At 30.0% G+C, this 109,771-nt stretch overlaps 1 protein-coding gene across 1 annotated transcript; it reads left to right on the top strand.

The window, feature by feature from the left end:
- Positions 1-10,887: 10,887 nt before the first annotated feature.
- Positions 10,888-50,703, top strand: LOC112602159 (LIM/homeobox protein Lhx5). Its single transcript, XM_025350112.1, has 8 exons — positions 10,888-12,169; positions 19,233-19,431; positions 33,025-33,230; positions 43,531-43,761; positions 43,925-44,142; positions 47,057-47,339; positions 49,294-49,452; positions 50,501-50,703. Exons 1-8 carry the CDS (start codon positions 11,863-11,865, stop codon positions 50,560-50,562), a joined length of 1,665 nt encoding a protein of 554 aa, XP_025205897.1. The 5' UTR covers positions 10,888-11,862; the 3' UTR covers positions 50,563-50,703.
- The last annotated feature ends 59,068 nt before the right edge of the window (positions 50,704-109,771 follow it).

The raw sequence follows: 109,771 nt of genomic DNA, 5'->3' as shown, positions 1-109,771 counted from the left end.
AATTTTAGTTGTAAATTAGTAACTATATATAGTAAACAGAACATTAAAAAAATATTTATACTTTTCTTATTGATATTAAGTAATATAGGTAATAAATAATAGAGTGTTTGGAAAATTTCTTTTCATTTAATCTTGAAATTGACCTAAGTGTGGTACATATAGAAGGAAATCTCTGCAGAAACAGTTTGTGCCTAATAATCAAAAACTAATAATAATTTAAAAATTGCTGACTCATAAAATATAGCATTTGGACCATTGCCTTACCTACCAACCGTGGGAGATCCCTTTTTTACAATATAGATACTGAGATACACCATTAAATTCATACATGACCTGCTCATGAGTTATATTGTATTTTAATATATACCTTTAGGTACCACGCATCACGGGACGCGTAAAAATAATAATTATTCGGCTGCGGCGTATCCTGCGGGATATAGGTATATAATATTAATTCGACTCGCGGACGCAACCGTAACGAAAATATCATCCCAGGGATAACCCTCTGGGAAGTTAGCGCCGGACAATAAATTTAGGTTTACATGTTTTATCAAGACGATATTATATTGTGCTACCATGGTATTGGTAAAATTAATATCTACAAAAATCAAATTTTGGTGAAAATGAAGTATTATTTTTGACATTTTTCTCATATTAAAGAAGTTTCCGCTTTTCACTCGAGCATAATGCACAAATTATAAATACTAATGTATAATAATGAAATTCAGTATCATTAATATAATTTAGCATTATTATGATAATTGTAAATGCAGTAATTGCATTTACCAAATAAAATATAATAAATAAAAAATAGATTTATGAATCATTAATACTTACTCAAATATTGTTTTATAAATCGCTTTATGACATCGAAAGTATTGTCTACATTCTACATGTTACATATGTTACATCAGTAAATAATCTAAATATAACAACTGCGATATGGTGTTATTACTAGAAGAAATTCAAATATGCAGAAAAAACATTAAACATTTTGCGCTCGAACTTTGAAAGCAATAACTGTGAGTACATGCTGCTTTTAACTTAAGTCCATAGAAATTGTTGTTACTACGTTTTCCTCTGGGAAATGTACGATTTTTGTAAGTCTCTCATAGTTACATTTTACTATTGATTATTTAAATACTAGATTTTATTTTTTCTCTATTTTACTTTAATTAGGTTATATTATACAGAATGATTTAATCAAAAATATTTCATTAAATCCTAATGTTTGAAATTTTTGTAGTAATAATATAATGTCTTTCTGAGTAGTAAGGCAATACCTGAATATTATATGATGTGCTTAACCAGTGACTGTAAACATTTATTGCTTTACATATTTAAGCTTGGCATATATATATTTTTGTAATTTTAATTTTTGTAATATATTGCGCACGCACAGTCTCTGTGGATTTTTATGAAAACCCATACGTTTTAATATTAACCATTTTTATATTATACGCGACGAGACGTAACACGTTAAAATAAGTTAATATAAATACATAGGTGACACTATTAGATCAATGCAAATATATTAAATACAGGTTATACGATTTTGAATCTAATTAGTAGCATATTTTTTTTTTTAATGTTAAAAAGTTTAATAATATTATGTTTTATATCAGTTTTCTTTTTTTTCAAAAATTATTGTTTTCTCCTATTATTGTAATACATACTTACATACTCGTATGTGTGTGTGTGTGTTAAAGGTATATTATAAAGGTTGTTACAATAGTTTATGTTTTTTGAAGATAAAGTACCTATCTATAGTGAGTTAGAATATTAAAAGTCTGTAATAGTAAAACTAAAACAGCATGAGTTTGTTGGGTTTTAGACGTTGACCCAAGCCCCAGTAAAAATGTTCAATAGCGTTTGATGATGATAATAATGTGAATAATATGATGTTTATATACTTATATGTTATTAAGGCATTATTCGATTACGAAAGCAATTATATACCGTTTGGCGTTTACCAGAGTTAATATGACGGTTACGCGTGCTAGTGCGGTGTATTAGATACCATAAATATTAAATTACATGAAATTGTGAACGATAAACGCGTCGGTTGCATTTAAAATATCACACAGAGGGTAGGTATAATACCTAAGTAATATATCGGTTAGCCGGATAAAAGTATAGGAGTTATCGATCGAATCCGTCAAATCGTTTTCGCGCAGATACATAATAAATAATAATATAACTGCTCAACGGTACAGATAATATATATATACCCATAACTGTACACGATATACGATATTATTATAAAGCAATAAACCGTTTTTCGCTTTTTCGATAAAGATCTATATTTCATTTTTATTTTTTCGTTTGATGTCGACGACGACTATAGGGACCGGCCCCGGGCAGAGGACATCGGCGCAATACGATCTCGCGCCGGCGACGTCTACCGTTTACCGAAACGATGTAAAATAATTTCCTGCGCTCCCGGGTACCGGCAACGAATGTATACTTTATAGAAGGAAAGAAATATACGGGGAAAATGACTGACGAGGGAACGACTAAATAATATATATAGCTGCAGACGACGAGAAGCCCGAGGCTAATGCGCGCGCGGCTCATTCATTCTTTTTTGTATACGTATTTTTCAAACGTCTTGATTCAAAACGTTTTTTTTTTTATTTTTTTTATTTTTTTTACGAAAATGTTCATTAAAAAATATAAACTAAAAACGTATTCGGACGATATAAGCTATTATAACGAGTAATTGATTTAGATCGTACGTAAATTATTATACTGCGCCACAGCGTCATCCCGTTTAACCGTGTGAAAAGTAATATGCTATGGTAGTATAAAACCGTAGATATAATACGCGTAGGCACGTATAAATAAATTATTACAACGCGTAGTACAATAAGCCGATGATCGAGCCCCGATCATAATATTTTTAAATGTAGGTATACACAACAGAAAATCTGAAACGCCGCGCGTCGGCATCTCGCGATCCGTACGTTTAGTATATTATAGTGAGACATATATTATTATTATATATTGGCCGGCACTCCGATCCACGTTATGCGATTTATGCACGGATCGGCGTGAGCGTCGATTGTTCGACAAAATCGTCATCCATATTTATGGCTATAATATAATATTCACGTATATGTGTATAGCGATGTTACACGCAGAGCTTGAATTCGCTAATAGGGTGTGAATAGGTAACCGTGGAGTTACAGTATCCAATTTTATTTTATTGGGCCGAGAATGGAGGAGGGTAGCAAGTTCTTTTTCATATACCTAATAATATTATAATATAAAATCATTTTATTTATAATAGGTATAAGATTTTATTGAAGGAGATATTCATATTAAATTTGGTAAATTTTATAAATTCTCATCGTAATGATAATCCAACCAAAATTATTGTTGGTTGATATTTTAATATTCATATACAGTTACCGACCGTTATGTAAATATATAATTTGGTTGAAATATTAATTTATTCGATTATAATTTGAATTCACTATTGTTCAAAAACCATTTATTCTATTTTATTGTTAGATCAAGTTAATGTTCATGGGCACATATGAATGAACTAATATTATTTGTTCGAGGACTGATGGTCAGGAATCAGTGTCGAATAATTTTATTATCAGAATACACAGTTTTTAAATCGTTAATAATTGTGCTCCTCTCCTCAATCTTTCCAAATCTGAGTACTGAATAATATATAACCTCAGCGTACTTAGGGTAGTGAGTACCATGTCAAAAGCAGCAGTATGACGTGTAGTATAGGCAAGCGTTTTGAGCGAAACAATACTCTTTATGCTCTATCTCTGTTGATTAAATTTCATTTATATTTCAATAAAAAATAAAAATACATTGATTGCATTTTTCAATGTTAAATTATGATGTACTTGAAGGTATATAGTTATTGAGTTTTTTTTTTATTTATTAATTAAAAGCATATAAGTACATTTTAGTTTAAATTTTGCAATTTATAAGATCGGTTAAGTGGGGCAAGTAGCTATGAAAGAGGATTCAACGAAAAAAATACTAGCTATTATGATCATGAAAAAATAATGAGAATTTAAAAAAAAAATGAATATACCTAAGGAGTGAGATAATATACATTAATGCCTATAAATAAAACAGAATACGAGTAAAGAGGATGGTTCTATAAGAGGGTATAGTATTAGGAAATAAATTATTGATATTAAAATAAATAATATTTTATCACGAAAAACACTTCTTAGTGAAATTAATCATATTCCGTGAATAAAAAAACTTATCATTATTTGAACGTTTAATGTTGTTTAACTAAATTATTATTACTTGTAATTTGTGTAAAATTTAGTCATATTATTTTAATTACTATTACAAATATATATTTAAGTTTTTAATTACACAGAAATATTAACTATTGTCTATTAACTTTTCAGTTAGGATGGCACTATATCCGGGTCTTGGTGTATTGATTTAATAAAATGTTGTATACAAATACTAATTTCATCTATAGATTATAATCGGTAAACACGTAAAAAATAATTTACAATTTTGTCTTTGATTTCTTGTAAAATTTATAAAATGTAAATTAGTGCCTTTTTCATAATATAAAACACTTGCAATGCGGTTAATACGTTTATATACGAAATAATGGTTATACATATCGGACACAAAATGTATTGTATAAATAGAAATAATTGATTAATGACATGTCTGATGTTGATTTCGTGACTACAGAGAACTATTAGAGAGTGGGCACTTATCTAAGATATTGCGATAACAATATTAATATAATAACATATCGCAGGCAATTTGCATGTGTAGGTTGCGTGATTATTATCTATCGTCACTTATGATATATACGTGCCATAATTCATAAATACATAGTACATACATAGAGAATGATATATATGTTAATAAATAAATTTAATATTATGACATAGTCACTGAATAAAATTGAACTATTTATATAGAATGTCTAGGCGACAAGGCGGTATAGTGTTTACGAGCTATACCTACTTATTACATAGTGGGTAGAATAAGACTTCATTTTTATACGTTATTTATAATCAATTATTTGTTATTACTTATTACATTTGAGTGTGAAAAAAAAATCAATATGTTAACTATTTTTAATTTTTTATTATTGATTTAATAATATAATATTAATAAAAATATATTTTAAGTAAGTAAGAATATTACATAAGCTCGGAATATTCAAATCGAAGTATTCGACGTTCAAAATAGCATCAGTATAAAATATAGATAGATATAGGTAGATACAGTAGTACCTACTTATAAAAAAGCAAAATTCACTCTAAATAGTGAGATTCGGGTAACAGTGGTAATAGGTATAAACGCGTGGAATGAAAAAAAAAAAACTTTAAATCATAAGATCATTATAGAGCCAAGGGACTTATCAGTTAGTATAACTGTCCCACAGTGCATAATATAAAATGTACATTTACACAAAAAAAAAAAAATTAAAAAAATAATGTCAAAATACTATTGAAACTTTCTCGACGGTTTCAAACAATTTTTAAAAAGGGTTATTGCCTACTGGACTTTCAGATAAACTAACACGCTGTATTATTATACATATATTTTATATATAAGATAGTAGGTATAATTTAAAAATAAAATATTTATTTTACGTAAAGCCGTATAGGTATAGTTAATTATCATTATTATAATATGTAATATGTAAATAAATAACAGCTACAACGCTATTGTACCTAGATATTTTTTACTTGTATATGTATTTTAATACGTTCAGCAAATATCTACATGATTTTAAGTCCACGTGTGTTCGTTTTTGTAGGTAGTACAATTTGACTTTAGTGGTGGCATGTGAAAGAAACCCACATCAAATCGGAAACCAAGTGCCAACAAACATCCTGCAGACATTACGGCTAGAACCAGTCCTTGTCACGAAGACAAGCTACAGATTTACATACATGCTAATCAAAACATATATTATGATAATGTATAAAAGTAATTATTAAATTGATACATTTTGATACATAAAATAATAATACACACAGAGATTTCATTAATGTAGCTAGGTTTATTGCGAAAAAAACAATTAATGTTATTCGTATATTATAACACGATAGAACTTTAATAATATATATATATCGAATATAATATATGGATGGTGTTATACTCGAAATAACTGAATTTTTTTTTTTATAGAATTTAAAAATACATCCAAATCGAAACTGAACGCTGAAACATGAAACATTTAGTTATAGCTTCATAAACCATATCTTATAAAGATGGATAATCATTTCTGTTTTATTTCGATTGGCGATTAGCATATATTACCTAAACGTGCTGCGCCCCATTTGATCGTGACGGGCCACAACAAACTGGATCGTTTGTTGACAGTAGATATTTGGTCACTATATATTTTATTCATAAAAAATACCCTAATAAATTGAAAAGTAAATAAATTATTTGTTTTTATACTTATTGTTTACCGTTAAATTTACGGTGAATAAAGAACAATAATTTTACTGTTTTGTGTTGATTATTATTATTTAAATCAAATTTAATAAATATTACTTATAAACAACAATTTTTGTAGAACCAGTATGGAGAAACGGATGAACAATATATTGTCAGTGATAAAAACGAAACACATATTTTATATTGTTGCACAGTATTATATTATATGAATCTTACAACAAGTGTAACATTTATCACATAATAAGCAAGTGAACATTTTCTTCAAAATATCATTAAAAATATAAAAAATCACTACAATTTCTAGATGTATAGTTTATAGTTAAGTCACAGCTAATCCCGTTTTCATTACATGCGAGTACATAAATATGTGTCACCTTAGGTTAGATTAGATTAGATATTTTAACGTTATCATTAGATATACTGAAAAAGTATAGTATAAATATACCGGACAATTAATATTTTATTATATAACCTATTTGTGTTGCTAATTTTGATCACGTTCTATGTGCATAATATACATATACCTGCAGCATTTACCTGTCATAAGCGCACATTATTATAAGTTAGACCGAACCGTTTGCGTCACCAACCCCACGCAGGTTTATATAACCTCGGGCAGATCCGGCCAAGAGACCTTTGAAGATAAAATCGCCGGGCTTCTTCCCCGCGATGATTGATAAACTCCAAGGGTTCTATTTTCGCGTCCTCTCCAATAGACCCGTATAATACGTATAGGTATAGGTGAAATGTGGCAATTATATATACAGAAGTTTAATGCATAAAACGTTTACGGTACGAACCCTATATTTATATGATTATAGTAGGTATCTAATCTATATGGTAGGTACGGTTAGGTTAAAGATCATCCCATACTCACCCTTATTTTCACCCACGCTACCGCAGCAGTTGCTGAAATATGTACCGGTTTATTGTTTTAAACTGAACACCTCAACCCAAATTCTACTACAAACGATAGGATGGTATTAACATTTTATTCTTCTGAAAGGAAAAAATAGCTTTGTATATAATATAAATTTTGTATTTTATACTTATTATTATGAATAAATATTTATATTAAAATACCGTGTACGGCATATTTAATTATACTGCTACAGTATTATTAAAATATGATTAATATGGAGATCTTCAATTACAAGTATACGAGAAACATTTAAAATAAATATTGAATAAAGATATAACATTAGCTATATAGGTTAGTCTATGAAGATAATATTTTGTACTCGCTAAATTATTTCAAAAAATGTATGTACCTATTATATAATATATGTATACATATATAATATAATATATTAGCTGTAGAAATTAATTAAATATTATGGTATAATAATATTAGGTAAATATAGATACCTATTAGATATTTACTTTTTACTATTGCTATATCTATGCTGATCTACTACGTTATATGACCAATGCATACAAATATAATATATATATATATATTAATTTATGATAATGTACGTACAATTTGTGTATGCATTTGTGCATTTGTGTAGTACCTACAATTATTATTATTAGTAATATTATATTTTTCCCGGCTCAAAGTTTGAATGTTATTTAAAGAATAACTATGTATTGTAAATTAATATTTTCATTCAACACAAATATACCAACTGATTTCATTAACAAAACATTATTCATACACAAGCTTATAAATTAAAATACATTTTAAGACAAATATAAATATTACGCTAAACCAGAACGACGATAATATGTATATATTATGTTATTAAGTCAATTATCTATGAAACAATATTCGTAGTGGAAATTCTTCTTTTTTTTTTTTTACTCTGTTTATTAGGTTTATTTTTTATTGATTTATTTTATTTTAATTATTTTTAAAGTTCGCGGCGTCAGATGCCATTGGACAATTGAATTAATAAATATTTATAAAAAATTTAGTATACATTTGTTATAAAAGTACATAATCTATTAACAAAATATTAATATATATATTACTTTAAAAATAACTTTATTTTCTATTTAACAATTAAATTTAAATAATAATAAAAATAAAATATAAATAATGAATAAGCATTTTGTTGTTGAATTTTAAAGAGAAATTAAAAATATACAATATTTTATAGTCTATAGTATACATTTATAATATTATGGATTAATAATAAAATATATTATTGAATAGATACCTAAGTAAAAATATTGAAACAATAATTAAAATCATTAATTTTAGATAGGTATAGTATACCTATTAAAATAAATTTGACGAAATAATAACAGATTGTAATACATATAATATATCATACATATGAAACAGAGAAATATCTGTCGTATTTATATAAATTATAAACTACTATATACAGTGAATATTATATTCTGTAAAAATATTATACCCACTGCACATACTGTAGTAAATATAACACAAATTTTGTTTAATTTATATAATAAATATTATGATCCAACGCATTTTAATAAATGGAACTCTATTTCACGAAATAATTTTATTCGTATAAAATATAATATTATTATGTAATATATGCTGGTTGTCTGTTATAAAGCGGACAATGGACATTGCACTGCACTATTGCGGATAGGTAAAATCATTTTATGTATTGTATTATGAATTATATTTCCGTGTAGGTACACGTCTTTATACAAACGTAAACATTATTGGTTGTGAACTTACGAATATAATAAAAATTCCGCAAAATATGTACCATATGGCATATGCGCTATGCTTACTATCGTTGTATTACTTATATTGATATAATAATCATCCATATAGATTTTTAATTTATCTGTAGGTATAAGTATTGATATAACGTACCTACCTATATTATATATTAATAAATAAGTTTAACAGGTATATAATGTATATTTTAACGCGTACAATTTAGTGTACGCCATCATGACAAAGCGAAATAGTTTTTTTTTTTTACTTATATAAGTATAAACACTCCTATGATATTAATAATTTAATGTAGGTATAACTACTATATTAAAAAGTGTAAACGAAAATTATTTGTATATTATAATTTTTATATTACTCTAAATTATTATAAAAAATAAAATAAAATTTTATTATAATATTTTATATATATATATATATATATATACCTTATTAAACAAACCATTAAATAGAAAAATATTCCTTGGTATAAATTTACGTTAGGTGTTTAAACAAAGAATAGGTACCTACTGAAAGAAAATGGTCTATAAAAAAAAAAAATTAACAGTGAACAACTTTAAAACACACCTTTATAATGCCTGCAAACAAAAAAAAAATTCTAATTTTACAATTTTAAATAATTTAATCTACATAAATATTCTACAATGTAGGTGTAAATTATACCAAAAGTACCTATATTTATAAACAACGACACTCATCACTCGAATATAGCAACTATATACAGGTAAGAATTATTGTACATAATATATTATATTATATTATAAACACACAGCCGACGCAAATGTTATACATAAACGGGTATGTATTATTTTAAATACAATCGTGCGCGCAATATTTACATATTATATTTAATATTTAGCTATACCGCAGGTATGTCTATACGTATTAAATATTTGGAAAAAAATCTTCCTAAAAATTATAATAATAATGCATTAATTAATATACAATAAATATATATATATATATATATATCATCACTTGTTTTAATGTAGGTACCTATATAGGAACTTATAGGTAGTTAAAAATAATATGATAAACTGTACGTTATTGCATAATATACATAATGACGTATAAATAGGTATGCTAAACGATTGGTATCTGTTCATAATATTTATAATGATACCCAATTAGCATATCGGTAATACTGCGATTGTCAATACGGGGCAAAACAAAATTTCGCAAACAATAACATCAATATAATAATATGTATTATGTATACACAGGTATGCGTGAAAACGTAGTCTTTGGCCGCGAGACGAGGCGGAAATAAAATAGAGACGAGCGAGAACGGTCCGCTGACGGTGCCGTCGTGGCGGAGAGTGCATGAACGGTCAGTCATCAGTCGCGGGGTGGGGAGAATAAAAAATAACGAAACGAAGAAGAAGAAGAATAAGAAGAAGAAGAAGAAGGCGACGACGACGACGAAGAAGAAGAAGTAGCAGAAGTAGCTATAGGAAAAGGAGTAGGAGCCAGCGGATAGCGACGTAGAGGCGGTGGCGAGAGGAGGAAGAGGAGGATGAGGAGGAGGAATAAACGGCAGCGGCGGCGGCGATGGGGTCTTCGTCACCGGCCGCTGCCGTCGCCGTGACGACCGCGGCGGTGGCACCGCACGCCGCTACGTCTGGAGGAGAAGGCGGGCCGACCGAGAGGCGTCGCGACGGTCGTGCCGACCAACGGCGGCCACGCTACCTTGCCGCACGGCCGCGCCTCCCACCGTCCCACCGTCGCGTACGCCACAGCCACCACCATAGACGTCGCGCCGCCGCGACCGAACCCAGGCGGCGACACATACGCGCACGGCCACACCGAGCACGGCACACCGCGACAGTGTTCGGTTTCCGGCTTTTCGCATCGGTCGACTATTGCTGTCGTCCTCCTCGCTGCCGTTGCTGGTGTGCTACCGGCCCCGCTGCTGTTGAGTTCGGCGATCGCGAGCGGAATAAAATTTCTCGTGAAAACGCGCACATTATCATTATTGTGAACCGGCTCGTTTATTTTATTTATTTTTTTTTTTCACCGCGTACAACAATCGTATCGTTTTCGCACGTCGTCGCGTCTAAACACGATTATAATATTATAATTACGTATACCTAATTATACTGCATTCTTGTTCGCGGGAGTTTTAGTTTTTTTTTTCTACTCGCAGCCGCTTACATCACGTGTCCGTCTCCGGCATAACCGTACGCGCGGATATTTTCGTCGACAGTTTTTTTACGAGCACACGAGGTGCCTATATATTCACCAACACTGTATACTGCAGTGTTAGTATTTACGAAACGGGTGCGGATAAGAAAAACGCTGCAATAAATCGGTTCGTGCGACAATATCAGTTCGGTCCGATATACATTATTTATAAGTATACCTACCTAACTGCGACCTAACCGCTGTATTTCTACACGAGTGCGTGGTGCCACGTATGAGACGTCGCATCGTCCGCAGGTGGTCACCGTCGTCGCCGCGCTATTACCGTGCTAGCAGCTCTACCGGCCGCCGCCACTGCCGCCGCCGCAGCCGCTGTTGCAGAGGATCGTGGTCGGCAGTCGCGGCGGACGGGACCTGCACGTCTCGGCGGGCTGCATAGCCGCCAACCGTTGTCGACCGTCGGACGGCCGCGCATTGATCATTCCCTGCACCGGTTGACCACAGCCATCACGACGCCAGTGGGTCAGGACGCCGCCGGGGCGGTGCACCAGCCGCCTTATGCCAGGGGTTGCCGGATCCGCACGACAGCCGTCGGCGGTCCACAGCACCACGGCGGTGGCCACATGGCCACGTCGTCGCTGGCCACCACGTTCGGCCTGCAGTTCTACCCGGACGAGACGACCACCACTGCCACCTGCACCACTACAACCGGTGCCGGCGGTGCGGTGGACCCGCTGGCCGCCCGGCCGCCCGTGGCCGGTCTGCCCGTCCAGTCGTCGAACGTCACCGGCAACTCGTCGTCTGCGGCCGGCCAGCAACAACCGATGTACGCGACGTCCGCCAACCGGAGCACGTCGCCGTTAAACCCGCAAAACCATTTGGCACATCCGTTTCACATGTCCTTTCCGGTCACGCAGACCCACAACATAAGTGAGTGGCGCCTTTGCACAATATACAATATAATATTTTAAATACAGCATAAATGATAATTTATGCTCTATACATATACATATATATATATTATATGATGTGCGTGTACTGAACGTTTAGTATAGTCGACTCTTTTTCACTCTATTTGTACGTATACCAATGTGAAATCAGTGGAAAAAAAATATAGGTACATGCGGCGATATCGTTATAATTTAATAATATGTATTACATATTATTCTGATTATGCGTGCCATGTTTTGTACCTAGAATTTTTGTTTTTTATTTTATCCCACGATGTGTTGTCTGTGTAGAAGACACGTCGTCGCGTATATAGTCATCGCGTCGTCGTTGTTGTCTCAGCAACCAGAAATCTATATAGAATCATAATAAAATACAAGAGAGTAAAGGATAGAGAGAAGAGAGAGAAAGAGAGAGAGGACGTTATCGTCATAGGCACGATACGTCGAATTGTCAGTCATGCATGTCAAAAGAGAATCTCTTAACGAAAAGTGACGTTTATACCAACACGCAGTATATGTATGTTACCCACAATACCTATACTACTCTGCTGCTGCGTCGTCGGGCAGTATATATATATACGTATATTAGTATTTTGTATACTACTTAAGTATAGAGAGGTACCTATACTACCTATCTATATATTCTATGAACCTAATGTTACGTTTTTGTTGTGCGCTCGTATATAGATGTGTCCGAAGGACAGATATATAGACGATGCGACACGACGATCGGCAACCGCATAACGTAATAATATACGTATACTGTACATACGCACGTACGGCTCACAAAAACAGCGTATCGCATGTTGGTATATATACATATATCCACTTTACCTTATAGTATGTATGTTTATGATACCTGAATATAGGCTACACGTTCGTCGCAATTGATTATGCACCTATAACACACGATATATAAATATAATAGAAGCTGATTTATTAAATTTATGAGTTGTACGGGGTTTCTTGCATTATGCCTAGGTTACTTCTCCCGCCAGTAAAATTGGAAATTTTTGGAAAATACCTGTCTAGGCCCTTTTATAATATATATCGTGTAAAATTATGACTCAATATTACAAAATTATGACGAGCTGCATGTACTATTTATATCTCCAACTATGTGGATATATCGACAGTGACGGCTAAAGGAAATAGTTTAATTTGACCCGAAAAAATAAAAAAATGTGAATATATATATATTTATGAATAATAGGGTTTTTATTCCAACCCCAAACTAATTCTAAATTTAAGCTATAAAAGGGAGAATAAGTCAATAAACCCTGTGGTCGGTGTTCTTAAATAAGCCCCCAAAAGCATCACCAATAAAAATCCGATTATTATTATTTACTCATATTCGACGATATAGGAGCATATAGGATGTATAATATTGTATAAAATTTAACTGAGTAGTATGTCAACACAAAAGTACACACATGATACATACAAAATATCTAAAAAAAAAAACTAATAATCGATGTGATGTTTACTATACTAGTTATATGATAAAATAAATATTATGATAACTTCATAAAACTAAATATAATTATACAGAAGTTCAAACTTAAATTTATAATTTTTTAATTTGTCTTGTAGTTATATTAGAATTTTTTTTAAGTTTATTTTATTTCTTTAAATTGTCTCACATTTGTATAGATGTATAGAGGAATTTATAAATTTACTATGTACTATTAAATTATAAACTTAAACCGATACCACTGAAACCACCAGTTAATGTATACTGTATTTTACTGAAAGTGTTGATGGAAAATTATGAAATCAATATATTGAAAGAAACTACTTAAAATGAATTGTTGAGAAAATACATAAATATCATATTTTATCTATCGAGTTATTTGTATATAAGTATTCCGTATTATATATTATATTTAATATTTATATAATCAAACCATTTTGCTTGAGTAGGTACTTTGTCAAGTAGGTCCTATCTATAGAGCAGTATATTGGAGTGCAATTAAAATATTCTTTGTCGTTTGTTTATAAAAATTCAGTTTTAGGGATCAGCTGTTACGTATAATTGCTTAAAAATACGAGTATATGTAAATATTATATATTATAATCAATTGCTTAGTTCATACTGCACATGATTAATAAATTTAAAATTTTTAAGCGTCCGATTTTTCTGTACATTGACTATAAATTATATATTATACAAAATTATGGATATAAAGTTAAAAACTAAATCCGCTATAAATCATCAAACAAAAAAAAAAAAAAACCCGTATATTTTTATATTTTACTAGATTGTTTACGCGATTAATGATCTAATAAAATATATTTTTCAACAACGTATAAAATATGTATTACTGTGTTAGCTATAGATATTATTATATTTTTTTTTTTGCTCATAAAAAAGAAAAAAAACACGTCATTAATATAGCTATAACTATCACTCAACAATCGCATTACATCGGTAAACCGCCGGAACTATATTATTTAATATTTAAACTAACTACCAATTTATATTAATACATTCTCATAATATTATATAGATATAAATGTATATACTAAACAAGTTGGCTAATGTAAAATTAATTTATTCATATTTGGCGTTTGAAATGTTTTCTGAAATTTCTTGAACCCTCCTTGTACGGCGCGGCTGCTGCAGCAGTTTCGCGGTCACAAACATCACTATCGAATCTCTCGCGCGTGTACCTATAATATTATATAGACAATTTTTTTTCTCTCCGAACACGTTATATTATTATATTATAATATACAGTCGGCGCATTCCAAAAGACACACCGTAACATGACGACGGATAATTTTCCGAGTATTTTTTCTTCCATCGTTCGTTTTATTATACACATAGTATGTGTATGCGTGTATACGTTTTTCTGATTTTTGTCGCTGGCCGAGACGACGATGGCAGCGGCGGCGGCGGCGGGTTAACGACGCCAACTCGTGCGTAACTCGACTTGTAGCGTGCGGTGTCAAAAAATAGTGGTCATCGGGCAGCTGATGGCGACGGACAGTTTGTTTTTTCATTCTCTCGCGCGGTACGTCTATAACGATATAATATCATGTATATAGTCGGAGAAAAAAAAATATATGTATAGTCTATTTGGCCGAAGCACGCGTAGCTCGGGCTCGTGGCGTCTTCGTTACGGATGATCGGCTTATAACTCGACGCGTACAACGACTGTCGCAGTCCTGCATGCACAGTTACAAGCGTTTTTTTTCAACCACTATACCATCCACCCTTCGGTTAACGACTGCGTTGTATATAGCTATATCAAGTTTATTTCAATGTATATAAAGCTAAAAAAAAAAATGTACTTATATAACGATGATATATGTATATATATATATATGTATATACATGTATATATATTTATATTGATCACTAACAAGCCCAAAGCTGTACGCCATAACAATTGCAGTCATAACACAATAGGTAGTACAATTATGATTTATAAATTCGGAATAAAAATATTTATTTTTATTATATACACTGTATTATTAAATCGAAATGTGTTTTGAAACGATTGCAGTACCTGTCTATAGGTTTATTTATTTATTGATGATCGTGATTTTTTAAAGTAATAATATTTACGAAAATAGAATAATAATTAAGTTAGGTTTATAAAAGGTTTATTTTATAGTCTTACTGTGTTTTTATTTACACAGTAAACATATATAATATTTCTTATATTAAATAATTTTTATTTTAATATAGTTCACTTAATAACAATATATTTAATGAATATGCAAACAAATTTAATAGGTTTATTTTATAAATATACAAGTAGGTAGCTATATATAACTAAAATAAATATAAAAAATTAAAACTTAAGTACACATAAAAACTAAAAATTAAAATACAAGAACGTATTTTTTATGTTCTTTTCTATAATTAAAATTAATTTAACATAATTATTTTTGGGATGACAATTATCAGTTTTTATTTTTACCTATACCTGTTCAATTCGGATGGGATAAGGTTGACATGTGCTCTTATGTATTAGGTAACTTATTATACATACACTACACAGTAAGTTTATCATTAAAAAAGCATATCAATTTTAAGTTAAATATTTATATATGATCTATAATAATCAGTAAAAAAGGAGAGATTATTGTCATTTATTGAACTTTAGGTTTACATCTAACGTTTACACGGGCATGGACCAATTGTGTCTAAAACAAAGTTTTTGTTTAAGGTCAGTGTACCAATTGAGCTTTGTATTTAAATTTTCATATCTTCAGACATGAAAATATTGTTCAATCTAATTCTATAAGTATAATCTAAACACAAAAATGCTTAAAAATTAAAAACTTATTTACTGATTAATTTATTACTGCAGGTTTAAGTGACTGGTTATAATATATTTTATAACAGTATCGGGAATTTTTTGAAACATTATTATTATTACGCAAATTTGATTGTACAAGTATGAATTTGAGTGATATACGAAAATAAGTTTTCATTATTGTTGGATATTTATTAGTTTAATTTTTTTGTTGTACAATATATACTGTACCTATTATTAAGGTACTACTTTATAGGATAACACATTGATGACAACCATTACTTATATCTTGTTGTTTAGTATTGATTTGAATTGTAAAAAAGTTTAAATGTGAATTATTATGTAACTGATATAACTTTAATTTTGAATAATTGACTATATTTATTTATTTATATTATGTAATGTATATTTTATACTTGCAAAAAATTGAAGTGTGTATTCATTTATTATATAATTATAACTATAACTAATAAGTTTTCACTAAGTATTTTCAAATGTTTTGAGCGCAATTAGTCTGTCGATCCTATAATGTATAGAACGCAATTGGTCTATTGATCCTAAAATATTTAAGTATATAAAAAGCGTAATTGGTAAACTACTGTTTACACATTGCGATAAACACACGATTACATAACACGTGTTTATTGACACGACGATGTTCGACACATTCATTCGTACGAATCAATTGCCCGCAATGACGTGTATAGGTACACTTAATTATTGTATATATTTATAAAATCGTAGGTACCTTCAACTTTTATAATAATACACGATATCCGGAATGCGTTGAAAAACGTGTACACGAAATATTAAACCGATATTATTGTGTTATACGTATATAGGTACCAGCTGCATGATAGTGTAATGTATGTCATATGTGGTTATTAAAATGCGGTATAATATAGAAACGCATGCATATAGGTATAACATACGTAGATGATACATAGTGTCGAGTGTGTAATGTGTGCAGAATAGGAAATTATCATCCGCGGTGATTATATGGACTTTTCGCGCACGCAAATGCATGTGTGAATGTATAATTTATGCATATATTATATACACACACACATATAATATATATACTTTATACATATATGTATAAAATATTATATTACTATGATGGCTGACATAAATATTATATATATATATAATATATATATTTTCTTAAAACACGCATTTGTTTAATAGGCGTTGCGAGTCGCAACGGTTTCTGATAAATATTATATATACATACGCGATCGTTAAACCGCTGGTTCTTATAGGTATACATAGATATAAATGTATTATTGGGTGCTGCAACGTAATCCGTTTATGTATAAACGACACCTATACTGTACACATATATTTATCGTTTTTCTGCTGTTTTTTATAATATTTATATTTTATGTAATACATAATGATCGTTTTTTTTCGAATTCCGTATACCCGACGCGTAAACACACACACGCCCGTTGATCACAGAAAAATCGTCAATGAAGTATTTAATATTAACGTAACAGCACCGCAAGCACCATAAATATATAATAATAATGAGATTATAATATTCCATATGCATCATCGGTCGAGATTTCGTCGTGTGACAATATCTATGATCTGTACAAATGACGTGCAAAAATAGTTAATATACCTACATATATATTTTTTCCGACAAAATTTCGCTTGATCCATGTTATTAATTATTATACTGTATTACATCCCGTCATATAGTCTTAGTTATTCGATATTGTAATAAATATTATGTATTATTATGTATACCTTAATACCTTATCGTACTAAGATAAAACGGTGTCTGTATAGGTATTATTCGGCACACTGCACAGTATATAAACAAAGCGTCTTATGTGTATACCTACATTCGCTCGTGCGTGTGTGTTTGTACATTTAATGCACCTACGCCAAAAACGATTTTTCAGAAATAACGCATAAAATAATAAATGATATACTTATTATATATATATTGGATCGGAAATTAGAGCATGACGAACGTGTCCCGGTCGCATATGTATACCTACGCGTTATTGTATATAATATTGTATAGGATTCATTTGAGTGTTTTATTTTTTCTCACAATATTTATCGGAATACGCAAACGAGCGAATATGCGTGAATCTTTTCGAGTGTTTAATTTAAGTTTATTATACATTTTGTGTTAACGCCTCTCGCATATTTTTAGACTAGCTAATCTCACGCTTTCTGATAATTCCCAGCAGTTCCACTAATAAACGATTAAATACACCGATATCATAACCAACTAATTACTATATTTATTTATCAATAAATTTAAAAGCATCATTTTAATATACTATCTACTCTTGAATCTTAGTCAATAATAACCTATAACCTACGCTCAATAAACTCATATTTTACCACTATTTCATAATTGTTTAAGCGCCTTATATAAAATTGCACATACGAGTATAGGTATATACTCTATTAATACTACTTAAAAAAAATATATATATACATTTATATAATGATCAGATGACCAAAACTATAAACCTATAGGACGTACCTATCTATAAAAAACTTTTAAAACCAAAAGCACCGTTGGAAAATAACCTATTTATACCTGTAATATGCATAAAACGCGTGGTTATAGTACCTATATATGTACTAACATAATAGATCATCCTTTTTTTTTTTGCGCGCATGTGATTATACGATGAACACTGAACGGTGATAATAATAATTATGATACTATTATGGTAAATTATTATGATGTGTACGTACCCGTTTATAACACGTTTCTCAACGTTTTATCTATGTTTACAGGCAGAGGCGGTGGTCGGTGCAGTAGTCTGATGATGAGTTGCGCGGGTTGTGACAAACCCATTATGGATAAGTTCCTTTTGAACGTGCTGGACAGGGCGTGGCACGCGGAATGCGTGAAATGTGCTGACTGTCACGGCACGCTGTCCGACAAATGCTACAGCAGGGACGGCAAGATACTGTGCAAGCCCGACTTTTACAGGTGAGAAGATTTTTCCGCATCGCGGCTACTGTTTTAGGATAATAATATTATATAAATAATCTACCACTGAATATCAATCGATACGTAACGTCCCACATTATACTATAATAATAGTCACCATGCGGTTGGAACTAAATCCAAAAAGTAAATGTATACAGTACCTACATATTATAATATTATAGACGATAATAATAATTATTATTATATTATACAGTATTATAATGGGGACACGTTTACGACATCGTTTTATTATTTTATTTATTTATTTTTTTTTTTTTCATAAATATTATAAAAAAAAAATAAATACACCTACGAATCGTATCCCGGTAGCTCACATTTTGCTAGTTTCACGGAGGAGAACATAATACCTAGTGAGGATATATATGACATATATGTTAGTAGTTATGATATGCGTGATACATATAGCACCGCGCGTGTGCCAAAAATGGTAGCATTATTACATCGGAGCGTATATACCTTTTGTATTATATATATGTATGAGCATGTATATGATATGTTATTGGCACGCGGCCAATAAATATCTTGTACAAAAAGGAATGGTTAAAAAAAGAAACCTTCAGTGTGCTATAATATATAACACAGCCGTTTTTGTATTTTTGGTTTTTTCTTCTTTTTTACGAAATTCCTTTGAATAACATTATTAAGTATATTAAACGCTACATTATATATAGGCGTATATTGTACGACAAATATCAAATGGAATGTACATGGATATGATTATTTGGAATTTTTATAGGTATATGTATAATATATACTATACTCATTGGCAGCTCGCTCACTTATTTATATACGCATATTTCAAAAACAGATGTTGTACCTAAATAATATTTATACATGTATGCATGTATAATGTTTATCAAGCAAAAAAGTTTTAAAAAATAGTTTCGTCGAATAATTGTAATGATAACCAAAATTAGAGTTGTTCTTTTATACATTTTAAGATGGATAGAAAGAGGCTTCAGATATCAGATACGAAGAATGCGTATTATGAAAATAAGAAAAATATCAAAAAAATCAGAGAAAAGAGTAAACGAAAATGGTGAGACTTACATTTGACATGCGATATTGATAAGATATAGGGATAAAACTTTGAGAAAATTAAACTATTTGTTACTTGAAAAGATACTATAATGTTTATAAAATTTGGTCAATGATTTATATTTCTTAGTAATTATTTAAGATGTTTATAAACAAATTATCATCTTAAATCACTAATTATAGTAGGTATAGTGATTAATATTTCTTATAGAGATTAGAAGGAATTATAGAAAAGAAAGAATTTTGAAAAAATTGGTTAGGTATTGTTTAAAAAAAAAAAAATAAAAGTTTAATTTTGCACTATTACCATACAATACTATATATATATATATAGTGTCACCAAGGAATTAAAAGTAATTCAAATAAAAGAAATATTAATTTGAGTCGAGTAAATAATATATATTAAATTATTAGACCATTAAATAATGTTTTTTCTTCTATTATAACTTTGAACTTTCAGATTTTAATACATATTTATAGAGTTTTTTTATGGTATCTGACTTTTAACTAATAATAGTTATGTTATAATTTTCTGAACGTTAAATTAACTAACTCAGGACAATTTTTTTATTAACTCGCCAAATTTTGTCTAATAGGTATGTATATAATTATAATATACATACATTATATATATATATATATATCATACGAGTATCTATTATAATACATTCCCACGGATATATTTATAATACATAAAGGCGTTTCCGTCATACTATTTCTCATGCCGTGGTAATACATCTATACTGTTAAAATAAATTTCGTATAACCGCATTCGGGTAATATATATATATAGTATTATAGAAAAACCACGGTTATCTACTGGTAGATAACCGTGATAAAAACACACTGGACGAGTGGAAGACATGGTATGTACTTATATTATTACGACGAGCGTAAACGCGCGTGCAATCAATTCGGACGGAGGCACTCGACGGCGAGCGGCTCGGGACAAAATGGCGCCCGGCAGCGCGTATATAATAATAATATAATACAATATATATCCGCCGTATACGGCGGCTATTTTCTCTTTCTCCCTCGCACGCGCTTCGTCGTCGTCGTGAATCCGTGATCCGCAACCATAAAAACCCTATACACAATGCCGCCGCCGTCGTCGTTTCGGTTTTTATTACACTACGTTCAGTTTTTCTGTACATGCGTACACCGCGTATCCGTATATATTAGGTATATACATATATATACATATATATATGTATGTGTATTTGCTGGAAAATACAAAAGGGGGAAAATTTGCGCGTGTATATAAGTATCTACATAATACACACACACACACATATATATATATATATATATAATATGAATGGGCTCAATAAAAACAATCGCTATACACACACACACACACACATATATATATATATATATATATATATATATTTATATACGTAATATAACTATGGTTTGTACGGGCTGATACCATGTATATTACTGTATTATATGTATATTATTATTATATCGTATATTTAAAAAGTCGCGTGCGCGTCGACTTTTTAAATGTCGAGAATCTATTATTGTAGGTATATATATTATAACGTATATAAATTAGAACGTATATGATACGACTATTTTATTATACGATCGTTCGTGTCAATGAGACGCTCGGGTGTTAAAAACGAACAACACGCGCGCGTATATCTACGGATCGAAAAAAAAATGTATTTATATTTGTGTACACCTATTGCAAGTACAACATAGTAAAATCGACTATATTTATATACCCCTATTACATTTTATACTTATAAGAACCTCAATGGCGTAATCGGATTTTTTTGAAAAGAGAGGGGATATGATTTTTTACTTTTCTCAGACCCCATTATTGTAATATATAAACATATATCTATATTCTTGTATTTATATCTAAAGCTGTTAGTTAATTATAATAATATATTTATATTTATTGATAATCAATCATGCTCAATGTGAATTTGTATAGTATTTATGTACTTATATGTATAATAACTTAAAATTATTATTTATTTGTAATATTTTGACATAGCCATCCCATAATTGCGGTAAATAGGTATATGCTTTAATTAATTTATCACATATCTAGTTTATGTTGCTATCAATCAACACACAAAAAGAATATATATAGAATTCAAATAAATGGGTCACATGAAATGTTCATTTTTATTTTAACAATAAATTTAGAAAAAAATAATAGACAGAATTAATCGAAGGAGGGATATGACGCCCTCTTTTTCCCAGTGAACATGTCGCCTAAGAATCTAAATAAGTTATTTAAATTATGACGTAATATATTGAATTCGTATTAAATGCATATACACGATATATTTATACAATTGTGTACATACGAATATATAGTAATTATACTTTGACATGATCTCAGACGAAACTAAAATTATTATACTTGTGTATGAAATGTATACACTGAAAACGGTGTTAAATCGTTACGTTGATACAGAGAAATAATATTATATTAATCGATTTGTTTTTAATTACTGCAGATTTTGTATATATATATATAATATAAACCTGAGTTTAACTTGACATATTATTTTTTCAAATTTACTTGAAAAATCTAAGTTCTAACAGTATGACCGATTCTTTAACTCTATACATGTATCTAGTTAATTAAATTATACCTAAATTCAAAAAAGTATAGTTAATATACCTCTTACCTATATATCTTTGCATTTATACATATACCATATAAAAAATATTCTGCAGTGTACCTATATGTACTGAATACAACTAATATTATAATAAATCGGTTACCTGCAATAATAATGAAAATAATAACTGTAACCGACGTTTGTCACGTTGTTGTGGCGTGGATATCTTTATATTATTAGATTGTGTTGAACTGAGGAGTTGACGATTTGACGAGACCCCGTTTTTCGACGCTAGGTATAATATACGATATATGTATATTATTTATTGTATCATATTATTGTATAGGAGATCTACCACGAGTTTGCCAATAGGTACCATGTATATATATCATATTATCTGTATTATACCCTTCGCGATTTCCCATACGGGTATATAAGCTCTCTTTGGATGTTATTTTAAAGAGGGCTCAGCTACACGTATCGGTTGCATCTGCCCCCAAACAATATACCGCGACCGATACACCGACACTGTATAATAATAATACGTACGCGTAAAAACCTCGTGTTTGCGCCTTTTCCGCCTGTCCGTCCATCCGTCAGCGGTTTTGTGTATATATACAAACGCCCGACGTTTTCGCGGGTTGTCGCTTCCCGTTCGCACACAATACGAGCGATAGCCGATGATCCTTTTATTATTACCTACGCGCGCGCGCGTGTGTGCGTGTAATAATAATAATATTGTGTACATAGTCGTTTTCGTCGTATAGGCATTGTTAGGCGTGTATAACATATTATATACCTATGTATGTATATTATTATTGTTGTATACTGCGCGTATGTATATACGCATATAGCACGGCGAAGAGAGGACAAAAAAAAAAAAACGGAAAACTTCTCGGGATTGTTTTTTTTTCGCCACACTACCCTCTGCATTGTGCGGTGTGTTCGCACTGCATTTACATGTATTATATAATATGATATATATGACTACGTCTAGATCCTTTCTGTATATACACTCCCGCGTATTGGTATTATTATGCGTGATGTGATACAACATCGTTGAAAATTCGTTCTCCGTGTGTGGTAATATTGCATTAGTGCAAAGTATTATGAGAGTATTACGTATATATATATATAAATATAGCTATGTTCATCAACCCGTTGTCGACTCGTATAGAATATAATATATTCTATTATTGTTATTTTTTGTGCGCGAGAAATACGCCATCGTAAGAGCTAGCTTGTGTCTGACACGTTATAACTAGAACTTCAATATTTAGACTTAGCCGCTGTCGCGGTGTATCCATGTATATATTATGGCGAGTTTCCAATGTTAATTCATTTCGACAAATAATTCAAGTATAAAATATAAACGTACCATCAACTATAGTTGTGTATATACATTAAGTCGGGTCGTAGTTATTATTACAATTTCAATAAATTGTGAAGAAAAATAGCTTTTCATGCATCTGCAATGCAAAAGGAAATCTTACCTTTTAAAAATGTTTAAATATTTTACATGATATAAAATAATATATAGATAAAAACTCGATATACCCCTCCCTCCACCTATGGGCACACTACGACCTCGTAAATTCGATGAGCGCAGGTATACTATAATAATAATAAATTTGTATTTTCTTCGCACGCATAAATACTTATTATTTATTCCGCAGCATACGCCGGCGAATCAATTTCAACGGATAAGCGCCGTGCTTTATCTGCGCTATAGCCGCAGTCGACGCACACAAAGAGGGCGTAGTGAGCTATATATAGGAAGAATATATACTCTCTCTCTCTCTCTCTTTATCTCTCTCTCACACACTCACACACATAAATATATACAGGGAAATTCCGAGCTTGGCATTTTATGTGTACACATATATACCAACCGTGCATACTAATGCTGCGCTCTCGCATTTTAAACCGTTTTCCAAACACACATATATATATACATTTATATTATAATAATATATATGTATATATGTCTACTCTTTTTGCGCTCGCCGTCGGCCTAGAGACCGCTCTCTCCTCGTCCCTGTGGTTCTAATATATACAAGCGCGTATCGTCTCGACGTTAAACTTTTTTGTACTGTTCTTCAGATCCCTTCCACGCATACAACCATCCAAGAATGGAAAAATAAAACAATAATAAATATTATTTACGCAGCTACAATATTATACAAAGTTCAGTATAGGTATTGTATTATATTGTATATATGGAGATAGTATTCATATTATAAATGGAAAAAATACATTAAATTAAAAAAGTTTTTCTATTTTTCGTTTACAGACTTTGACGGCACTAATCCTATTCGAAATCATTAACAGTTCAAATTTCCTATTCCGCCCGTCCACGTTTACGTTTACCCATATATAACATACAGGGGGAGTTCAATAAGCTTGGAAATAGAAATTAGAATAATTGGGACTGATAAACAACAATATTATATAATACATTTTTGAGTTATTAAATATTCTAGGTATACATTATAAATAATATACGTACACTAATGTTATCTGTAATTGCTGCATATAGTTATTAAAATAATATGCATATACGGTACTATTAAGAGTTTCTAAACTTCTGAAAACTCAGTAGCTAGATGTATGTATTATAATATAACATAAAATCTTATACATTTGCCGATTATATATTATTTAATTTTCATCCTATTTATGTAACAGTATTTGTTTCTGGTGATAATAAATTAATATAAAAATGCATATGCGTCAGAAACACTACACGATCATTGTACAGACTGAACAATTTTATGGTTTTTCTCGTAAATTTTTTAGAGAAATCATAATTGGCGTTTTTCACCGCACCCACTCGAGTGATTATCATGCATAAGTCAAACGCACACCATATAACATGTATAATGTTATAATTTTATTATTATTTATACACGCACGGGGAAAACAAAAGAACCACCGTAACATATATAGTGTAGGACGTGGACGTGTATATTTATAATTTTTATATATTATATGAGTATAATATTATAAATGTACAGCAGTGCACCGCGCGTGTTTGTGAAATTGTGATAAAATCGATTTTTATAGGAAACAACAACGTTGTGGTAACTGATTAGCATATATTGTTCGACGTCAACAACAATGGTATTACAATATACATCGCAGTAAATATACCTATATACACATACGCATTTATAAATATATCGCGCCGGAGAGAAAAGTCGCCTCGTGTTCATGTAGATAGGTGCGTACACGGGTATAATAGAGTAATATAATATTGAGTCGTCAGTAATAATAATTATATCCAACAACAATAATCGCAATATGATAATCGCTATTAAACATTGTACAATTCTTCTTAACACCAATAAATATACGTAACCGTGTGACTGCAGAATATATATAGCTACACGAACATGAAGACAATATAGGTGTAAGCATCTATCTATAGTATTTAATATGAGACATCGTGTCGTATAGGTACGTGATACGTGGCGCGACGCGATGATATAAAAATCGATTATATCATAATATTATATTATGTACGTTACGTATACATGCGATCTGTGTATATGCGTTTAGAGCGTATTTTCAGGGGGCATAATAATATAATATAAATAGGTATGTAGTAGGCACTGCAGCGAACGTTTAATTTGTATGCATAGTTTTATACTCGAGTACCTACATGCTATGATGCATAAAATATCTATTTGATGCCTAATACTCAACACTAAAAATAGCGACGGGAAGTCGTCATTATCGTACTATAATAACCCGCGTGTATTAAAGTTGGGCAATCGGATCCGATTGACGAGTGCAATTTTTGTTTTTTACCCATCACTCGAAAACTCCAGCTGAGGTCTGTCCCCGATTTATCACGTACGCGCGCAAGCATACCTACACACACAAACACATATATAGGTACAGTGTATATCAGTGCGCACGTTTTTCGGCTCAAAGACGACCGGCTATAATTTTCCACCGCTGATGTAGCTCTGCGACAAACGATACGACGACGACGACACAAAAATGGTTTTTTTTATTATTATTATTGATTTTTTTCTCCACCGTCGACGAATAATATCTCATCGTGCAACGGTCGCGGTTCGCGCACGTTCAAATATCCATCAGCAACGGTCCGTGAAGCGGATAGACGCGAGCAAATCGCTAAACACCCCCCTGCAGGTTATTTTCCCGCGCGACGAAAACGCCATTTCCTTTTTTTAAACGTACTATATATATATACCTAATGATGTATAATAATATACTGCAGCAGTATATTATATACAGGCAGGTACGCCGTATTATCTGAAGCGTTAGAAATTTTTTTCACTCCTACGACCGTGGCCGCCAATTTTTGTTTGTCATCGTCTTTAATATGTATATATATTTAAGTCCATTGTTTTTCATTCTCGTCCGGATATCGCGCGGCTTGCGCTTTTTTCTCTTCCTCTTCACGCTATAGACGCGCGTCCGTTATCTTTCCATCGCCTGTTCCATTTTCATCCGTTTACTTTGGGACATCATTCCGCCCCTCGGAGTATATTAACAGGTGTATAATAATATTCAGTGTGCTGCATAAAATTTAAGTATAAACTATAGAAATCAGTTGCAATCTACAGATTTTTTGGTAATTTTCTAATGTGAATTTCTATTTCATCTTAATTCATGACGAGTATCATATATATATATATAAATTATAAATACATATTTATTCATTATTGTATATATAGTAACTGTGGGTTAGAATAATTTATAGTCGAACAACGATGTTTCCACGTATAAATCAATTTCGTTGGATAATCTGCTACATATGAATATGTATTATTATGCAATGTTTGCTACCTATGTAACCTGTATTGATCACTGTTGCTAAATATAGGTAGGAACTATACAAATCAAAATATACGTATACGTATGTTCATTCTTATTTTAAACTTAAGATTTCGAATATAATGAAACTTCATGAGAAACAGCTATGATAAACCACACGTCATCGCTATGTATTTACGCGTGGTATGCACCAGGATCCCTGGAAAAGGTATAGGTGTATAATATGTGTATGTGTGTGTGTGTAGGAAAGGGTCGCGCGCTGCGATAGTGGTTGAAGGGGTGGTGGGCGGTTTCACATTATAGTTATTAATCGAGCAAATACCCGAAACGACGTGTTAAGACATCGTATATTATAATAAACGTTAACAGAAACATTAATGTTTATACCACGACGTGCATGTGTCAAACCCGAATTTTAACTTTATGTATGAGATGTGAGGTCATGCTTTGCGATGAAGGAAGTATGAACCCATCTACCAACGAATATATATATCTATAAAACTCTAAACTTATTGTAGTCATATACGACGATGATGACTACGCGACATAATTTCATTTATTTATAGTATTATGTATTTATTTTTTGTTTTTCGTTGTAATATTGTCGAGTGGGGAAACGATAAATATCTCGTTGAGTGACAGGAGTGACAAGAGGGAAATAACGACAGCGACACGCGTGTTTCAGTAATTCATTTCTGCAGTATGAATTTATGTTTAGGCCTTTTCCGCTGCGCCGGTACAAATGAACGCTGCAATACTATTGACACTAAGTGTATGTGAATATATTTTTAATTATACTGTAATAATAAAGACCAGACGTATAAAAAAGATCATAAGGTTTAGCTCCCCTATAAAAGTTCAATATCAATAGTGGGTTCTATCTAAGAAACTAGGGATAGAATTTTTTTTTTTTTGTGCTTTTCGTTATTATTATTCAACATTTCGTACTGATAATAACAGTGATACTAAGATAGGTACTAGTTTAAATATAAACAGTAGGTATACTGTAATGCACTATTTTAGTAATTTAAATCAAAACTCAAACAAAATAACATAAACATAAATATATTATAAACTATAATAAACTTGTAGTCAGTTTTTTGTAAGATATTTCACTATAGGTTAAAAGTTAAAATATGTTAAGCTTTGAATTGTAAATTTAATATATACATATAGCTGTATAATTATTTGCATTGTTTAAATTATACTTGTCCGACTATATAATTATATTAATACATTAAATTATACAATACTTTTTGTAAATTAACTAATTTATATATTTTAAACATTTAACTTAAAAATTATTTATTTTCACTTTCATTCCTCGATTCTGATTTACGTCCCACCGATTATGTTAAATATATTACGTTCTAAAAACTCTAAGTCTTTATTAAAATATTCGTAAAAATTAAAAATGTATTTTGATATTTCTCAGAACTATTACGATAAAGTATTTATTAATTTCTTAGTTTTGTCAAAAATCAGAATCTAAAGATATGATAAAAAGTATGAATGTGCTCGTAGTTTAGAGTATTCAAATGCCGCATGGACGATTAAAATCGATCATCAACAACGAACGGGTTAATCACTCGCTTGCAAACCGCGTTCAGCGATATTAAATTAAGTCGGTGAAATAAAAAATTGCGGCAGAGTTATTAATAATATTATTATATACATATCATAATACACGACGTGGTTATTATTACATTATAGAGTCACGTCAAAGACAAACGGTGTGAAAGAAATCTGTATTTTCTAAAACGAGTAGAACTACTTACATTTTCGTGAGAAAAATCGTCGAGTGCGATTTATATTCGTATAAGTGACGGCATTGTATCTGTACAGTTTATATATATATAAACAAGAAAAAAAAATACTGTCATATACCGTATGACGATGGGCACACCTCGTGTTGCGCTGCAGCGTGGTAAAAGATATTGCCCACGAAGTAGAAAAATTACGGAACGTAATATTACCTATACATAAAAATATCATAACTGCATAATATGGCGTATATATACATAACATAATATACACACACTGTGACGACGACGGATAGTGTGTGAAAGAACCAAAAAAAAAAAAAAAACACACCCCGCGGGACGCCCGATAATTTACACGAAATTACCGAGTAAATACCAGTTCCACGTGATGTCATTATACGAGCACCTAAGCGTGTGTGCAGTGGGCTTTGATTAATTGTTATTATTATTATCGCATTGTCCGTACGATATTGAATATTATGTGACTTGCGCCTTTCCTCTCCCCCGCCCCTCTTCGTTTATCATACTTTTTCTTCTCGACGTGATTTAAGATGTGGTCCGCTGTTGTCATTGGGTGTACGCACTCAAACGCTCATGCGCATATTTAATAATAATAACGTTATAATATATTGTTTATCGGTAAAAAAACGCGTGTCCATATTAAATGTAACTCGCGTCACCGTATGTGTGCGGGATATAATATTATTACATATTCAATATACGCATACACACGAATTCTTCGGAGTATAATATATTACATTATATAGGAATGATAATAAAATCAGTGCGCATACATATATATTATTATCATAAACTTAGAGATATCGATACGCGTGTCCGAACACGAATCTCGAGATGAAATTTACCGCCTTTTTTTTTTTCGGCCGTTGTAAATTATTGTTATTACGTTGTACAATGCAGTCACTCATACATATTTTTATAGGCGTCCATACTTTAATGCGCGCGATAGACTTATTGTATAATATTGTGTGATTCAGCCCATAACACGCGCGAAGTCCTATTTTTATTTATAGACATGTACCTATTACCTATATATTCGTAGGTGGGTGTATATGAGATAAATTATATTATGATAATATTGTATGCGTGCACATATAAATCGTCCGTTTGGTTTTCTTTCGACCTTTTTTTTTTTTTTTTTTTTATTTCTTCTTATACTTATAAAAGTTGAATTCACGCTCGTGCTCGAGTAATTTAAAATTAATTAAAAGCAGTAACGCTCCGTTTAAACGTCAACGGACGGTGTATAGATAGACGTATAATAGTCACGTTGTTTCTGCTGCACTGTACTTAATTATATATACATACATTTATTTTTTAATGTTGATACCTATATACATCAGTCATAATATATCATTATAATAAAAATAGCACTCGATTTACCTTATTATATAACTGCGACACAACAGAAACTTTGAAATAATACTGCTGGGAGTCTTGAAATGGACACTTCAAAATTGTTCTATTTGATTTGTATTTAAAACTGTAAATCCGTGGATAATTTATTCGGGCTTTTGTCTTTCGAAAAATCACGCGATATGTTTCTCTCCGTCAACAAAGTTTATTAGTATAAAAATTAAATATTATAGTCACGGGTGCTATTTATTATATTTTAATAATATACACAGCATATATCTACATTATAGGTATTATGTTTCTTGAACATGTTGTATATTGCGTGCTACTTGTTATTATTTTGGATCATATACTTATATGAAAGGTTATTCGTTCGACATGCATTTAAAAAAATATACAAAATCTTACTCGTGTGTGGAACAATTATCAATTTGATTTAATCGTTTTCACGAAAATAAAATCAACAATTTATAATTTCGTATATTACGGTTTATATTATACAAAGTTCGTGTGAATTATTCGTATGTTAACAGTCCTCTAAATTCATAACAGATACTTGACACATACATACAATACAAATATTTATCACATAAAATAATACAATTACACATATATATGTATATATAATTAAATTTATTCGTTATCAAAACAACCATTTGACGGATTGTTATTTGGATAGTTTTTCGCGAAAAATGCAGTCGGAAATATTTTTCTTTTATTTAATACAATTATAAATATATATATACATATAACATTTAACGCTATACATGGGTGTATTCCTGTTTTCATAGACACCCAATATATATATATTATGCATAATATGGCGATAATTAGAATAGCGAGTATTTAATCATTGTCACAAGTTTCTAAATAACTGCTGCACACCAAATGTCCGCGCGGCTGCTACATTGTTCGTCTGAAATAATAATGTAATATCACGACGACGGACGGTTGGAGCAGCAGCAGTAGTCGCTAAAAAAACTAACATAATACTTCGTATCATGCACGTGGCAGCGGCGAAAAACGCGTTTTTATAGTTTTTCGGTCGGTCAACCGATTCTACCGCACGCGAGACATATTATATAGTCAAGAGGTACCTATATATGTATAACATTATTATAGTACGCGACCTACCTACATAATATTATACATGATTTGAGAGTGTTTTTTTTTTTTTTATTACCCCGATTGTCGGCGGTGATCGTTCTCAGAACGAAAAAAAACTATGAAATAACCCTTTGAAAAAGTTTCGGAAGATTATAAAAAAAAAAAACAAAACAAAACGGTGAAAAAAATGTGTACATAAAGTTTTTTTTCCTAAACACACTATATATATATATATATATATATATATTATAGGTACATATGTTTTTTAGACGCGTCGTAAACACGTCCTCGTCCGAAATATTAAACGTACGACCCGTGACCCCCGCGTGTCCTCGCACGCGGCTTTTCGGCACGACCTGAGTGTGTATGCTCGCGCGCCCGGACGCCCTGCCGTTTCACGAACGCAGAGAGAAGAACGCATTTTTTATGTTATTGTTTCTCTCCCGTCTTGCTCTCTTTCAATCTCCCTGTCTCTGTCACTCTCTCTTACTCTCTCTGCAGTACGTTTCTATCTGCCCCCCTTCACCTGTATACATACTCGCACACTTTTCTCCTTTTGAACCCGACCGACTCGCTGCGTCGGCGGCGGAGGAGATGATGAATCGTTTCGGGGCACCACCCCTTATACACGGAGGTATTGTAGGTATACGACACACACACATACAGAAATCGTTTTATACATATCACATAATATTATATATATATATATATATATATATATATATACTCGCTATCGATAACCGATATATTACGTAGGTACCTTACAGATGGTATAGGGTATTTTTATTTTTGCAACGTAGGTGATATGTACTTCATATACCTATATAAATGTATACCTTTTGAAGTTGATGTAATTTATTGGATTTTTTTTTTTGTTATCACAGGCGGTATGGCAAAAAGTGCAATGGTTGTGCCCAGGGCATATCACCCACTGATCTGGTGCGGAAAGCCCGGGACAAAGTTTTTCACCTAAACTGTTTCACATGCATGATATGTCGGAAACAGCTGTCTACTGGCGAGGAACTTTACGTACTCGAAGACAACAAATTCATATGCAAGGACGATTACATATCTGGCAAGAACGGGCAAGGTGCGTTATTATATTTTTTTATTTAACTGTAACATACATTTTAAATTGTAGTGGTATAATATGTTTTATTCTACGTGTTTATTTTATAGTTTGAAAATATAAAACTAAACTATACCGATAAACATAAATTATAAAGAAACGAAGAAAGCGTTTAAAACAAATCTCTAGATAAATCAGGCAATAAAAATATAAATAAATAAAAATGAAAACTGAAAAAAAAAATCGTATAAATCGATTAAGACCTATTTCGATATACATTTTTCCAATTCTCTTCCATGCCACTGAAACCCCTCCCCGTCATTTCTACTTCCAAAGTTTGTTTCCTGTCTGAAAACAGGGGACATAACGTGGTTACCGGTTACTCGACGCGCAAAACTCCCGTCATATAGCTATATATTTACCTCTACCCTTACCAATATTATATGTATATATGTACATATACACTCACATACGTACACAAACATGTATACTATATACACCCCTGGCACGCACGACAACCCTTCGCCATGACCCGTTTTGCACGCATAACTAGATTTCCGTTGATGAGTTTCAAATCGAGTTTCCCAACTATGGAAATGAAGTTCCGGCTGCCACCCCCTCTAGCTAACATCCGTCCGAAAACGTTGTATCCTATATATGTATACGCGCAACTCTATACTACACCGCATCGAGCGCGTTCGCGTGCAGCATTTCAATATTTCATAATATACAAAACTGCTCGGTTCGAGGGGAAACACACTGTAGCGGTGTACGTGAGGTTCTTAAAACACGGTCGCGTATACATGATATATTATATCGTAATACTGTTGGTCTCCACGCGACAAAGCTCGTTTAGCCAATTTTTATTGCATGAGTGTGTTATACACGTCAAAAAATTAAAAACTTATTCTAGCGCGCGTATTTCGGTCTACTATCAAGTATATTATATGATGTATATGAGTATATACATAACAATTATACGGCGTAAACCAACGGCCGTATAAATATTATGAACGTCAACGTACTTGGTACATAATTTATTTCTATAGGTATACCTGGGAGAAAAAAATATGCATTTAACCACAAAAGTCGCGAGTAATTGGATTTAAATACTAAATATATTCTCGTGCGTATGACTGTACTAACTGTAAACCGGTTGTGTGAGTTGAGTGTCAAGGTCTGCTGCAGCGCTAATGATACAAATGAAAATACATAATAGTTGAGCGCGTTGTACCTATACTATACTCTTGAGGTATACATATTATATTGTATGTGCAAACCAGTTAAATTGCAGCTATACACGGTCCAAAGTATAGGTATAGGCGTACTTACACGCGTAGATAACATAAAATATACAATATATTAAATATATAGTCCTGTAAGACGTAGGATCGTTTTTCCGACCCAGACATGAACGTGCCCGTGCGTAGGAGATTGCGTAGATTAAAAATCAAAAAATTCGAAGGAATTAGACGGTTGGACATACGAGGTTTTCACGTGCTAAAAAAAAAAAAAAAACTAAGTACTACCTGGTAATAAGTTTAAAAAATAATGATGGATGTTCCTAGACGTGATCATACCCACGGTTATTATATACAGGTAGTGAAATAAAAAAAAGTAAAAGTAAAAAACAATAATTACTGTCGACTCGTAATAGAATAATAATGAAGTTACAAAATATTGCGGGTTTTAAATAACCGGTTATAAAATATAGATAATATTATGTGCACTAGAGTATAAACCTAGCATGATACGCCACATACACCTGCAGACCTACCTATATTATAATATACGTGTTAGATGGGTGGTGTATATAAACATAAGAAACGACCGATTTGCCTATATTTAACCCCTTGGAGTTTTATCAAGAAGTGCCTATGCAAAAAAGGAAAACACGAAATCTATTTATAGAACGAGTGATACGCACGTTAAACTTTCAACGCTATTTTGCGTCTATATTATTATGATATTGCTTTTAAAAAACAATAGAAAAATACGACCAAATACACATGCCTATACGTCATATCTAAAACGTTGTTTATTAAAAAAAAAAGAAAAAATAAACATTTTTACACCAAAGCGCACGTAATGGCATTGTGAGTCGAAGTATTGGAATTTTCTTCCTTTCACGTTATACACGCCACACACTCACACACACACACGCACAATGTACTCGGTGGTACACGGTGAGTTAAATAGGCGCCAGAAATTTCGTTACAGTCTGCAGCAAGTGCCTATACATAATATACGTAAGGTATATGTATGTAAGACATGGTGTAGTAGCGGTATACATAATAATAATAATAATAATAATACGGTAGTAGAGCATGTGTATGTATAATATGCGTGTACAGTCAGGAGAGAAAAAAAAAGAGAGAGAAATAGACCATCGCGCGCGTACACACGCATTCCCCGCGGGTTATTTTTCCCGCGTCTCCTTCGGGGCCGTCCTCGCACTATCGGCGGACAATTATTATACACGAATATATATATATATATATATATATTATGTGTGTGTGTGTGTGTGACCGCGGTAGCGAACGTACATAATATATAGTCGCAACCACACACTGTATAGTATATATATATATAAGTATATGTATATAGGTACCTACAACTATTGTTCCATTGTTGGTCCACGTCGCGCTGCGCACGGGAGGGAGAAAAAATAAAGAAAATATAATGTCGAAACTATAATAATATACAATATATTATCGTGTGTATACCTATCTATACATATATATATATATATATACACGACCGTCGTCCGTGTCGCGTTCGCTCTGTAATACCTATATATATATATATATTAGATATCCACCTGTTTGTCGTTACGGATATTTCGTGTTAATTTGAACCAGCGCGGTGTATCGATTGTGTTGTGTATATGTCTCTTACGCCGAACACAACGCCCGCTCGTATACATTAATACACACACACACGCGCCCGCGCATACGCGTTGTTCCCGTATAATATAATATTATAATAAAATATATTAATAATACGTAGTTCGACGGCGGCATGCTCGACTTGGAAAAACAATATTGGAAGAATATTCTCATGTCATGACATATTGTATTGAAGTTCGAATTCTTCGGGGCACATTATTAGGTATATCGTATTTGTAGCTACACACGTTCAGTCGCTAAACCATTCCAAGTACATTTCGAAAGTGTTGTCATTGACCAACATAACTTTCAATAATATTATTACAAATACGTATAAAAAATAATAATACAAAATTTAAAAAAATTGGTTATTTTTAATAACGTAACACTTAACACGCAGTGGCATACCGTAGCCCAACTCCCCTCTAACCATGCTTCATATAAAAGAATTTATTAAGCATATTAATATTATCTAGAGTTTATGATATGTATAAATAATAATTATTAATATTACTATACATTACCGTGTAATGCGCAAAACGTTTCGCAACGTTCCTCACACCAAGCAACGAGAACAAAGTACCTACATGGTCATTATTAACATCCCCATTCTTTACACACTTCTGGGTTGTGCCGCTGATTAAACAGTCTCATAACTCTATACTTTTAACTCGGAACTCTTGTGCCCCCACCCAACGCTTACCGGAAAATTGAGCATTGCCTACACGTAATCTCCGCAGGAATTTTGCTAAACCGAATATATATAGTTATAATTACGATAATGATAATAATTATTATGATCGATATTTTTTACGATCTACATCGTGACGCGTATCATTCATATCATATACTTCACGACGACATTCGTTTGACGTGATAATGGTCGATGGTCTGCAGATACGCCGTGTGTTCAATAAAATCGTATTGAGATTTCGCAAAACACCGAGCAGTGCGCCGGTGGCTGCCAAAAATCATCATGGCGCACGGCGGCGGCAGCTTTCTCGGAGGCTGCGATGGCCGCACCGCGAACGATGTACGCGCGCCACTGCAATATTCACCAGCCAGCCGCCCGTGGGTGGAGAATCCACGCGCATACCATATCACATTTATATATATATGCATAATGATAATAATAATATATATATATACCTATATAACGTTTTGCACGCATGCGCCCCCGACGTCGTGTACAATATTATACAATATTGCTCACAACAGACGTTTTCGCCGAAGTCGATGATGATGATGATGATTGTATTACTGAAGGCAATTTTCGGACAACGTTTTCGATCAATGCAGCTCTCTGCACATGTATCGAATAACGAATAATCGTTGTAATGATATTATTAAGTATGCGACACCTGCTATAATATGTAGAATATACCTAATAAGACTGCGATGTTTAGACTCAACAATATATAGGTACACCCTTAAACGTGTTAATTACTAATCCGTATCGAAATGTCATATGCACCACTGTGTAGTACAGGTGTACGATTGTATATAGAACCGACGTAGAGGTAATAACTAATAAGTGCAGTGGTTATGTTATTATTGTGTACCTTTGTATAGGTAGATGTACTAACATTTTATAGTACATCTTGAAAGAAACCATTCCAGAAGTTTTTTTTTTTATTTCCCTCGTCCAAAGTTCAAAACCCGTTATGTCTTTTGACACGAAAAGAGGTCAATCGCATAAAAACTGCAAAATACATTTGTATTTTTTGTTCCGTTTCTCTGAGCGCGTTCCGTCCCGTTTCGCCGACGACGCCATTTTTAAAACGATTTTCTCGCGTCGGGTCCCGCGCGTATATTATAGATACCTACAAATAGTATTCATGTGTATATATATATATATACATATTTTATAGTATATACTATTCGGCACGACGGAAAAAGCCGCCGGTCGGAGTAAATGAACCGTAGCTATTGCAATGGCGGACGCGCGCGTATGATTTCCCTGTCGTGGTTTTTCTATATTCGTTTTAATTTTCGATGTTCATGCTTCCCCGAATTGCTCGTACACCGACACCAATGTATACCTACCATCATCAACGTCAACAAGTCTCGTCCGCTTGGTCGTGTCTACAAGACGATATATAGACCAAAACAAAACAAAAAAAACCTCTTCTAATCGAGTCCGATTACTTTATAAATCGTATATATATTTGGATAGAGAAGCCCGCGCGCGATACGAAGACTAGCTACGGCCGGCCGTTATACATATACCTACCTAATAGGTAACCCACCTTATATATTGTGTCGACGCTTATATAGGTACGCGCGCGCCTATTACTTGCTCCGATAGTGATTTATAACCGATTGTCAAACTTTTCCCATACATGTATTCCATCGCCACCGCCGACGGTCGAAAAATCAACAAATGAAAAATGCGTTTTATCACTACACGACGACGTCTAGACACACCACCGCGGACGATAATTAATTATCTCTCGCGTGAGCGAGTGTACGAAATCTTTCGTGGTACCGCCACGGCTATACATAAATATATTATATACATATCGTTTGTTCCTGTAACCTCGAGAATCGAACCAAAGTTCTTTATTTCAAGTTATTATACTTGATTACGCGATATGATGGAGTACGATTAAATTCGCGTTCAAGCATTGAAAAACGCAGAGCGAGCGCGGAAACATATAACATTATTGCTTCCCGAGTAAAAATACGAATATCATATAATAATATACATTTTTTAATACATGTTACGATGCACTTATACTATATACATTACTTATTTAGAGTGTTCTTATTCACGATCCGAACGAATATACCGTTTTTAATTTACGATTCGTTATTCAAAATACAGGTTATACCTATTTGTAATTGCGTGTAATGTATATGTATGGGATATTATTATATTACTTTAATTCGCACACGAGTATCATGCACGTGAATGTACGTCGGATGAGACGTGATTGGCGACGGTGTCGGCGATATGACGTTTAATAATATTATATAAAATAATAATAATAATAATAATAATAATAATAATAATAATGATAATGATAATATACGCTCGCGGTGTAATGACGACGGGGACGAGATGACCTCAGCGACGGCGGCGGCCGGTTCTTTTGCGTCTGACGGGCGACGTCGAAATCGCGAAACGCCCCGTGGGCTGTTATACGTCGCCGCCGCCCGCCGACGTTATACACTGCAGCCGACGGCACACAGAGGAGTCGTGCGGCGGCCGCTCTCAGCGGGGGACCCGTTTGCCTTTTTACCGCGTCGCCGCGGGGGGAACTACGACGTCGACGCCGCCGACACGACCCTCCGCCGCTCAGCCCTGAGACGGTGTGCACCTCCCTCCAACGCCGCACGACCAATGTCCCTATACATAAAATACAATAGAGGTACAAACATGTGATATATTAGAGACACAGTAATATATAATAACAATAATAATAATAATGATAAAAATAATAATATACGATACGATTATAACGGCCCAAAATATAGTTTATTATTATTATTATTATTATTTAAAATAATAATGCAAATATATATATATATATATAGTGCAATGTCGATCACCGAGATTTTCAGACGCCAAATGTCTCCGAATTAGTACGAATTGATGCGCAATACATTACGCGCATATTATCTATTACCTTAATAAAAGCCCGCAGCTGCCGAAGTGTTATACTTTCAAAGTCTAAACTTGCTTCAATAATATTGCAGATGGGTGTGTATGACATATACTCTATTATGATTAAGAATATCGTAGGTATACATATGTTATACATTTAATATTGATACAGTTGTATATATAGATACATACTGTATATATATATAATGCGGTGTTACTGCATTATTGTTTTTTTTTTTTTATTTTTCTATTCTTTATTCACGCGTATATATCTTATATTCTCAGACACGCGTTACGGCCGAGCCGGCGGAATCGTAAATCGGCTTCGGGCTAAAGAGATGATAAAAAAAAAATTACACTACGTGACGTCCGCGGCGTAAATTAGACGACGAGCGGGTAAGGAAGAAAATAAAATAACGTAAAATAAAATAATAACGACTATAAACAATGACATGTCTTCGGGCACGAGTGATTTAGTGGTCGCTTCGTCGTTAGATATATACATGAAGTGTTATTTTTTTTTTATATACACACTTTTTTTTATAATTATTATTCCGTCTACGGTCCGAGAAAAGGTGTGAAACAACGGACGCTCGAGAAGTTTTATGGATATAATTCAGTCGCGTACGACCGAATCGTATTCACACACACACACACACCCAGGTGTGCGCCCAGCACGCGCGCTGTTGCTGTCGATACTTAACGAATCCAATTAGGCTACGATCTATCTCGTCGCGAGGTATGTGACGCTGATCAATGCGCTCATGTCGCAGACGGCGTGAAAAGTTTTTGTTTCAACGCGAAATCTACCGCGGTTTTCGATATTAATAAAATATGGATATCTATTTGATTTGTGTAGCACGGCATCTCATCTATATAATATTTTGAACGACGCGATTTCCTCCGCACATGTGTAATAGTATTGTGCTGCTACTGCGGTCGTAAAATATGATTGCTCTCGACCGTCCACGCCGAATGTAAATTCGGTTGGATAATATACAAGGTGGAAAAGCAACACGCCAAACGCATGCAATAAGCACGTTAAATATAATGCGTATATCATTATCATAACGAATGTATTATTAGAATATATCGTATAGTTATTCCAAGCGCGGTTGACGTGGCGTATCGTAAATTCGTCAAAGACCGCGTATGTAGTTATTGTGTCTTTCTTTTTAAATACTAGGTAGGTATATGGAAATATAGTTTATATTTATATTTCAAAGACGTGGAGTTCCATCGAATTTAAAAGGATCGAGAGAGATGTATAGAAAAAAAAAATGAGAGACCAGAATAACGGAATTCGAAAAAAAGTTGTAACTCATAAGCGTTATGTGTATTTTTCACACGTTCTCGAGGTCGAACGAAACAGGCTGGCAACGGATCGTAAACTTGACGTTTCGATGGTTCGAAACAAATCTGACGTCTGTTCGGGACACGGTGATAATGTCATTATATTTCATATATATACATACATTTATACGATATATTATGTGCGTGTGTAAGTGCGTACGGGAGCGTTTCAAGGGGACCGACAGAGAAGTTAAGAAAAAATAATAATAATAAAATAAAAAATTATGAATATCGTACATATGTATAATATGTATACATATATATATTATACATTTTATAAAAAAAAAAAAATCATAAAAGAACCGAACACCTAAGACGGGTCGTAAAAATTGACAGGTATTCTGGTGGTTTTCTGGTCACTTTTTTTTCTACGTCCCTCGAGCATAAATTATGTAAAAAATTCGTGTTATATGTAAATATGAGCGCCTGCGATCGTTTTGACGGCCCAAAGACTCCGGTCGGTCTGGGTTGATCATAAAAAAAATCCTTCAAAACTATATTTATATAAGTGTATAATATCCTTTATACTGAACTGTGACTTGGGCGTATAATACTATACATAACGCCGAAAACCTACTCGGTTATTATACGGCAGCTTGTAAAATAACCCGAAAAGACAGTAATGACCCAGCTCCCAGTATTTTACACATTTATTATTGTATATACTATATTCGTTTTTTATTTTACGATTGTTACATTATATTATTTTTTTTACCTAGCTAATTTACCGTACAAAAACTTCCGAAAGAAACGATTTTATGCGGTTCAGGTATATATTATTATTATATTATATAAATGTGTACACACGTGTACCTAACCTCTACCTATATAATATGTGTGCAATATGCAACAAAAAGACTTTAACTTTTTGTTCATTTCAACGCCGTTTATTACGACATACTAAAATCGATTTCTTACGATGAAAATCTACATTCGTTTTGACGCGATTCTAATAATTACACGATGTGTATGAATCGTTGTAAAATTAAAATTAAACGATATGAATATAAACGAAAAGCACTTGTAGTATATAATACACCTGGTTTTTGATTTTTTAGATACAATTTGTGTATATATAACAACTATAGTAATATCTCTATCCCTCGGTCTACATAGTGTAGCTCACGAATTACGCGCTTATCTATTTATACACGGGCGTACACGTATAGGATTGCGAATTAAAATCAGATCACTGCCCGAAATAACCTTTACATATATATATTTTGTGTTTAAAATATCTGTATAACGATGTAGTACGCGTGTGGACCATAAAGTCTTTTGCGTGACATGCGTACATAATATATATATATATATATATTTATGCGTACGTAATAATATAATATCATATTATATACATACCATCGAGAGGGACGAAAGCAAAAAGCGCCAAACAGGCGATTGAATTCGTGATGGGATTTTTGTCATCGATACTCCCCCAAAACACTCAGTGACGAATACCCTTCTCCTTCTCCTCCTATCTGTCGACCACATTGTTTGCACAGGATACTAACCACTACCAGTAGTATTAGTATATATATTATATATACATGCCTGTGTTTGTATACTGAGTATTTGTATACGTGTTTTATATCTATATACATATACATTATATCTCTGGAATGGTGAGCCGACAATGTGCACGCGCGTTCCTATCATCCCCGTCGGCAGACGCAGGTTTAATACTCCCAAACGCGGCAGCACAGCATCAGCGTGGTCCTAGGGCGCGTGTGCAGTACACCCCGCGGGCGCGAATGGGTAATCGAGTTTGATTCCTGAACAAATATTGTCGTAAGCCCTTCTCCACGCGCACCCGTTCTTCCAGTTTCCATCGTGTCGTCCTTCTCCTGCTCACGAAGTCCCGAATCTATTCCACCCCAACCCCGCTACTATCTACCCCTTATCCACAACCAATCGCTCCACAGTCAACCCAAAGGGATATATATTTTATACCCAGAGCACGCTGTAGAGCTGCACCCTCCGAGGGATGTGTATACATATTATATATACATGTGCACCGTGTGTACACAATGGTATTGTGTATGTGTATTATTCGCCAAGCTCTGACGCCTCCGCCTCTGGATATTTATATGTGTTTGTTCGAAACGTCTGCCAATTATGTATATTATACTTTTTAACAAAACGTGCATCAACCCGTGTTTTTCTTACCCCCATTTTTTTTTTTGTTTTCTTTTTTCCCGACTCTCTACGCCGTCTATTTGTGGTATTGTATATACCGTTTCGCTCTCACGCGTCACACACACGTGATCCGTGCGTATATATGTGCTTGTATAACCCCCTCCCCCCATCTATAGACTTCTGATGATGCTCAACTCATAATAATTTGTTTATAGTTATTCAATACAATAAAATACAAAATATAAAATAAATGCGTATTTAAAAAACATACATATTATTTGTATACATGTGGTGATAGTTTTCTAACCATCCAGTTTCTATGCTTGTTTTTCAGGTATCGACTCGTTAACGTACTCGGGATCAGAGGACGAAGATGACGACGAGACCACCTCGAACAGCATATCGTCTACCAAACACCATCTTATCACGGGACTCCATGGAGCAGGCGGCCCGGGTTCGATATTGCCACCGACTACGCCAGAAGCCAACAATAATTCGCTGTCGGCCGGTGACCTGCAAGCCCCTCACTCGGGCTTGGACCTAAAGGAGGATTCCGAGGATCAAGGTGAATGACCCATTTATAACTATATGAATTGTAATATTTTTTTATTACAAGTGGGGTAGAAACTACGGAAACATTACTTCTACCTCCATACACATTACATATGACCCAAAGTTGTTACTAGTTTGGACTATAATAATACGTATACTCTCGTTTTTCGATAAAGGTTCTTTGGATGGCGACCCGGAAACAAGGGACAGTCAAACAGAGAATAAATCGCCAGATGACGGGAACTCCGGATCCAAAAGGCGGGGTCCCAGAACTACCATCAAGGCCAAACAACTAGAAATACTTAAAACGGCCTTTTCGCAAACGCCTAAACCTACCAGGCACATTCGCGAACAATTAGCCAAAGAAACAAGCCTGCCCATGAGAGTCATACAGGTACTTTATAGTTATTGAAATATATTGCATAGCATAATATGTTTAGTAGGTATAATAAAATATAACACCGATCGGGCCGTTGCTTCGAACACAGCGTATATGATTTTTCGTACGTTTTTAAATGGTTTATACGATTATATATTATGTACACATATAAAACACGTGCTTTTTCGGCACACACGCCGCGATAATGAATTGAAAACGACTATGCGCGTCAAAGATTTATATTATTACACACGGCGGTACGCCGTGTGGATACGGTACGGTACGGACGGACGAAAGTCGTAAATTCACTTCTCTAAATTAACTGTCACTATACGTACACAACGCCCGTGCAGTGCGACTGCAGTGATTCGTATTTATTATATATATTTATATAATATGTATTTGTTTCGGGACGGTGCCGATAAAAATAATATATATTATTTTCTCCGAAAGACAATAATAATTTACCAAGTGCATCATCACGCGTTTCGAATATTTTCCATCGTCCGGTGCATATTATGTAAGTCTAACATTTATCAGACACGCACACGTGTTATATGGGTATACCGCAGCAGCAGAAATTACAGTAATAATAATAATAATAATAATAATAATAATATATGCATTGAGTTAAAGCATGCGAGACGCGCTGCCGCCGACGCCGACGCCTGCATTATGGCAATAATGACAAGCGCCAGATTTTTGACACGTCGACGCCGACGGTAATGGACTTTGATGACATTTTGATAAACTGAGTAAAACGACACTCGTTCCGACGCGTTTACCCGAACGTTTACTTGACTGCGATCCGCGAGGATATACAAACGCGCCGCGTCTCCTTTACATTAAATTATTATTTATATAAGTACAACACTCTAGATTAACACGTAGTCGGCGGCAATGCGTTCCGCGTCGGATCCCTCGTCAAAATACCGTGCGATTTTAATTATTTTTCGTCTCTATACTAATTTTTTTTCTTTAGTTTTTTTCCCTCCTCCGACTGTTGCTTTGTTTATGATTCTCACGTTTGCCCCGGTCGGAAGGCTAACGACTTTATTTATATAAATCTATATATATATATATATATATATATATATATGTATGAACATGATATAAGCATATGTATTTTTTCCTCATGATATATACCTGCGCACCGCCAGTATGAATTACGAACGGAATAACAAATTATACAGTAGATATAAATAATAAATACATACATAAATATAGGTATATGCATTCGTACGCAATGCTGTACAAAACGTGAAATAACCTTATGGAAATTCGAATAATTTTTCGTACCTACTACACACAATTAGGTTCTTTTTTTTTTCCGCAATACGCCGTACAAAACGACGGCACTCACGCAAACTCATATATACGGTGCGGCGATGCTAATAATATAAATGCGATGATTGATAATTCGTAAAGGAATTGCATATTTATAAATAATATTTATAATGTGTACAAACAGCTAAACAGGAATAAATCGAAGTATTTGTAGAAGTAATGTAGGTTTAATTTTTGAACACGGTTATAATCTATATATTATACTATTGATAACTATAATATCAAGAATCGAGTATGAAAAATCCTTGACCACGTTTTAATTATAAGTCTTATGATATTCACTCGTAAGTTGTAACTGCATGCAGGAATTCTTGTCTGTAATAATTATTGTCCGACGTTGGTTTACGCGAATCGCAAAAATTGTACGTTTTATTCTTTTTATCGTCGCGTACTTTTGCACTCATATTTACTATACAATATTATGTAGACGTATAACAAATAATAATATATTATATATCATACGATTTTGCGTGTGGCATGACGTTTATCGTGTGGTTTTTCTGTGCCTTGTGGTCAACAATGCGTGTTTTCGTCTTTACGAGTTGCGGTCATTATCGCGCGTGTGCTTGTGCATAAGAAAACGACGACGTGTGTACTTGATTGTTTTTTTTCTTTTTGTCTCTCCATCGGTTTTAACCACAGTCAGGGAGGTCCACTAGTGAGTGACGGCGGTTTCCCGACTCTGGACCAGGGTTGTGGTTGGTTTACAAAAAAAAAAAATCCAAAGTCTCAGTAAGGTCACACACAACGTGCGCGTGCTTTTATTTTATTTTTTCCACTAGTCTTTACGATCGGCCATCAATCAATGTTTAACGTGCCTTTCCCCGCTCGGAAACCAAACGAAAATCATTAAAAATACATTAGGTAGAAATTGAGTCTTCTGTTTTTTATTTTTAGTTCTCACTCACTAGTACATCGAAAAACGGTATATCTATAATGACCAACATTATCGATCGTTTAAAAGGAATTCAAATTGTTGTTACCGAATGCAGAATTATTTATTGAAGAATAACCAAAATGATTTTTTACGAAAACTAGCGCAGACGCGCAGTAAAATCATTTTACCGATTTAATTTTTATAGAAATAGTATCGTAACTTTTAGTTTTATGGTTTATCGAAAAACATGACTTATAGAATATACATATATGCACAGTCTATACGTGTAAAATTGTATACGTATAGGTAAATGGTAATACTGGCGATTTGATATTGTTTATTGTAATGTAATGCGCACGGCGTGAATAATAAATTATACACAAACGTTATTTATTATTATTTATCAAATATTACGAATTATGAGAGTCAAATAGAGTCCGATAGAAAAAATTACCACTATGAAAAAGAGTTTAAATAGAAACCGGTTTTCAATAAATTTGTTGTTTCTTTCACGTTAAAGCACTGCTACATTACTGAGAAGTTGGCATTGTTTAATAGCACATGATTATCCATTGAAAATTATAGAATAAAATAAACATATTAAATAATATTTGCGGCTGCAGCAATTGTTTAGAACGTGAAAATGATTAACGATGATTGGTATCGTAGTTTACGTAGTATTTACGTTTTCGGTCGTTTTCGCAGGTATGGTTCCAGAATAAGAGAAGTAAAGAGCGACGGTTGAAACAGCTGACGTCCATGGGCCGAGGGCCATTTTACGGTGGTGCGCGGAAAATGCGTGGATTCCCGTTAAACATGAGCCCTGGTTCGTTAGACGACCAGCAACCCGGTTTCCCGTATTTCGCCGGCTCGGCCGAAGTCAAGTTTGAGTTTGGATACGGACCCGGATCGTTCCATCCAGACTTTTTCGGCCATCATGGCGGCCCGCATGCCGGCGGCGGACCCGGAGGACCCTTTGGACACCCAGGTAAGCATTTCCTATATTATGCATATTATTACAAATTATATGATACAACTAAAACTCGATAATCATATAATATAGTATTTATTATAAAATAGATATTAACTTACTAATATAATGCATATTATGCACTTATAATTATTATAACATACACCACGTTTTAAACTTATATATATATATATTAAGTATAAAATATGATAATAAAAAAGGTCCCTAAGTTATGACCCTTAACTAGTTTTCCTTTCGTAACTAAAATAATAATAGGTATATCTAAAAATATAAAAATAAAAATTAATAAAAAATTTAATAAATATAAATTAATTAAAAATAAATATTACAAAATTTTCAATTTATTAGTGATTTTTTCAACGGCCAACCATTGTGCATTGTGCCAACATTGTATACTGCAGCACTGTATTATTTAATTAATTAATTATTCAGAAATAGTTATTTTTTAATCATTCAAACCGTTTTTGTTTTTTCGTCTAATTTTCGATTAGTTAGGTATAAGGTAATATTTTTGATACTAACATTATATATTTTCATAAATTTAAATCAGCGAAGCAACATTGCGTACTAAACCATTCAATATTATTCTATATTTAGAGCATTCAATCATTATACCAACATATTATATTATTTATTTATTTAATTATTAACGGTCATAAAATTCAATAGATCACTAAAATAATATAATACAGTAAAACTAAATAATATATTGCAACTAAATGATACAAAATATACCATAGTTTAAGAATTAAAAACAATTAAAGAAAAACAAAATAAATATGAATCAATAATCTAAATTATGTGGTGATAATAACAATAATTTATTATAATAACAATGAGAAGAATAAGATTTGTATAATTTAACAGAAGCTTATATACTCTCATTCATCAGATGCATCATATGGTGAGTATAGGGCAAGTGGTTCTTACCATAAATAGTGATGTGAAATAAAAGAATAAAAGGAGAATAATCAATAAAGATTGGTGGAATGAAATGGAAATTTATAAAATGTAATTAGGAAAGAAAAGAAGGGACATCAATAATACATCAATTAATTAATTTATTTAAAAACACCAAAATCACTTCTACTTTTTTGTATGCTTGATAAGTAAGTCCAAATTTTTCCATAACTGGACTGGGAAAATAATCAAAAAAACTATTTAAAAGATCTGTACACGACTTTAAGAGAACTTAATTGCTTGAATTCTTTTGAATTATACTGGCATTGTATAATATAGAGTGATTTTCTGGGCATTTGATTTTTAAGAAACTGCCAACACTCGTTTGAATTTAAATTAGATGAGAATGACAAATTATTTAATTATTTAAGACTATTTAAAAAAGCTTTGGCAAAAAATTAAATTAAATTTGATACAAATGTCGCGTTCAATAAGACAAAAATACGCAGTGTAAAAATACTTTCAAAACCCCATTTTAATTAATTTTGAAAATACTAAATGTTTAAGAAACATGTATGACGACACTGATTACTGAAGGAGTAACTCACATACTACATTAATAATATTTAATAAAAAAATAACAAAAATAATAAAATAGTTAAATTTTATAACATTTATTTCACTGTTGTCTTCGAAACAGATAATTGTTGGAAATATATGTCTGATAACTATGCCATTACCCGTCCATAAAACTACAACCACACAAAAATAACACTATTCAGGCAAATGACATATATTATAGACGTTTTGACCACGGACGATAACGTATAATTTAGGGAACAAAAACAAACTTCGTAAAACACAACGACGTGACGACCTTTTCTCGAGGATAACGACTAATGATGTTGTCGCTAATGTTGAATACATTTTAAATTTTATATTGTAAACAAATTATGCACACGAATATGATCGAAAAGCGTTAATGTAAAACTTTTTTGGATTTGTAAGCATATGTTTATTAACCACTCCCTTATTGTTGGTCTTTTTGTAGGTGGTATAGATTCCAACCCAATGTCTGGAATGGGTCCTGATTATCCAGGCATGGGTCAAGACGCACCGCCCGGCTTCATTACGCAGCAACAACAGGCAAACGACCAGCAACTAGTGTCACAAAGGCCGGGCAGTCCGTCAGAATTCATGGGCTCTCAAGGCAAGTAAATTTACAAATAATATTATTTATTCATTCATAATTTCTTTTCGTCATACGAAACATCCCGTAAACACAACTCCTCATACACATTTGTATAATATACACTATTCTCTTGTGGCATTAGTAAGTTTTCGAATTATAAAATATACTCTACACTGACAAAAAATCGTCCAATTACTGGTACATATTATGTACGACATAATTATTATTATTGTTTTTAAAAACAAGTAGCTATGTAAATCTGATTTATATGTATAAATATATGGTAGTGGTAGTGTCATCATGCATTCTATAATATATTATGATCTTTAATAGACACAATATTAAAATGAATTGAAAACGCTTAGGCACCTTTATACAATAAACGTATATATATATATATAAGCATATGGTTTTCATAATGTGTATAATATCTTCTTAAAATATATATACATATGTATATTTTAAAATCTATATTGCTGTAAATTATGGATTTTATTATCGTACAGTAATATTTATTTCCAAATATTATAAACGAAAAATTATATACAATGGTCGTATAAACATTTTATGACTGTCAAAGCATATTATTAGAATAATAATATTGTGCTGGACACATTACAAAGCAAAGAAAAATTGTTTATGAAGCTTATATTATATAACTGGTATAAAATAAAAATAAGCGTTCGTTCAAAAATGTTTCGTATATATTACATTATTGTCTCTTGTACCTATATAATACATATACATACCGCATGCAGACTCCGTAAAAAATTGAACGAACAAACAAAACAAGTTAAACTTCTCTACATATAAGAACCTCGAGTATTTATTGTCTGTGTGTGTGTGTGTTTTCATATGCACAGTAACTTGCTAAGCATCTTCTATGATATTTTGAAAAGGCGTATTGAGAATACGCGTTGTGAATGTTTACATCATAATATTATATACTTATAGTGTAGGTGCTATACATCTTTTTTTCTTTTTTTTTTTATTATCATTAAACCGTTTTTTGAGCAAAAATTTAAATAACATTTATGTATAATTTGCCAATTTGTTGTTTTCACAGGTGGTAGTAGCAGTGGGTTTTCGGACGGGCCAAACTTGCAAAACGAAGGTATCGTCTGGTGAGATAATGTATGTTATGCATACATCGATCGCAACCGTCTCCGAAGATTTATGCCCTAACACTCACAGTATAATTTAAGAATATTGTTCAATCGAACGGAGGTAAAATTATTAGAACCGTGCCATAATGTTATTAATATTATTATTATTATTATTATTATTATTATATATCACTATATTATATTATCATAGCGCAAACCATCTTTACGCAAAATAACTAAAAATACTAAAAATTAAAATCGCGCACCACAATACGCGTTATTATATTATTATATTTTTTGAAAATAAAATGTTATTATGTATAAAATAGAGAATATTTATAACTTGTGTAACGGATTTAAAATATACATAAACGTTTAAAATTATTTCGTGCATAAAAATATGTGTATATATATATAACGCGAGTGTAGGCATATAAAACGCAGTATTTGTAGGCTAGAGTAAATTGATATTGTAAGAAATTTTGCTTTTTCGATGTACATAGAGTATATCTAAAAAAAACTTCTGAATCCGGACAAGGTTTTATTTTCCTCGAAAAACATTAAATACATCCGTCGTAATTTCGGTCACGGAAATCAACGGTCACGAGTATTTTGATTAAAGCTAATAAAGTGTGAACGGCTAGATCCTAGAGTATAAATATACATTTTTACGATATAAAACACCTCTAACTATGTATAATATTTACGATTATTTGTAATATGCCCTGTGTGTTTTGTGTCCTAAAAGCCCTAAAAATCGTAAACTATATTACTGCACTGCAGTAGATGTGAATATAATTTGTACCGTATATATAAATATATATAAATATTATATTATAGAGAAAAGTCCCTTTTGTCTGTGAACGGTTTTAACAGAAAACCGTGTATTATTATTATTATTATTATTATTATTATTATTATTATTATTATTATTATTATTATATTATTATGAAAAATTAGATTTACGATAAAAAATGTTATTGTTTTACTATTGTCCCAAAGTTGAAAATATTTTTCTTTCTTTTTTTTTTGTTGTTATTGTATACGTTCCCTATGATCATCAAACCTGTCTATTGTAAAAAAAAAAAAAAAAATAATAATATATATAACTCTGTTGTCATTATCACATCAAACACTGACGTTTATTTATTGTCTTCTTCCCTACATAACAAAAATAGTACCTAAGTAGTACAATGTGTGTCCTCGGACTTGCAAAACGCGTAAATATGATTTGTTTATATATTATATATATATTATATATATAAACATATATACTTGTGTATATAAAATACACGATATGGACGACGATATGCCGGGTTTTCGACGTAATTATGTCGTTTATAATAATATCATACGTACATAATATTAATTTATAATAATACTATACATTACGAGCCGTCGACGTGTCGTTGTGAGCGTCCCGACTGTAAACCTCGGCGGCCACACGTCATTATACTTAACTACACGCAACAATGATGTACAACACGTAACGTAATACAAAACGAAGTTTCGGAAACAATCGGTCGTGGCGTATAAAATATATATAAATCGGCGATCCCCGACGACGAAGAGGGTCGGAAAAAATGGAAAAAAAAAAAATAAAATAAAAACCATTATTCGATTGTAATCGAATTATGTGCGGAATTGACTGTATATGTGCCTTTTCCACAACCGCCGCGACTGCCGTTTTTGACGGTCTTACGGTGAGTGAATGCACGCGGTGTGTGTGTGTGTGTGTGTGCGAGCGCGCGCGCGCTCTTTATTTGTCGTCGCCGCCGGGCGGGGTTAGAGGGCGTCAAGTGCCCCCGCCGCCCGTCCCCTCGATAATAACCGTAATTATGGTCAATTTGTGTAAATAAATAATTGCCCAAAAGCCCCGCAGGGACACACGCTGCAGTATAATAATATAATATGCGCACACACACACACACACACACACACGCACACACGCACATGTATAATACGATAATAACGTAATTGATTACGTGTATGCGTGAGACGCCGTGCGTGCATGTGTGTGTGTGTGTGGGTGCGTGTGGGTTTGTGACAAGTCGTTGTCCGTCGCACACACACAGATAATGACTATGGTGTAATATAGGTAATATAAAAAATATATATAGTAGCGCCGGTGACATTTCTCTTCTTCCCGAAATAAAATGCTACCATCGTTTTTATTATTAGTATTATTATTTTTATTGTCGTTCGCCGTAATAATAAAATGCGCGCACGTCCGTCAAAAAATCGTTCTTCTATTGCGTGCGAGTACCTGCATGTCATTATGTGAAATGTAATAGGTATGTACACGATGCATACGAGTATTATAATAATATCGTATTATAATATATAGAAACCGCTGGCTGCAACTAAATTGTCGTTGCAGCACGACACCATTATAAGCGCGTGCGAGATCCGTCGCATCTGCCCACGATCAGTTTATGCGCCACGAACATATACGAATAAAATGTTAAACATTTTCTGGTTACCTAATAATATTCGTGATTTTTTTTTTTTTTTTTTCCATGTCGCCATAAAACGGTTTGTGTGACAACGCGTACCGTGATACGCTAAGTATACTCAGCATTTTCCTATTTCAAATATTATCAGCTATGGAATATTATTTTTATTTTGTTGACGATCTATACGTAATACGTTTTAATAGAATACATATCATACACAACCTTAAACGGGGCACGAAAACATAAAAACATAACGTTTGAGACACCGTATTATTAATTTATTGCATTCGAATCGAGTAGAAATCGCGACTATCTGCTGTAAATCGAGAACATATTTATTACGTTGCACTCGCGCTCTGTCCTTGCAATGTGCGGGTCTGTGCAGTCACGGCATACGCGTAAAGTGTGTCGTGTCATCCTTAAGCAAACGACTGTAGTGAATTGTGTCAATGGCTATTCGATGTCAATATCAGTTATTTCGGTATTTAAAGGTATACAACAATGCACTTCATTTGTTTTGCGTTCGTTAAAATTTCGAATAATCATACGATAATAGCAACGTCCAGGCCTTCAAGGTAAGAAATTACGCTATTATTCCTACATATAATGATGAATAATGTACCCCGTCAATTATACAACCGTGTTAAAGGTATTGATATTTCCGGGGTTGCTGCAGAAACGGTGTTTTTGAAAACCACAATACGACCACACTATAGGTATATATGCCTATTTATACCTATATATATATATATATATATATATATATATAATATGATGTTACTTGTACCTTCTACGCAGGTTTCGCGGTATATGTGTATGCCAAATAGCTTTGCGGTGACATTACTCATTGTTACGATGTGTTTTTAACTTCGTGTAGTTATTATAGAATTGGCCTATTTCCATTGTCCATTGTTGGCGGCCACGCGATATCTTGCTAACAACGACTGGACTGCGCAATACAATAATGCCTCAAACAAATTACGCTTTGATAATTTTCAATTCATATAAAATATTTATATTATTTTCTTCGCCACCCGTATTACTCGTGCATGTAATGTATACCTATAATGTCTTTTGTATCGTGCATACTGCATGGGATACAAATCGATTTACATTACAAATATTAATGTTTGTAGTTCTGTGTACCTATAAAATAGATCCAATATTAATTCATTGTCCATGTATCACATGACAGTTGGTAATCCCAAATAAATAATTCAATTTCAATTATTGAAAAAGTTATTTATTTTTTTTGATTTGAAACTGAATTTTTGTCAATGATATAATTTGTACATTTTGACAAACAGGTTTTATTTTATAGCTGAATTATGATGTTTTTCCACAGAATTGTAACAGATAACGTATCGAGCGTGGCTTACTGTTATGCATATAGTTATAATATTTATAATACGGCGAAACAAATACTTCGCTAAAATCAAGTTTAGACTATATTGTGAGATGATACAGATGATAATATAACGGGTATTATAAGGTTTTACTAGAATAGAGTATTTGATCGCTCGTGTACAATATAGTCAGTACCTACTTAATGGTATCAGATAGATATGGATCGAACTTTATTCGTGTATTTTTAATAAAATATTTTTGAAGTTTAATTCTGTACCTACCTACCTACCTATAATTTTATGCGAGTATCGAAAAATTATTTAATTTTAATCGATCAACAAAGTTTGTTTACATAATGCAAAGCGTCCCATTTTCTAATTGTAAACTGTAATTCATAATTCATTAACCGGCAAATCGAATATTTATTAGGTACGTTGTAATGCGGTTCATATTTTAAAAAGAAAATTAAGAAAACTGAGTAAATGAAAAAGTGATTAAGTGTTATCATGATAATCTTTATCATTTTAAATCATATATTTGTATACTATAAACGAGATATCAAATTGAATAAATTTCGATGATATAGGAACACCAAATAACTTCAATCATGCTTTATCTACGGATGACGATAGCCAATAGGTACACTATAGAAAAATAACAATTATACAATGAAATAATGTTTAATTGAATAACTTAAATGTATTTATATTTTTTTTACGCCTATAAATATTTACGGAAAATCACCATCAAGGGAAAGAATGACCATGCGAAAAATTGATTGAAAACATTCAGACAGCAAAAACACCTATTACATAAATCGAATAAAATAATATTTCCGAGGGCACATTTTTTATTGTATTGAATTTAACGATCAGTATTAAATTGTCAAGATTTGAAAATTAAATGCATTATTCTTATTTTATTTATTTGTCATATTCAGTTAAGGATAAATAAAATTATGAAAACATATTTTTAAAATTTTTTTTATTGGATTAGAGTTTGTATTACCAAGTCCTAAGATGTATTGTAGATAATACAATACAAAGTAGAAGTAAAGTTGCAACATACCTATGTCCAATCGCCTATTTCCAAATGATCTATATATATATATTATATTTGTTTTTTAAATCGTGTTATTATTTTGAGAGCGTAGAATAGTTGTTAAGAGAACAATATTATTTTTATTGGCACGTTTACTACTCCTATATATTACAGTATTACGATACGCAGAAAAGTTATGGAACAAGAAGTACTCAAAATTGTATTATGACACATATTTTATTAAAACGCATCACTACATTTTTATAGACTCGAACGAGTTCACGAACTCGTGTGCTTTTTCACGAATCTCCACGCTTACAAAGTTAAAATTATATTATTTTAAATAATTCACGAGTTTTCCGAAATCTGGTAGTACTGCAATAGTATTGTAGTAAGTTGTAGAAGTAGTATAATATAAACATACTTGTATATATGTATATATAATTATACTACTGTTGTACAATTATTATTATTAAACAGTAACGGGACGCGGGCGTGGAACCCGGTCGGCGGTTAGTCGTGTCTTGGTGGGAGGGGTTGTGTGAGGCGGTGTCGAGCTCGCGTACGTGTGGCGGAGTGGTAGCGGGGGCGGGGGCGGCGGCGGCGGTTGATTACCTCGTCCGCAAAACAAATCGCCATCGCCGCCGGAACGAAACGGACGGCAATAAACGCGCCCCAGGCAGTGCTATTGTTGTCCGCGGACGAATGTGTATGTGTGTGTGTGTGTGTGTGTGTGTTTGTGTGTGAAAGGCGTCGACGACGGACGGACGACGGATGAACGTCGGCCGGTTTGCGCGAAACCGAACCCGAAAGTGATGGGACCGCGGGGACGGCGGCTCGCGTGATCGCGCACAGAGACCGCGTGCGCACGGCATCGCCACCTGACGCGTTTCTCACGTCAACACTGTCGACGTGCTTTTGGGGAGGTTTGCTCAGAAAAAAAAAAAAAAAAAAAATACAAATACAAATTACTATCGTTATTATTATTGTTATTATTGTCGTTACACGAGCGCTTCCCGTCGACAGGTTTTCACATCCCCTTTCCCCCGCAGCAGTTTATAATATATTATAATATACGGGCGTGTTGCAGAAGCAGCGAGGATCATCATAATAATATAAACCTGTCATGTCGCCACACGCATACGAGTAGACGACGACGCACTGAGAGTACAATATAATGATAATTCCGTGTTCTTGATGTTTATTTAATATTGTACACTGTACAGCCATAATATACGTATATTGTAATTTATAATATAAATCAGACGACGATCGTTTAGAATAGCAATACTATTAGAGACACTCATTTGTTCGATAAATATAATTATGCTGTGTATGTTTTTGTTGTATTTTAAACTAGCGGGTATTACTCGATTTTTTTTCGGTTTGTGATTTAATTATGTATTTTTGTTTCTTTTTCTTCATTATATAAAAACTTAACTAAAACAATTTTGTTATTTTTTTTTTTTTCAGGAAAATATTTGAATTGTTTTGCTGTTGTAAAAAAAAAATTAAACTCTTAGATTCAATAACAATATTTTAAAAAATAATAATTTTCTATCATTCAACATAGTTATCCGTGTTAAAAAGCATTTTGGCGTACTTCAAAATAACATGTATAATTTTCCAATTCGAATGAACTGTGCACATAAATTAAACCCCGTAAAGTTTAAATAATAAAAAAATAAAAAAAATAAAAAAATAGAAGATATTATTGAAAAGCTGTTTTGAGTATCTATTTCAGAATAACGTACATTATATCCTCGTTTGGACCAATCTATAACCACTATAGAAAGAAATGAAAACCCATGGACTTTTCTAGAACGCTTGGTGATCTAGGAAGTCATCTGATTATGGTATAATATGATACAGTTTCAACTAAGATCCGATCGAATGATTAAGTTTAATTTCAAATGAAATGGATTGGTAATTTAAGAGAATATTCGTTTTTATTTAAAAGCGAACATTAAACTGTATCGTTTAAATAAAAAGTATTTTAAATTATAATGTATCATTTTTATAAACTATATAAGCGTTTCGTGTCACAACTCACAATGAGCTGTTGTTGTTTATTTCACCCACTCCATAAAATAAGATTCAAAATAAAATTCAAAATTTACATATGATTACAAAACATAATAAAATATATATACCTATAATATGTTGTACCCACTTTGATATCTGGTTATGATTAACTATCATAATCAACAACAATTTTTGAAATATATTTTAATCTTCATTACAACTACTAAGTTAAAAATATATCACTACTTAGTACCTACCTATGAGAAAAAAGGTACGTAATTAAAAACGAGGAAAATGTTTAAAAAAAAAAAACAAGGAATAATAAAAAATTCAAAATGAATATAAATGGAACAAAGAAAAAAAAAATGTTGACTTAGATATTTGGTCTCTTGTTGGGCATTTTACGTATTTTATTTTCCGCCTGCAGCCTGTTTGATTGGAAATATGAAATAAATATGAAGAATGAATTCCATGTGTATAATATAAAAGACGATCATAATTATTATTTATATACATGGAAAATGATAAACGCCATGGGGTAAGAAAATTGTGTAAACGTGTATGCAATATTTATGTGCTGAAATGATTTCTAATAATATTTAATAGGAATACGATAAGCATAACGTGATGTGTTTAATATATTGACAATAATTTTTACCGTCTCTATATTATATCCGTATAGTTAATATAAAAAAAAAGCCCGTCTGTAATATAGAAAAACCGGTTGTGAACACTGTATGTTTACACATAACATATCAATCAACGCGTTGAACTTTACAAGTCGACTGTCGACGTACACTCTTATAATGCTATGAACGATACTTATTATGTATTATATATTTAAATTTATACTATACTAATCTCTATCAAGTATCGTGGGTAAATTGTCGGGAACTGAATTCTTGCCAAATAATTGATAAACAGTGTGTTCGTAACAGTCAGTATAACGATAGATAGAACGCGTAGTGGAATCGATACACATATTACCAAACGGAATGCATATGCGAGTATGCGACATACTATTACTATGACTACATCCATAATAATCGTAAATATTACAAAAGACATTTATTTTATTATTTTTTTTATGCATCATACTTATATATAGAACGATACTGTGGTGTGCAAAAGAAGAGATTAGTGTGACAAAAATGAAGAAGAATAATAATTATAAAGAGGGAATAAAAATAATAAAATGTATTACGTGCGCTGGAGTTATAAACCAATTAAATCAAAGTTATAACTCAAGTCACCATGAGCTTAATTCCTCGTGGAGAGGGGTTGCCGAGGATTTGTATTGTATCCGTTCGGCGCTGGCAAAATCCTCATGGCTTAAGTACGCGTGGATGGCAGTGACTGTGGGTCGTGGGAGGAGGATAAGGGATACAGCCACCGCAGCCGCATATTACACGCACATATTACGTCGTGGTGCAGCAATTTCGATGTTCGTCTGCAGCGCACGTTTAATGTCAACCACCACTGTAACTTGTAGCTTGTATACATATTATACGCCACTTCACTACGATATTGTTAATATTTTCGTGTATAGGAAATAATGTAAAAAGAACACGACAGAAACCTGATCGGATGACAATTTCATTGCAAGTGCATGAGCATCACACAAACGTTTTTCTAATGAATGCTGTAGAATCCAAAAAGACAAAAATTATAAATGGCATTATATTGTTATTTATACATAAAAATTATGAGGAACGTAATTTTTTTATTGATTTTTTCTATCAATTATAGTTAATAGCTAATTCATATATTGATATGTATATAACTTATTACATGTGTAAATAAAAATTTAATATAGCTCAGAAATTCGACAAATGTACTGCATGCATATAAAGCACGTAGTTTGGATTTATCTATAAGTTAAATCAAATTAGAACACACATTTTATATAATGTGAACGATGACCTGCGCGACTACGACAAATCATTATGGTAACGAATAAAAAGTTAGTTATTTACTATCAGTTACACTTAAACAGCTATATATATATATATAGCTATTGAATATCGTATATACTATTCGTACAGTTATAATAATATGAATATTTTGTAGAACCCAAACCCCGTCGTCTAGCCAAAGAAACTACACAGACGTATATACGAGTATACATATTATACACGTCGCACAAATTATACATGTTATATATATATATTATGATCTTTAAGCATTAAACTCATTGGTTTTAAAATGGTTTATACACTTTTATTTGCTGGGTAAAATTATTATTGTTATATTTTTTCTACAACATTATAACAGCATATATATATTTGAAACTTGATAATCTAATTTAACTTCAACCAAGCTGTTTATTGCCACTACTGTGCATGATACGAGACGTGATTTAAATGAAATACAAGTTTACAAATATATAGTTTGAATCATTTATAAAACAATAATCAACATATCTGTGAATATTCTAAAAATATTAATATTATTATTCCAGCGTTATAAAATTAGTCTTATTATCTTTTGGCAGATATTTAAAACTTGTACTTATTGTAATTTATTTTTATCGATGAAGTGAATAAGCGTCGAGTGTGTTATGTGTATATTTTATGTTGATTAATTTTATAATTTGTACTTAGTATTTTAGTGTATAATACCGTAGATTATAGAATTTGACTTACAATGGATTAAAATAATTTAAAAAATAGTATTTAACACAATACCAATTGTAGTTATATACATATTATATTTTTAACCTACTATCACCACAATAAAGTCAAGATTGAGAATTTTGTAAAATATTTCAAAGTATATTATACTAAAATGTATAATATTAAAACTAATTCGTAAATAACAACAGGTATTTACACTTTAAAATTTAATGTTTGAGTGTAGCTTGCACATTTTTTTATAAACAATTTATTATATTATATTCTTTTATAAGCAAATAAAAATGTTATTTTTTTTAAAAAATTCTGTTCTATACATTTTATATAAGTTTGAATAAAAAATGGTAATAACTAATAACATTACTGCTCACACGAATCACGCCCAGGAGATTCGGTATTACTTTTTTTTTCTTTTTTTATCATAACGTTTTATTATACACCAACACCGGAATCGTAATTACCACGTTACACATTAATTTTAATAATATAATTCGACATTACTATTTACTACAATATCATTTGATATAATATGTGGTTGTTACGGAAATACGTGTCGGCATAAAATTGATGTGTGTAATTAGTTTTAAACGAAACGTTTTGTATGTTACTAAATTTTAGTACCTATACAAAGCCCACAGTTCTATTAAATATTTTTAGACTTACACATAAACATAAATATATAAATAAATTTATATGTTAAAAATAAAAACAACATTAATATTTTTTCTTTTAAATTTTGTGTTTCATTAAATGTTTGTAATCGACGGAATAGTTTCGATGGTCCACTGCCAATTTTTTCAATAATACACTAAAACATTGCAAATATTATTAGTACCGTGAAAAAATAATTAGAATTTACTTTTACAGAAAAGTATTATTATATTTTAATTTTATTATATCGATTTGCATAATGAATTAAAAATAACGCCAAAGTCTGTATGGTACAAAGACTATATTATAGCTAATTTAAAACAATTTTTAATTATACATAATTTATACAGCAGTAATTTTCAAACTGAATATTGCAATATTTTGTTCAAAAAAATTAAATAATAACTAAAAACAAAAAGGTCGAAAAGTTATTGATATACTATGAAATTGTTGTTTAAAGTATAGTGTGCCATGAAAACCTTTGATACAGAAGTAGATATATAAACTTAAATCAATTAAACAAGTTGATTGTCTAAATTATCTTAAAATCACCATCACATTTTATACAAAATAGTCTCGGGTACAATTCTTTATACGACTTAAAACAATTTATATATATTTCTCAATTATGTTTTAATTTTTTTTTTTTTACATCCTCTGAATCAATTACCAATCCCACAAAAAGATTCAACTTAATATTTTAGAATGCACTTATTGACTCTCTTCTTAACTGGTAACATCACATCCATAGGAAATAAAAATATGAAAACTTTATTGGTTATTCGGATTCCTCATTCCAAGTTAACCATTGAAAACAATGTCTACTGTATGTAACTATTATAAATCTGGATTTATGGCATTTAACTGTGGGGTTGTACTAATAAGTCTAATATCTATGTAATGCAAGGTTGTCAAAACATCACACTTCGGACTACCACTGCAGCTTGCAGGTTCGAAAGAAACAATGCAATTTACCGTGATATTATACTACCTACAATAACAAACGAAATTCAAATGTTTACTCGCATATACGACAAGAGGCTAGATCACCATATCAATCCATTGGCAATTAAATTATTCAGTTATTAAAACTTCATTGACATCAGATCTCTCAAACTTCTGAAACCATACGATTTAGTTTAAGATTTTAGATTAAGGCTGCAGGATCCACCTCATTGAAAGTTACTTCATTAACGTGTAAAATTTATATTTAAATTATTTCTGGTATGTAAAATATATATATGTAGTTATTAAACATATTTATAAAGACCTTTGGGTCACTTAAATAATTAAGTCCCAGGGCATTTGAAAAAAATAATATTTTGAATAAAAAAACAATTTAGCTATTATACGTATGTCTATATACAATAAAAGTAAAGAACCCTTTTCGAGAAATTTGAGTTAAAATTTTGTAATTAAAGTTAAAAAAAAACATACCAATTATGTCTTCATATTAACACATTTTCTTCTCAAAGGTACTGTTTAAAAAAAAATATCTTTTACATTTTTAGCATCTTTATTTTGTTAGTTTTTAATATTTTAATGAAATACAAGCAGCAATAAATTCATCTATCTACACATATTTCGATTTTATCGAACTCGTTGTGAAAAATAATTTTTTAATACTATTTAAAATTGATATGAATATTTAGTGTTTTGTATTAGATACAGTTTTGTTAAGTAAAAAATATTTGTAAGTACTGTTAATTCAATGTTTTATAATTTTATTATTTAGAAATAGCAACAATTTTTTTTTTTCATCAAATGTAATAATTTAACAATGAAATAAAAATATTTTCGAGTGCCGTGAAAATGTTTCCAAATCCAACTCATTATCATAGACTCACCACTCTTGATATACCTATATTATAATACCAGTTAGCTATGACCTATGTGGTAATGATGCCATATTCAATAAAGAGAAGCGTTTTAATAATCTACAGTTAAATCTGAAAAAGGACATAATAATATTTCACTAACAGAATTGTGCAATGATATTTTTTTTCAAAAAATATTTACACGCTAACATAAATGGTTATTGTATATAACATATAAGTCAACTGAATCCGCGGATACTTACAGAAGAAGTCTAATTTACTTTTTTTCTCTATATATTATTACGATAACATCGTGTATTCGTATAAGTGTATTGTGTGTACCGCACGTAATATTATTATATTAATATATTATAGAAGTACGCACGATGATTATTGCAATGCGCAGATAACGTGGTTTCAATACGGTCATTTATTGGTATATCATTCCCGCAATGGAAATGTTAAAAAATAAAAACAATTTGCTCTCCAGATCATCACGGACTTTCTTCATGGTAGTCACTAATCACGGTGGGTACATATAGATACAAATAGAAATGTGGTTTCTTTAATGTCGCCGGTTAATTAGGTTTTATTTTTTACTCACGACACGCGTCGTCGTCGATACCGTTGTATTTCCTGTTCGTTTACTGCAGCTACATCATTTCATATTTTTTTCTCCCTCAGCAAAACACATATAATGTGTCATGTCTACTTCATCTATATATACAATATAGATATAATACTCGTATACATACATACTAAATTACTATATAGTATAGTATAGCTGGTATACAATATTATATTCACGTACATGCTGTACATGCTTAACTATATACTCCTAAACATCTTTTCGAATTCAACTTGTTTTCCCCCTTCGTGTTTTGATTAACAGGAAATTATTTATACACGGTACCACTTTACACTCATTTTGTTTTCCAACATCGGACGCTGTCAATGTGATTTTTAATTTTTTTTTTTTTTTAAAGTATAATCTTCTCTGCGCTTAGGAAATATTATGATAGAAAAAAACCGTTCAAAATATTATAAAATTAATTTATTACACAATAATATAATGTATGTTAACTAAATTTTATTATATACGTGGTTTGAATTTAATTGAAACTAAAAACGGTCAAACTGAATCCACCATATACTGCAGATAGCTATGTACTGTAATTTAATTTAAATGTAATTTCACTAATTGATTAAATTAGTCTATAAATTTATAAATTTTACAATGGTTTACATCAAGTTAAATAATAAATGATGTACTTCAACCTAAGACAAAAACATATTGGATATCAAATTATATGAACATTATAAATAGATTTATAATTTTTCTTATAAAATAGGTAGAATAAATTTTATTGATTTTTTCTAATAAAATATATTTACATATATTATATACTGATATTATAGACCTGTCGATATTAATGCATGAATATTTTACTGTCGGTATTAAATTCAGTATCTATGTAATATATTAATACTTACTTATTTCTTAAATAAAATTTATAAAAAACAAGATTTAAAAAAAAAAATATGATATTTTATTCAATTATAAGAAAATCTATGCCCTATACTAAGTACGTATACTTCAAGTTATGTACATACACACAACATGTCTTATAACTAACATTCAATTTTATTATAACGCAAGTAAAAAAACAATATTGGCTAATGATATTGTTTAGTACCTACCATAAAAGCAGATATTACGGATATTAGTGAAGCTATAGATTAGGGTAAATAAAGTTATTTGAGATAAATTATATTATGTTTTATGTTTTATACTTATTGCTTATAAAATTGTTATTTATTTTCATACAACGTTATCCATATGAATCGTATATTATTTGTTAATTTATTTGAACTAAAAAATATCAACATTGTCTCACAGTGTAGATAAAAGGTACTAATATATATAATAATTATATAAATATATTTATATATGATCATATTCGACATCCTTACCACCGATATAATAAGTTATTGATGATTTATATTATTATATAATATTGGGGTGAAAAAACCCTCAAAAAATAATGTATATTATATATCATCTGCAGTTGTGCTCAATACATTGGCGGCGGTCAAACAATCTTAATGCCGCCGGTATTTTGTGTGTCAGCATATAAAAAGACCTTTGTGGGAGCTCGAGAGCTCGACATGGGTCCTTCGCCACTGATTATTGATGCAACTATACAACAATAGTTTTTCTTTGTAGGATTCGGTAACAAATCGTTTTATCGGTACTATACAATACAGAATCCTTTTTGCCGAACACTATTAACGCACAACTGATGAAATATAATGGTTTTCAACCTGCGTAGTCTCAGCGCCGCCGCTGATGACCTCTTCCAATGTATTTATCGGCAAACGATACGTACAACCGTGTTTTTCATGATACCTCTCGAGAGCATAATATAAAAACCATATTTTATCGTAATATTATTATTGTTCCAACAAAATAATGGTTAAAAAAACCATATATCATATAATATGATAAATAGGCACACATTAACAAAGCGGTATTCGAAAGCGCATTTAAAATTATATTAAGAACCATATTTTGAGGGATAAAATATCATATGCCTACCTTTTTGCAGTAAAAAAAAAAAACCAAATTTACTATAGGTACATGACAATTGTTTTGAGTATAAATTTAATTTCTCGAAAATTATATTAACGTTTTAAACATTTTTTTTTTTTTTTGGCAAAAATTATCGTTAACAAAACATTTTTGACCAAAAAATATTATTTCTATCTACCACATATTATATATTTACTATTTTGATTGTTATTATTTTTGATTTGAAGACAGGTAAAAAAAAAAAAAACAACTACATTTTTAGTATTTCATTCAATGTGCCCACTGGTAGATTTATTTTGTAGGTATTTTGAAATAAACCGCAAAAATCGATTAGGAATCAAAATCCACACGATTTGAAAACTGAAATTTTAATTCCATATCGCTATATCTCTAATAAACAAAACATTATATAGGTACAGTAGGTACACTCATGTTCTTCCAAACGACGCGCATTTTCTATTCTCTACGCAGAGTGCATCAATGACTGACTGCACATCTGTTATTATTTATTGTTATTGTTGTAAACTTTTGCGGAAATCTCGCGTCGTACATACAGTATACAATGCTGTATGCTAGTTTTATTCGCGCACAGTGCGTCCTGCTGTGTGTGTACGCTCGCGCGAGCGAGTTCCGAAAATAATATTTAGGGCGTTTGCGCGTGTGGACTGTGGATCATTATGAAAATATATACGTGTATACGGTCGCAGTCGAACATGTGTCCCATTGTCGTGAACGTCGATAATTTGTACCTAATAACGGCGTTAATGGCCCGTGTACACGATAGACGCGCGGAGAACTTGTACATAATATATATGTATACAAAAACCGGTCGTTTTAAAATCCAATTTGTGTACTCTCCTCCTATACACCTCGTCCACCATACTCTGGACACGTACAATACGATACGTCGTACATGGAGGCGCTGACAAAAATTTTTTTTTTTTTTTTGATTTACGCGCCGGCGTTAACCCTTTGTGCGCGGGTCCTTTCTTTGCCCGAGGCCCAGAGGCCGCCTCGGCGGGGGGGCTCTTGCGCGCGCCCGATTTCGAGTGCGCTTCGCCCCTCGCGCAGTCTTCGTCGTCATCGTCATCGTTCAACTTAACACGCAGTGGTGGGTGACCGTATACACAGACGATAGCGCATTACATATTGTAATAAAATAGGTATATATACTTTTTATACTCGTGTACAAATGTTTTTGCCGCTCTCACACCACGTGTGACGTGCGCCGCAGCGGTTCTACGAAGGGGGTCTCGTCGGTGATTCTTCTCTACCTCCACTAGAACCTCTTCTATATACACGCGCCGTTTCCCCTTTCGTCCGTCCACCGATTGCTCCGGGCACCCATCGAGTTTGTGTTGTTTTTTCCCCTCTTCCACAGACTCCTCTCACTCAAGTATATATGATGTGTGTGCACACACCAAGTCTCCCGGCGGGCGGCCTGATAGACTTTTGACAACAACAACAAAACAGAAAAACACTACAGAACCAAAGATATACGCTTGGACAGAGGGTGGGAGAGTGAGAGAGATAGAATAGAAACAATCGGACAACATATACAATATACATATTATATATATATATATAATATACGTGTCTATACAGAATATTCATTATTATATTATAATAATATGATTACATTAATTTTAGACGCGAGAGAATAATATAATGTTATTATTTCTTTTTTCTATTCGCCGACGTCGTGTAAAAAAATGTTCATGACCCGTGGATGAGTGTATATAATATAGTCCAGGGCAAGCACATGGAACCGTAATAAAAAATACAAGTAATGGAACCGGAACCTTCTGAAAATCTTGGAAGCGGAACCCTTATTTAATTTTTTAGGGTGCTGATGCATACAAGTGCACAGTGTAGATTTTTTGGTCACCATAAATTTGATTTTTTTTTAAATATTTGTATTATTAAATAGATAGTTTTTTGATAATTACTTATAAAAGTAGATATAGTATCTTATTACATAAATAAATATTTTTTTTATAGGACAGAAACCGGATCAGAAAAAATAAAAGTATAGTCAATAGCTCAAATATTACATACCGCTGACCGTATATACCATATTATTAAAGTGGTCGCAAAAGCTCGTTTCTCTTTAGCAAGGAGTTAAACAGCCGTTACAAAATTTAAAAAAATAAACAGCTCAACACTGGTGGAAAACGTAACATTTCTTATATGATTTCTGTAGATACAAATACTCGTACTTGAGTGTACACGAGCGCAAGGCGATGGCCGTCATATCGGTGCGTGTATATAATATATATATAAAGGAACGTAAAGTTAATAGGTATGAACGTATAAGTGGATTTGTTCAAGAGGGATCTTATATAGTGGAGTGTGTGTTGGGACTGTGAAGTAAGTATATACACTATTTGAAGAGAGCGACCGGTCGACCCTATAAAAACGTTTTGTGTGTGTGTTGATGATAACGATGTACAATATCCGCGGAAAGGGCGTAGAATAACTGTATATAAGATTAAATATAACATATATGTAATATATACGTATATATATTATTTGTTAATTAAGTACGTGTGTAAACTTTAGTACCGTAGTATATATGAACGATAATCGATCTACAATTCCAAAATTGATATCAAAAAATTTTTGTTTTTGTTTTTTTTAAATCTATGAGTTTTTTTTCCATCGCAATGTCAACTACATTTCATTAACTTCCCATTTATCTTGTACATTTTGACACTTCTACAACATACACAACTTTTATTCCCTACGGTAGGTGAAGATTATATCACACCATCACAGACCTTTGCGAAATATTGTGTTTACAAAAATATGATGTAGTTGTGACAAATTATTGATATAACCTTTTGTAGTGCTGTCTACACTGAATCACCATTAACGTCTATCTTAAACTATAAGTATCTGTAACGATAATTTTTTATAGTGGCCCTTGTATGGACATAACTATACTATATTATTAATGATTTTTTTTTTTTTTTGACATAAAAACCTACTTATATTACGTACATACTAACTCACAATTTACACGTAAACTGTATAAAACTTTGAATGTACTTAATGTAGATATGTAATCGATAGACTTTTAATTTTTTGTCTAGATCGATTTCATTACTATGAATTTTTAAGTTTTAAAAAATATTGCAAAAAAATAAAAAAGTATTGTACTACAAGTACCCTTATAAAAAAAAAACCAGATCAAATACTTATTAGTGAAATCTACGTAAATCCAAACATCCGTTATTTAAAATTTCTTCAGAACGAGAAAAAGTAAAATTTATAAATAAATTAAAACTATGTTACCCGTCTAGAGAAACAGCATTGAATGACGATTGAAATACTGATTATCACGATGTAGATACCCACAAAAACCGCAAAAAAAAAAAAAAAAAAAAAAAAAAAATACGAATGTACCATAAGGATATTTAGATATTGTACAGAGCTAAAACAAATATCGTTAAAGAAATATTTTTAAATAATTATGGGTGCAGTTGCTGTATAATATAATAACTTATAAGAAATGATATTACGATTGTTTTGCTACCAAGTTCAAATAATAATGGCTATATAATGCTTACACTATACAATAAACTGTGAAACGGTACAGCCTGGAACAATTTCCCTTTAAAACCTATACAGCTAAAATTAACATTGGCCTCGATCGGGCGTTTTTGTTTAAGCAGAATGAGGTTGATGGAATAATCGTACGGAAGAACGTCATTATAAATAATATAGTCGAAACATTGGTATAAACATTAGGTATAATAAAATTATTTGATAAGTAATACATACATTTAGAGCTGCTATATTTTGTAAAACTATTCTTATATCTTATAAGTTATACATGTTTAAATATCATATGATATTATAGTTACAGAGTCATCGAGTATTATAGTGGGATTTTTTGTTACTTCAAATAGTGATAACTCAACTCAAAAATACAAAACAAGTCATAAACATTTTTCCTAACGAAAAAGTAAAACATGAGGTTTCGTCGTTATTAGTTTTTTAGGTAGATTTGGAGTATGAAAATTATTAAAACATCCAAATTAAAAAACGAAAACTCTAATTTAATTTAGTAGACTTGAAACATTATGATCTGAGAAAAAGAGTACTTACGATATTATTATGGATGGATACGTGCGCACTGAGTAATTGATGTGCGTAGTGACTCGGTGAAAAAAAATTTATTAACAGTGTTCAAAAATAATAATTCGAATAATACGGTGACGTGTGTACGGTTCAATTCGGCGCGTTGACAGTGCAGACCACACATAACCGGAATGTGTGTATGTGTATGTGTGTGTGTAAGCGCCATATTTGTGCTATTGTATATTATAATATTATGTTCTGCGTCTTGCAGATTTATTATATTATATATATAAATGCAAAAGGGCGCGACTCAATGCGTTTCTGCCCAAAACATCACATTATTTTTTTACCGGGAATAGAAATATGTTTTTTGTTCTTCACACGACATTTCTCTGCGTTAAAATATTTACAACAAACGTGTTATAAAAACATTCACACGCACATTGTACTATATTGTCGGTATATTTATTGAAATCTTTCGTCCCCTGTATAATAGAATATTATTATATATGCATATACATATTATAAAGTACACAGTATTATATACAGTATTACACTATATGCACTATTATGACATACTTACTTACGATTAAAATAAAATCAACTCAGACACTCGTAAACAACATTATTATCAAATCAAAAAGTACGGGAAACCTATTTTGTTTTTTAGGGGCAACGTAGAATTAAATGAAATATAAATTATTAATCGTTATAGAGTTATTTGTCAATATAAATGTATAATATTATATTATATTGTTTGATCCATTTTTTTTTTTTTTTTTTGAGCAAAAAATAGAACGATGGATTTAATTATCTTTATACATAATGGCTTTAAAACCAGCTTGAAAAAAATTTCTTGGAAAAAAAATATCTATACTTTGGTTAGCTAAAATTTGCATGATGTGTATTTATTCTTATTTATTTATGCATGCATTTTTTTTATTACTTCCCTAGGGCTTAATTCATGTTTTAATACCTATTAAATGTATACATAAATATTTAATTCGTCATTATTTACTTATGCTTAATTTCATTTTTCACAGACCTCATTTTTTACAAGATAAGAATTCAATAAGTTATATCGAATATTAATTGCGTGTAATTGATTCTTTATATATTTATTAACGTTTGAATACGACATGCACATATAATATTTTATCTGCGTACTAAAAGTATAGAATATAATTTACTACAAATACTTATCATCTCAACTAATTAATATTTTATACATTTTTTTAACCATAGAATATATATAAGTGAAACAAAATGATTTAATTTTATTTTTTTGATTACCTGGTAAAATCATGATAAGACATGTGCAATCAAAATCAGTCGTCAATGTCAACATGTCAAAATAGTCTAATCGTACTGCAGGTATTTATTTTAAAGCCTTGAGCGTTATTTGAGACATCAACTTAAGGGATAACGATAATTTCTACTAGCGTTTTTCAGTACACCTAACATTACTATGTTTTTTTTAAGTAAATTATTTAAAATACCGGCTTACAAAAAAAAAAAAAATTAAGCAGTAAAAAATGTATAAAAATAATATTTATATTTTTATCGAGGCATAGTAAATTATTATTTTTTTCTAATTTTGATTTTTACTTAAATAATTTTAAATAGTTGCTAAAAATCTGCATTACTATGATAATTGTGCTTTCTAAACAATTAGGTTTAATTTTAGACTCAAATAATTATGCAGTTCCATATTTGCATATAAACTAAGATTTATGATAAATCCTATATTAGTATAAATACTATTTAATAAACTAGTATTTATATATTTTTTTATTAGTGTCAGTCAATTGACATATCCTTTAAACAAGTATGGTGTAATACATTTTCAAGTATAAATATTTTATTTTTAATTAATTTACCTAAACCTCATAACATAAGTACCTAATACCTACAATAAAATATGTGATGTATTTATTTATAATTCTATTAGAGAATGTGACCATATAATTTATTTACTATATCGGTGAACAAAATTAAAACTGAAATATTATTTAGGTGTTTTTACTGTTTTTAGTGTTTAATATTTATAGTTAAAATTGTAGGCTATAGTAAAACATTTTGTTCAATGGGGCACAACAATATTTTAAGAGCACATGACTTTAATAAAAGTTACTCCCCAACAAACCAATTTTTTTCTTTTTATTTAAAAAAATAATAAATATGCTTGCTGCACTTCACAATTATACCCATATGACATTAGTTTATTGTATTTTTAATGAAATATTGCATGATGACACCAGTAATTTACACATATCCCTCTTGAGAGTACACAAAGTTACAGTACTTGTTAACCTGTCTGAGCGCTACTAATTTTGTTGTTTTATTTATAAGGATATAATTAATATTTATTTTTATTTTTAGCCATTTCCTTAATGTAAGTTAAAAATCATTGCAGTTGAAGCCTTTTGTCAATTATATAAAAACAAATAAGCAATTGTATAAGTTTATGATTTTTAAATCAATAATAAAAACAATTTCAATTATTTGATCTATTTAAGTTTGGTTTGTGGTATTGGCTTTTAATTTAGTATACAAATCACCAGTTATCACTCTGCTAAAGTTTTGTCAGCATACTTTGTTCATATTCTTAATTTAAAAATAATAATACGTAATAGTCGGACACCCGATAAGTACATCTAAGCCGTTATCAATATCGAATGTTAAAAATATTTATTTTTACCCTCAAGTTGGTATTTTTATTTTGTTATTTGGCAAAAGTGATTTTACTCAGTAAAATCAAAGTTACCCATAAATTAGTAATAGCTGTATAACCCGACTTTACCGGGAAAAAATGAACAAACGGAAAATATGACACTACAATAATATATTGGTGTATTTAGGCTTTAGAGTACTACTAAAATACAAAAGTGCAAAACGAATTTGCGATTTTGGGTATCATCATTAATTTCACATTTAGAAACGAGTATTAGTTGATAATATGTCGATGTTCTTTGAAAAGCTTTTGTTGTTCTCTGACTACCAATTATTTCATGGAAGTAAAAAGCGTTTTAATTATTCATGTTTCAAATTAGTTTTTTTTCGGTTTGATACTTTAAGAGTTTATATTTTTTTTCTTTGATTCTTAATTTGGTGTCAATTGCTTTTATGGTTTTATATTGTTTTAAATTGTAATCAAGTTCTAAAACAAACGCAATTACGTGTGGTTCGAATTTTATTTTTTTGGTTTTGATGTGATCGAACAATCTATTGCGGCGAATCGGCACACGGAATATCATGAAGTCTAGCAGTCAGCAACCAGGTAATACTTATTTCGATTGCAAAATATTTTCCATACAAATATTATTATATGCAAACGCATTTACACCCAGTATACAATATAATATATTAATTTAAAACAGTCTGTAAGATCGTGGCTTATATAGTTATCTATTTATATCACGCCTTTGTAAAGTTTTCTCCAATTTATTTATACGTTAGTTTTGAATTAAACTAATAGGTATGCTTAAATGTTGAGGTGTATTTAACGTATAAAAACTGTAAATATTATAGTCTTGATTGATTAATTTACGTAATTATTTTATGATATTATATTATTATAGATAAATATATTGTAACCACTAAAAAGTCACGTATACCTAATATTAATTAATATTAACGAGATTGCGTGTAGCATATGCTATAAGTATAAAAAGTTGTACGTATAATGTTACAATACGACAATAATTGAGTATATTATCCTTAAATCTAATTCTTTATTCATAATATAGTTTTCGTCTATCTAGTACCTAGTGTACGGGGCTCCGATTATCAAACGTAGGTTTGTTTAAATACAGTAAAAACCACCATCGTTGTATACCTATTATATTACAAAAAAAAAAAAAAAAAAACGAAAAACAGTCAGCGTTTGTTTTTAGTACCCATTCTATTTTAGCTACGGCTAATATACGGTTTATATATATATATATATATATTAATCATATTATTATATAACATAACGTACCGCTAAATTAAGGCGTACCTAATGATATGATTATTATTATTATTTCTATAGTTCTCGCGCGATTATCCGTCTGTCATCGTCATCTCTCGACGACCGCGTGTGTTATCATTATATATAATTAGCTATATTATGCTTTTATTACCTCGGGTTGATTTACCTACTTTTGTAGGTGGCGGAACGGATAAATCGTCTGCCACCACTACATACATCTAGCCACGTGTTTTTATATCGCCATAATATCGTTGCTGCCGATTGACCGAATATTCAATGTTTACAGTTCCAATAAATCCGACGTAGCGACGTGATTACACATTATAAAATTGACGCTTATGAGCTTATGAAAACAATTGTATTATTATATCAAGTTAGTTTGATATTTGTAAATAAAAAAATTAAAAATCCAGAAACATTTTACATAACGATTAAAATCGTTTTCTAGACTCATATTATTCGATGTACATATTATATACAACGCGTTCATTGATTAGTGAAATCATACGTTTTGTCAACAAATCCATGGATATAAGACTTTGTTTCTCATAAATGTTTTTGATTATTTATTATTTATTCATGTTCTCTCTAATGGAGCATCTTAATAAATAAATAATCCGAAATAGAAAATTATAGAATTTGTATTATTTATTACTCGTTAGAACTATTATTTTGTGTAAAAACTAAAAGAAAATTATTGACATATCGATAGTAATAATATGTATGCATCATTATGTAGGACAAAATAAATGTAGGTTCAAGTAAGAATTAACATAGTAAATGATATTATTATACAGCAAAGGCAATATTATAATAAAACGGTTTTCGTCGACTGGTAAATACAATTTTAACTCTTTTAGGTCAATAATTTATAATTATTATAATCATTATATACTGTTCATCGATTGGATGAATAAGGATTTTTTTTTTCGAAAAACTAAATCGACTGCAAAAAATTTAGATTTGTGAACGCGTTCGTTTATGTAATTTAGTGTTTTATTAGATTTACTTGCTAAAAAAAAAGTAAAAATATGTGCACACATATTTGTATTCTGTATACTATTATGTTATAGCGGCTGAAAACCACGCCGGTAATGGTCGATTTTTATGGCATGTTTTATGTATTGTTCGGTAAAATTATTACGCGGACGAAATTAGTATTGCGAATTACGTCGTTTTTTTCCCGCCCCCAGTTGCATTGTGTTCACCGTGAAAACTCGAAAATCCGCCCAAATTAGTCGTCAATGGATGGGTGCCCATCTGGTGCACGCATATATACGGTAATACATATACATCGTGTCATATATTGTCGCGCCCAGTCATTTTTTGTATGCTACAAGTACATTTTGGATAAATTTAGTAGAATTGAATAATATTATGTAGTTATGTATACTTTAGACCTTTAAGCCATATGTGCAATACTAAAATTGATCAATGTTAGGTATAAAAAAAATTAAAATTAAGAATTGGTTTTAAACTGAATCCGATAAGAGTGTAATAAATTACCAGAAAAATGTTGAAAATAGTTTTTGTAAAAATCGAAATTTAACAAATGTATGTTTCTATATTAATATAGTGTCATATATAATTTAATATTTCCCGATATTTTTTTCAAAATTAATCTTTACACTTAAATATTTTTTATATTGTCATAGTTGTATCGTTTGTTTTGGATAAAATTAAATTTATAAAGTTTTTACATCGATTTTTACTGTTATTATTGTCTATTAATAAATAAGTGTAAGGATATAGGTATATAAACAGTGTATATACGTTAATTTATAGCAATAAATTCCTCATATTTTTGTACATTATGAACAGATGTTATATAGAAAATAATGGATCGTTAGTTATTTATTACAAATTATTGTATAGGAACTCAAGGTGTTAGGCGTGTAACATATGTTTTAGGACCTTTTCATGACCGAGTATATCAGAGTGTATCGAGATATTTATCTAATATTTCTTTACTGCGCACATCATTGATTATGTAGGAAATTATTATTATTTTTACTGTGAATAAAATGTAAACTATAAATAACACACAAAACTAAACTTTCAATAATGTTACATCGTGGTTAGTGTAAAAAGAGAAATTTGTAGAGAATAAGAAATTAGATTATTTGTTTTCCAATGTCCTTTTTTTTTTTTTTGTAATACTTACGTATTTCATAGACAGTTGAGTAAAAATATTTAGCGAACGAGTATATAGGTAATATATATCATTAGCCTATACTAAAATATTATAGTCGACCTCGTAGCCCCAAATGTTATAGTTTAACAAAAATTCACCAAAACACATCAATGGCATCTGTACGGGAGACAACGACGGCTGCAATCATAAGGCGCCTAATGTGGAACGCTATAAAAATGTTTTACCAAGAAAATAATGTAAGATTATATTATAGTAAAAAAAATAACTTGAGAGTAAGTTTTTTTATATTTTTATCGTTTTGCTTTTTTTTTTTATACACGTATGTAGGTACCTATAAGGAATATTTACTGCGGTTTTTGCAGTTTGTGGTTTTACTTGGTATCTTTTTGTTAGGTATAATATTATATATTTAGGTATTAGTCCTTAGTATACATTATATATATATATATATATATATATATAGTCTTTACGATTGGCGGAGGCAATTTACTGCATGTCTGTAATTTTGTCTGCGTTTGCCGCCAATGTAACCCACAGGCCACACCATCAGCGGATATAGGTACCTAGATTTATATAATATCCATAGGAGGAATCAGACTTTTATCAAGAAACTTCTCTGTTTTTTTTATATTACATCGTACTGTCATGATAGGCACATCACGAATAATATTATAATTATTATTTATTTTTTGTTGTTCATTTAATTTGAATGATTCTTTAATTTTATGATTTATCCTTCTTTTCCGAAGGATTTACGCTTAACTCGAAGCCAATTGAAACTGCAGCTAAAACACTTTTATACCCTTGACTTGCATGCCTACTAAACCATATACTGGTGTATAATGATAATAATTCGCGTAACATTGACAACGCCCTGTGTGTGCCCACTTACCCGTGTCGAAGTCGGAATAATATACATATTATTCTCGCACACAGATGATTTTTTTTAACGCATCATATAAATGATTTTTTGGAAATAAACTGAGCACACAATAAACGCGTGCGACTATCCCATTCGCAACACGCCCTTCCTACATTATGTTGTTATTATTATATGTATACATCTGAAACCGGAAGGCGGTTGTTATTATATCATGTTCTTATATTGTTTTACCTTCCCTAATAACAATTTACGAGTTACATTTTCTGTAACAGTAATCAGCGGCTGCAGCGACAACGATAACGATACATCTCAATCATTGTATCCGTGCTATGTGTCCTCGTAGACGATTCGTTATTGTGTCGTGATACAATGATATGATTTTTTGTAACATATTGTGTTGTAAATTGAAAATTAAATTAATATTATTACTTATTGATGTAAATCCATGTAAATTTATTTTTGATTTACCTGTAAAATCGCTATGATGGAAGAATGATAGACATCTTTATAAACATATAGGTACATTTTTCAGCATTTTTCAAAATGATTCAAAGCTATGCCTTAAATATTATTAAAATTTCACTTTTAATTATTTCGGTGAATCAAAATAAAACAGTGACAAATTCAACTCAATTTAGAATAAAATAATGAAAATGTCATTAATTCTTCACGGTTTAATTTAAAGAAAATAATAATGTTTATTTATTATTATACCTAATATGAGAGCAAGTTAAATTTGGTTAAAATTTATGTAGTTTATGAAATGTGTAGTCGTCATGTATACTAAAAGTTATTATACATTTTAAAATTCAAAAATACATTATATAGGTACGAATTGACATGAGAAATAATATAAACATGATTAGATATTATTCTAAACATTCATTAGAAGGTGAACATGATGTAAGTAAATTACAATAAGTTCAAAGAATTTATAATATTATTTTATATATATTTTCGATATTTCAAGATTGAAAGTTGTATACATATAGTATGTAGATTTTGCATACTTACATAATTTGCAATCATAGTTTACAATACACTAATACTATTAGCTAACCAAATTTACAATTATTATTAATGTGGTGAGGTAAAAATAAAATATATACTTTAAAGTATAATTATCAGGTAATTAGATTTCTAATAAATCTTTTATAATTCATTGATTATTTTTATTAATATACGTAAAAGCTTTTATTTAAGTGTTAAATTTATTTTTATAATTATCTGATATAGGAAAAAAATTTAATTTGAACGTTTTTGTGTATTTATCACTGCAATGTTCATCAAAAAATCTCTTTTTGTATATTTATATTTAAATTTAAAAAAAAATGATTTGTTTTATAATTTGTTTAATTTCTGACATAAATGTATTACTACTGTAAGAACTATACTTTTTTGTACGATTTTGTAAAATTTGTGACCATCTATTCCATTGACAATGAATCCAATAGATGTTTTGTTCTAAATTGATTTGGAAAGATCCCAAGAACAGAAAAAAACTCTATCACCTACATGTATCGTAGTTATATCATCAATGTGTATTACTTGTATAACACAATATTATATTGTCGAGGGATTTCTAAAATTTATAATGATAAGGGGAGGAGACCAGAGGCGGTAGTGGTGATTTGTCATAATTTGTCTGCTACTAGCGATCCGGAAGGTAATAAAGACGATTTCGCGTGATCTAGACAGCTTTCATTATTTATCCCTCACATTTTTTTCTTTTATACACCCACTACGCCATGTCGCACCGTAATTTTTCCACCACTCGCTGTAGCCTCCCCGCGACCAACAAACTGCAAAAACGGCGGTACCAGCTGGCTCGGGAGCACCTATAACAGAGTGCGGTTTTTACGTACCGTGAAAAATCGGTAAGAAGAGTGGTCTCGGTTGTGCACTGAACTCGGCCTCTGCCGCGTCATTAGCCTCCGATAATGCAAAAATCGCATATACGTTATTTTAACGGGACGATTACATGCATTATATATACATATAATGTACCCACACCCACGATCGGTACGTGCATAATATAATAATATATTATACATGTATAGTATCCTCTGAACCGTGCGCATAGGTTTTTGAGCCACCGAAACCCAGTCGAGTGAGCGAACTAGCGTATACAGTTATACATATACATATTATATTGTACAAGGATCGAAACAGAAACGCGGAAAGGCATCCTCTGCCACCACTGCCAAGTGCACATGTGTGTGTGTGTGTGTGTGACGTGCGTTTTACGATGCCAAAGGGATAAAAGTTAACGCGCGCATTCCGTCCCGCCGCCGTACTGCACTGTTTTCGATTACAGTGTCCGTCGGCCGTGTAATGAGTCTACACGCGAAAATCGAAAAATAAAAATAAATAGAAAAATCGCGTCGACCCGGATGAAACAGAGAAAAACGATCCCCTTGATGCACAATGTTTACAGTTATTTATGTTCCTGCCACCCTTGAAGTTTCTCTAATTTCGTTGTTGTGTTGATGCGCTGACCACGTGGTTTTTTATTTGTATTTGTGTATATATAAAACGATATCCGAATTGGAAAGTTAAAGAAAAGATCTTAAAAAATATTAGTGCCTCTTTGAATGATTGAACTCAACATCGCTGCTATACGATTGCTCCCATTTTACCTTTTTACAAGAAAATAATGCAACACATGCACTCTATGAAATATAAATCTTGGCTTTTTTACCAATTTTTTTTTCTCAATTTTACAGACTTAGAATTTATAACAAACGTTGGATTTTTTGAAAATTATTTCATGTTATGACATTGGTACACATTACACACAATAAACTACTTAAAAATATTAATAAATAAATAATTACATCCCACTAAAACATATTTTATATTAAATACGTATTTAACGGGTATCCGGGTGCCGGGTACTCGGTTAATTCAATATAGCATAATATAAGATATTATAGGTTTGAATATTTTATACATAATATTGAAAAAATACAAATATTTATTATGTATGTATTAATATTTTTAAATAGTATATTGGAAAATATTATATAGGACAACACTAATATTAAATTTATTTACTCTTCTATATTTCATATACAGTGCTGTTGAAAATGTTTTTTTGATAATTTTATTTTCTAACATAATATATTTATGACAATAAATGATAACTCTGGAATGAAAGTTGCAGGTTAATTTATACAACTTGAGTCATGTTACTATATTATTCTAAGAGATTTAAATATTTTAATGTTCTTATAAAATAATAATTATTATCAAGAAATGTACATTCTTTTAGAGTTAAGTCAATAAATATTTTGGCAACGGTTATGTTTTAATACATTCATACTCGTATTTCAGTTACACGTATTATTTTTGCTTATAATGTATACACAATATTCGATGACATATATTTTTAAACAATATTTCCTATTTAAATATTGCATATTATTTTGATTAAAATTGTTTAGCTTTTATATTTTTTTTTATAATTTTAAAGATATTTTAATTATTTCTATTTGAATGCGGTCTTTCAAAATTAGCAAATAGCATTTGATTATTTAAAACTTAGGTAGTTCTAAAGTTTAATCAAAATAAACTTAATTTTAATAATGAATTATTCATAAATTCTACAATCTATTAAAAACTAAAATCCATTATATGAACTCAACATATATTATTTTTATAAAATTTTTTTACTTGAGAAATGATTTTGATGTGTTGTTATTCTAATCGAAATACATATCGCAATAGAACAATGACATGCGTTACTCAATACAACTCATACATTGATGAGATTGGTTTATAAGTTTTTGGACCAACAAATGATCAAAGTATTATAATATGATTATGTCATATATATTATATTTAAATTTCAAAATAAGTTAAATATTTTTTTACTTGGTATTATTACTTAGGTTGTCATGTGTTATTAGATTTAGATGGTTAAATGTATAACGTTTTTAAACAAATGTTAAAACTGATTTTATTATAACGATTAAAATAATAGACGATGAACTGTTTTTTTTTTTTTTTTTTGAGCAATATTGATGGTTATAAAAGAAAGCTTGTTTATATAAATTATTTTCAGTACGAAAAAAAATTAAAACACGTGTGTACAATAAATAGAAATGTAACACTAAAAATATTCTAAATGTAAGCTTATCGTACAGTTTGCCCTCGAGGAAAATAATATGTTACCAATTAAATGTTGGATGGAAAAGCAAAAAATTTCCATGAGCTGTTTTACCTCTTCACCACTTCAAGTAACACGTACCTATATAGGTAATATACATTTTACGACCTGGCTGGGTCGATTCCAAATTGCCCTTGTCGAGGTAAAAGACACGACGCTGTTAATGAATGCCAAATTACAAGGTTGCCCGGAGGGGATATTCCAGTCCAATGTCTTTAGCACAAACGTACATAAATACGATACTTCTACTTCTACCAGAGAAGTTGTTTTTCTTTATTTCCCTCTATGGCTCTATGTCTGTTATTCTTGAAATATATATACGTCTAACAATAGTTGTATCTTCACAAAATACACGCTACAAACTCCATAGATGAAAAAAATAAAATAAAAGAAAAACCGACCTTCTTCTTAATATCATCCCATCGAGATGAGATTTTGGAAAAGTTTCTTTTCTTTTCATTTCTTTTTTCTTTTTTTACTCTTTCCAAAACTAATTTTAAAGTAAAAATAATAAGAATATATTAAATAGTCGAATTTTAAAAATTACTCTTTTCCGTCTTTTGGGATTTGTTTTTTTTTTTTTTTTTATACAACAGAAATTTGAGAAATACTTCATTACTTGATACTTATTATATTATTATTCAATGATAAACTCTTTCTGGTATTAGTCCAAAAATTGAAAATATTTAGTACTATTTAGTAATACAACATAACACCTATTACCTATACACTAAATAATAAAATATATTTTGAAAAAAGTTAGTAACCTTATATTACATATTATATACGGTTTTACCATTTAAATAGTTTCAAAAATATTTCGAGTATTATTCATAGTACTTTATTGTATTTTTATCTATTGCACTATTTGCCATATAGGATGTTTCATCACATTTATCCTCTGACCCATCTCTGATATAAATTTTATAATTTAAATAACAACTCATATGAATACTTGAGGTACTTGTAAATTAGAAAGTCGTTCAATTTTTAAAATCACAACACAAATTAACCATTTAAATCTAAAATAATGATTTTTTTTCGAGATTATGTAAATCAAAAAAATACTATAAATGAATTAAATAACAGTTGTGAATAATTTTTGACTCTCTAAAATAGCTTTATAACTCTGGTAATATAATTTAAAATCATTTTTGATAATTGGAAAAAAATTATCGGCAGGAACAAACATATAATGTACATTCTATGCGTAGCGTAAATAGGGTATTCTCATGGTAGAATATGGTACCACGTACTATATTGTCTACATTATACAGTCGTATATCATTATACGGTAGGTGTTATGAATAAAAATATTTAGTATTCACGTTACACTTAAATATAGTTATTGGTTGTTTTAAAGTAACGAATTACTGCAGTGACGATGTATTATAATATAGTGGTGGCGAGAAGTATTTTGAGTACCTATAGGATATTATAAGTATATGCGCCACACACACACAACGACTTGGGCCCGGGGCGTTAACGCGTTGTCGGTCTGACGATTTTCTCTATCTGGTTTTCTCAGCTAATTTCACGGTGTCCTTTTGTGTATGCGTCCCAAATGTGGACCCAAGCGCTTCTTATTTATTTTTTAACGCACATACATACAGACCTATGTACACATATATACACTTCACTCTCACTATATATATATATATATATATTTATATATATATACTATCATTATTTTATACGTGTGTGAGTATGTGTGTGTACGTATGGATGGGCGCGCGACTTATATACCGAATTCGACACACGTCCACGGTGGCGGCGGCCAAAACGCCAAGTCATCCCCACCCAATTTCGCGGCCTTTAAAAATAAAAGGATTCAGGAGAACAGAATGTATATGAAAAGAAAAATGTTCAACAATAAAAAGTATTCCAACTATACCTTTATGCGCACACACATGTGTATGTAATATATATATATTGTCTTTAAGCACGCGTTTATCAATAGCGTTTTTGTTTTTTTTTTTTATTCTTTAACGCAAGAGGTAAAACAACAGAAACTATCGCATCATCGTTGAAATAGTCGTCGTCGACTTCGTCCGCCGTTACAATACCGTGCAGTCGCTCTTGGGGGCGTTTTTAACATTTTTTTTTTAAAGTCCGCCGACGTAGAATATACGTTCAGTTTATATAACTACACAAGGTTTGTGTTTTAACGACTATCGGTCGTATTATATATACCTATATGAGAGAAGCCACCGAAAAACCATTAATCTTTTGCCGTCACCGCCGTTGTTTCAACTATATGGTCCAGCATAGGTCGCGTATACGCAGCTGTACTATATAGACGACTCGTCAGTTTTTTCCAAGTTGTTTCTGTCTTTTTTATTGTTATATTTATCGACTCTCTTGAGGTCATCAATAACAACATACGGTTATATAATATACAATAATAATAAAAAAAAGAAAAATAATTTTTCACGATTTTTTTTTTTTCAATTCTTGTCGAAATATCATTAGGTATCTGTCCATATTTTTTGATACTACCAAGACTTCAAACAAATGGCGTTTCTGACAAAACAATAATCATATAAATTTAATATATAATTTAATATTATATGCACCTATATTAGATTCGAGCGTAGTGATGGTTGTATTGATTTTACGATGGTATGTGTATTATTTGTGTGTCTATATACACGATAAGTAGCCAATAAAATACTTCAATTTACTTTTTAAGTAGTTTTAGATAGGGAATTAAGTCTTACTTGTAATTTAAAAAAGTAAAAATCAAAAAGTTCCTGTAATTTTTTTTTTGTGAAATCGGGAAAAACAAATAAAAATTAAGGAAAACGGGAATTTTTATGTACGTACATTTAATATTATTATTAAAATAATAACTTTATTTTATACATAATATTAGTTTATTAATAACACTATTCACTCAAAGTTAGTTTACAATGAGTTAAATACATTAAATGAACACAATAAATTTTAATTTAACAAAATCCATTTTAGTGATTTACTCAATAACGAGTTCCACTCGACACCTAAAGTATCAGCAGAGCGACATTCATTTGCTTACATTTTTATATGATTAAGTTTTTGGTTAAAATACTTTTACTCAAAATTATTTAGAAATAGAAAATAATAAGAAATATGATTTATAGACTGTAAAAACAAATTATTACCTAAGAAAAATAATAAATATTTACTGTTTAAAAAACTTATTATATTTTTAATAAGTTAAGGTATATCAAATTTTTGTACAAATGTTTTCTCGGTAACCACAAATCAGAATTAACAAAAAAATGGGCCCAATGAAGGGATTTAAACGACTATGACCTATAGGTAAACTTTCATCCAAATTTTGGGTCAAAAGGATATAGCTGTACAAATCCTATAATATGAGTAGGGTTGAAATTCCAACTATACTTCAATTTATAGTCACCATTAAGCCTATATAGTTCAGTAGTCAGTGTATCCGTTATATACTGACAGTACTACATGTAGTAATATTAAGACCTCATTACATATATTACTTTTATTATACTCTAGTTATATACTTTACCAATGGCGTTTTTAGAACAAATTACTAGAAAATTGAACACTGCATATATAGTTGTGTGGGTGTGATGTCTGTTCATTATGTTTACTGCACAGTGGGGTTTCTTTCAGCCCTATAATAGAGAGCTTAAATAGATTATGAAGACAAAATGGGGAACACAAGCTCCATAGTGTTAAAAGTTGGTCGAACATCTGTCTTTAAATCGGGGGGAAAGAAGAGTGGACAACATTATAGTGTACCCACGTGATGAGTCGCAAGATAAATACACATCTCTATTATACATATAGTTACAACGTACGATACATAATATATTATACTTGTCTACTTACTACGTATTTAAACTACGAATGAAACATATAATTATACAACTAAAAACCAATATTAGGTAGTTTATTTTAAAGATAATTAATAGAAATAATATTATGAAATATTTATAATAAAAACCCCTTAAAGCCTTAAATAATAATAAGATTACTTAATATTTCAAAGCATATAAATGTTAAAATATGATAATAATGAGTAAATATTTAGTATGATATAAAATATATAATTTAGTATATTAGCTAATAGATATATATAAAAATCAGAATTTAAAATGTTTATAAAAAAATATTCTGTTAATTAGAATAACAGTTTTATACTAACAATTTTGATGTACAATTCTTTAAATTTTGTAAATAAAGTCTTTAATTTTCAACAACGTATAATAAATAAAAACATCGCGTGAAAATAGTTTATTGTAGGTATTCGTTGAAACATTCAAAATTGTTTAATGTGCTTAGATATCAGTAGGTACCTACTCTTGGCTGTGTGGAACTAATTACAAAACTTATACAAGCTAATCTTCAGTAGTGTTTAATGATGTTCGTGTTGATAATTGAATTATTATTACTGAAGTTTCCATTCGAAACTAGTCTATTGTCATTTTTCATGCATTAAATGGTTTTCGTATTAATAACAATCGTTTTTTGCCTAATTATTTTTATGCATTTAAAAAAAGTAATATATATATATGTATACAGATGATATTATAATATTGATGATTAGTTTCCTACTTTTATTATTTATTAAAAATTATACATTTTAACTATTATTAAATAGTTTGCTTAATGTGCTTATTACTTTTCAATACACTAGTACTAAGCACTGTGTTGTAATAATTTTAGATACCTACGTTTTGTTTTATTTAATTCGACAAAAATGAATACCCTATTGTCGACACCTACCTATATCTAATATATGTTAAATTAACGCGACTATAGAATAGTTATAATAGTAGGTATAAATGTATAATACATATCGACATATCGTTGCATAAAATAATTCAGATTTTTTGATATTTAATTGAAGAAAAAAATTTGATAATTATAAAATATACATATAATCTGTATGAGATGTTACATTTAAAAGTGAGTTGGTATAAAATTTGATTTTAAATATTAATATTACTACAAAAGTAATAAAATGTATTCTATTATTAAACATTTTTTCTATTAGTCATAGATTTTTTTAAGTATTAAAAGTTAAAAAAACATATTTAAAGCAAGTGAGTTATAAGCACATATAAAATATATGATGAATTATACCTACATGGTAAAATAAATTATAAAATTGACTTTTTGAAACCAATCACAAATTTATACCGAAATGTTGAATTAAATTTTTTGTCCTGGATTATTAACAATAACATTATAAAATACATTATTTTAGGTTTTTAAAACATATCAATCAATTTATTGATTATTAAATTAATTTAAATGTTGAAAATGTTATAACGATAAAAAATGAAATATGCATTAATATTTTTTTTCTTTAAGTGCTCACAGTTCCAACTGAAAACTAAATTTTTTTCGTTATATACCAATTTAGAATGTGTAAATTTTTTTAATTTGAATTTTTTTTTGCATTTTTAAGGTCATTTTTACAAATTTTAAGTTAATTTTTTGTACGTATTTAAACTCATTTTGTTTATTTAAGCTTTTTTAATATGTATAGTATGAGTAAAGGTAATCCCTGCAATTACTTAATCCAATATATTGATATTGAAAAAGTAATATAATTATTGTCTACTCAAATTTGAATCTATTTATTTAATTTACTTCTTAAAATTTTTTTTACCTAATTTAAATAATTAATAATTATTATTTTAAAATTAAATTTTTTTCGCAAATCCAAGTATATTTTTTAGCCATTTTTAAAGTGTATTTTATAGGTCATTAAAATCTTAGCTCTATTAATGACTTTCGTGATACATAATGATATGAAATAACTTTTAAATTTAAAATAATTCAAATTTCTATCCTTCATATTATTAAGTAATGACACAATAGTGGTGTAGTATGTATGATCTAAAACAGTTATACATACTATTTAACAAAAGCCGTAACATAGCTCCAGGTCAAACAATGTTGAACAAATTAAAATTGATAGACAGCAATAGTAGAAGCAAACAGCAGTAGTGGTGCATTTAAAATCGTTTGTTTTATATTTATAACAAATTTTATTATTCAAGTATAACAACTTCAAAATTTTAAAGTATACATTTGAAGTTGGTTATACACTTATAAATAATAATTTATTCTGTTTAGAAATATAAATTGAAAACAGATTTAAGACAATAAACAATAAGTTACGATTGAAATATATTGAACGCATTATTTAAGTTTAATCAATCTCACGTATAGTATATTCTTCATTCATACAACATAGAGATGCATCATTTACACAATTGCATAAACTACGTGTTTACCTATTATCGTCTACCAATCTTAAGTGCCTAGTATTATAATGTATTTTTAGTAAAGGTTAGGTCATTTAATATTGAATATTGTAAATTACGGGTACTGTGTGTAATAGTTTTGACCAATTTTATTGAGACCTTAATTAAAATTAGAGAATTTTTTTATTATGTTTCTAGTTAGGCTAATATATTATAAATAGCTTTAAAGTACATTATAAAATAAATATAGTAACATCGTTCATTTAATACAACCGCATAAGTTTATTTTAAGTAAACCAGAAAATTTAAAATATTAGTTGATATTATAGTTAATTAAATAAATTATGTGAATCGTTTTCATCATTAAGTGTAATAAGCCGTATAATAAGTAAAAAATATAAATATTTTTTAATTTCATGGATATTTACTATATAACTACTGTACACAGTGTGAAAACATTTTTATTTTATTTGACATACTAATATTATAATTCATCAGGTTCATGTCGCATTACCTAACCTACCTTTACAGTAATTATACATTTAGTTTGTTTCATTATTTCCAATAATTCATTTTTAATTCAACTTATTACAAAATATTTATTATTCATTTATAACCTACGTATTTTATTTAAAATAAAATATTGTGTGTAATATTGATCTACGTTATTATAAAATACGAATATCTACATAATTGCTATATAATAATTTTAAAAGTTTGCATAAGTATTGATTTAAAAAATTTGATAATTATAACTACATAAATATTATTAAATTATTCTAAAGAAATCTGAAATAATACTAAAAATATAATAATTAGTTTTTAAACTTGATTCTAGTCGCATAGAAATATATAACAGGTACACGAATTAAAGAAAATATGAGATAATACAAATAATAATAACACAAAAAATTGCATAACAAAAGAAATTACTTTAGTAATAATAATGTCTGTTGGTGATTTTTGAAGGGTTACCATATGATTCAAGAAATAACTGTATAATAACCAGTTGTCTTATTGATAAAGTAACTATTTACATTAATATTTACGTATAGTTTTTAAACCGGTATTTCTTTCATTGTTGGGTCGCACGCGATAGATATACTTATTAATTTGAATTTTGTAACATAATTGATTTTGGAGTTGAGATTTTAATGTTATTAGGTATACTCGTGTACTTGTAATAATGAATACTGTTACTGTGATAATAATATTTGATAAATTTATAATTTTCTTCGTTATATTTGATACAACGAAATTATACAAATTAAGGAACTATATAATTGTTTGTAACAAATAAAGACTGCTCCGAGAAAACATTACATTATATTTTATTTTATTTTTACATGAAAAATTTAATGCGATTATGTAATTATAATACTTTGATACCATATTTCTTGAAATATTTAGTAGATACTAGATACCTATATTAATATATTATTGCCAGACTATAGGTACTATACAAAATACAATACATAGTTTTCCTTAATTATAGCTTTGTAATATTCTATTTTAATCAATAGTACAATGGAAATCACTCGTATTAATCATAAATTAACAATACTGAAGATAATTTATCATTTGATTTTTTTTTTTTTTAATGTTCATAGTTCATAAATCAAAAACACTGAATAGATAAATAAATGTTTTATTAAATAATTTACTTAAATCAAGAATAATTTTAAACAGGTTTTTTTCGAATAAGAATAGTTTTTGTTTAGATAAATACCAAAATGCATTTAACTACCATGTGTCCGATTATCCGTGTATGAAGTGACCTAGAGAGTAACCAGTTTTAACTTTGTTACACGTATGTTCTATAATCTAAAGTGACATATCTAAATACATTTTAATTTTTTATGTAGATAATAGATATATTTTAAGTTAAAACTTAAAATGTACATTAAATTTTATATAAAAGTAAAGCATTTAGATAAACTGAATTTATTGTTAATTAAAACATAATAGGTTTGCACTCATCAAAACTTATTAATATATTATACATTTTAATCTGATTATTGACCAAAGCAGGTATTGTGTAATTTAAATGTTAAAATATTTTATCTCAATTTTTTTTTTTCAAGCGTATTACTAAAGAAATTATAGAAAGTATGTTTTCGATTTACGCAATTGTGAAATTGTGTGTATATTATTTAAAATTTTGTTTTCAAATAATATAAACCCAAATCGTTTTGGACATTTTATTTAAAAAAAAAAAATGTAAAATATTTTTTTTTGTCAGTTGAATATAAATTTAAGTTGCTTATATGTAGCAGCGTATATTAAACTCAATCGTGCAATAATTATTACGGTCACATACATTAGCTATAATTCTCGAGGGTATAATTCTGTGGGATATTTTTAACGTCGTTTTTTTCGACAACGCAGTAGCACTGATGTGAAAATCCGTCGACAACAGACGCGGAAATTATTAAGCCTCTGGTCAAATTTATTCCACGCAAAAGATATAGATGTGTGTATAAAGCGGTTAGGTATATAATATTTTTTTGGCATGGTTAAAAGGGACGCGAATATGTGAAGGGTCGATCACTGACGTGGGCATATGCGTGTACACTCATATCGGACAAAACGAAAATAAAGATTTTTGCTGAAAAAAAATTATTTTACTTATCCATTGGTCATTACCCATAGTTAAATTTAGATCATTCAAAAATAAAACAAAATATGTTTAACCATTATTAATTTTGTTAAATAAGCGAGTAGATTATAAATAAATTTTAATTGAGTAGTTTGAAAATTACATGTTTGTTATTACGATTGTGAAATATTTTGATTCATAAATTGAATGTTTTAAATACATATTTTAAATTTTAGTTTAGAACTTTTAAATGTTTAATCAACTAAATTTATTATAACAATAGTAAAAACCCATACTAATAAATTTATTTTCGAAAAATATTTACAAAATAAATTGCTTAAAAAGAATGAAGAAAATAATTTGGATAATGGAAGAAGTTATTTAAATGCATTTTAGATTAATATATAATAAATATACACATTTTTTAAGCATTTTAGTTTAAAAAACTAAAATCGATTATCGTAATTTTTAAATAAATTATTATCCAAGCGTATACACGCACGCGATATTTTAGTCAAACGTGTTTATTACAATAATTTTATCTTTATAAATATTATAAAAATATAATTCTATGGTTGGCGAATAGCCGATAAATGTAGCGTGCACATGTAGGTATACCTAAATTAATTATATATATTTTTTTAGGAATTATTACTTACAATTAAAACTACGTTTATTGCCAACAACAATTTAAAAATAAATAGTTCTTCATTTTCTATAAAATTGTGTTAGTTTTAGGTACCTAGACAATATATAAGTATTGAGTACATAAAGGTACAATAATATGATAGTATATTATCCAAATAAAATATTGTTATAGATATGAAATCATAATTTTATATACGTTAGATATATATTTTAGTTATGTTTGTATATAGTGCAATAATGAACCTACAATGCATAGTTATATTATTAATAAATTAATAGTTTTGGAACTTTTATAAAATAAATATAATATATTTGTTTAAAGTAAATATTTCCAATTAAAATATCGTATTTTAAGATGAAAAGTCTATGTATTAATTTTTATTTAATACGATTTCATTTTCTGTAGTAAGTTTATTTTGAATTAATTTGTTATACATTTTATCAGGCTACTAGTTATTTTAAACAAAAAGGTAAAAAATAATTTGTTGAAATCATCAATACAAATAAAAAAATGTTGTTTTTAAAAAAGTTTTAAGTATTAGTTATTTTATTAAATTTAATTTTTTATTATTATTAATTTTTATGAAGTGTTTCGTTTTGTACAAGTTTTCGGGCAAAGTAAACTATTTTAAGCTTATTAAATTTTCCAATTTTTATTTTTCTGATGTCGAAGCAATGTGTAATTTTTATACCTATGTGGGCATGTTATTTTTTGTTAAATTAATGAATTAAGTACATAGCTGATAGCTGATTACAAATAGATTACAATCAGTTTAAGAATTACAAGATTGTAATAAACGATTTTAAAATATTTTTTTATTTAAATTCCATGTGTAAGTAAAAGTTATTTGCGTGAAACATATTATTATAGCATACTAGATTTGGATAATTTAAATTAATTTATTTACACATTTAAATTTTTTTAGTTGATTCTATGTGTGTTGGTATCAATGTTATATATACAGCTAGTATTGATTTCAAGTTGGGAGAATCTAATTGGTGTTGATTTCATGTAGTGTGATAGTTTAAATAATTATTATTCGATACTATAGTAAAACTTATAATACTTATTGTCATGGTTCATACAACACCAGTTGATTTTATAACGAGGTCAGAACTATTTATTAATTAACAAATAAAACTATGTAAAAACGTTTTCTGTACCATTCCTATCGTTATTATACGCGTTATAATTTTATTTTATATTAATTATTTACAGTATATTATATTGATAACCGTTGATCGATCCTCTGTAGATAAAATCACCTACTAAATTATATTATATAATTATCAGACGTAATTTTGTTCATGAGTTTTAGTAGCGTGCCTATAGAGAGGGTTAGGTGTTAATCCATCCCCCCAATGATTTTAAAAATTAGAAAAAAATATCAATAATTTGAAAAAATAATAAAGTGTTGTTACACTTTAAATTTTACAAAAATAATAAAAATTAATACCTAATATATAAATCCAATCTAATATACCTAGTGTGTGTATAATAATAGCTCTATTGCGGTGCCTTTTTTTTTTTAATAACCCCCTCTTAAAAAAAAAAAAAAATAACTGGATACGCCACTAACAGGCACTCCTAATATGGGAATAAAATATATAAAATATAGTATGTATACTGTATAGGTATGCTTATTGTAATATATATATCGTATATTAGTACTTCTTAGACTAGGGGCTATATGACTGATGAGCCGTGAAATATTTATTTTTTTTTTAAAAATATTTTCAGTACTAGTTATTATGTCATTTTAGTATATAGTTAAGAAAAAATAATAATTAATGATTTTGAATTTAGAGGGGCCCACGACAAAAAAGTTTGAGAAGTACTGTTGCATATCAAGGCATGATTGGGGCGAACTCTTTTCGGGTCTGTTGCAGGTGTCAAAATTCTGTGCAATCAAAGTACCTATTAACAAAAAAAAATACAACTGTAATCAGTATATTACTATGTTCATATCATTGTATCTAAAAACACTTAATTTCTGGGCTGGTTGTGGATTTGTGATTTATTAAGTGGAGATTCAATAAAAATAAATTACTAGATTTTTAAATAATTTTTTTTCATGATATATTTTTTTTTTTAATTCAAAATTTAGCAATGAAATAAAAATATTTTTGCGTGCCATGAAAATTTGAATAACATTGCATCTTACAGTGAACGCGTACCATAAGTTAGCCATCCCTGACACTTGATGAAAATTCGTCATGAACTCTTCGTGTGCCATTTACATATATATCATGTATATCGTTCTAGTGCAGCGAGTACTTTATATTATTTTTATATCATTATAATGTTGCAATAATGGGTATATACACATAAGCGCGTGGTATTGAAGTCGGTGGATGAGTGAGCGAGAATGACGACGAGGAGAGCACCCGGCAGGGAAATAAATGAGATTTTAATCACGTTTAACGCGAGTGGCCCCTGCAGAGAGGTGTAAAGCGGAAAGGCGGCGGCAATGTCGTATATAATAGTAGGTACCTATATAGTGTTATATATATACATATCGTTTTATATCTAATACAGTGTAGATTTTACACGTACGCGCGAGGAAGATGCGCTCGCGAAAGGGTCATCACCACGATTATTATTATTATCATCATCATCATCATCATCATAGTCGTCATCGTCATTATGATTTTGGGCCGAACATTTACCGGCTTTTCACTCTGCTTTTATCCCTCGTATAAAACTCAGTGTGTATAATTCGATTTCGCTATTTCCGCACAACTCTCTTTACACGCTCCGCCGCCGGCCAAAGGGTTGTTTTCTAAAACCGTTTATCGTCCGAACACTAAGTCTCTCTAATAAAATATATATATATATATAATACAAATGTGTATTTTTTCATCCTCTATACAAAGGGCCAAAGCGGATGGTTACACACAAGTACATACGCTCAACAGCACACATATATATATATATATATATATATATCGTATATTCACTTGTATTATATGCACATTATAGTTTCTCGGAAAATTCTAAGTATACACCGCAAACCATTGCGGCAATCCCTTAATAAGAATGATTCTCGTCGAATTGCCAATGATGATGAGGAATGAGAACTGAGCAATGTGCGGTTACGTCTATTTATTTTCCTTTCTTCGAACAGTACACAATTTGGAATTATCGTTTCCTTTAATAGAAGGCCCATTCATTCGAAATAGAAATAGTTTGAATTTTCTCTTTAAAAATAATATGTTATGTAATGATAAAATTATTGATATAAAACAATAATAATGAGTTTTCTCTTAACAAAATTAGTCGAAATAAATTACATTAAAATGTATACATATTTTTAACATTTAACATGTACGAGATAATAAATGATTATTATAATGAAAAATACTATAGGTATTATACAAGATTTTTGCTAAATATAGCTCAAAAAGTAATCGTTATAATATATTTAAACCACTTATAATTTATAGTTAACATTTTTCATAGGTTCTATCTTGCGTATAATATTTGTTTATGATAATATATACCTAGTTGTAAATTATGTATTAAAAGTATTTTGGTTGAATGTTATTCTATTTAAGGCTCTAGGAGAAAGTGTTTGAATTCTATAAAATATTTTCTTTTTAATATTTTTGACAAATAAGCCGCCTACGTCAAATCTAATATAATAAAAAAACGATCAAAAACGTGTCGAATGGCCTCCTGGGGTCAACATAGATCTCACGATTTTTAATGGGATCTTCTACGTAAATATTTGACGTATGTCGCTATAGTTTTAAGGATAACGTTTTATTAACATCGCTTAAATTTAATTTCTTAACGTTGTCTAAATATGTTAAGGTGCAAAAATTAAATTTCACAAAGTTGAATAAAATACATTTCATAAAAATTTATCGTGTTGCCAACGGTTAGGTTAGTTACTTACATGATGAATTATCATACATAAGATTTTTTAATATATTTTTACAGATGGAGTGATATATAAAATAATTGTCATGTATAATAAATTAAAAATTAATTTTTATGTATAATTTACAAGAGATCATTTTTAGACTTTTCAAAAGTTTTTCTAATCGTTTTTTATTGGTTGAATATAAATAATATATATATATTAAAAGTCTAAAAGATCTTTATGTTGAAACATTTATTTTGCGAGGTGTTAAAATATTTTTTACATAGGTAATACATTGTTTATATATTATGTCTATACGCGTACCGGTTAGAAGTTTTAAAACGTTTGTAACGACTATCGTCGTCTCGTAAACTTTTGTTCACCTGCAGTTTATAAAAGTACGGGTAAACGTTTATTTCGATGCAATATTACAAATCATATTTTTGCAATGTGGCACACACGCTATCGTATAATAGTAATAACTAATAAGGCACTCAGTGTATACATATAATTATTAAACTACGGTTGTCTCATATTCACATTATATAAGTACATATACTGATATACGATTCACCTGACAGATTTCGTTTTTTATTCGATGTATTCCGCATAGCGTGGTCTGTATAATAATAGCGGAGACGTCGTGAAATTTTCCGTTGTTTTCATTGTCTGTATTATAGTAATATATATATTTATTTATTATTATATTATTATTCTATATATTTGGGACCTTCGCGACGCGCACCAAGGACAACAGATTCTACAGTCTACACACATATTATAGTGTTTTAATACGGCAGACGTAACGCGTGCGTTGTACTTAACTATATGTTCAATGTTCATGCATAGTACCTAGGTATCTGATACCTGTATCTATTATGATATATAAAAACGGAACCGTATAAAAAGCATTGTTACCGAGGACAGTGCCGTTCGTATATCATATTATATTATTTATAATAAGTAAGTAGGTATAATTTTGTGAGTGACGACTGACGATCGATAGTAACTCGACTTGGGTTTTACTTACGCGATCCATCTTAAACGCGATGGCGGTGGCAACAGTGTGATCGTTGTCATGCGTTCTTGTAATATCATTGTAAAGTCGTCGTAACATATCCGGAAAGGCGACGGAGAACAATAAACCGTTCGCAAGTTAGAAAAAAAAATATTAAAGAAAATATATAGAAACTATTATTTTTTTCTTCTATTTGACGGCTATGTATACGACGACGATAAAAACGTTTTGTGCATAGTGCGAATCTTGATTTTTATTTTATTTTAGAGGTCACACACACACACACACACACACACACACACACATACATTGTTGTATGGAATGAATTAGTGTACTAGAGAGTGAGAGAGAGATATATAGAGAGATAGAGAGATGGAGTAAAAGATGATCAAAGAAACGAATGGGTGCCTCGGAGGTATATTGTATACACATTATATGCGGCGGCGGTGGCTGCTGGGTGCTGGTAGTGCTTCCAGCCGCCGCCGACGCTGACGTTGTTGTGTATGCGGTCATTACGGGTTGACAGCATTCGGGTGATTTACGGTGACGAGTATATGTTGTTATTATTATTATCGCGACGTATATACACAAGAAGCCCGCAGTTGTCTCGTCCGAGACCAATATTTTTCGAATATAATAATATATAATATATACACGCGTTCGTATAGTAATAATAATAATAACGACCGAGTAATGATAATGATAATTATTAACAGATCATGTTTTCGGCGGTAGTCCCGAGGCCTTGTGCGGCGGACGTCGAGCTGAGGCGATGTCGCGGTGAAGGGTAGAACGAGGCAATTCTTGTAAATAATTATCCGGTAGCCGGACGATGTCAAAAACCTATCAATCGCCCGGCCACCATTCTACTACACTTCGCCGTCAGAAACGACTAAAGATGAATATGTATGCGTACACGTATATAACTACGGTTTTTTTTTTTTCATCTCAAAGCTCTTTTTTTCCAACGATGATGTATGTGAGTGTGTCAAAACGCGTTGTTTCTCCTTCTCTCTACCGTTTATCATCTTGTGTGCGTGCGAGTGTCTGTGTCTCTCTCTTTCTTTTTCTCGTCTGCCCACTACATGGTAATAATAATAATAATTCGTCCACTTAAAGGAACAGAAAGAAAAAAAAAACGCGCGCGAGCACCGACACACACAGCCCTTGGGGCCACACGGTAGCACACAGGTTGGCCTTCTTGACATGATAAATTCGTGTTGTTCGACAATTTAAAAATTAAAAAAATAAATCCAACGAAAAAACAAGTGTGCGGGTTTGTTTAATAGTGGTGACGGACAAATAACACGTATATTAAGAAAAGAAGAAAAAAAAAGAATGAACTTGTGTTATGTTTTTATTTTGAGATTCGACAAAAAAATAGTTCGTGAATTTATTTTTACAACTCTTCACACCCGACATTATCCCAGTATTGACGTAGTATGCACTTCCTAAAACAATTTTATCATCATATATATGAATATATTTATAGTAGTTATTGTACATTTATCGAACTAGTATGAATTATACGTAGAATAACAATGCTAAATCGATATTTTTAACATTTTAAAAAGGTTAAAACATTTAATATAAGCAATTATTGTTTAAGAATAGGTTTTAGAAAATAGTTTTTTAAATATAAATTTGTAATTTGTTTTCTATTTGTTGAAATAGCTGATAAATCTGTCATCATACCTAATTATTACGTTTTACAGTTATAGTATGAGGACCTATTCCTCTATTTATAATAAAAATAAAAATTAACATATTTTGAATACCTACCTATATTTTATGATAAATATATCTTTATCATTATATCTTATGATATTTATTTGTATTCGAATTGAATAGAGTTTGTCCCAATTTTATTGATTTAGATAACAATATAAATTTCGCTTTTAATTCTATTCAAATCTTCTTAAATTTGTTAATATAAATCAAATATCTACTTACACGATATAACTACTTTTGTTTTCAAATCTCTTCTATTAATTTCTAAAAATCAATGATTTTAGTTGTTCGAACATCAATGCATATTATAATTTACTTACAATTTAATTTTTTCTTGCGATGACGAGTCTTTAAAACAAGAAATTAATTTATTCTCATTGAGTTATTTTTATATGTATAGACGTAGGTCGTAGGTGTATAATATTTTGTACTCTTACTATTTAATATAGTCACTGACTACCACCAGATGATATTTCAAAAATATGAAAATGAATACAAATGAAACATTTTTTGTATGTTTTGTCATTATATTTAAAACTAAGTAAAAATTATTTGTCCACTTTTTTTTTATAAATACAGTAATTTTTGGAATAATCAATGATTTCTTAATATGATAATAATAATCATAAATTTGAGATGATTTTTTTTTCAATTGGAAAAGTTGTTAAAAAATTAGCTGTAATAATTTAACAATTATACTTATTGATTTATGTTTTAATATTTTACCTATTATTCAAGTGGAAATACGAAATCGATATAAAATAATAATACACAGATAGGGAAATCATACATGTTTTAACTACGAGTATATGATTATAAGAAAAAAATGCATTTAACTTCGATCTGTTAGACAAAAAACTAAATTCCAAAATATACCAACATTAAAAAGAAAATGTATGCATATTGTTTTATATAATTTTAATTATACATTTATATAAATATTCATAATGTGTAACACTTTGTAAACGTTTGATGACATAAAATTAAAAATATTAGTGCACGAGAAACACATTTATTTAATAACTTGTTAGTTATACTCTTTATCAAAAACCAAATACGTCTGATCTTTCTTATTAGTTTAATTTTGTTCCTTAAAAATAATATTATTTTTTATAATTTGGGCTTTAATTATAACAATTAATTAATAATTTTTATTCGTAAATACGTTTTTAATATTTTTATTATTGTGATTTTGATGTGAGTTGAATCTAAATAAATAACACATGGCTATTGTAGTGTTATCGAGAAAGTACACTGTGATCAGTGGCGGCAGAAACATTTTTTTTTGTACCTTAAAATTTTGCCCAGAGCGATATTTTGTTGTAGGTAATATTAATTTACATACTAGACTAAAACTGCATGAGTATACATCACGCAAACTGGCGTTTGTTTCATTCAGACTCACACAAATTATTACTACATGCATAAAATTACTAAGGTGTTATCTAGCTGAAGGGCACTACAGAATGATATAAAAATTAACAAAATAGAATTTAATGATTCAAATGTTAATATATAATAATAATAATAGACATAAAGTATTTACACTCATGGCACACAAACTTGATATAATAACAAAAATCTAATATTTGGTATTTATGGTTTGTTATTTTAGATCTAATATGAAAATAATTATTTTACTTATATATTAATATAAAATAAATTAAATCATGTGGTATATACGTTATATAAGTTTGCATTATTGCTTTCATTAATTTCTGTAATAAACTGACAAAAATATACAGGTCATTTTTCATTATTAGGGTATAAAATAATAATAGTGTTGATATCGTCAACAGACAATATTTATATCAGTTTATTATTTATCCTATCTTAACTATTTAAAATGTTTTCAGAATTTACGAAGTAAAATTAATACATCAAATATTATAACCTCGTGATTAACAACTAGTATATCCATTGTACCTATATCATAATATACTATATTGTTAAATTCCATAAACATTTATTTAATTCTCTACTGTTTTAGCATTTAATCAATCTACATAAAGACTATACATAAAACATGAAAATATTATAACTATTGTGTTCAATAGCAATTAATAAAATTGTATTAAACTAATTCGTTCGTATAAATGAATTTGTGTCTGAAAATATTATGCAAATAGAATGGATAAATATTACGTATTATATATATATATATAGTTAAAATTTGAGTTTTGGCTTCGTATACAGGATAACAGTTATTAATTTTACACGGTAAAATAATATAACGTTACAATATATATAGGTATATTATAAAGATTTGAAGTTAATAAATGGAAAATTTATCCTAATGATTCAAATCATACATTATTCATGTTTAACAGGATACCTATAAAGCTATAAATTAATTGTATTATGACAATATTCTATAAATAATACTTGTATTAATATGATGTACAAATGACTATTTAATAAAAATATTTAAAAAAAAACTGATTAATAAGTTGTTAACTTTATCAAGATATTTAATATTTTGTAAAATAATGGATTCATTTTATAACTCAAAGTCATTTTCAATAACCATAAAATATAAAAATCTATTTAGTGTAATTAAATTAATAAATCATTTAATGTATAAACTTTTTAGAATCAAGATCAAAAACAATTTTTGTGAATTATTTTACAAATATTCAATAAATAGATAATACAATTTTGATTTTAAAATATTTAAGTTAAAGAATAATTATATTGTTAAAGGCATATTTAAAAAAATATATAAATCAGTATCTTTAACTTATATTATTATGTCTTCAATTAATAAATAAAATTTAACTCTGAAAATATTATAATACCTATTCCTTATTCAATTATATTTTTTCATAAATTTTTATTTTCACTATATTACATTTTACAAAATAGCAATGTTTAGTTCAACTGAATCAATTTTACGTAATTGTTACATTTAATATTTTAATTTTAAAGTAAGATTTCCTGCACAAAATTATAAACTTAAAATTTGATAATAGATCAATTTATTAATCAGAGTAAATTTTGTGTTGTAAGCTTTAATATCATCCATAAAAAACTAAGTTTTTATTCATGTTTTTGTGTTTAGTAATTGAATTATAATGTGTTTTAATTGTAAGTTATAACTATACATTTATTAGTAAGCCTACTAATAGTTTAATTCATAAAAATAGTTTATTGTTTTTCTTAATGTAAAGTAAGACATTTTAAACTCAACGTACTTAAAATTTAAAGTATTAAAGTGTTATTAATTTAAACGATTTGATGCAAATGTAATAAAAAAAACTTTTCTTATAAATCAGTTGCTTATACATTTTTTAAAGGTTAAAACTTTTTATCTAAATATTTACTTTGTCAGTTTAAATCCATTTACGTACTGAAAATTATATAACCATACAATTAGTTAACATGCAATTACCTTATTCTGCGAACTTATTAAACAATTGATTTTTTTTTATTAATATGACTTACTTTAATATACAATAATAGATCTCAAGAATCTTTTAGAATAATTAATTAACAGCACATCACGACAGCATTAGTTTGATATATACTAAGTATAAGCATTAACTTATTAAATTAGGTGTAAAATAAATACATTTAAGAACGTGCTAAATATTATTGAGTAAGCCCTAAAACAGTTAAGTTTTATTTGAGTATGCTTTAGAAAATACCAATGATGTACTCTATTTAAAAAAAAAAAAATAGGTTTTTTATATTTATATTTGAATAGAATAAATAACTAAGTATACACCAAACTATAATTTGTTTTTAATTAATTTTCTACAAAATAACTCGTTTTAATGATAAACTACAAACAATATGACTAATTTTCGAATAATTCATACTTTAAATAAAATGATTAGATACAAAAATAATACCTATTTCGTTTTCTTAAATGTTTCATAATTGTAATTATATTAATAAAAAAAACGTCAAAAATAGATTTAAAGGGTCTAAGACGAGGTCTACGAGAATAAAACTTAAAATCGATTTATTATATTTCTTTTACACAATGTCATACAACATGCACTTCAATAAAATAGATCGAAACACCAATAAAAATATTTTAGTAGAATAAAATTATTAACAACAAAATAGAGAAAGATTTTTTTTATATATATAAATTTATAGTAAAATAACATATGTTATTTGAAAACAAAAGTGAAATATATTTATCATTATGAATTCTAACATTTTAATAAAAGTTTTATTAACTGATTATTGCTTACAATTTAAAACGTTTGTTATCCTACTGTGCACATGTAGTACATTATATAAATATGATATATTATGATACATATCTATAGAAGACTATGAACAAAACGTGCAACAATAATTGTTTAATCGTGTCTGTCCGTTATATAAAGCAATTCCTTTACTCATATGTTTATAATTTTTTTTTTAACGTTGCATTATTGTTAACTTTCAATGTTAAATCAAATTATTTCTGATAGTGTTGTCATTTCATAATCATATACCACTAAAATACTAAATATTAAATTACGTATTATAGTTGTATAATTAACATACAGTTAATGTATTATATTTTATTAGTCAAGTATTTAATTACCTATAAACCAAATTAATTCATTACACTAATTATTAATACTCTCGTTTGTATTTTTACATCAAATAATAATTATTAAAATATGTCACAATCAAATATAATATTTTTTATCCGTTGTGCTTCAGGGTGCATATTTTTATTATTATTTCTCCGTACTTATACCGATTCGATAATCATGACAGTTTATAGTTTTCGCATTCGAAGTTTATCGAAGAGGAGTTTTGAATGTTTTCTGTTGACACGCATCCTGTGACTGTCAGGAACGCGGAAAACGATTCTCTCTCACAAAGTCTCGTTGATACTACAGAATAAATTATGCGCGACCCGTCAAAAATACTTATATTCGGACGGGGGCATTGTACCGTTGCTGCACTATAATAACCTTCGTGATAAGAATCGCAATTTTCGGGAGTCACGTGGCTTTATGGATATATACACACACGTACATTAGAGGAGTCTCACCAACTCGCGCGCTTATGTCGCCGAGTCGTCGTATATATATATATTGATATATTATGTATGCCTACTGCAACCATATATAAATTAAAAACGAAATTTTAAATAATATATTAGTATTATTATAAAGCCATGAGTTAAAAGACACGGTAAAGGCATTAATATGATACTCTGTGGTACAATAGAATTTTTTTTTAATTCCATTTCTTTCAGGTCCCTTTAGTCTTTATGTCTAAATATGTACTAACTCTTTCTAATTAGTGAAATAGTATCTTTTCAGTGTCTTCACTAAGTAGCATACTTTTGAAAATTGAAAATTGTGATCTATATACCCACATAAACTACAGTACAACAGCAGTTTTTTTACTTTTTCGACGGGTTTGGTTGATTTATTTAAAATTTTTGCAAGTCTGGACTTGATCTAGGATTTTTGTCATTATTTAGTTTTGTTTTTTTTTGATACATGTTTCAACCTCGTATTTTAAACCAACCAAAAGACACAGTCATCCGTGATGATGATGACTGCGAAAGGTGATACGAACGTTCATCGTCCTAACTCGTATACTGCAGTATATACTGACGACTTTGACGAGTAACTCATTATCAGTTATTCAATATTCAAATTCCATATTTAACACATCACACGATTTACACTAAATTATACCTGCAGCAATTTTAATGTAACTCTTCCGACAATCAATCACAATCGTCATACGTCATAACATCCCTACCGAATTGTGTTACCTAGCTGTATAATTGTAGTAGTTACCTACTCGTGTACCATAAATGGACTGTATTAATTTGGATGAATAACCCAATCTTTACTAGAGTAGAGCGTACATAACATTATGGTCAAGAAATTAACTTTATTGTACAATATATAACTACCTAAAGTCAATAGGGTTGGATCAAATAAGAATAATCGCGATATGCTTGTAAAAATAAAAGCAAATTATTATAGACTTCAACTCAAAAATTATACGTTCAACTTTTTACTGGCGAAACCTGATGACGAAATCATCCATTCTGTTTATGAAAACAGAGTGAAAACCACCCGTAAAATTTATATTTAATATAATATAGGTTTACGACTGTCTACGACGCATATAAGCGTGGGCGTGGGATACGGCAGCGTTCCGCGCGCGCACGTCACGTTTTGTGTGCACACGAACAACAATCGTTGCGGGATTGCGGCGCGCGGAGTCGACCGCAACGTGTTCGGGCGGCTTATTATGCGGCGCGACTGCTGACCCTTTACGCGCGCGCGGGCGGGTAGTAGGCGTATACGCACGCCGCGAAGGAGCAACTCCCGGATTTTTATATTTTATCTCCGTTTCGAATAATAATAATAATATTATTATACATGGTCGTCGTCGTCGTCGTCGTGTTTTTCGTTTTTAGTTTTAATCGCACACTTATTTATTCTACACGCCGCACAACGAAAACCGCCTCCTGCCAGCCACGTCTTGTAAATCTAGTATATCATGTGTAGGTACAAAAAAAAAAATAATAAAAATAAAACTAAAAACATTGAAAAAATCGTATGAAATATTGCGCGCGCATAAAATATAACATAATAATATATACCTGAATGTGTTTATTATTATTTTTTTTCTCATAATATTGTAGCATTATGTTATACGCATATAGTAGTATGCGTCGCATACCTTTGCACGTCTTCGGCCATGTTGTTGTTGTTTCAGCGGGGCGGACTAGCTGTGGCAGAACGAGTCGTATTGCAACACAATAATAATAATAATAATAATAATGATAATACATTCTCGTGTCCAATACTATATATTAGTGTATATGTGTGTGTGTGCGTAGCTTTCCACGGCGGCGGCAGCGGCGACGGAGGCGTGGCGGCGGTGCGCTTATCGCAGAAAAGTCACGGCCGGCCGATCACCGTTATTAGGTCACGTTTTTCCATTCCGTTCTGAGACTGGCCGCTACGCAGCCACCACCGATAAGGTCGCCTCTGCCGTGGTGCTATTTAGACGTCTCCGCCTCTATACATAATATGTGCGTACAATATGTAAATTTTATGCGCACGTACGTACGTGTATAGGACAAACGACTAGTAATTAGTACATGGAACACACACATATATATATATATATATGTACGCGTTTTATTTAAATAATATTATGATGAGATAGGTGTATGGACAGATCAGTCTATAATATGTATACTAATATCTGCTGTAATATAGCCCAACTTCGTCCTGAAAGAAGTTAACAAACATAAAATACGACGTACATAATCGATGTATCTATCATTTGTTAATGTGCACGGATATATTATCACAGTTTAATTGGCATCTGTGCATCTCATTTTGTGAACTAATTCAGCTAGGATAGGACACTCGATCTTTGTTCAAACTACTTTTTAAACTCTACTGATAACTCAAAAACCGGTCTCTGAAACCTTCGTCAAAGTCGATCGAGTACAGTTTTTGAGTCTATAAAAGCTATACTGTATTCGTAAAAACAATAAGGATATTGCCTTAATAAATAACTTAATTGAATATTATTTTATTTAAATTTGAAAAAAACTCACAGCAGTTATATGTGGAGTGGTTCGGATTATAGACTAAACATATTTTATTTTTGTAATCAATGGCAATCTTATGTATAAATAAAAATAATATTTGATTTTTGTACGGTGAAACAAAATACATATGTAAGCCACCTTAATACCTGATATAGAAACTTACAAGTATTGAAAAAAAATTTAAAACACTCTTCAAGTCTTAAAAAAGTCAATCGATAAACTTGTATGAGGAGGTTAACATTTTTAGACATTATAAACTCAACACTATTTATCTTTTATATAGTAACGGTACAAATAAGAAACAAGTCAGGTTACTATTTGAAAATAAATAGTTAAATAACAATTAAAAACAAAATAAAAAATAATATTGTATGCGTTATTTTTTTCAATTTTATTGACTGTAATAAAAAACATTGATAATTCCAAATAGCAATTATTTTAAATAATATAGTCTAAGCAAGCTGCTTGATCTCGCAGCTTCCTATCAGTATTACTTTTAATCATATCATAGAAGGCGTTTTATATAATATATATAGCATTTTTATATCTGATTGAAGAAGGTATAATGAATTAGGTAACACTGAAAAACAAAATAAAAAAACTATTGAGAATTTACTAGTTTTATATTAGAAAAAAAATATTGATATCCAAACCGTGAGGTTATTGAAATATGTATATATAATATATCCCTCCATTATCTCCACCTGAGATTTTCCACTTATATGTGTGTTTATACTAAAAATTCATGGAGTTACGTGTGTGTTTTAATGTTAGCATCTCTACGAACAACGTATAAAGTCTTAACGTGGTTCGTGGTTAATAATGAGTACCGTGTGGTATATATAGAGACGATTTTAATAAAATATTCATGTTGGAATGCGTAAAATTAAAAATTGCCGATCAAATTTTTAAATGTTGAATAAATTTACTAAGTACCGATTTAAAACTGAAAATGTAATATTACTTCCACGTGTGTATCAGGCACGGGGGACATAACTTCCATTAATTTCTCTTCGGTGGTTAAAAAGAAAAAAAAATATATTATAATATTATAAGATAAAGCAGATAATATAAAACGCTACGAAAGCTATAGAAAATTGCATAGACAATTGATAATTTTAAAAGTATATTTCAAAAACATATCGGGAGAAATATATTTTAATAAATGATAATCGTAAAAATGTGAATTTTTGAATTTGTTAATTATTATTAATCAGTTTGTGCGATAAGATATTTACATTAACCTGTTTGTTATTAGCGGGTGAACGATATTATTGTATATACCTAATATACAAATATTATACATATTTAAATAGGTATTTGTGCTGGCTAATATTTCCTATATTCTTCTATACATAAATCATAAACGTTAATTTGTCGTCGTATTACTATTGTGTCAAGGTTAAATTTTATTGATATAAATTATATTCAAAAGATATTATATGTTCAATATTTCAATCATAATAAATAATGTGGGATTTATTTTCAGAAAAAGATAATAAAATAATACGAGTAGATTTGATTGTAAAAATGTCAAAATGAGTAACTTCTGTCACCATAATATACCACGATGTCACTAGGGTTTATTGTCATTTCCTAGAAACGAAACATCTCTTATGAATATGATATTACTACCGTATTATGCCATTGATGTTTTATATTTGTTTGCAATCGTTTTAATACGGTTTCGTTTAATCTTATCAGTTCAAAATTAATTTTCATAAATAAATTAAAATATTAATACGAGTCTCGACATAAGTATTCGAAGAAAATTGCACAAAGCTATTAAAAAAACAATAATGATTATACGAATTTATACAATATAATATTATAGACGACAGTAAATTTAAACATGGGTTGAGAGTAATTCAAATTTGATTTATCGATTTAAAATTTGTATACCTATTTCATATTTATTATATTATCTGATTATAGTTACCGTAAAAATTATTTTGCAAAAAGATTTCCTTTAAAACCACAAATTGAAACTCTGATGCATCTTATCAAATTGTACAGATAAGTACCGCATATTTTTACAATTAAACTGCAGAAAAACGAGAATATTCTTTATAAAAACAATATTTTAATATATTTCACTGAAAGCAAAATTAACTATAAAAAATATTTTAATTACTTTTTTATTGAAACCTCCATTGGTTTTATGATATTATAAAAGTTTAAAATGGTACATCAAAGTATAATTACAATTTTTTAAATTTGATTATATTTAATTTGAGCATCTTTTCCTATTTTCATGAATCGCAATTATATTTCGGTTATATATGTATAAATATAAAAACAATTAAGAAATTTTATTTTATTTTTTAATTATAAAAATATTAAACATATATATATATGAATATAAAATAATGTATCATACATATAGTACTAATTACTAGGTAATTAAAATAATTTTTATGAAAAGATAATTTCACTGTCGAACAAATTATAAATTTGTATTTTTATTTGAAAAACTGGATATTAAATTCAATTATTTTCAACTTTAAAATATCGTATTTATTAATTATATTTCTAAAATATTATATTATAAATAGTCATACTGTGTATTTCGTAATTTTGTATATAATTATTAAATTTTTTAACGTTAAAATAAATTATTATATAAAATTTATTTTTAGAACTCAAAAAATTAGTAAATTATAATAAAATTTTACATTTTTGTTTTTGAAAAAAATGTAGTTTACTTTAATCCACTAGATCCTTGTTATAAATGCTAATATAATTAATTTATTCTTATCAGAGTATCTCATTTTATATTTTACTCTTTTGGTGAATTGGTTTATCTATTGAGTAAATCTAAATATTAAAGAATATAGGTTTAAAAAAAAACTATATATAGAGTGGAATATTACGTACTAAATATCCATTATGATCTATCACAAGTCACTTATAAACGATGATAATATACATAATATATTAATACTTGAGTTAAAATATATTTTATTAATAGTTTAAAATAATTTTGATATTATGAATAGTATACATATACACTTGAAAAATAATACATATACATATATATATAATTCATATGTAATAAATTTGTACCTATTGTATTACCATAAATATTCATGTAATTCGTGCCTACAGTTTTATGTTCCTCTACAATGTAGAGTCTGTATTACAGCATATTTTAACTTATTCACACAGCCAGGTTATGTTACAAATAGGTAAAAACTAAACATTTTCAATTTTTATTATCACCTTTTTGTATACTCGTATATTATATGCATTATATATTACGATACACACACACACATATATATATATATATATATTATAGTATTAACATAGACATTAGATTATTATGAATTTATTACATTAAGGTATCAAATGTATTTGAAATGATTTTAGATATTATGCTATAGGTATATTTGACATTTTAGAACGCCAAAGAATATGTGATATTGTACATTTATTTAAAAATCGATTGTGCTTCTCATTTGTATTTATATTTGTACATATCTTACCCAGTTAATAAAATATTAGTTAATTGTTATACGTCATAATCCAAATATTCAAACTTACATAATATTTATTTTTTGCTGTCAGACAGTTTTCAATTTCTAAATAAGTCACAAAATCTTCACACATATGTCTGTTATGTAATGACAAAGTTAAATTAAAGATTATGATAATAATAATAGTAAATTCGCATCGAATTATATTATACGTATTACATTGTATTATATAGACATAACACTACATATAGGACCCAACATATAGATGATTATCAATATTTATCGTCTCATCGCGAAGAAAAAACAGTTTGTTAAGACAATAGCGAACGATTTCTTTACCTAGGATGTTTTATTGTCACGCCGCGTAAATAGTATGCTTTAGTCTTATGCATGGGAGAAAATCGGTTAGTTGTAGTTTCATATAGGAAACACAATATACGTACATTATATGCCTAATATGTACAGATTATAGAGGTATAAATGCATTATGTATCGGTATTCAATAACATGGTGAGTAATATACGTATACATTATCTATATCTATTATAATTTATGACTGCAGACCAGATTTATCGCTAAAACATTAGTTGGTTTTTTTCGAATATAAATGTGTGTATAGGTATTATATCATAGGAAAATATAAGTCATATATCCTGCCGTAGACTGCTCATATATAGTATGTTATATAATATATATACGCGTGCATACGTATATGGCTTGCAATTTTCAAGTGAATTTGCAGGGTTCCTTTGAAATTGGTCGAAAACTTTTCAACGTCGAGTGCGAAGTATATATAGTAAGCGCGAGGGAATATGGACGATAAAGGGGACGCACAGGTGGTTAATTTAATTTCAGAACCGTCTTGGCGCGAAATGAGAAACTCGTATACACATACGTATACAATATATATATATTATACATGTATTGTACGTATGTACATATATATTATAAACGCTCTACACCTTCAATTCTGAGCACTGCACGCACAACAACTATACAACGCACAACGGTATTCGGACGAATATCACTCGGGGGAAATGTATATATTATATACGTGGTCTTGAGGGTTTGAATTTTGTAAACGGTATTCTGCTGTAACAGAGGGGGCTTGTTGTAGCAAGAAAAACGTTTTAATACATTACATCGTATAGGTATATATGTATACATAAAGATATTGTCGTGTCTATAAATTGTGTATGGGTCGTGGAGTAAAATCGTTTTTCAGCGATTCTAATAAGAAAATCGGCACCGAGATTTATTGATAACTGAAAATGTGTATTCGCACTGTACAGTATATAACATATATGCATTATTGTATATCATTTTACTTCATATTATATATATATATATAACAAAAATATAGTGCCAGGGATTTTGAACTTGTGTAATGTAATGTAATTTATTCTTTCATCTGAGTTCATGACAAAAAATCATCACACTACAATAAGCCACATCATATTGATAATACCTAAATCGGTAACTATTTTTTTTAGCGATAAAACTTTCTCTGTCCTCATAAACGATTATAAAATATGGTTCACTTTTTGCTCTTATATTTATATATACTGAATTTATTACTGTAACTTCATATCAAATCAAAGTCGAGCTATAATGAATTCGTTAACTCGTTAAAAATTCATATGAACAAAAATGAACAGCGTTTATAACTTGATGAACTTAAGCTTTCTCAAAAGTTAATTTTGTTTCAAAGTTCAATATATTAATATAGGATAAGAAAAATTAATATCAAATACTGTAAAAAAATGATTTTGTTTTAATTAGTTTAAAACATTTATCATTCTGGTTTTGTGAAAACTTTTGAGAAAAATATAAATCTATTTAATATAATATTAAGTGTTAAAATAACTAACTATTATGATATACCTATAATAAAAGAAAAGTAATAAATGTCAGATAATCTATTATGGGTCTCAACATCATGCAGTTGTTTTTATGTTCAAATTGATTGATATTTTTAAACATATTTACTATAATTCTGTATATGTTTCTTTTTATATATTTTGTACTTATCAGTATAATACAATTGTTGTTTCTATTTTTCAATATGAATTGCATCAGCCGTTAGTTACTTACATGAATATTTTTACGGTGTTTGTCAATTGAGCTGATGTTTTTACATTTTAGACTACCCGGAATCCGGATCATACACAAATTTTACGCTGGTGGATTAAAAATATTATTTTTATATATCTTTGCTACACACACACACACACACACACACACACACACACACACACACACACA

This window comes from Melanaphis sacchari, unplaced genomic scaffold (assembly GCF_002803265.2).
Source record: "Melanaphis sacchari strain LSU unplaced genomic scaffold, SCAv2.0 Contig84_pilon_pilon, whole genome shotgun sequence".
NCBI lineage: Eukaryota > Metazoa > Arthropoda > Insecta > Hemiptera > Aphididae > Melanaphis > Melanaphis sacchari.
This window is presented reverse-complemented; position numbering and strand designations above follow the sequence as displayed.

Bases quoted from the DNA above. Each gene is read 5' to 3' on its own strand.
- LOC112602159 (XM_025350112.1), top strand. From the start codon at position 11,863: ATGGCCACGTCGTCGCTGGCCACCACGTTCGGCCTGCAGTTCTACCCG. The intron at 19,432-33,024 runs GTGAGAAGATTT...TTGTTATCACAG, and splicing joins TGCAAGCCCGACTTTTACAG to GCGGTATGGCAAAAAGTGCA. The intron at 47,340-49,293 runs GTAAGCATTTCC...GTCTTTTTGTAG, and splicing joins AGGACCCTTTGGACACCCAG to GTGGTATAGATTCCAACCCA.